This window comes from Amblyomma americanum, chromosome 10, assembly GCF_052857255.1.
Source record: "Amblyomma americanum isolate KBUSLIRL-KWMA chromosome 10, ASM5285725v1, whole genome shotgun sequence".
Lineage (NCBI taxonomy): Eukaryota > Metazoa > Arthropoda > Arachnida > Ixodida > Ixodidae > Amblyomma > Amblyomma americanum.
This window is the reverse complement of record NC_135506.1, coordinates 86,305,567-86,449,745: the sequence shown is the minus strand read 5'-3', so window position 1 is coordinate 86,449,745 and position 144,179 is coordinate 86,305,567. Positions and strand designations below refer to the sequence as shown.

The following is a 144,179-nucleotide window of genomic DNA, read 5'->3' as shown; positions in this document are numbered from 1 at the left end:
AACCTTAGCTAAGCCAGGCCATTTTTTTATCACTAGGTTTGGCGAAGACGCCAGGGTCAGGACTTTCGGCATTGTCCCACAAACTGCTGAAAAATGCGGGGCGCATGGCCCTCACAAGGACTGGATGAGTAAAGTACGAAAACTGAAAGCAGCAGTTTTCATCCCCGCTGAATTATACACCACCCGTGGTGGCTCTGAAAAAGCAGGTTCGCATATTCACATATTTACGTCGTATCCTTTTTTCTATAGATGTGCCGCCAATTTCGCAACTATAGGTACAAGAATTGGGCTAGTTATGCTAATATTTTCATGCCTACCTTAGAGGGGTATTTTTTTATCAGGAAGCAATTACTATGATGAGGATTGCTGGGAAAAGAATTAATAGAGATTACCTAAATAATCTCCGATTCGCTGATGACATTGCCTCGCTTAGTCACTCAGCGGGTGAACTGCAAGTCATAAGTTAGACAAGCAGAGCAGAAAAGTGGGTCTATTAATTCATATGCATAAAACCAACGTAATGTTCAACAGTCCCGCAAGCCAACATCAGTTCACAATTAGCAGCGAGGTGCTGGAAATCGTAAAGGAATACGTCTGCTTAGGGTAGGTAGTGACAGCTAATCCCGATCATGAGACAGAAATAACTACAGGGATAAGAATGGGGTGTAGCTCATAGGGCAGTTTCTCTCAGAACATGAATGGCAGTTTACAGTATCCCTCAAAAGAAAAATGTACAATAGGTGTATCTTACCTGTACCAACTACGGGCCAGAAAAGTGGAGGCTATCGAAAAGGGTTCATCTTAAGTTAAGGACAACGCAGCGAGCCATGGAAAGAAAAATGACAGGTGTAACATTAAGAGACCGGAAGAGGGTGGAGTGGGTGAGCGAAAAAACGCGGGTTAATGACAAACTAGTCGATATCAAGAGGAAGAAGTAGGATTGGGCAGAGCATGTAAAGCGAAGGCAAGATAACCACTGGTCCCTAATGGTAATGGAGTGGATTACGAGTGAAAGTAAGCGTTGCTGGGGGCGGCAGAAGGTTAGATTGGCGGATGAAATTAAGAAGTTTGCGGGCAAAGGGTGGATGCAGCTGGCAAAAGAGAGGGTTAATTGTAGAGACATACGGGAAATTCTTTACCCTTCAGTGGTTGTAGTAAGGCTTATGGTGATGATCACTGACCTCTTTACTATGCACGTTTCATTCACGAAATTTCCTTCATTTGCCCACAAGGCGAAAAGCAATTTTAAACTTTGTTAGAGAATTTGACAGTGCTAACCAGTCCGTCAAGTTTTCACACCACTATACGCGCTCAACAGTGGATTTGCTGGCAGTCATAGTCACAGTTTACGACAGTCGGCTTGTTACCGAGCCATACCAGGTGGCCACGGATTCTCTGCGGTATTTTAGAGGAGCCACATGAGACTGTGAAAACCAGCCATCCCTTACAGGCGAGCACACAGCTTGCGGCGCATTAATTCAAGAAAGGATGAATTTAGGTCTAACTACACAGAAATAACATGCGCAGTGTTGCGACCGCAATATCCCGACAAAATCATTGATCATGCATTAGAATGAACGCGCGCAATGAACCGCGGAGAGATTCTCAATAGCTCCAATGATCATGTCAAACCCTACCCGTACTAATCTGGTTCTAACACACTCTTCCTCTGTTCATAACGTCTCGCTCATTCTAACAAGACACTATAAAGCTGAAGTGAATCCTGCATCTCTGCTTTTATGGAGCCACCGTGGGTTGTGTAGCGACGAAAAAAACATTCACAATATTTTAACCTCGCCAAAAATTAGTGTCTCTCTAAGCGTGGGCTGCGCACCCTGCAACAAGCTTCGTCATTAGGTATGCGCCCTGTTGACCGCATCGTCCAGCGCCTGCAGCACAGCCTCAGAAACTTGCATTAAAATAAAAGGAAGCCTCTATTGCGACTTCAGAACGTGCATGCGATAACTTGTTAACTGTGCAATGGTCAGCTTCAATATATCGGCCGATCGAAGACGCGCTTCCGACTATGGTTCAGTAATCATAATGCACAAAAAAATGTCCCAATTTCCCCTTATCGCGAAATGTTAACACTGCTAGTTTTTTTTTCGGTAACCTAAAAAAAACCCATCCCTTAAACAAACTTCAGCATGCACCACGCGAGAGAAGAGCGAGAGCTGTGTCTCATCTGTGAATTCAAATAGCTTCCTAGGGACTTAATGAGAGTCCTGGAAAACTGAGCTGTGTACCTAAAGAATAAATTTAGATTCAAGTGTATAATTTAGCATGGAAATTATGCTAATCTCACTTCGTAGTCAGGAGCCGCAAATGTAGAACAACACAACACAGAATGTTTTCTGTTGTTGCATTTGGGGCAAACTCTGCAGCAGTGTACCAAGCAAGAGCTCGGTAGCTCATCATTTGCTGCATTGGTTTCTGCATTACCAGTCTGAAGCACAAGAGGCCAGTGAGCAGAGCTGGGTGAATGACCACATGCAAGACCATTCCAGCGTTTTGTGGGCTGAACAAAAACTGACGTTGAAATGCTGTAACACGACTCGTGACACACATTGTTAGTTTGGCTGGTGTGGGAGGAACCATGAGTTGTAACAGATTTGGTTATGAGGTTGTACAACGTAGAAGGACCTGCAGTTTCTAAACGAATTCAAGAAATTTGAAAATTTCACTTTAGTTTTTCCACACTGGACCATCAAGAGTAATCTTCTGAATGTGAAAGGGCAAACACCAAGGACACAAATTAAGAAAGACAACACGAGCGCTAACTTCCAACTTTTAGTTGCAAGTAAGCACTCGTGTTGTCTGTCTTATTCTGTCCTTGTTTTTTGCGCTGCTACGTTAAACGCGAAAAACCAACTCGGCCAACCCCGGCCATTATTGAAGAATAATCTGAGAGATAAAAACGAACAACTTGGTTTTGAACTGATACCAGGACTTCAGCAAAGTTATATTGCTGTCATATATGGCATTGCAAACCTCCACTGAGTTAGTGCTGGGGTTTCGAAATAAATTCAGCAAGTGGTGCTTAGGAGATGTTTACGGTGAAAATATTCTAGAAGTGGGTATTCAATATTCATAGATTTCTGGGAGTCCTCATACAAGTGTTGGCGGAGAGGTTCACCGGTGAAGCGATGCGCCCCTGCCCTGCTATGGCAGGTGTTGTCATGGGTGGTGCTTGTGAGCGGGACGTTGCTCTTCGCTGACAACCTCTCGCGACCAATTATTCATATAACTTAAGCTAAGCTCTTATCAGTCAAAAAGTAATTACACTGAATGTTAGAAAAATTATTAGTACATTCCTATTAACAATGTCAACAGGCCATTTTCGTGCGTGAAGACATTGCTCCTAATGGTTCAAATTCCGGTATTAATTGCAGGACGGCATATCATACTGTCATGAACGAAGACTTGTTGCATAAAAATTGACACAGGTTTGTCGCAATTCTGACGAAGCTTATTGCAAAGTGGAAGCTGCTTTTATGGAAGTGTTTCTGCAATTCTTTACACAATTATTTGTGGAGTTCTTTTTGCAATTCATTACTTCTATTACAATTTCATTTCAATTTTTTGTTTTTGTGTTATTTTTATACATATTTACTTTTGTTTTACCTTTTTCGTTTTGAGTTCCGTATATTTTTAGTTGCGATTTTTATTATTTATTGTATCTTTTCATTTTTCTCTTTAATTTATTGACTTTCTTGTATTGTTGTGTTTGACCCGCTTTTATTTTTGTTTATTTTTATTTCCTTCCAGTTCGTTATATGTTCACGTTTTTTTATTATTTTTAAGTTGCGCTCAGCTGCCTCCCAAGGTTGTTTTGCGCACCGACATGACCTTAAACAACGGGAGCAGTAAAGCTTTTTCTCTAAAACAGTGAAGGGAAGTCGCTTAAAGTTTCTAATAAAAAATGAGGGCCTGAAGTACACAGATTTTGGTAGCCTGAGATTTAAAAAAATATGCAGAATAGTAAGGGTCACCATGGGGAAGCTAGGATTACCTGACTCCAGTTTAGCAGAGCAGGATGCAAGTTCAGGACTTCAGGGCTTCGGCGTTATATTTATGAAGAATTTTATCGCATGCTTTCTGAAAGCGATCACTTGCCGCTAAGAAAATTTGGGTATCGCAAGAATGCTTTTAAAATCCGTGCCAATTAGGAACTACCAATTTATGGGCTGCAAAAATGTGGCGGTGACCGAATACATAATTGGTTTCACGATAGGAACATGAGCTTGGGATAGATGTGGGGCAAAAGTTTCTATGTGATTAGCGACAAGAAACATCTAAGACAGGCGGGAAAAATTGGTCGACGCTTAAGTTTCGCCTTTAAGAGTGGAACGGGATAGCGTGTTGCAGCACTGCCAGGGAGTCCGCGGAACGCGCGACGCCTTGCCCGTTAGACAAATCGCTCTGGTACGTACGGAGAAGCGGACGCGCGGAGCGCCAAACCACGTAGAAGCGCTTCCAGACACCTTGCCGAAACGCGCGGGACTCAAAGTTGCAGTAGTAGTTCGTCGGTACATCGTTCTCGACAAATCCGATGCCTCGAACGCCAGCATAGCTTTCGCGCCGAACGAACGGGCAGCAAGCCGCAAGCTTCGTGGTGAACGCTCTTTGGATGTGCGCTGCGTTGTTCGCCGCTCACCGCGTGATTCCTGCGTGCCCGCACGGCCCCACTGCGCCCGAACGAGACGAGCGGGAGGCGCTGCCGTCGCGCGTTATCTGTTGGGGCAGTGGCATACATTGGGAGGAGGGATTTTTCGCTCACGGCCAACGCCACCGACGCCGACGACACCGGCTTTCCTGCGACGCGGGGCCGTTAACGCTGTCGCGTTAAAAATGTTTACATAGTAAGCGCTACATATGCACATCCACACTGTTTCGTGTACCTTGTCAAGCTGTTACCATGGGCTTGAACAGAGTGTGAGTGGAGCGAATAAAAAGTAAAGCATCACATTGAAACATCACTAACAAAGGAGGACAACACAGGTTGAATTGCTGCATAGAAGGGTAGTTGTCCTTATTTATATTATTCTTTTATATCGTAGTTTTACCACCTATATAGTGATCGTCAAAAAGCGAGCAAGGAAGGGGAAACCTCAGGGTGTCTGGCAACGTTTCGACACGGAGACTTTTCTTCGTCTGCGCAAAGCGTTCATCATTGGCGGGGTTTAAATATGGCCATCCATCTGAAGAGGAAAACAAGGTGAGGGGGAGGAGGGCATGAAATGGGAATGGTGTTATGATGGGGAAGGTGAATCTTTACCAGTCATGATGGCCGCTAAAGCTGATTAACCCGTCGGCCTGCAAAACTGAAAAGAAAAAATTGAAATGAACACTTAAGCTCTTCCTTTAGGTTATGACGCGATAGCGTAGTGAGTCAGGTTTTTCATTCTCCGCAGTGTGACACCTTTGAATGCATTTTTCATTTTTAATTGTTTCATTTCAAAACTTGATTTCTTGTCAGGTTTTAATTATTTACACTCTCTAAAATTTTATTAAGCCACGTAATCATGCGCTGGCTTTTCATTCTGAGCATTTTGACACCTTTGAACCCTGTTTTTGTTTTTTTAATTCTGTATATAAAATTAGTTACCATAATTTCATTACTCGTCATTGCCTATCACACAGCAATCAATCATCACTCACCAGAGCCAAAAATTACCATGATCTGCTTCTTTTACGCAGCCCCGCTTATAGGTCGCCGGTTTGAATTCCTGCCGCGAGCTAGGCTTTAAATTAACCAGTAAGTTTTTGCTCCACGAAACACTGAACCACCTGACACCATCTGAAATATTCTGCGGCAAACGGTCGGCATGGTACGATTTTACGCAGCAACATATGGAGCTCTCTAAGTTGAACAGCCGTCGCCATAGAAGGAAGCGCGTGCCGGAACTAATCAGTCTGCGAAAAAAAAAATTCTTATCATGCCAACCGCTTTCCGCAGGATGTTCCGGATGGTGTCATATAATTCAGCGTTTCCGCAGCATAAACTCAATTGTTAATTTAGAGCCGAGCTCGCGGTAGGGAATCGAACCGGCGACCTAAAATCGGTGGCTGCATAAAGGATCATATCATGCCAACTATTTGCCGCAGAATGTTCCGGTTGGTGTCATAAAATTCATCGTTTGTACAGCATAAATTCAATAGTTAATTTAGAGCCTAGCTCGCGGTAGGCTTTCGAACTTTCACTCCAATAGACCAGAATCTGCATTGCATTATGAGCGCATCAGCAAAATAGTCATTACAGCGTTTAGACAATTCGCATTTAAGCCAAGCCAAAGTCTGCATCCGCAACGCCTGCACAGTGATTAATTCTAGTTCAATGCAACACCGACGCACGCAAGCGACTCGCACATGCGCGTTGTCGCACGATGGATGATTGTCAGAAATGTGAGTGATGCCTTTGTAGATTTGTGCAAGGCCAGCCGAAAGTCATGCGCAGAAATTTCGCCGCAGAACGAAAAGACGCGTTGAAGTTAGCCTCCAACTCCCTGCGTGCGCCAAATTTGGAGCTGATTCAAAGTAAAAACAGTGCAACCAGCTACAGCGTGATGTGTGTGGGACCCTACGTTTTGTGCCCGACATGGAGCACGTGCGGAGCCCTGGCCCCAGGAATGAAGACCCTGAACCTGGATCCTAATCGGTTTTTGTAGGTTTAAGCGCTAACTGAAATCTTAAGGACCATTGTCCTCAGGTTGATCATTATCATCAGCCTGAGCAAGCCCACTGCAGAGAAAATGCCTCCCCCATGTCTTTCTCATTAACCGTGTCATTTGCCAGATGCACCCACCCTTTGCCTGCAAACTTCTTAAACTGCTGCGCCCACCTAACCTTCTGCCGCCCTCTGCTACGCTTACTTTCTCTTAGAATCCACTCCATTGCCCGTGAGGAACAGTGGTTATCTTGGTTTCGCATTACATGTCCTTCCGAAGCCCATTTCTTCCTCTTGATTTCGACTAGGATGTCATTCCCCAGCGTTTGTTCCTTAACCCACTCGGCCCGGTTATGTTCTCTTAACGTTATACCTGTCATTTTTCTTTCCATGGCTCGCTGCGTTGACCTTACTTTGAGCTTAGCCCTTTTCGTCAGCCTCTACGTTTCTGCCCCGTAGTTTAGTACCGAAAAGATACAGGTGTTGTGCACTTTTCTGTTTGTGAAGCCGATCACGTCAGCGATGACGAGGACATAGCAACTTTTCGGCACCAGCTTCAAACGTGGGCAGTAGAAACTTGGTCTTCGGATGCCGCGGTCACGTCGCTTTCGGAAGTGCTCCGCAACACTGGTATTTCCTTCCCGATGTGGGGCCGAGCAATAGCCTATGCACAACCGAGACCGAATGTGAATTGTTTGGTATGTGGCCCGATATCAAGTGCGAATGCAGGCCCAAGTTAACACCAATCACTTTCACACCTCTTTCCAACCATCCACCGACATTTAACCGGTAACGGATTGCAGGCTATTTTAATGCGCCCCGCCGCGGTGGCTCAGTGGTTAGGGCGCTCTACTACTTAACCGAAGTTCCCGGGTTCGAACCCGACCGCGGCGGCTGCGTTTATATGGAGGAAAAACGGTAAGGCGCCCGTGTGCTGTGCGATGTCAGTGCACGTTAAAGATCCCCAGGTGGTCGAAATTATTCCGGAGCCCTCCACTACGGCACCTATCTCTTCCTTTCTTCTTTCACTCCCTCCTTTATCCCTTCCCTTACGGCGCGGTTCAGGTGTCCAACGATATATGAGACAGATACTGCGCCATTTCCTTTCCCCGAAAAAAACCAATTATTATTTTAATGCGGCTTTGCCTTGGATCCTTCTCCTTTCTACTCCTTTAAATTTGAGAGCTTCGCGGGGAATAGCAACCTGTATTTACACACACGTCCAATGGCCTGCAGCTGGGTCATAGCCTGCTAGATATTGAATGCCAATCGAACCCAGCAATCCATGAGCCAGAATCGAATCCATGAGCCAGCTGGAAGTCACTGGAGGCGGGTGGAGCAATTGCTTAATATTCACCGCGAATATTTTCCACTTGCTTGAGTGCATAGGCGCTGCAAAAGCAAGGAGCACGTGGGGCGAACGTCTTCAAAACCATAAATAGTTTTCTTGAAGAAAAAATACATCAGTGTTGTGCACTGCTTTTACTTATGCAGGTAATGCACTCATTATGGCAATCATCTATCACTCCATCACTTCGTTTACTCTGTACAACTTTCAAATGCGATTTTTCACACCACACAAAATAATTTGACGTTCTTTGTAAATGAACATAGAAAGCCAGACAAAGCAAGTTGAAGGCCAAATCACAAGCGAACGCGATCACCTAGTTTATATCTTGTCTGCAGCAGAATAGTTGGAGCAATTATGCTATATATACAAAGACAGCCAGTAAAACCACCAAACATCCTCTTCAGAAATGCTTCACACATTGTACACTGTTGTAGCAAGGTGGGAATACCCTTCGGCTAATCGAAAACAGCGGGAAAGCTGACATATGAGTGCCCACATGTTCAATCTCCAACGATCCTTAAAACTTTCGAGTCAACAGCTGTGTGCAGCTTCTGAGTGGAGGACCAGATGACCATTAACCCTTTCTATTTCTGTGTCACTGATCTTTTAAACTAGTTTTGCTGCCCGCTCTTTGCCAACACCTCTCATGCCAAAGAATAACTAAGCAGCAAAAATCTCAAGAAATTTTAAAAATCAGTAATGATGCTGCTTGCCAAACAGATTGCATGATGGTAACGCTCACTAGTCTGCACATTCATTGGAAAGCCACTGTGGAGCGTAAAATAGTGATCTAACTACGGCTCCTTAGACCCTTTCTTTTTCAAAAACAGCGAAGTGGCGCCAACGTGCAGAATTCTTCCTTAGTTTCCTTCATGTTTTTGTTCCTGAAGGTGTGCCCTATTTGCTTCACTGAGATTCCCGAGCACATTTTCCGCTGTTAAAATAAGTAGCAGTATGGACATGCGGAGCCTCTGGGGGAATCTGGCCATTGAGTTCATCTCCTGTGAGTTAAAAATAAAATTAAGACGGTTGGCAAATGTAGTTTAATCTCCCGAAGCTGCATGAGGGTTTGTGTCATGGTAGAGCGGAGGGCTTCCGAATAGTTTGGATAAGCTGTGGTTCTGTATTTCTACTGTGTGCGATGCAGCAATGGACGGCTCCAGGTTAGCTTAGACTATGTCTGGTTATTTAACGTGGAAACTCACTTGCACTGTACGCGAGCGTTTATGTATTTCACCGCCAAGAAGGCACTTGGACTCACCTCTTATAGCGGCCTAGACAGAGACTTTTGATCAAGTAAAAGAAGAGGAAGAGGGGGTCACTTTCTTCACAGACGCTTCTTTACACAAGTTTTCATCGAGAGCCACGCTGTCCGTTACGACGCGGGGTGTGCTCTTAAGCTGCGCCTCCATCGAGTTGCCTTTTCCGGAGGTGGTAGAAGAGGCAACAATAGCGCTAACACTCACGCAGCCCAAAGTCACTGACTCGAAAAAGGTGTATAAAAGCTACAGAAAGGAGTGGGTTTCTATTGCGGCACTAGAAAAGAATCTCAAGAGTAAAAGCGACGTACCTGAAAGGAAAGCTGAGCTGATATGGTCACAGGCTCAATCTGGGCTGAGGGCAAAGAACTTGCCCGCCAGTTCGCCCGAGAAATGGAACACAGGATACAGGATGGTGAGCCACAGTCCATAATTAGTTTTAGGAACAATATGAACGATTACAAGACGAAGAGGCGGCGTTACCCCGGTACTCACAAATTGCTTAGCACACAACAGCAAGCGATCTAGAGGCAGATACAGGCAGGATCCTTACCCCACCGATACCTTCAAAATAAGATGTACCAGGAAAGTAAGAGAATGAATTAATTTCTGCAAGACTCAGAAGCCACATTCCAACACGTCATTGGTGGTGGTGGTAGTGGTTTTATAAAAATAATAGTAAAAAGGAAGGAAAAGGTTTTTTGCTAGCCCCGGCATCTGCCATCGATACAGAAGCACCTGAGCTGGGCAGCGGAAATAAAGGACAGCAGGCAGAATGGAGAAATGAAATGAAAGAGGTGAGGGGACAGGAATAGAGGACACGTGGAGAAGTAATATGTACAAACTATTTACACAATAAGAAATGTGTCCAGGTTGTGCGCGTGATTAGTTCATTTTAGAGCAATTAAATCACAAACGCGCACAGCACTGTGTTGGTTACAACTGGAGTGGGGCGTCCAGTTATAAATCGTTCAAGGTAGAACTCGCGGAGCGTTCCGTCACTGCGTGTAACTACCTGACGGAGAGCAGACGGGACGTCAAGCCGTGTGTTCGAGGAATGCACAGAGGCTCAGCAAAGTTCGCTCACAGGTGCGCGCACTGCCCTGCGGCCACAATGGCGTCTTGATGGAGTCTGGTAGTATGCCCTGCGCCCTATAGGCCGCGAGCATATCACGACGAGCATCGGCGAACGCGGAGCAGCGAAGGAGCAGATGTTCTAGTGTTTCCACTGCACCGCATCCGTCACACACATCACTCGTCGCGATTCCGTGACGCACCCGTCGTTCCCCGGGCCACACGCAGCCAATGCGCGCGCGGAGGATCATTGCACGTTGTGACCGTGTAAGTGCGCGACAGCCGGTGACACTGTCGATGCGCTCACCTCCCGCGATGCGTGAGTCGGGGTGCTGCTTTCGGAGATGGTCGTGGATGGCCGCACGCACGTCCTCCAGCGCAAGGGGCAGATCGCTGGCAGGTAGTTGGTGTGCAGCGGTCGCGAGGTCGTCAGCTTCTTCGTTGCCGGCGATGCCGCAGTGACCGGGCACCCACTGTGCACGCACGGCCCAACCTCTCTGCGCGAGGCGCTCGATGCGCGAGCGAATTTCCTGCACTAGTGGGGTACCGCGGCCGTTAGATTGCAGGCGGCTGAGGGCGGCGCGGGAGTCGCACAGCAGAGCACTCCTGGGCGGCGGAGGGCCGAGGGTGAGCAGCAGGTCCAGCCCGAGCCGGATCCCCATCAACTCCGCCGTGGTGGAGGAGCCCAGGAAGGCTGCGTGTTGCTGGCTGTGCAGTCGCAGGGCGGGGATGGTGGCTGCCGCAGCAAGGGAGCAGCTGTCGCGGGCCACTGAGCCGTCGGTGCACACGAGGAGATGGTCCTGGAGCTCCTCGTGTATGACGGCTCTGGCCAGCTGCTGCACAGCACAGAGGGGTGTGCTCCGCTTTCCCGCGATGCCGACGATCTCTCGCTGTACCTTTGAGGCAGCAGGCCAGGGCGTGCAGGAGCGGTAGGGGGGTGGGCCTTGGGTCAATTGCTCATACTCGAGCAGCGCCGCGCCCTTTCGTGAGCGCGGGATCGAGCGCATACCCTGTAGCAGCGAGTATGCGATTTCATCAAGGCAATCCACCCACTTGTTACCTGCCTCAACTACATCACACCATCTCTCCTCCTACCTTACCGAGCGATGGGAGACCTTGCTAACCAACCCCGCCCTGGAAGACCAGCTCGTTGTAATCCCCAGGGGCCAGGCGGCTGGGGAAGCATATAGGTCCAGTAAAGAGCGATCCACTTCCTTCGACATCGTCTAAGAAGACGTCCAGCTCGGCTCAATAAAGTTGTTTCTCTCTTTCTCTATGCTGGCAGGAAAAATAAAAAGGAAAGTGCAGGGGCCTGCCCACTTGCTCAGGCTGAGCCAAAACAACGTTGACCACAAGCGCTGCTCTCTTTTATTTCGACTCTCCTAATTTCAGCACGCGGCTGGCGTTTCGCTGTATATGTACCGTGTGAATACGAGCGTGTGCCGAGACTGGTGCCACTTGAAGTCGCCATTTGTGATAAAATTGTGAACCATCCATTTGGAGCAGAGGGTTCCAAATGATGTCAAAGAAACTTGCCCGAACCTGCGCACAATGTTGTTAGTCTAGTTGAATTCTGGCTTGTGCGAGGAATTCGCAAAAACGACCCTTGGTCCTCGAAACCGTTATGAAGGGCAACCTTCGGAGCGCCGTGGCGGGCTAACCGGTCGTCGCATAGAGATACGGGTGTACCAAACGAATTGTCGTTTCATGTTGTACACTTTGGTATCCGAATTGTCGATAGCATAGGATAAAACGTTTCTAACGCTCTTTATTTGATTTCGAATTCGCGAATCATTTTATATTTAGCGATATATACCAAGCCGTCGGTTGCGACTGTGTATCGGCGGCGCCGCGCCGAGTCTGACGATCCCAAAGACATTTGGGCATGCAATGTATATGAAAATGATAGGGACCGCCTGACCAAGTAAAATTACAGCCAAACTAAGCTTTCGCTTTGCAGCCTTCGCTAGTATGGTGGAGATAAACCGCAACCATTTTTTTCAGTTTGTGGCTTTGATCAACGAAGATTATTGGAAAATATTTGTTCGCGGAAGGGTACGTACTGATTAGGAAAGCAGAAAAAAAAACAACCACATGCGACCGGTAGGTACCAAGCCCACGACTTCCGAATTATTAGGCAACTATTTAATATTAATTGCCACTGGTCAGCACCACAAAACTAAAATAAAAATTTCCTATGCTCCTTAGTTTCTCTGGCTGTTGGCCTGCCTCACATATATAAAGAGCCCCGAAGTTTCCTATATATATATATATATATATATATATATATATATATATATATATATATATATATACATGTATATATATATACATGTGCGTAAATTTCCGAGACTGAGTTTATTAAAAAATGTGTTTAACAATGAAATAATTTGTGCAGCACCATATTAGAATGGTCTCCCTTGCAGTCTATACACAGCTTTCAACGCATTTTGAGGTCTTGGAAACAGTTTGAAAACACGTCTTTTGGCTGGGCTCTCAGCTCCTATGTCGGTGCGTCTTGAATGGCCTCCACGCTCATCACCCAGCAGCCATTTAGGTGTGTGCGGGGTGTTTCAGTGGTTCCCATAGATGCCGCCACCAAAGACGTTGCTTAGCAGTCGAGCCCAGGCTCTGTTAAGGCGCGTTTATACTCCGCCGCAACACGCGAGCGCTGCACTGCGACGTCACGTCAGCCAAAGCGAGAACCTCTATACTCCAACTGCGCTTCACCGCCGACGCGTTCGGTGGCTTCGGCTCACTCTGACCGCACTGGCGGAGACTTGGAGCACGCCTCTATTTCGCGCCGAGTGCGCCAGCCGCCGCCGGCCCGGCCAGACCGGTTCGCCTCCGCGGCGAGGCGCGCGTTGCGACGTCAGGTGCCCCCTCAGAGCATCGCGACGGCAAAATCACAAGTTCGCGGCCAATAAAACTTTCGCTTTAAAAGTTGCATGCACTTGTGTTCAGCATTTCTGTTAATAATAATATTAATTGGGTTTTGGTGGAAAGGAAATGGCGCAGTATCTCTCTCATATATCGTTGGACACCTGAACCGCGCCGAAAGGGAAGGGATAAAGGAGGGAGTGAAAGAAGAGAGGAACAAATAGGTCCATAGTGGAGGGCCCCGGAATAATTTCGACCAGCTGTGGGATCTTTAACGGGCACTGGCATCGCACAGCACACGGGCGCCTTAGCGTTTTTCCTCCATAAAAACGCAGCCGCCGCGGTCGGGTTCGAACCCGGGAGCTCCGGATCAGTAGTCGAGCGCCCTAACCAATGAGCCACCGCGGCGGGGCCACCATTTCTGTTAAGAAAAGGGTTTCTAGCAAAAAGCACGTTGCAGGAAAAAACAGGGTTCATCATCGGGGACAATGACTGGGAACCAATATTACTAACGTCATTCACTGAGCCTGTTTAGGCATGCTGAGGGCGTGCTGCCCGGTTTTCCTGCGCCATAGCGAAGCGTTGAACTTCCCTACATGACACTAACACCTTGGCGCCCATCTGCATGACACTGCCGTGTTTGATTTCAGTCGAACGCTCAGCCGTCAAACACACGTATAAGTTTGATGATTTCAACCCTGAGTGGAAACCCGCCACGGTGACTCAGTGGTTAGGGCGCTCGGCTACTGATCCGGATTTTCCGAGTTCGAACGCTACCGCGGCGGCTGTCTTTTTATGGAGGCAAAACGGTAAGGCGCCCGCGTGCTGTGCAATGTCAGTGCACGTTAAAGATCCCTAAGTGGCCGAAAATAATCCAGAGCCCTACACTTCGGCACCCTTTTCTTCTTTTCTTCTTTCACTCTGTCCTTTATCCCTTCCCTTACGGCGCGGTTCAGGTGTCCAACGATCTATGGACCTCCTCCATGTTTGTAAACAAACGAGGTGGCGCTGCAGTCGCTAGCGAGCTCGTGGTAGGCAAAAGGTCGGGGAGTGGCGTCGCGGATAGGTGTTGAGCGCGGGTTTTCAAGGCTTGTAGGCGCGTTTCCAGTTTCTGCGAATCATAGCAATGGTCGATGCTTCCAACTTAGTAATTTGTTGAAGTACACGAGCTCGCGTTGGCCACGTACGGCCTATAAAGAGAAATAGTTTGCCACTGTATTGTATATATGTTTAGTAGTAAACATGTAGAAAGCGTTCCTGCCGTTTATTTATGCGCTAGGCATTGAATAAAACAAGTTTTGACACACTGCACTAGCCGGAATGATTTTACTTCGGGACAATAGTGAGGGGAAGTGCTGGCCTTGTTTCGTCGGAGCAGACATGCGCTCATCGTCTGCTCACATACGTACGTGTTGCGCTGTGCGAAAAGTGGTGACAGCGTCGTGTCCCTGATCTCTTGTCTCGCTTAGCGCTGTTTTTAGCCGCATGACCACACACCAGCCAGGCCGACTTGTCCTCTTGTTAAGCTGGTCGATTTGGTGAAAATTTTTGATTTCTAGAATTATTTTTTTTCCTAGCCCTGAAGTCTAGTTTCGTGACAAAAAATTATAGCAAAATATTGAGTACAAATTTATAAATTACGCTTTTTAGAAGTGTGGTCGTCAAAAATTGTGAGGTAATTTCTTTGATTTCAGTGCCCCATTTCTTTGACCAAAGCGAAAGCGAAGATGCCATAAACGAGGGAATAAACTTTAAGGTTCGTTTTGTGACCTCTCACATTTTCTGCGACTGGATCACTCACCTTCTTAATTCGCATGAAAATCAAATGATTCCATTTTTCGCAAACTATTCCTGAGACGTTGAGGAGCGTAATAAATCTCTCGATTTTTTTTCCCTACACGTGCAGTACTGTGTTAGTTATTTCTTGTAAGAAACGTTTTTATGTAACTATGCATGCATAAGTACTGATCATATAGAAAAAGAACTAATCGCGTCATCGTACAGAACAGGGCTTTATGTACATGCTGGCATGAAAAAACTCCGCACTATCTAGTCAATTATTTGAGACCTTGGGGGGACTTGACGACGGTGTTAATTATAATTACCCAGAACTGCACCAGGTATAGCTATAAATAAAAGGAATTACTGAAACTAGCGTAGGAATTTCATATTTGCACCAAGTTTAGTTACATATCGCATGTATGAATAACGAAAACACTTTTCATGCCGCGTCCCCTCTCAATCTCGTGTCTGTTAGTAGCACGCCTGCGGCTGCTTCTTTCCAAACAAGCTTCGCGATCATGTACTACCTCATGAAACTTGACACATGCATGATGCAATGAAAAAGCATATGGCGTTTAGCACACTTAAGGTACGCTATTCTAAACACACCAACGCGACCGCGCAAGATTGACACAACTTACCAGACTTCTTTCTACTCGAATTAAATAATTACGTCGTCATATCAAGAAACAGTTTCAAGTAAATATTAAATGTCATAAAACGCGCCATTAAAACGTGCTGTGCTATTAACAAAAAAACGCATTCCTTGGGGGCGAGTGAACCTGTCGGCGCCCCGTGCACTCCGGCTCAAGGTGATAAGTACGTGTGCAGCTGCATATGTCCTTTTTTTTCCTTGAGCAATTATCAGCCTAGTATCCTGAAGTTCAGGTGAATGAACGCAGTAACTTGCATGCTATTAAGTGCATTGAGTGTCAGTGCCTATCGACTCCCAGACTTCGCGCTTTACTACCGTGGCCCAATGCCTGTTAGCCAGTTTCCGAATGCGGCATTTATGCGCGAGAAACCTATCGAGGCTAAATTAATATTTTTATGCTACTACGCGGATCCAGCAGTGACGCAGCTGGTCAATACATGCTGTTTCTGCAGTGCACAGGCTTGAAGCAGCCGCCGGTAGCTGCGGCAGCTGCGGTAGGCACGGGCAAGCGGAACCTGTTTTGCCTACCATGCGAAAGTCGCTGCTAACATCAGCGCCACCGCATCTTCGTGACGTCGCGGGGTGAAGGAGGTCCATAAGACAGATACTGCGTCATTTCCTTTCCCCCAAACCAATTATTATTACTCTTAATCCTGAGTGAAAATTGAAAATTGATTTTTGAGGAAAGGAAATGGCGCAGTATCTGTCTCATATCGGCGGACACATGAGCCGTGCCGTAGGGGAGGCAATAAAGGAGAGAGTGAAATAAGAAAGAGAGAAAGAGGTGCCGTAGTGGAGTGCTCCGGAGTAATTTCGACCACCTGGCGATCTTTAACGCTACTGCACGTTAAACATCCCCAGGTGGTCGAAATTATTCCGGCGCCTTCCACTACGGCACCTCTTTCTTATTTTCTTCTTTAACTCCCTCCTTTATGTCTTCCCCTAGGATGGCACGGTTCAAGTGTGTGCAGATATGTGAGACAGATAGTGCTTCATTTCCTTTCCGCAAAAACGAATTTTCTATTTTCAATGAGGGTTTTATATACCACAGCGGCTCAGGCTCTGAGCGACGCCGTCGTGAAGGTAGGTAGGTAGGAAAGACTTTTAATGCTCTAGAAAGGTGCTAGTAGCAGACTAGAAAGAAGAGGTCCATCTTCCTTCTTCTCACAGGGTCGGTGCCCCTATTCCAGGGCTCCGCTGAGCTTCGCTGCTCGTTGGGCGTGCTGGATCAGACCTTGTTGGCAACCCAGATCGCCGCTGGAGAGCCGGCTCTCTCACTGTTCCGCACTCGGGTCTTTGCGAAAGCTGTCGTTTTTACTGCATTCCCACGTGATGTGGTACAACGATGGTTTGCTGCCACACCACGGGCAAGTGTCCCGATATTGCGTCGGGTGAATCTTGCTAAGGATATGCAGGTTTGGGAATGTTCCTGTCTGCAATCTTCGCCAATACACTGCCTCTAGTTGATTTAGATCAGGATGAGGCGGCGGATAGCGGATCCGTACCCCCTTATAGTAGTTGAGAATGTCTGAGTACGTAGGACTGACTCGGTCGGGTAGATCGTCCGATTGGGAGGAAGCTCGGCTCGTATACCCTCGAGCTACCTCGTCGGCGCGTTCGTTCCCCGCTATGTCGGTGTGTCCTGGCACCTAGTAAATGCTATGTATGACTTTTGGTGGGGTCGCGCTCTGGAGGAGCCGGAGCGCGTCGCGACCTATGCGGCCGTTCATGTAGTTACGGCACGCTTATCTCGAATCTGTAAGGATGGTAAGGGTCATGTTGCTTCGATAACCGGCTACCGCCGCTAGAGCTACGGCCAGCTCCTCCCCTTCGGTTACCGTGCAATCCCTCACTGAGGCGCTAGCTAATTCCTTTAAGTTCGAATCAATAACTACCGCCACTGTGCTGTTATGTGAGCTTCTTGTATACGGAGCCGCGTCCGTGTATACCGTTGTGGATTTTGTAGCTAGATTTTGTTGTACATACCTCGCCCGGGCTGCCCTACGGGCCGCATGCAAGTTGGGGTCCATGTTCCGGGGAAGGGAGCGAACCTTTAGCGTCTGGCGGATTGCGTCCGGTATGCTCGCAGTACGATTCTCGAATTCCGCAGTTCCGCCTAGCCCCAGTCGGCTAAGGAGCGAGCGGCCCGTAGGAGTCTGCTGGAGCCTAGCTAACTGCGTGACCAGTTGGGCTTCTTTGATCTCTTCGAAGGTGTTGTGAATTCCAAGAGCCAATAGTTTTTCGTTGGAGGTGTTCATTGGTAGATGCAGGGCTGTCTTGTAAGCTTTGCGGAGTATGGTGTCTGCACTATCCTCTTCTCCTTTGTTGAGGTTGAAGTACGGGAGGGCGTAACCCACGCGACTAACCACCAGGCTCTGAACCAGGCGCAGGGTATCCCCCTCTCGCATGCCGCTCCGCTTCTGCGACACGCGCGTGATCATTCTGGCGACCTGAGTGGTCGATTGCTTGAGAAGGCCGAGCGTATGGCCGCATCGCTGGTTGCTCTGCAGCCACATTCCCAAGACGCGTATCTTGTCTCGTTCGGGAATTAGCTGTCCTTCGAGGGAGACATTGAGGGACCCTTCCTTGTGTTTCCCTTTGTGGACTCGCAGGAGTTCTGATTTTTCGGTGGAGCAGGCGAGGCCTCGTGCACTGGCATATTCTTCCACGCAGGTAGCCGCTGCTTGCAGTCGTTCTTCTTTCTGGCCGAGCGACCCAGTGCTAACCCAGACCGTGACGTCGTTAGCGTATACTGCGTGCTGTATGCCTTCGATCTTCTCGAGTTGTCTTGCGAGGCCGATCATGGCCACGTTGAAAAGTAGTGGCGAGATGACGGACCCTTGAGGTGTGCCTTTGTTTGGGGTCGAAAATTTAGCGCTACGAAGGTCTCCGAGCCCAACCGTTGCAATGCGGTTGGAGAGAAAGGCCTTCACGTAGCTGTGAATTTTCTCGCCGCAGTGGAGGTTGTCGAGTCCTTCCATTACAGCCGTGTGGCTAACGTTGTCAAAGGCTCCTTTGATGTCGAGGGTCATAACCACGTTCTCGCCTACGCTCGGGACGTTGGTGAGGACTTCCTCTTTGAGTTGTAAGAGGATGTCCTGGGTGGAGAGGTGGGCTCGGAAGCCGAACATACTGTGGGGGTACAGGTCTTCGTCTTCTATGTAGCTTTGGAGCCTCCGAGTAACGACTCGCTCGTAGAGCTTGCCTAGGCAGGAGGTGAGTGAGATAGGTCGGAGATTTTCGATCTGGAGTTTCTTACCCGGTTTGGGGATCATTACGACCTCTGCATGCTTCCACTCTTCAGGAACCGTTCCTGCGGCCCAGTGCCCGTTGAGGAAGGTGGTCAGTTGGTCGACCGCCTCGTCGCAGAGGTTGCGTATGAGTGCGTTCTGGATCTTGTCTGCTCCCGCCGCAGTGTTGCGCGTGCATGCCTTTATGGTAGCGAACACTTCTTCCCTGGTGATCGGCCTGTCTAAGTGGGTGTTCGGTTTCCGCAGGTATGGTTTCGCGTATGCCGCAGGCAAGGTCGTGCCGTAGCATTTCTCTTTGGCCTTATCTAGCAGTTCCTCTTCCGTACCCTCGAAGGTGTGGACCAGTCTGCGGATAGCTTTCCCGCTTTCGACCCTGGTTTGGGTAGGGTCGAGGAGGGTCTTGAGTATACGCCACGTTTTGGCCGTGCTGAGGGTGCCGTCCAGCGAGCTACTGAACTGCTGCCAGCTCTGCCTGGCCAGTTGGGTCTCGTACTCCTCCGCTATCTTGGTGACATCTGCGATCTTGAGCTTGAGCTTCCTGTTAAAGCGCTGCTTCTTCCAGCGCTTGGTGAGTCCTCGACGTGCCTCCCACAGCCTGATGAGCCGAGGGTCCACCTCAGGTGTTTGCTCGGTGCGATCCACTTCCTGAGTGTACCGCTTCTGGATGTCTTTAAGTTGTTGACACCAATCATCTATGGAAGTAATCCCCCCTTCCAGGTCCGCGCAAGCCTTGCGGAAAGCCGGCCAGTTGGTGATCTTGGCCGTGCCGAGCTTGCGCTTGATGTTGGTGGCTGCTATCGTGGTCTTCAGGATATAGTGGTCACTGCCTAGATTCTCCATCAGATTCTCCCACGTTGCGTGCTTCACTCCCCTGACAAACGTTAAGTCCGGACACGTATCCGGGCAGATCGAAGTGCCAAGGCGCGTGGGATGAAGTTGGTCTGTTAGGACGGTACATTGGATCGCTTCCGCCGCGTCCTCGACCTGTATACCTTTGTGATTATTAGTGGGGTATCCCCATTGCTGTCCGCGAGCGTTGAAGTCGCCTACAATGAGCAACGAGTTGCTTTTCGCAAATTTGCTGGCTCCTAGAAAGAGTATATCAAAATTCGCGTCCCGCTGGCGAGGCGGGCTATAGAGGTTTACTAGAAAGACACTTTTCCTTACGCTTCTTTTTGGGAATAATTTCCGTCACTAAGTGTTCAATTTTGGTGCTGGGAATTGGGTCATGGGCTATGGGTACCAACTTTTTGCTGACCAAGGTTGCCGTGCGTCCGCTATCGTAGCACGTATATCCCCTGAGTGACGGTGTCGTGTTAGTTTCCTGTAAAGCTATTATAGCGGGTGTTGAACCTTGCGTATGTAAAAACTGCATTAGGAGTCCCTGCTTTTGGCGGTACCCCCTGAAGTTCCATTGCCAGATTTCTAGTGGAGTTTGTTTAGCCATTGTTTTGGGCATTGTTCTGATTGGAGCCTTCAGTTCTGAAACGGCGCTCGTGTATGAGCCTGTCCCGGGCCTCGTTTGTTATTCGTTGCGTATTTTGACTTTTGACGTGGCTGCGGAAACTTTGGTCCTGCAACGCAACTTTTTGCTGTAGTAATGTGATGTTCTGTTCTGACAGGTTGAGTTGGACCTGCATGGCATCTAATCTTGCATGAGTTTGTCGGAACTGTCCTTCGGTGCGAATCATGAAATCCTCCATGCCCTGCATGAAAGTTCTGAATTCTTCGGGGCTCACTTCTAAGGGGGTTGGAGATCGTTGCACTTCGGCCGCCGGAGTCGGGGCCCGCGGTACGTGCCTTGTTCTCTGAGCCTGCATCTCTTTAATGAGGTCATCGATTTTTTTTTGGAGATGTGCATTCTCCTCTCTTAGAGCTTTAATTTCCTTCGAGTTACGCGTAATATATCCTGATCCGAGTGCGGAATCAGTGGGTTTGGAGAGCCCGCTCCCCAGCTCACCTTGACGCCGCCCTTCTTCTGTTGTTTCTGCGGCGGCTGCTGCTGCTGCTTCGGCTTGGCCGTTGACCGGTTTAGCGGCGGGAAAGAGTCATCCCTGGATCGGCTCTGGCTGTGATCTCGCACGGTGCTACGGCCTCGGCTCGAGGAGCGGCCATGGTCCCGCTCCGAGCTAAGCCACCTGGGTCGGCGCTCTCGACTCAGGTGCGGGTTCTGCTGCTGCTGCTGCTGCTGCGGTTGTTGCTGCTGCGGCAGTTGGTGCTGCTGCTGCTGCTGCCATTGTTGTTTCCGGGACTGCCGGCCGCCGGTCGTGCTGCCCCGGAGCTCCTCAGTAGTCTTGAGGCGTCGACGGCACTCCGTGGTGACGTGGTCGCCTTCGCACACCATGCATTTGGCCTTGCACGGGTGGCCTTCTGGTGGGTCGTGTGTGCCGCACGTCCTGCAGAGCTTGGTGTTCAGCGTTGGACAGACGTCCGAACGATGGCCTTGCTCTCCGCACACGTAGCAGATCTGTCTCGTAGGACGATATGGGTAGGTCTTGAATTCTCCGGATCGGTAGATGACCCACTGCGGGATATACGGGCCGTCGAACGTGATGAGCGCCGTTTCCGACTTGCCCAGCATTCTCGCTTCCAGGATCTTCACTCCTTGTGATCGAAGCCGCAGCCTCGATTTCAGTAGGGCCGGTGATTGCCCCGGCATGACGCCGTGAATTACCGCACGCTTCAGGTCGTCCGGTAGGGCTGGATAGGTGTTGGTTGCATAGGTCTGGTCATTGATCGTGAGCTTTTCGATCTTCCTGAGCACGTCGCCGATGTCCAGGTCGGGCGTGCTCGCAATCATGATGTTCGATCCGGGCCGGAGTCTCATGATGAAGTCTTCTTCCTTGATCGTTTCGTCCGCTGGCCGCGACGAGGGCTTGCGTTGCCTGGTCGACACGGATTTCGCTGATTTTTAGGCCTCCCTTGGGGCGATAAATGATTTTGATATCATCCTTCGGTAGCGGCGGCGGACGTGGCCTGATCTGCCGCTGCGCTCCCGCCATATGTGGTTTTAATGTAAAGCGCGGCACGCCACTCGCTCGCGTCTCTGCTCCGCCAGCTGCGGCTGTCGGCGCTATCTTGTTGCTTGCTTCTTCCCGGGGATCGCCTAGCCCCTTCGAGCCTTTCTTCGAGCCTTTCCTTTTTAGGCGCCGTTTGTAAGAACAAGCTGCCAACGATCCATGTCTTCGTCTTGCAGTGGGTCGATGTCGGCCCCGTCGTCCCGCTGCGGTGGCGAGGTCTCCATGGCCTCGGTCACTGCGTCCCCAAGTCCGGGGCTCGCATTGACCGGCGGCGCGGCAGGAGATTCGTCCGTACTTTCAATATTCGCCGAACCTTGGGCCGAGGTCCGGGTAGGTTCATTCATGATAGGGTCGTCAGCGTCCCGGGGTTCCATGCTGGCCGATGTCTAGACACGCAAGCACCGCACGGGGCCGCCCCGGCAGCGCGCTAGGCCTACGCTAGGCTCAGCGCCCCCGGCCGCAGGTGGCCACTCGAAAGTCCGATAAAAGTCCAAAAAATGGGCCTACCGGCTCAGAAGTGGTGTCGACGTGGTCCAGGTGACGTTATCCGTCGATGTAGCCGAAAATGTTCGGTGGCCCACGTGAAAATTGGGTCGGAATCTTCGAAAAGACACGGAGCCGATGTGGAGTGCGTCCGTCCACATGCGAACGCCCAACGCGTCCGCCGTGGTGAAGAGCTCTGGAAATTTCGACCACCTGGAGCTCTTTAGCGTGTACTAACATCGCACAGTACAGTTAAATGAATTTGATTATGCAGCCACTTCGGCTAACGCAACTTTACTGGCTTGACCGTGGCGACAGCGCTGACAGCCACTCCGACACCACGCACATAATTTCTGATTCTCAAAAAGGCTGTCGCCAACGGGTCAGTGGCCCGCGACAGCTGCTCCCTTGCTGTGGCGGCTACCATCCCCGTCCTGCGACTGCACAGCCAGCAACACGCAGCCTTCCTGGGCTCCTCCACCACGGCGGAGTTGATGGGGATCCGGCTCGGGCTGGACCTGCTGCTCACCCTCGGCCCTCCGCAGCCCAAGAGTGCTCTGCTGTGCGACTCCCGCGCCGCCCTCAGCCGCCTGCAATCTAACGGCCGCGGTACCCCCCTAGTGCGGGAAATTCGCTCGCGCATCGAGCGCCTCGCGCAGAGAGGTTGTGTCGTGCGTGCACAGTGGGTGCCTGGTCACTGCGGTGCCGCCGGCAACGAAGAAGCTGACGACCTCGCGACCGCTGCACACCAACTACCTGCCAGCGATCTTCCCCTTGCGCTGGAGGACGTGCGTGCGGCCATCCACGACCCTCTCCGAAAGCAGCACCCCGACACACGCAGCGCGCGAGGTGAGCGCGTCGACAGTGTCACCGGCTGTCGCGCACTTGCACGGTCACAACGTGCAATGATCCTCCGCGCACGCATTGGCTGCGTGTGGCCCGGGGAACGACGGGTGCATCACGAAATCGCGACGAGTGATGTGTGTGACGGATGCGGTGCAGTGGAAACACTAGAACACCTGCTCCTTCACTGTGCCGCGTTCGCCGATGCTCGTCGCGATATGCTCGCGGCCTATAGGGCGCAGGGCATACTACCAGACTCCATCAAGACGCTATTGTGGCTGCAGGGCAGTGCGCGCACTCGTGAGCGAACTTTGGTGAGCCTCTGTGTATTCCTCGAACACACGGGCTTGACGCCCCGTCTGTTCTTCGTCAAGTAGTTACACGCAGTGACCGAACGCTCCGCGAGTTCTGCCTTGTACGATTAATAACTGGACGCCCCACTCCTGTTGTAACCGACACAGTGCTGTGCGCGTGTGTGATTTAATTCCGCTAAAATCAACTAATCTCGCGCACAACCTGGACACATTTCTTATTGTGTAAATAGTTTGTACTTATTACTTCTCCCCCATCCTCTCTCCATGTCCCCTCACCTCTTTCATTTCATTTCTCCATTCTGCCTGCTATACTTTATTTCCGCTGCCCCAGCTCAGGTGCTTCAGTATCGATGGCAGATGCCGGGGCTAGCAAAAATCTATTCCTTCCTTTCTACTATTACTTTTAATAAAACCACTACCACCACCAAAAAGGCTGTCGAAATTATACAAGGGTAATAGCGCCGCTTGCCAGAAAATTTTTTTTCAAATGTGAAACATAGCTCAATGAAAAGAACAAAACAATGGGTATGGGTTCCCGGACACCAGGGAAAAAGGGGACGAGGCTGCTCACACCGCCGCCCGAGCGTCTCTCCCCCTGAGTTCCACTGACTTCCCAGACTCTGTCGGGACTCCTGTACCGATTCCGCTAACTACATATACCGGCCGCGGTGGCTCAATGTTTATAGGGCGCTCGTGTACTGATCTGGAGTTCCCGGGTTCGAACCCGACTGAGTCGGCTGCGTTTTTATGGAGGCAAAACGCTAATCGCCCGTGTGCCACCCGTGGAGACCCACGGTTGGTCCAAATTATTCCGAGCCCTCCAATGCGGCAACTCTTTGTTCTTTCACTCCCACCTTTATCTCTTCCCTCACGGCGCGGTTAAGGTGTTGAACAGCATATGAAACAGATACTGCGCCATTTCCTTTCCCCGCAAAACGAATTAATTGCGGACATTACAGCCTATCTGCGCCTCTGTAGGCAGACGTTCCCCATGCCCGCCAAGAACATGAAAATAATTGAGGAACGACCCCCTCAGAAGGCTGCAAACGGGGTAGTTTCTAAGCTCTGTGATTCTAAAACACATATACCCAACTTTTTCTGGGTACTGCAGATTTTGTGACACGTATAGTCAGACGCATATCATATCGTATGGGCGTACCAAACAAATCCGCAAATAAAGAGAGTAAATCAGCCAACGACAGAGGGCTGGGAGGCAACTATGTCTAGCTGCTTGGACCTCGAGTCAGAGTGCTCTGGTTTAAAGAGCGCCGGCTGCGGCCAGCACTAATGGTGTCCCGGATTGAGGACTGCCACCGAGGCAATGGAGCGGTGAAACTATCCACTCTCCTCTAAAGCCCGCCCCAGTGCATCCAATAAAGTTTTACCACCACCACCACCATCACCAATATGCTGCCGGCTGTGAGAATCGCATGGCGTCTGTGTCTTTTACCGAAGAAAGCACACATGCATCTGCGCTTATTAACTGTTTATACTGAGATACAGCTTTCTATGGATATGCAGTGGAAGATAGGAGCTCGAGACGCCGCCTTCCTCAAGCGCGCTCTTTGTACGCATTCGCGAGCCACAGACGCCGGCCTGTTACCTGGCGGCACGCGTTCCGAACTTCCATCACACAGCCACAGAAAGCTGTGTCCGAGTTTCGGTACCTGCCCCCCCCCCCCTCTACGCTCTCGGAATCGTCTTGGTAGCGTCCATGCCTCCCGCCAGCCACCCCCCCTCACAGAATCGTCTTGGTAGCGTCCAAGCCTCTCCCAGGCCAAGCCCACGTGTGGACGCGTCCTTTTCAACTCTTGCTCGTGGGCGACGCGTTTCTGTGTTGAGCTGTTCGAAGAGCGTTCGCCTGGAAATCCGACAGAAACCGCATCGCTGCAGCGCTACACAACCAGGGTGACAAATGAGCCAGTGCTTTCAGTGAACAGTGACTTTAGTTCACTTCAAGAAGCGCCTCTGGCACCTCGAAGAGCCCGCACTCCAATGGCAACAAATGGTAAGTCTGCATCTATTCTACTAGTTCTTTCTATGCGCTAGTTTCAATAGTACTGCTTACGGCTACAGGGAGGCATGATTGTATAACTATTTTGGACGGCGCCATGCGTATAATTGCGCGCTGGCTGCACCAGGAAGCTCATTTTTTCTTGGAACGTAGGTCAACAGCTCCGCCTCAGTCGTCCTCCAAACAAAGCTTATTGCGGGTTGTTGCAGATCAACCGCACCAAAATGCTATACCTAAGCGTTTTTGCGGATAGCGTAAAAAAACAGCGTTTCTGTAAGGCAGGTTTTGCAGACTTCCTCGCTAGATTGCGCACAGGGAAATTATTTTGGGGGTAAAATACGACCAGTACTCAACCCTGAAACAAAAGAGCTGAACGCTCGCTTTTTTGTAGGCTGTTTTTGCCCGTGTTTAAGGAGAGCTCAATAAATAATATTGCATCATCTTTGCGTGAATGAACCTCGGGATATTGACGCACATACAAACTATGCTTTATGTGTCAAGCGAGAACGCGTCTATAGAATTTAGCTTCTATCAAAATGCGACATGAAATCGTAGAGGCCCGTAGAGTGCGATGTCAGTGCAAGTTAAAACGGCACATGTGGTCGAAATTTCCGGACCCCTTCCATACGGCGTCTCTCACAGCCTGACTCCATTTGGGATGTTGAACCCCGTAAAACAAACATCGAGGTCCTGGTATCGCCTGTTTTCTATTGACGCCGAGCTTTTGTTTGCTTGCTTTGAACGCTGTAAGCCAAGAACGCGGTAAAGGACGTCCTATCAACGAACCCTCTTTGCCGTCGTAGGGACGCCAACCTGTGCGTTTTGCTTATGCGCAGCATCCCTACCTGAGGTTCCTGCACGGATCCGTTGCTTCTTAAGTGCTTTCATTGCGAGTGTCCTGCAAGCCGAGGCACTCTGTCTCGACGCGCGTTAATACCCCCTAACGTCAGTTGCAAGGGTTTGATTCTCCCATGTCTAAAACTGAAAATTGGTTTCTGGGGAAGAGAAATGAGGCAGTAACTGTCTCACATATCTCGGTGGACACCCGAACCGCGCCGTAAGAGAAAGGATAAAGGAAGTAGTGAAAGAAGAACGGAAGAAAGAGGTGCCGTAGTGGAGGACTCACCTTTGATGTCAGTGCATGTTAAAGATGCCATGTGGTCAAAATTATTCTCGCAGTCCTCCACTACCTGTATCCCTCTGCGCGGCGCGTAAAAGTGGACAAGGAGAGAGCACGAGCGAATGAAAGCACAGGGGACGGAAAGCATGAGGGCGGGGTGAAGGGGCAGAGAGCGGCTTCATCCGAACGCGCATGACGCTCGCTTGACCTTACCGATCACTGACAAGAGCGATAGCGTCAGTGATACTGTCAAACGCCAAAGCTTTAAGAGCTCGTGTCAAAGAAAAGCCGGTGTCGTTGGCGTCGGCGTCTTTGTCCGTGAGCGAAAAATGACGCATCTCGGTGGACTTCTGAACCGCGCCGTAAGGGAAGAGATTTTAACGCGACAACGTAAAGGGCTGATTGATAGATAGGTTGATTGATTGATTGATGGATTGATTGATCGATCAATCAATTTTTTGCTCCCCTTATGGGGCGATACGTGCGTCCAGCGAGAAATGTGAGTCAGGCGTCATTTCGTTTCCTTAAAAGCAATTGCTCATTTCATGTTCCTTCCCTTACGGCCCGGTTCGGATTTCCGCGAGATGTGTGAGACAGGCTTATTTCCTTAAATTGTCCAACGGGCCACGCGCCGCGCCGAACGGGCGTGGCGTTCCGTTCCTTCTACTACTCCTCGGCAACGCTGCGACACGCTGTCGCGTCTCACTTTTAAAGACGAAGCTTAAGCGTCCTACAATTTCTGTTATTTGGTTTGGTGTGGTGAGGTCTGGATTATTAAGCTTAACGTCCTAAAACGACTCAAGCTATGAGAGACGCCTAATGAAGGGTGTTGTGTGCCAAAAGCAGCGGCGTACCGTGCGTGTGTTGGCAACTGTGGACACAAGCTGCATGCGTGCCTATTGACGCTGTGTGTGTGTGTGGTGCCGGCGGCATGGCTTCAATGTTGTGTATCAGTATTGTACCATGTTCTTAGTTGTGCAATAAATGAAGTGCATACACAACAAATGGCGACGAGGACCGGATCAAGAACGCTCCAAGAACGGCCTGAAGATCACCACATCAAGCGACAGTAACTGGCAGCCGCAAGAAGACATTGACAAACGAAGTGTCAGGCCTAACTCTGCGAGCCCTACGCTGGGCGGGAGAACAATGGCAGCTCAAGCAGCGCTAATCGGTAAGCTCGACAGTTTCGATGACACTGTTGAAGACTGGTCGTCGTATATAGAAACGGCGGACGAATACTTCGCGCTCAATAGCTTACCGGAAGAGAAGAAGGTAGCGGCTATAATTACAAGCATGGGAGCGAAAACTTACGCTATCCTTCGCAAGCTGACCACGTCGAACAAACCCTCAGAGAAAACGTACGCAGACATTAAAAAGTACCTGGGAGACTACTTTTCACCTGTGCCTCTCGAAATGTCTGAGCGACATCGGTTCTACAAGAGACTTCAGAGAGAAGGTGAGTCTGCTAACAAATATATGGCAGAACTGCGGCGGCTTTCACAGAACTGCAACATTGGGTCGTTTTTGGACCAGGCACTGCGGGATAAATTTGTGTGCGGTCTTCGCTACCTGCAAGTCCAGCAGAGATTGCTAACCGCAAAAAAGGTTACGCTAGACCACGCCCTTGACGAAGCAGTAGCACATGAACTTGCCGTGAAGAACATCGCCGAATTCAAAAGCAGGGAAGAAGTGCCGGCTTCCGTGGCTCATGTCGAGAAGGAAGCACGACGATGTTACAGGTGTGACCGCAAGGGGCATCCACCGTCGAAATGCAAGTTTCTCACAAGTGTTTGCCACAAGTGCAATAAAGTTGGCCACATAAGTACCGCGTGTAAAAGCAAGTCAAGCGACGCCAATAGAGCGCCACGCCGGTCAAGCCTTACAAGAATAGGCAGGCTTCAAAAAGTCAAGTGCATGCCATTGAACAAGAGAGTGATGCATTTGAACTTCTGGCACATGTCGACGATGGGAACAAAAGCAGTCCGATCTGGCTGAAGCCACCGATTGAAGGGCACACTTTGGAAATGGAGATGGACACTGGATCCAAGTATTCTCTTGTGCCAAGAAGCACGTACGAAGCGCATCTTTCATCTGCCTCTGGAGGGAACTTCAGTACGGTTCAAGACGCTGACTGGTCAAGCCTTCAGCCCTAACGGTGTGGCAACAGCCAATGTCACGTTTGGGAAGTCAACGCAACGCGTGCAGTTCTTTGTAATCGACACTCCAGGACCTCCGCATTTTGGAAGAGACTGGATTAATCGTTTCAACCTTCTCGAGCTGAGCAGTGTATTGAGGATCGACAACCAACTGGGGCCACGTGCAGATCAACTGATCAAGATCCTCGCAGAACACAGGGACGTCTTCGATGATAGCATTGGAAAACTCAAGCACATCAAACTGAAACTGCGTCTTCAAAGTGGTGTGCAACCGAAGTTCTGCAGGCCACGACAGGTGCCCTATGCCTTGAAGGAGAAAGTGAACACTGATCTTGAACGGTTGGAAGCAGTCGGCATCCTGAAAAAAGTGAATCACAGTGATTGGGCCAAGCCCATAGTGCCTGTAGTGAAAGCAAATGGAACTATCCGCATATGTGGAGACCAAAACCACAATCAACCCTCACTTGGTGGTGGACCAGTATCTCTTACCCCGCATTGAGGACATCTTTGCAAAGTTAGCAGGAGGACAGAAGTTTTCAAAGATAGATCTGAGACAAGCCTGCCTACAAATTGAAGTAGACGATGAGTCCAAGCCGCTCTTGACCATCAACACAGAAAAAGGGCTGTATCAGTACAACAGAATGATTTTTGGCATCTCTCCTGCGCCAGCTGTGTGGCAGAGAACAATAGATCAAATCCTGCAGGGAATCCCAATATGCCATGCTACTCAAGATGACATTCTTGTCACTGGTGAGTCAGAAGATCCTCATCTCAAGAACCTAGAGCTAGTGCTCAGAAGATTGCAAGAGCATGGGCTCAGAGCTAACCTCCAGAAATGATCGTTCTTTGAAAACTCTGTAACATACTGTGGTTACAAGCTCGATGGAACCGGGTTACACAAGACAGAGGACAAGATCAAGGCAGTGATACGTGCCCCTACACCCAAGTCCATGTCTGAGTTGAGGTCATTCCTTGGCCTTGTGAACTATTACGGGAAGTTTATTCCAGACAGTGCTAATCTTCTCAGACCACTGCATGCACTTCTGGAGAAATCATCACCATGGAAGTGGACAAAAGAATGTGAGGTGGCATTTCAGCAAGCAAAGAAGATTATAGCCTCAGAAACTGTCCTTGTGTACTACAACCCGAACCTCGAAGTACGTCTAGCATGTGATGTTGGCCCCCACGGACTCGGAGCAGTCCTTTCGCACAAAATGCCTAATGGGAGTGAAAGACCCATCGCATTTGCATCTCGAACCTTGAAGGCTTCGGAAAAGCAGTACTCTCAGATAGATAAAGAAGCACTAGCCATTGTCTGGGGTATACAAAAGTTCTATGCATACCTGTACGGAAGACACTTCAAGCTGATCACAGATCATCAGCCTCTCACACACATCTTTGGCCCAACCAGCAGTGTTCTTGCGATCCAAGCTGCACGCATTCAACGTTATGCCTTGTTTCTAGCTGGGCTCGACTACGAGATACAGTACCGCAAGTCATCGGATAATGCCAATGCAGATACATTGTCACGCCTTCCTCTCCCATACAGTCATGAAGATAAACCAGATGAAGCTGAACTTTTCTACCTGAACCAAATGGAGCAACTACCTGTAACAGCTCATCAAGTCAGACAAGCCACAGAGCGTGACCGTCTGCTATCGAGAGTCCGCTAGCATGTTTTGAACAGGTGGGACTCATACAAACAAGACAACGAAATCCTTCCATTCTACAGGCGTAGAGATGAACTCTCTTTACACCACGGCATCATTGTTTGGGGCATAAGAACTGTCATTCCAGCTGTATTGCGAGAAGCAGTCCTCAACGACCGGCACTCTGGACATCAAGGCACTGTGAAAATGAAAGCGCTTGCACGTTCGTTTGTGTGGTGGCCATCTGTTGACACCGATATCGAAGCCATCACTAAGAAATGTGCAGGGTGCTCCAGCGAGAGCAACATGCCACCAAAGGTCTCTCTACACCCGTGGGAAGTGCCGAGTGGACCATGGCGCCGAGTTCACTTAGACTTTGCAGGGCCATTCCTGGGCAAAATGTTTCTTATTGCTGTTGACTCATTCTCAAAATGGCCTGAAATACATGTGATGAGTTCAACTACGGCAGAGTACACCGTGGATGCACTGCGCGTTATGTTTGCATCTCACGGCATTCCAGAACGCATTGTCATGGACAATGGTCCTCAATTCACATCGGAAGAGCTTCGGACCTTTCTCATGCAGAATGGTGTGCGACACACATTTAGCGCGCCATATCACCCGGCGACGAGCGGTCTTGGAGAAAGGTTCGTGCAGTCCTTCAAGCACAGTATGAAGGCCATGAAAAGAGAGGGATCCATCATCAAGACGTTGACAAACTTCCTTTTGGCATACCGTACGACACCCCACTGTGCTACTGGTGAAACACCAGCAAACCTTTATCTCGGGCGGGAGCTATGCACTCGACTGGCACTATTACGCCCACAACCCAGTGGACGTACGTATGAGAAACAAGTGTCATCTCAAGCAAGTAAGCCTCAGCGCTCCTTTTCTGAGGGGGAAGAAGTTTCTGTGCGCTCCTATAGGGGTACAAGTAAATGGGTGCCCGGAACAATCGCAACCAAAACAGCGCCTCTATCATATGAAGTGGAAGTTGGAGGAACAACCTGGAAACGTCACAATTGATCAACTGCGCAAGGGTCACACCGACGACAAACGCCATCTGGATCCGGAACCTGAATTCCTACCCAGTATGCAAACGTCCCCGGACAACGAGACATCACCTGATTGTGTTCCAGATGAAAACAAATCTGCATCACCTCAACGTGATCTATGTGTGAGTGCACCAGAAGACAAACTTAATACTCCTCGGATAGCAGTTCCCGTGAGCCTCCCTGATCCTATCACAAGTCGCCCAGTGAGGGTACGTCGACCACCATCGAAACTGGACTTGTAAAAAAATTACAAGGGAGGAAGTGTTGTGTGCCAAAAGCAGCGGCGTACCGTGCGTGTGTTGGCAACTGTAGACACAAGCTGCATGCGTGCGTATTGACGCTGTGTGTGTGTGTGGTGCCGGCGGCATGGCTTCAATGTTGTGTGTCAGTATTGTACCATGTTCTTAGTTGTGCAATAAATGAAGTGCAGACACAACAAAGGGCTGCAGCAATTTTGACCACCTGGGCTTCTTTAACGAGCAGTGACATCGCACAGTACCGGGGCCTCTAAAATTTCGCCTCCATCGAAACTCCTTGCTTTAATCCTGAGATTGAGCGCAGAAATAGCTCGTTTCCATGTCCCGGGGCCTGGTCACTATCACTCCACCTAAGCTACTTCTTTATTTTTTGTGAACATTTAGGCATCAACAGCCTGCTTCATTTGCGGGATATATATAGGACACCAAGATAAAACATTCCAACGGTCAATGCGGTGTGAAATTCAATGCGCTGGAAAAACCACGCCTAGCAGTAAATGCTTGAAAAATAACTCATTTTGTTCACGGCGGGTGCACGTGACCACAAACAATGTTGATTACAGATATGGTCGGGCAGTTGAGTGCGTGCTGGTGAACATTGCTTGTGAACTTGGGTATTTGATTTTAATGGTGCTGTCCAACATGAAGGGATGACGGTTTGCTTTGTTGCTCTGGAGGAGTTACGAGTCCTTTGTAGTGTCAGAAATGTAGTGGAATGGACTTTAGCATGTTATTGCGCGGCGCCTTTACCCCGAGAGCCCTCATCGAGAGAGGATCACACATTGAAAAGCTGTATTGAGGCACGGGTGAGGTGTCCGCTTCCGTTGATGGAGCCCACACGCGTAAGCATGCATATATGCCATAATTAAGTATGCGCTATAGTGACTGCCCACCGAATAATCCATTGCTGCTCCGGCAGGTTAGTGTCGGACAGTGCAGCTTTCCAACAGCGTTTGGCCTTTGTTCGAACCGCCGCGCGTTTCAAGTCGGAACCTAAAGGCAGTGCTTCTTAGGCGTCGCGTCAGCGTTTCGGCTACTGGCTTCGCTGGAGGCGTAATTCTGGCGCTTAGAGCAAGGCGACGCAGGGAGTCTCAGATATCTGGCTAGGCCAGGTGACAGCGTCGGCACCTTAAATACCTCGTAGGTGAAGATTGGTGAAAACGAATGTCTCGCCACGCGTTGGCAGCGACTTGAAGATCAATCCACTCAGCTGTGACAGCACCACCGCCCTTGCGATCTCTGCCCAATTGTTCCCCTTGGTTCCGCAGTAGGTTTCCATCGCCGCTGAAGCGGATGATAGCTACGGATAGAGGATAATTGAGCGGCTTTTCCATGATCTCCGGAAATCTTCCTCTGGAGATGTCCCAATGACCTCACGTGTTTGGTCGCCCTCTCCAGCGAGCTTCGAGCGACAACGCCGGTAGACGAGACTGGCGCGACGCGAAAGAAACGGTGTCTCCTGCGCTCCGTTGCACGTGTGTGTTCAGACATCGCCGCTTCGCCTCGGCACATTCTTGGCGCTCTCGTAGCGCAACTCATGTGCCACTTCGCTGCGGATGGCTTTATTAATGCGTACGCTTTTTATGGCCATTTTTGCGGTTTCGAGTCACCACGAGATTGTCATCACGATAACGTTCGAGTGAATTGAGCTGAAAGAAACAGAATGATCGCATTAAATAAAGCTTTAAAAAATTTTGCAGCGGAAACCAGGAGAGGCATGTGGGGTAATATTTATTTCAGCTTAAATTTCCCACAAAATTAGCTGGGCCGGGGCAGAACTGGCGCTTAATTTGAAAACACCAGAAGTGGGCGGAGATAAAGGGTGGTGCCAAATTTTAAAAAACCGGAAGTGTGGACGGAGCAAAGCGTTTCGCCATATTTGCAAACGAAGCGTGGTGCCAAGTTTGAAAACTCAAAATTGGCATTGATGGAACTTGATTAATTTAGGCAAACAGGGGAAAAGAGGGGCGAGGAGGCGTCAATGCTTATGCATTCCTAAAATGCGGGTGACGCAGAGATCTTATAATGATTATAACAGTGGAAGCTGCTGCTGCCTATACTGCGCCATGCAGTCGTTTCAGGATGTAATGTGGAATGGCGTTTCAAGGCGCTTGACGCTGTCATGTTGCGACCGCGCACCCCGCCTGATAACCACCAAGCGGGAGGCAGACGGCTAAGGCTATGAGGACGAGCTTGGCGACATGATCAGGGCGTTTTGGGCGCCAAATAATGCAGTGCGTTCCCCAGTGTCTCCTGCTGAACAGCTGCGTCAGTAAATTTAAATCGCATCTGGACAGCCACTGACTGCCACCAATCGGTATAATATGGGCGGACAATATTATACTGATAATAATACATCACTGCGCTAAGTATAAACTCATGGCAGAGACATCCAACCTTCCACAGCTCCATTGTGCTTGAGTTGCAGATCCCGACATGCAGCGGCACCGCGCATACATGTACAGAGGACATGATAAGACACATCAAACATGCACGGCTTTAATAGGTATGCATGCCCGCAGTAGCCGAGGTGTATTCCTGAAAAAGCGAGGTGCTATTTTCACCGTTGGACATAAATGCTCACTTTTGTGCAAGCAGTATTTGAGCGGATTTGTGTGCGTTGTGCTCGTGTCCTTCAGCATTTATAAAATTGCGCGTTGAAGACGCGTAGGGACAAGAACCCATGGAAGCACGCAGAAAACGCGTCAACGCTTTCCGTAACAATTGGTGATGGCGTTCGCTGTGGCTAACGTTGCATTGGCAGCAAAGTGCAAGCGACCACATTGCGCTCTGGTTTACGTACGCACTCCATCATTGCGCGTCTAGGCCTAATGAGGTATTCAGTTTTCTTGGAACCCCTCAGAACAGCAAAGAAGTGCAGGGTGTTCGCGAGAAGATAAGTGATTTTCAAAAAGCGGCATTTTAGCTAAAACTCATTATTTCGCGATCATGGTGACGGCATTTATGGGCGCCGTAGCGGTTGTGGTAGAATTTTTCTATACAGTAACTTACGTAAATTTGATAATTTACGTTTAAATTTTTGCAGTTCGGCGCTTGGTAGCAATTAGAGAATTGCAGCGGGCCATCAGAGCCCTTAGATACGTCTCTTAGATACGTCTGAACAGCTGAAATTCTTCGAGCCATTGCACTAAGGGCAGTTTTACATTTCTCCACACCCGATAATTGATATACGATACCCTGACGGCCTGCTCCTGTTCACTAAATGAAAACTACAGCCTAAGAGTTAGTACACAAGGATTAATTCATATATCTAAGTTTATCAGACTACAAATGGATTATGACGTCGGCCAATTCTGTCGCTTAGAACATGAAAGAATCATTTTAGCTCGAACAGCCTATGAGCACACCGTATATTTCTTCTCACCTCCTCCAGAATTTCAAGCCAGACCCCACTGACCCCCATACCTTCGGTGTCAGGCATTTAGAAGGCTTTTACTTATATGTGACAAATACTCAGTGTTTGTCTTCTTTTACGACACAGACTAACAGGTGCTTCCTGTGTTTCACAGGAAGTGCCTGTCCTGTGTTTCGTGTTTCTTCTACTCGTCCTAGTTCCGTTGCGCTTTGTCACTCTGTGTCGTAGCAGTATGAACCAACTAGCCCACACCAAGTTCCTCTTGTCTTCTTTGTTTACGCCACCTGTGTTGCCATCAATATCAAGGGGGAAGAGCGGACTTTGTACAATGCTTTGTTTGGATGGCTGGGAATTGCTTGCCTCTTTAACTCTTTAGTTTTAGAAAAAAGTGCCTCCTGCTTTCATAACTCTGCACATTTTGTTTCAGAGCCACTAGTTTCATCAGGCTGGGTCATTGAGGAACTCAAGCCCTTTCAGGTACGGACCTTGCATCGCCCATGAGCACTCCTATTGCATTGTTCCTGTCACGTGCAAAGTTGAATGTCAATAACAATTGTTCGTGCCTAACAAATTTTGCATCCCTAAAGACCAGTGTGACTTGTTAGACACATTATAAATGGGGATGCGTATTTACAACAGTCACTCAGGGCAATTGTATCACACAGATAATTCAAGATGCTCGCAGTTCCTACATTGCATGCATTGAAACGCGAAAGCCGTGTCCCGGGGCAGGACATGATGGCGGGAACTTCCACTGAGCATGTGGGCGCCACCACGACTGTGCCACAATGACATTAGCGAGTGTTTATTTCTTGATTGAAAATACAGGTTATGTCCCTCTTTTTAGGGTACTACATAAGAGGGGGGCCAGTAAAAAAGCAAATATTAGTCACTGCATTATACTGAAAATAAGCACACAAAAAACAAACAAGAATAACAAAAGAAAAATATACGCGGAATATTCTATATTTTGCGAAAAAATTTTTACAACGCTAGTGTTGTCCCTAGACTATAGAATGATAAGTACTGGGAAATCGCTAAAGCTAAACAAATGCATTGAAACAAAATTTTAGGGTGCATAAGTAATCATTGCAACAGACGCATCTTCATATAAAAAAAAGAATGTAAGAAAGAAAGGGTGACACAATTAGGACTGTGGGTTAAGTTATATGCCATTCAAACTACGGATTAGCTCTTAAAATTTAGTTGTGTCCAATTTGGTACTTATATTTAATGGCACATGGTATCATTCGATTATGGTGCTTCAAATGAATGACTTAGCGAAAAGGAAATCCTGAAAATATGCGGAATCTGAGCATTTGAAGTTAAAGGCCGGCTTTTTCTTATGGTGACAGAGTGACAGCGATGGACAGCTCGCTCTCCAGACAAAGCTGTGGGGGCCCAAGCGCCTTACATTGGATGCGAAGACTCTAACAGGGAGGGTTGTGTTTTGTAGAATGTTCGATTGCAGGCTAGGAGACTTCGACATGCGAATGATACGGCAAGCACACCACAATCAAGGCGTGGTTGTGACTCATTAGTTTTTTAAAACGTGCTATATATGCCCAAGCATCAGTCACTTTGTTGGCCCTCTGTTCCTCACTCTCTCTTTATACTGTGAGGGATTGTACACTCTTTAAAATGATGTTTATAAGCGGTTATTTATACGGTTCATGTTCCACTCAAAACAAGCCAGTTCTTTTAATGGAAACATAGGGAAGAAATATTGCATGACATACGTGTGTTGCGACTGTATTCTGTTTTGCGCTACACATATTTGAGCACTAAGCGTCGAGTACATGTTGCGCCAGAGTCACCAAGGCCAGCTTGTTTCTCAGCTGGTCAGATGTCAGCCAGGCGCGCTTGAATGGGGGTGTGGAGTGCGCATTAAAGGAGATTCAACTGCTAAATGGCAGGAATAAAGGATATGTTTCAGGTTAACGTGGGGTTGCGGGGAAGTTGGAAAATGCAGGATGGGGATGGAAGAATCAGGGTGCTCTCTTTGGCACCGAACGTTATTAATCGGCGAATACTCGGTTCTTAAATTCCGTGTTAAGGTGACATCGCGATTCTCCCAAGACTAGATAAAGAAAATTTTATTGAGAAAGGGCTTTGAATTGAATGAAGCGAGACTAATCTATCTGATGTTTTACCAGCTCCTGGAGCATTTACGCTGTGTATGGTATAAAAAAAGATGTTCAGACGAAAGAGCTATTGACAATTTTCGCTACTTACCACCTTCCCTTACAAATAAAATTTACATATGATGCGTGTGAGAATATTTTAAGCGTGATTTGCGGGAGACAAATGATGCCTTGAAGCTTTAAACTCACCTTGATTTAGACGATGGAAACAGCAGGCTGTTTCATTATTTTAAAGCCTCCAGACCCGCACACAATTATTTTTCGCTCCCTGATTTCAGAAGAGACCAAAGGCCTAGTGCGACGCCCCACTCGGAACTCGTTGGTAGTTAAGGGTCTTAACCCGTGTGCTCCGGAAAGCTTGGGAACACGCACGTCGTCAGATAACTTTCTGAAGCTTTGTTTGTGATGCTAAACCCACTCCTCTTATGGCAACGCACCGCCGTGTACGCGATCACCTTTCAGCTCGGGCACTAACAACACCCCCATTTTATGCACACCTGTGAATTTCAGGTGCCTGGAGCTGCAGTGAGGAACCAGAGCTGCAGAGTGCCTGCCATTCCATCCTCTACATCTCTGGTTCCGCATGTTAGTCCTGGGAATGCAAGACCCTATCCTGCAGTAGAAACAACCTCGCGAGAAATGTGGCGCGTCGAGGAAGGTGAGTATGTGCGTGTTTTTTTTTTTTAGCTAAGAGCTTCACTGCACCAGCTTTTCCAGCCGTCAGCTGGGACGCAAGCTTGACCTTGATTGTAGCTAGAGGTCAAACCATGAGCATAAGTGGCGGTAGTCAGATTTGACACATGACGTCAGCTACAGCAGGGGACACTAGGGGCTGTTGCACCATCTATCTCGACTTTGACCATTGGTCACGCGGGAAAGCGGGAAAGCGTCTACCCGCATCGCAGGCGCAGGTCATGAAAGTGTGTTCTGATAAAACACAGGTGCACTTTGATGCGTTCAGCGGAACGCTGGGTGTGATCGATGTCAGTCCTGCCGTAGACAGCGGCAGATGTTCGCTCCGTCACCGTGTTGAGGAGAAGAGGAAAGGAGGCATCCAAGGTGTGCTGCCTACTCCCTGCGTGACGTCACACAACTTGAACGAGCGAAGCCGGAAAGCGGGGTCTGGAATCTCAACCGCAGGGAATAAAAGTTTGTTCTGCATAAAGAACCTGTGAACTTTTATGCGTTTAGCCAAAAACTAGGCGTATGCGACGGGGCGCCTGCCGTGGGGACCACCAGTTCCTCGACCACAAACGTAACCAGGGAGATGGAGCTTTTTGTTCTCACCCAGGGTTAACCAGAGCTAAACCACCAGCAATATATTTTTTTTTTACCGGAAGAGATGCGCGGGTTAAGAACTATATACGAGCTGTTATTCAGACGGCAGTCATTGAAAGAAGCACTGCGTGCGGGGCTGTGTCTGTCCTCTCGAACCTTTCTTTCAATTGTTGTTGGGAAATATTTTCATTCTTTCCGTCAAAGCTGTCGTGAGGAACCCACCCTAAAATGGCTGGGATGCTCAAATGCATCTCCCGGCACACAGTATACAGCATCAGGTGTGTATACAGTGAGCTCACAGCCTGATCTGCGACAAGCGGTTTGTTGTGTGGACAATCGGTGGAACCAAGCGGCGTCTTTTAGGGTGCACAAACCGCGTGAAGATTTCTTCTTGTTAAAGATGACCAAAACTGGAATAAGTGGTAACAGTCGTTGGTACAGATACCACGCACGTCCTTACTATGCGCCATTACCTATAGAATGTGACCCATAGCGGCGCCTGCCGTTTTTTTTCCTGCATATCTTTCTGCGTTTGCAATGCCAGTACATAGCTTCCATAGACATCAGTGGAGGGATTTCAGTATATGCGTGTTCGTGGAATTTGGCTGCATTAAGCGCAGCAATAGCCACGGTAGGATGCTTACGATGAACTTAAACTTCATTTAACGAATGTTCCCAGAGGTATAGCGCGGGAGAGCGAAGGCGCGCTGAACACAAAGCAACCGAGGCTACTTGTGGCGTGAATTAAACCTGCCAGGTTCGGTCGTGGGAACCGCAACTTTCAAGCATGTCGCGCACCCCATAATAGGTGAATCGTAATTTATTATTGTCGGCAGCATGACAACTTCGAAATCCTCGCTGAGTAATCTTCCGGTTCGCGTTGATATGGAGATCGCCCAAATAGCCGGAACAGGCGTATCCCGAAAAGGCCTCATCACTTCCTCTTGGAAACAGCGCCGAGCATAATAAAGGTTCCTTAGGCCACCATGCGTGCAGCGAATAATGACACATCCAAAAGCGTTGTAGGTTTTATGTCCGCGATTTTTATTTTTTTGTTCTGCTTTTGGTGACTTAGGTTGCGCCAGTCGATGCTGACTGCAACTTTACAGGCGGGCTGTTGACGACAAATTACCTGAATGAATCTATAGGCGTGTGCAGCTTGTCATGTGACCTTGCTTAGTCTGTCCTCACCTGGGGTTTCGGCATTCAGCATGCTATCCCAATCAGCCCAAGAAACAAATGAAAAGCGCTGAGGCGAGGCCGAGGTACTGTATGTCGAGCATGATGCAGCTGAGACAGCCGCGCTTCCTGGTGCAGCTGAGACAGCTGATGCAGCCGAGCATAATGCAGCTGATACCCATCCGCGCACCGACTGTGTTCTGGCAGCCGCGGCTCACTGAGTTATTCAGCATTTCGTTGAAGTGTGTTTTAGCATCCAAAAAAGTAAAAATGCAGTAACACTTGCGGGGAATGCTTCATTAACAACTCAAGATTTGTTCGCCGAACTCAAACAGCTTAGTATCATGAAAACTTTTTGCGCTGCCTGCTGTGAAAATGAGCACTTCGTCGTCTTCTGACTGGCTGGCAAAGAAAGGAAAGAGATGTGCGGTTGTGACGATATTTACGGATTCGTTCTAGAATTACTGAGTGTCGGATAATGTTACGTGTGATTCTCGGGAGCAGGCTGATATAATTGTGTGTCCATCTTTCCATTGCGTCATCAGGGTCGAATGCTCCAAAACTACAATACCTTCTCCTGGCGATGAACATGCTCTGTTACGATCAGGTGTGCTTTGTAGCCCTCGTTATTGGGGTGGACAGCGACACATCAGGAGACACCCTAAATCGGAGTATACTTAATCTCCGCCTTAAGGCGGAGGTAAAAGAGAAAAACCTCGGCATGCTGGATTGTACAATAAGCACGCAAATATTCTGATGACTAACGGAAACGTGTTGTGGTCCCCTTGGCTCCTCTTATTTCGCAACTAGCCACTGAATACACTAGACATTTTGTAAGAGACCGCAATACAAGGACAGTGGATCAAACGCCTGTCCATCACTCTAGAAGAAATTTGTGTTTTTTTCAGCATTGTATTCAATATTTGATAGCTTTGAAACACCGAATGCACAAAACCGGCAAAAAGAGCTGCGGCAAGCATAGGAAAAAAGAGCGCGCATTGATTTTATTGCACCCTCTCGGCGAGTCGGGCAGGTTACCTTAAAATGCTGCGTTTTAAATCAGGAAAGCAGACTCTTACCCTTATGAGCTGCTTTGAATGAACAAAGTTTCGTCCGTTTGCACACGATACTGATGGTACAAGTTGACAAAAATGTACACGAAAGCAAAGGACTTGAGCTCAAACGGGAGACGATATGTTTCGCAGTATAATATACATGACGCTCTAGAGTTCCGCATTGATAGCCACATTGGGAAGTCACAGCACTGTCTGCGCGAGTTACTTGAGCAGTGCTTCATCCACGTAGAGAATGCCGGAAGTCGAGGCTTCTAATCTGCCTTCACTAGTGTTCGGCCGAAATCGTGTATTCTGCCTCGGATGCGGTATACATGTGGAGGCATTTCCGAAATGCTGACCTCTGTACGCAGATTAGATTACTACAAACGTGCAATTTTTCACTTCGATCAATTTAATGCAAGTGCCATTCAGGTGCCAGACTCGTGTGGAACCTTTGATAGCCCTATGCGAGGTTGAGCCCGGAGAAAGGTGTTGTCGTTGCAGCTGAATCCATGCCGAACAATTGCCAAGCCAAATAAGAAAGCTCATGTTTCCGGCATTTCTGCGTCTTTCTATGGTAGATTTTAGCTTTTTGTCTAATATCGAGAAACTCTGCGCATGTAGCATCTCTAGCGCTTCCCTTAATGCGTTGGAAATAGCAGTAGCTTAGAGATAAAAATTCACGTTGATGAAATTATTTGCAAACCTAAAGGTACGTAAAGGAACCCAAATGTTATTTCTGTCCCCTCAGCGCTTTAATTTCATTTCTACATTCTGCCTGCTGTCATTTATTTTCGCTGCCCCGGATCAGACGCCTCCATAGTGATAGAAGATGCCAGGGCTAGCAAAAATTTTTTTCTTTCCTTTTGATTTTGATTTTTTAAAAAAACACTACCACCACCACCTCAAGGTACCGGCAACTGGGTTTGACCTCTTTTGTTTTGAAGTCCCGTTTCCGATTGTAAAAAAATTATTGGGCTGGCCGAGGCCGAGTGGAGTTGGAGCGAAGTACTTCTCGCGTGGCTGGCGACAAGTTTATTGCGCAGGTGGAAACATTGTATATCTTGTTAAGAAAACCGGATCCGCTGTCTGCAACGCTCCGGACTCATCTGCACTGTTACTTTGTTCCAGGACTGTATGTTACAGGCGAACAATTGCCACCTATTGTCGGATCGAAGGCCACACAGGTGAGGGCCACATTGCACTCTGTTATGGAAATCCATGCACTGCTCTTATTAACATAAAGTCCATAAATTATTAGTTTGTTGGCGGGTAAAATAACTGATATAAAGAAACTGTTTTGTGAGATACAGTGACCGCTTATACACGGTCATGCCGGCTATGTTGGCGCACGTCATGAACCGAGCGCGGTAAATTTACAACTGGCTGCAATTAGCATTGCTTAGTGCGGCCTCAGTGCATCGAACATTTCTCATCAGTAGAGGGGGGCGAATATCAGATATCTTTAGATAGCTGACCGGATGCACTCGTATTCGATTCGCTGAGCGAATTAAGTAGTACATGTTCAAAATGCTTCCAAACGAATCGACAGCGCTCTTAGGTTTTCGAGTATTTTTCGAATATTTGGCACCATGTTCGAACAGAAACGCCGTACTTACTATTTTGTTTTCGAAGACAGACTTTAAAAATTATTCGTATACTCAGAAATTCTGGACAAAAGCATTTTTGAGCGAAAAACAGTTTATGATCGCAGTTTTTTTCATATAATGTGAGACCTCACTTTAACAATCAATATATCCGCAGGTCATCTCACAGCAGGAGAGGCAGAGCGAATGCGCGCCTGCGCACGAATATATGCTTCAGGACCACTGGGAGGCTCCTGGGAGCGGCGGTCCGGATCAGACCGAAGAGCCGGCCTCACGGGAACAGCAGCGTGATGAAAAACGTACGTTTACGACTGGCGATTGACATGAGATTAGAACAGAGGCCTGCATGGATGAGTGCATATAGTTATTGATACCGCAGTAATTAGACGAAAGAATATGCAAAGACCTCTATGTGCTTGCCTCGCTGATCTACAATACGTAATTGGGAAGCAGTGTTCGTTCCTTTACTCACGCCACTCCTGTGGAAACGGAAGCAGGATGTCCTCTGTGACGTATTCACGTCGGAGGGATTTCCTTCCCAATGTAGCGGCGACCGCACATCACGTGACCGACGTTCTTTGCCGATGCCGCGATGACACACACACTTGTAGTGCGGGTGGGGTCGGGGGCGGGATACTCACTTTTCTCTGCAAAGCGATGGAAGGTTGCTTTTAGTAAGAATAGTGTTTCTGCTATGTGTTTAGAACAGTGTAATATCAGTCAGCGGCAGACGTTTACAGGATGCATCTGTTAAAAAAACAATACTACTTATGAAGCATGCCTAGCTGTTCATTCGGCTCGTATCAGCGGATGGAGCAAGTTCTATCGGCCACAAAAGGTGCCAGGTTACGGCTATGACTATGCGGGAAAAATTTATTTGGATCTAGTGACGTACGCTAATTGCGTGAAATGTCTGAATGTCTATGGCACCAACATGCGTCATTAGCTAATAGTTTGTGGCTGAGTCGTGAGGCGGCGCAGCGGTAATTTTTTTTTTCCGAGAACACGCATGCCGAAAACTTTTAGGGCCGGCTGTACATACGTTTCGTACAACTTGTCTTGCGTTTAGTTCACGCACCTTCACCAAAACATTGTTCTCCTCAGACTCGCATCCTGTAAAATTTCGCTGTGTATAGTGAATTTCAGGATTTTCGAGGTGCATATTTATTGCCGCCGCTTCAGTAATGCAGTTGTGTGATTTCAACAGTATTTACTTTTTGTAGATATCTGGCCTTTTTATTGCCACGATAAGTCATTTACCAAAGAAGCTGCTGCAATCTTTAATCATCTAAAAATATGCCTCACATCATGTCTTCTAGGTTATGACGGAAGCGGAGGGGTTGCACGTGCTGACTCCACCAGCGACACAGCATTGGCCGACGTGAAGTGCGAGGTATGTGAAGCAAACACGGATGTTTATAATACCTCTCTTGGAAAGTTTTAACAGGTGCTCTCTATTTCTAAAAGCGCAATCGCGGCCCAGAATGAACTAACCAAGCTGTAAAGCACTGGCATCCTACGGCTGTTGACGGCATTCGTTAAATGAAGCATATAAGCGGTCCAATATCAATAATACAACATTATTATTTACGTAAGGAGTACAATCCATCATAGATGCAATGAAATTCGTTGATTGGCTGAGAGAGGTCTAGCGACTTGATGACGTTATCGCAATGTACTCACCATGCGTCGAGCACTGCTGCTGCAGCTAACAGTTCGAATATGGCGGTTGATGGAATGATAATTTCAAAGAAACTGATGCAAACACGCGAAGAATTCACAGTACAACCTGTGGCTTTAAAGCTTTAAAAGAGGTTAAGGCGTACCCATAGTTTCAATCTTTTCCCTATTCGAACTGGCCAGACTGTCTATGCGTACTGTATATAGTTCTCCTGGCAGAATTCTATAATGTTCTACTGCGGCTTTGTCCTCACTATGCTTGATTGCACTGAATTCAGCACTGACAATCGCAGGGAAATGTTTCCTTTCGGCACCATTAATGGGGTGATAATCGCGCGATGGCTGTCACGACCGCCGCTGCCTCCTTTTCTCACGGTAGGAAGATTTTTCTTAAGCCATACAGTTTAACCTCATTGTCACTAAGTTGAAGGGGCCCGGCGGTTACTTTGTTATAGCCATAGTTTTGTATAGCCCGTGTTGACCGAACTTCCAGCGGGAATCCTCATTAATTCGTTATATCCGTTATTTTTTCTAAAACAGTTTTTCTGTAATGAGGTTCGACTGCATTTTATTGCTTTTTCGTGACATGCATGACGAAAATCAGATTAGTCTTGAAAAATAAAAGTGCCGATTATATTTCAAACATATGGCGATACCTGCTTGAACGCGACATTCTGTCCAAAAATGCATCATCTCATGTGCGTGCCAATTCATCCGCCAACTCATAGTGCCTGCCCATTTATGTGTTATATATAACATATTAACCACGCCGTATACAAGGATTCGAACATATTTGGAGGGCACAAGCTTCAGCCGCTTCTATTTACACTACACTTCACAAACGCCTACATTACTGTTCTGGCGGGCTGCACGAATCAATTCATTTTCTCGCGCACATTTCTTTCATGGGGAGGGGGCTACCGGTTACTTAATCGCAAACACGCTCCGGGATGACGACCGCGATTATGGCACAAAACACTGCAATCCTAGCACTAACATCTAGCGCACCAAATTTAATGTATATGCGAACGCCTAGTATGAAGTACAGCGCCTGGTGAACACGGCTAAATAATATACGCAGGTGATATCGAAAGACGCCAGTCTCGTCAGTAAGAACATGTTCGAGTTCCTGGCGTCTGGAAAGTCCACAGTCAAGGGTGTCCCGGTTGGAGTGTTCACGTTGAAGGCGCTGCCCGAAGGACTGCACTTCGGCCCGTATCACGGAGTCAAGGTGGACTGCATCGAAAGTGGCGGCTGCACCTGGCCGGTAAGCATGTCCGGCCAATACGTAGAACACTCAGACTCGGGTTGTAAAGGGTCTTATAGACCAAGGTCAAAACAGTTGGGCTGTTATTGCACTATGCTGCTCGCGTTATTACTCTCTCACATACTTTCAAGTGCATTCGAGGTTAGTTTTTTTGTTGGGGCCATTTTATGCTGGAATACGTGCAATTGTTGCTTGAGAGCAAAGGAGTGCAGCGGATGATTGCAGTTCTATACCACTTATCAAGGATTCAATGAACATGCGCACTTTCCAATGCTATTGTATAATACTGTACGGCTGCACAGAGAGGCCCCATTATTATAAAGTTAGAGGAAAAACAAAAACAAAATGGGTAACGAAGCTCGCCTATGGTTGTTAGTGCCTCGCCATTTCGCCAAACTTCTTTGGCATGAGGCAAAACCATGCAAAAACATGAGGCAGAACCATGCGACATCGCTGAGTCACCAGATCCATTATTAGAGGCCTTTTTATTTTCATACCAGATTCACATCGTACAAGAGTATTTTCATACCAGATTCACATCGTACAAGAGGCGACCTCACAGGTCAAGCTGGAAGTTTTAACGTAACCTGAAGGCTAAGCTAAAGGGATAAAACAAAATATTTATTTGTAACTGGAATATAATTATTCTTTAAATGAACTCCAATATCTTGGACAAGCTGAATTCAATACCATTCATGGACTATAAAGGAAGCTGGTTGGTTTATATCGCTGACACTGGCACTATGCGCGCCGCAGTGTTGGTATCCCGGGCTGTCCTTTTTTTCCTGCATAATAAGTTGTCAGCAGACAAAAATACCTTGTCGCATGGCGCTCATTGGCCTCAGAAGCCTATGCGCCATAAAAAAATTTACCATCATCATCAAATTAGATGCAATATTTTTCAGTTCAATATTTTCAAAAATATACTGCCCTGGTTTTATTTTCCTACGCGTTGCTGCGAGCGATCGCGTCCGAGACTGACTACAGCCATTGATGGAAGGCCCTCGAAATCTCCAGTGTTCCATGCTGCTCTGTTGACTCGTACCGGGAGCCGGCAAGCAGCCAATGCACATGCAAAATCACCCTGACGGCGCCAAATGGCGCCAGGTGCCCAGCAGCCTGCGCACATGCTGTAGCATCCAAGCCAATCAGCACGTACTCGCAGGCAGTGGGCGGGCTTCTGGTACTTCGGTAATGGCAACAGGGTACACGGTACGCTTACCGTGTCTCGATGGCTACAGAAACCGTCCATGCAACAGCGCTGTGGCCTTGGAGTGGAGAGACTGGTCGGTTCGAGGGCCTTCGATATGCCCATGTGACCGAGGTATCAGATTAGAACACGAAATGCTGGCCCGTTCCGGACACTTAAAATTTACGCCACGTTTTTTTGCGTCTGTTGTTTCACGTGAGTACGGTAGCGAAAAAGTTTGACTTGAGCGTTCAGACGGTGAAACCGTTTCGTTGCGCAGGTGCACCGATGTGTAAAGTTCTTCGTGGTAGACGGCCGCCAACAAGAGCGCGACCACTGGATGAACAACGTGAACTACTCTCCCAGCAAGCGCAGACAAAACCTCGTGGCCTTGCTCTTCAACGGAGACATCTACTACCGCACACTAAGAAACGTCGGCCCCGGCGAAGAACTGCTCGTTGGATATTCAACGTCGTTCGCCAAAAGTTTGCTGGGGAACCCAAGAGGACGAGGGGCATTGAAAGAAGGTGAGCAGAAGCTTATCCTGCACTCATTAGCTGGTAGATTATAATCGGTTGATAGCGTATGCAAGCTACGACCATGCCTGATTTATCATCATCATCACCAGCCTGACTACACCCACTGCAGGGCAAAGGCCTGTGCCATGTCTCTCCAATTATCCATATCCTTTGCCAGCTGCGCTTATCCTGTTCCTGCAAACTTCTTAATCACACCTGCCCGCATAACCTTCTGCCGTCCACTGCTACGCTTGCCTTCCTGTGGAATCCACTCCGTTATCCTTAAGGACCGGCAGTTATCTCGCCTTCGCATTTTATGCCCTGCCCAAGCCCAATTCTTCCTCTTGATTTCAACTAGGATGTCATCAACGCGTGTTTGTCCCCTCACTCACTCTACCCGCTTTCGGTCTCAATGTTACACCTCTCATTTTTTTTCATGGATCGCTGTGCTGTCCTTATCTTAACCTGAATACTTTTCGTTAGCTTCCAGGTTTGTGTCCCGTAGGTGAGTACCGCTAAGATACAGCTGTTGTGCACTTTTCTCTTCAGGGATATCGGTAAACTGCCATCCACGATATGAGAGAACCTGCCATATGCGCTCCACTCCATTCATATCCTAGTTATTTCCCTCTCATGATCCGGATCAGCTGTCACTAGTTGTCTAATGTGGACGTATTCTTTTACAACTTCCAGCACCTTGCTGCCAATGGTGAACTGCTGTTTTCCTGCTAGGTTGTTAGGCTTTTGAACATTACTTTGGTTTTCTGCATGTTAATTTTTATACCCACCATTCTGCTCCGCCTGTCTAACTCATTGATGATGATTTGCAGTTCACCTCCCGAAGGACTCAGCAAGGCAAGGTCATCAGGGAATCGCGGATTATTTGGGTATTCTCTATGAACTCTTCTCCCCAAGAGTTCCCAATTCCTGCCTTGGAATACCTCCTGCAAACAGGCGGGGAATAGATTTGGCGAGATTGCGTCTCCTTGCCTGGCACCCTTCCTTATTGGAATTTTCTTGCTTGCTTTATGGATGACTATGGTAGCGATGGTGTTCCCTGTTTCAATGTGTCATTCTACGTTGTTGCGTCCCAGAGTTCACGCTGGCCCAAAGATGTATTCATACCAACTGTCCCAGAGGAATGGCATTTTGCTATATATAGCTTCCAGTATGTCGATAAAAGGCTCTCTTATACCTAGATTCTGCAATGCCTGTATGGCTGATGAGATTTCCACTGAGCCAAATTCTTTCTCGTAATTAATGAAGGCTATGTATAGGGGTTTGTTGTATTCTGCACATTTTTCTTTCACCTGATTGATAGTGAGAATGTGATCTGTTTTAGCGTATTCTTTAGGTAAAACTGCCTGATCATTTGGTTGATTGAAGTCTAATGATGCCCTGGCTCTATTAGCGATTACCATAGTAAATATGTTGCAGGCAACGGAGAGTAAGCTGATCAGCCTGTAATTTTTCAAGTGCATGGCGTCTCCTTTCTTATGAATTAAGATAATGTTTGCGTTCTTCCAAGCTTCTATTGCGGTTGAGGTCAGAAGGCAATGTGTGTACAGGGTGGACTTTTTTTCTAGCTCGATCTCCCCTCCGTCCTTCAACCGATCTGCTGTTACCTGATCCTCCCCAACTGCTTTTCCACTTTCCATTGCTCCTAAGACTTAGTTTACTTCCTCTTTCATTACTGGTGGGATGACGCATTGGTGCGAGCAACTGTCTCTCTCATCACTATTCTGGTTACTATGGCTACTGCATAGATTTGTATAGGACTCTTCATCTACTTCAACTATCTTATCCATATTCCTAATGTCATTGCCCTCCTTGTCTCCTAATGCACACATCTGGTTTTTACCCATGATTATAGTTTCCTTTTACCACTGTTTTTTACAACATTAAAGATCGTCTCTATATTAAACTTCGTTATGTCGGCTACCTTGCACTTGTTTATTAACTTCGATGGCTCTGTTAGTTCTATTCTGTCTGTAGGGTTAGGCCTCTCATGGTTTGGCATTTCTTAATCACATCTTTTGTCTCCTGAGATAGCTTGCCAGTAACCTGTCGAACCGTCCTACTGCCTACTTCTACTGCGCACTCCGTAATGACACCTGTCAGATTATCGCTCAATGGATGTACACCAACATCGTCTTCATCTGTTAAAGCTGAATATCGGTTGGGCAGCGATATCCTGAATTCTTCTATTTTCCCTCTTACTGCTAACTCGTAATGAACTTCCTCTTCACTAGCTTTGTCGTTTCCCTCTTAGAGTCTAAGCTAATTTGATTATGCCTGATTATGAAGACTTTGAATGTCAGCAGGGACGACAGACATTTTTATGTAAGGGCATATGGGCGAAAGGTGAAGGAACACCGACACATTGCATTAATCACAGGGAGATTAAACTGTGGATAAAAGGGGATGGGTGCTTGCGTTTTATGTATATATCCTTAGCGCATGAAAAGGAGCTCTGAATTTTATGCACGTGTACCGATGCAAAGCTGGTCGATAGAGCTTCTAGAAAAGGCACTGCCTTTTTATATGTAATGTATATATTACCAACTGACGTATCTGTGCGGGTTAGTACCATAGCGCTGCCTTTGTTTTGCGAATAGGCAAAATATTTAATAGATCAAATCAAATCTAATTCATTTCTTCCTTGAAATGGAACAGACAGTGGAGGCACAGAAAAGCCGCTGCACCCTTTCGCTTAGCAGCGACTTGAGAGTAAGTCTTATAAAACAAAGGGAATTTGTCAGCATATTAACAGGTATACAATAATGAAACTACAAAATAAAGTGAAACAGCATTATACAATATTGAATCGACTTTCACACTTGATAAACAATGATTAATACCAAAGAAAAAGAATAAACATATCCTAAATTTCAGCGTACATAGCACCAAAAGATTTTTTTGACGAACTAAAGAGGTCAACATTTTTATACGCGTATGTATTTAACAGGGAGAGATGAGTGGATTGCAGGCATTCTCTTACTCGAATTTATGCGAGGAGTCGGCACTACCCAAGTCTTCACATACCTTGTCGTTTAGCTGGTTTCTCGGGCATGCAATTTAGCAAGGTTGCATATGTAGTTTCATTCCTACGTGTTTCAAGTTTAAATCGAATACTTAGACGATATTTATACAAGTTGTGCATTTTTACCACGCCACTTTGTAGAAAAAGATCCGCGCTTGGCGAGTCCCAGGGGACATAGTAAATAAGACAAAGGCACTTTTTCTGTAGAATATAGATACATTGAAGGCAGCTATCCGTGGATGTTCCCCACACAAAGTGGCAGTAGTTTAAATAGGAGTAGAAATTAAAATTATAGAGGAGTAACTTTATTATTCTTGGAATAACATATCTAAGCCGACTTATGACCCCAGTCAGTTGAGCCAGCTTCGTTGCTATATCGTCCACGTGGTGACCCCAAGTGATTTTGGAAGAAAAAACTACTCCTAGACATTTAAATTTTTCAACCAAATCTATGCACCGCGAGCTTAGTTTACTCTCTATGAAAGAAGGAAGCACTTTATTTTTGGGACGAAAAATAACAGCTTATGTTTTCTTGTCATTAATATCCATACATTTGTATTCAGGCCATTTTTTAATTCAATCATAGTGCCATTGCATTCCTAAACAAGGAGATCAAGAACATTTCCAGTAAAAAATATGCTTGTTTCATTAGCGTAGATAATAAATTTAGCAGCAGAGTTAATGTTAGAGATATCACTTAGATGCATATTAAAGAGAACTGGTCCCAATATGTTGCCTTGTGGGACACCCGAAGTAATACATTTTGCTTCAGATTTCATTCTGTCTATGCATACACCTTGTTTTCTGTGTGGTATGATTTCAGAAGCATCTGGGTCTGTCCTCGAAAACCATAACACACTAAGTTTTTTAGGAGTATACAGTGGTTTACTAGATGAAATGCCTTCGAAAAGTCTACGAAAACACCAATAACAAAGGCCTTCTTTTAAAACAAGTTAGTATATATTCCTTTTGCTCAAGTAGCGCTAATTTGTTTGATTTATTTTTACAAAATATAAAATGATTTGGTGACCAAAGGTTACGCTTGATAATGAAATGAGACAACCTTGTATCCAGGACTTTTTCTAGAGCCTTTGAAAAGATAGGGAGTATAGATACTGGTCTATTATTTCCAAAATCGTTAAGGGAACCTTTCTCATACACAACCATTACTTTGGCTATTGGCATTTTGTCAGGAAATATACCGGAAGTAAAGCATAAATTAAATATATTCCCAAGAACAGGGGCAATAACTGCTACAACATGCTTCACGGGCGTGACTTGAATGCCATCAATGCCACAGGCATGGCTGTTATTAAGCTTCTTTATGACTGATATAACATCTTCTGCCGTAACCGGGTTCAAAAATATTGTATTATTTTTGTAGGAACTAACGTAGCTAATGGATTCATGTGATAAGTTGGTATGCGAACAGGTTTTAAAAAGTTGTTAAAGGCATCTCCTAGCTCTATTCCAGATATGTCTTTATCATCAAGCCTTAATGTCAATGGGGCAGGGTGCGGTTGCTCGCGCCTTACTAAGCAATTTACTCTTGACCACAGCATATGCTGGCAACCATTTTTAACTTCGAGAAATGTCGTGTACTATTCTGCGCATGCAAGACGTAGCTTTTTTATTAACCTATTCCTGTATTTCTTAAACTTACTTAGGTCATCTGCTCGATGTGTGTGTAAAAAGATCACGTAGAGCTTTTCTTTCAGTTTAATTTCATGGTGTAACTCAGATGCTATCCACGGATAGCGAGTTTTAAGTGTTTTTTTTCGGGTACTTTTAATGGGAAGCAAGAATGGTAAAGTTGCGTAATGATTTAAATAAACTTATTGTAAGCCTCATTTACGTCACTGGTAGCATCAGTGCTAACCTACTTAACTTGTGCCAGTGAACAATAAAGTAAATTGAGCGTTGGATTGGTTATATATTGATACGTGGCTTTTTCTTTTCGGCACTTCACAGGTCCAGTCCTACACATACATACAAAGATTGGAAGATGGTCACTGAGTGCACATGATATTACACCTGAGTCAGATATTGGTTGAGAAGAGTTAGTAATGAGCAGATCGAGAAGGGGCTCGGTTTCTTGTGTAATCCTAGTTGGAGTGGTTACAAGGTTAATGAAGCCGTTCGAAGCCAAGACAAAGTCAAAGTGTTTAACCAAAGAATTGCCCCTCAGCATATCAATATTAAAATCCCCTTCAGCTATTAGAGTGTATTTGCCATCTGTTCAAAAGAAAAAATGCAGTCGTACAATTCCAAAAATATAACCACCTTTCCCGTTCGGAGGACGATAGCAAACCAAAAACAGGAACCCGTCGATAGAGACAGATGGGACCTCAAAATCATCAGTAAGTAGACTATACGAGTCCAGTTTGTTGCATTCAATGTCATTAGACACCAATAAGGCTACTTCACCCCCACGGATACGAGAACGGTTGAAGTAGTAAGTTGTATATTTGGTCATCCTAAAAAGGTCAAAATCATTTGTGCTCCATGTTTCACTGAGCATGATCTGGGGAAAAGGAACCGAAAATTCACCAAAGAATTCCTCAAAAGACATTGCCTTGTTTTTTACACAGCCTCCATTCATGTTAACAGCTTTAAGTGATGTCGGCGGAAGATACGAAGCAGTGTGGTTCAGGTCGCTGGGCAAATAATAACTCTTGTCCTGCATTTTGGTTATGTTTCAAGTAGAAAACACGAAAGATAGGATCAAAAATGCTATACCTGATCGAAATCGCCATTTCCCCTCACATGAATGGCACTCATTCCCTCACTTTTCCTACTGAAAACCTTTCCGTTGACATACAAATTAAACTTATAGCCTTTATCTTTTGCGCAGTCTTACGTTGCTTGAAGATGTTCTCTGTTGCGGCGTATTAAATTTTCTTGCAAAATATTGGTGGATCACTTTCCTCAAGGTTTTTCTTAATTTAATCCAGTTTTCTCTTATCGCTTACCTCCTGAAACGGACAATGATGCCTGGTGCCTTATCACGTTTGACTGACAGTCGATGAACGTGTGCAATTTCCTGTTTCGTCAAATGAGGCACTCGAATTTTATCAGCCACGTTATTTAATATAGCTTTCAGGCCCCGATCTTGTGCTTCTTTTATTCCATCTACTTCAAAGTTGAGCTCCCTGCTCCTGAATTCGAGATCATGTATGTCCTTTTCCAACTGGGCTTGGGCTACGTGTTTCAGGCCATCTTTTTCTTCAAACTCAGTCATCCTCTTTTTAGTTCTTTAATGTCAGCCTCTTGATGGCTGAAATTTTGCTCAAATTCATCGATCTTCGTAGATATGAAGTTAAGGCTCTCTCTCATACTTTAAATTTTTTCTGCCAGAGGCATCAGCCGTTCTAGTTTTTGAATAATTGATATGAGAGCGAGTTTAGTATCTATACTATTCAGGTTAATGATGTACTATTCTGTTACTGTATTAAGGGGACTACCATGCACAGAATTGACACTAAGGAACTGATGCGAAAAAGTACTACTGCTGGCCTTTTCCTCTCTGCCACGGTACACATTAAGCACACTGAATTCTCTAGGCAGTTCTTTACATGTGCTCATTCGGTCCTCCCACTGTTCGGTTCTTTTTCAGAGGACGTCAACATCGTTCCCTTGCACAGCCTGTTCCTCGCCTGTGAGAAGTGCGGTGACCTCTTCACTACGCAGTACAACTTGGAAATGCATACCCGGCGGAAACACTGGCGTAACACGCATGGAATCCGCCGTTGCACGTACTGCACCTACACGAGCAGTCGCAAGTAGGCCTTAAACCGTTTTATGGTGCCATTTCTTGCTTTCCTCCATCGTGGCTAGTTAACTGGAGAGATGTCCTTTCTGCTGACGAGCGACCTTTTCAAGCCGTAATTACCTTAAGAAGCACAAATCGTGAAGTCGCCATGCAAATACACATTCAATGCTTGAATGCCACGATTTTGGGACCGAGCACAACGCAGTCATCAGCATCACTTGTAGCAGTAGTTCACTCGAAAGTGTCCCTTCGCACTTTTTTGCGCGCTTTGTGTTCATTTTCTATCAAGAAACAGTGCCCGCCTTTTTCCAGCAAGGTAAGAATTACAGTCCAAACTATCCTGGCGGTCGCACAGGTTGCATTCGTTGTTTCGGAAGTTCGTAGTAAGTTAACTCCTAATAATACACCCAAATTTTAGAATCACAAAAAAAAACAGTTTTATTTTTAAAAAGTGAGTTTGTGAGTTGTGCGCGACTGATACTTGAAAGCAAGCTCTATCAAAGTGCATTTTCAGCTGTCCACGGTGGTCATGTGCTCCCCACCAAGAACATTGCCGCCAACAATCTGCTTTAGGGATGCGACATAACTAATTAAGGTTGAAGCGTTAAAGGCAGGTGGCAATAGGTACGCCTCCTTGTCGTCGTCTTCATAATGTTCCCAGCAGTCTGGGAGTGCTCGTACTTTGCGTAGAATGCTTCATCAGTTCGTGGCTCAGTGATGCAGGCATTAAAGAAGTTACCAGTGCCGGCCAGCTGCGCAATAACGACACGTTGCCACAAAGCCCACGTGCGTCACCGTCGTCTGCCATGCCTGGATCATGCGGCGGTGAAGCTAGCGCAAGTACGCGCAGAACGTATCAACTGGACAGCCTGCCTGGGCTTTGTCTACTCACGGTGGCAGCGCAGATTGTGGAGAGCAGATTGGGCTGGTCACGCTTGCCACGTGATCCGCTGGGCAAGCCAGGCATGCCACGTGACAGCTATTCAAACATCTCTAATTGCTACCTTTGGATGATCTCCTAGCCCGCTCTAATCTCACATGCACTTTAGAGGCTTTCCCCCGCCGGCACAACCTTACGCAGTTATGAGCGTTGTATGCCTTACCCCGTCTGCGCGCACATCGCCGGCGAGTTTTCGTAGTTTTAATGCTGCCTTTTGTTGTTGTTTTTTGGGCCTGTAATTTCTGTTCAGAGCGATGTCACCAGAGCTGCGTGGCACTGTTAGCCATCCACGGTCACGGGAAGCGCGAGTTTTTAGACAGCGAGGTGGAGTTCAAGGCGCCTCCTTGTTCGTCCTAACCGAGTTGCGTTATGTCTGAGACGCGGTGCCATTCCTCTTATACACAATTTTACGGTAGCGCCACCTTCATTCGTAATAAGCGAGTGTTCGTTATATCCACGGCCATTATTTGCTGCCTCCGCTGTATAGAAATTTGTAGTTTGAAGCCACTTTTTCGGTGTTAGAATGGAGTGAATCCTTCGGGTGCGAAACGGCCCACCTGGTGCTTTTCGCAGCGGCCACTTTTGAGGAGTGGCACAAGTGTACGAGCCGCCCGCAAAATCTGGTCGTCTCGTGGCCAGCCGATCATAAGCGCTGACCTTTGTTGGGCGCTAAAGAATTTAGTTCGACATTGCGCGTGTGTGTTTCGGTACTTGCAGAGCTTAACTGAGCAGTGGTGCCTCAGATACTCCCCAATAAGCCTGATTAGCATTATTGCTGAGTCGCTCCCATTACAACTGAAGTACGTGTCTACCGAGGTTCCCTTAGCGAGGACATAAGAACTAAACCTCAACAGGAGAAGTTCGCTCATTGGGAAGAACTGAGTCACAAACAGGCAAAGATTCGCCTGACACCTGCGGCAGCTATATAGATCGAAGGTGTGAACGCCATTGGCGAAATAATAACCTTTGGGGTTGTGCACATAAAAGTAGACACCTTTCGCCTGCTGTGTACCGGTTGTAACTGTTACTGAATCACCGGGAGCCCGCCACCGCTGTTCATCACGCGCTGTTTAGTCGTGATGCTGCACGCACAAGCGCAGCTGCCGGGTACCTTGTGCCATCTGGCGCCGTCAGTGCGATATGCGAACGTGCATTGTGTGCGCGGGCTCCCAGTACTACGGTACGGTACCGCTAAGGTTAACATGGTACAACATATGCTAAAGGTGCCTACTAACGGAGGCATCGGGAGCAGAAATTTGTAGTCGTGTGGTAATTCTGCTTATCCTTACCCTTCATGTATGCAGGGCTGATATCGCCAGGCACGAGCATGCCCACGTTGACAAGCGAAACTCCTTGTGCCATGTGTGTCAGAAGAGGTTCTCCCAGCCGGCCAATCTCAAGGTTCACATGAGGATCCACAGTGGTGATAAGCCCTACGAGTGCAGCCAGTGTGGCAAGAGGTTCAGGCAACGCGTCCATGCAAGGAGGCACGAGCAGGTCATACACTCCCGCCAGTACCCGTTGCACTGCCCACGGTGCGGGTTCGGTGCCGAGGACGTCACCAAGCTCAGCCGCCACACATGCAAGCCGGTGGCCACGACGGAAGGTAAAGAAGTATTCAAGCGGGGCCGAGGACGGCCACGCTTAAGGGCAGACGGAAGTGCGCCAAAGGTACGACCGAGGAACACAACGGAGGGTACGCCTCGTCAAGGAGGAGAGAAGCGGGGCCGAGGTCGACCACGTAAAGCAGTAACGCAAGATGCGTCAACGTCGAGACCGCAGCAGCCTACAGGACTTGCACTACTGCAGGAAGGATTGAAGCCACGTCGAGGCCGACCATGTAAAGCAGTAGCGTAAGATGCGTCAACGGTGTAGTGAGATGTAGCGTTCTCTACTGAATAAATAACCTTTTTGTCACGTTCACTGTCCGTCTCCTTTCCTCAAATGCAAAGCAAGAAGTCAAACATTAGACCAGAAGACGAAGCCGTAGACAAGGCCCCCGAATGTGATCACGCCCGATGACAGCTTGTCTTGACAATGAAGGGAAGGTAATATGTTAAGTCTGCCAGAGAAGCCGGAAATGATTTTTGATTGGGGGGGGGGGGGCGTCAAGACATCAAGCTTATTTTGCTAGTTATTTAGCGCTCATATACATAAGTTTTTATTATTTTTATTTTTCAATGTCCAAAGGTTGATGCAAATTGTCACGATGTGGTTAGGACATTCCAGCAGTCAGGAAAACAAAGAAAAAGCTTCCAAAAGAACCTGTATAAGAGGCTCACTTGCACCCGCTAAGAACTGAATGACTCGACGACGGCGATACCACAAGCGTGCTCGGCGGTCATCGGACTGAATGCTTGCATTTCTTGTCCGCGGTCAATTTAAAGGAGCCTGGAAACCTTTGAGATAAATAACCAAAAGCCAAGACAACAATCCTCGGAAAGTATGGAAGCATTTGCACCTGGCCACGATCAATGGAGATAAGTCTGGTCGCATCTGGCGTCACAAATCATAATGATAAAGCCGCGCTCTGACGGGCTTTAAGTGCCAGGGAGAAAACAACGGAAAGATCCACGGCAATATAAAATTAAGTCTAATGGGACGCTTTATAGAGGGGAAGCATTACTCACGAGAAGTGATCAGTTGCAGAAAAAGTTTGTGCATAATTTGTTTAAATTCTGTTTTAAACACAATATGAATTATGAAATTATAAATTCTGTTTTAAACAAATTATTAGATTTGTGAACCCTGAGGTAAGTCGCAGGCTGCACGGCCTAGCCTGCCATTGACCTAGATAAGCAACATGTAAATGACTATACTTTTGTTGCGATTAGTGCGCTAATAAGTTGAGTACCTTGGTCATTGTCGAGTTTTTTGGTCATTACTGAAATAAGTTTCCCAGGTATTAGTGGCAGCCAGTATCGCAGCTTTCAAGCTGCATGGATTTTGATCAAGGGTAGTAACGCCACCAAAACAAACTATTCTACGGTGATGAAGAATTTCAACACTTAAGTCCTAAATTAAATCTTAATTTCCATAATTATTGAGCCTTGACCCATGTGCTCAACTCCTACTTGATAAATTTAAATAATTTTTTGGCTTAAGAGAACGACACCACGAACACTTTGTTGCAGCCACAGATGCTCACAAAATAATCGAAAATGCTTACATGACAGCACTATGTTGCTGCTTACACATGACAGTAATGTTGCGCAAGCAGCACTCAGAGTGACATGAACACTGGTTGCACTGCAAGCAACCGGAATAGTAAGCTCATTTCCCTTGAAAATTACCATTAGACTAGACACCATGCCGAAGAATAATTCTTGAAGAACGGAAATACAAGTGCATGGTGAATCATAGGCCCTCCAAATTCCGATATAAGTTTTAGATAGTTTTTATATTACTCTAAGCTATACCATGGCATGACTGAAGATGGCTCCACTGTTCAAACCTGATCTTAGAAAGTGATGACACAGACTGCTGTTGTCAAACGTCGGATGTGGTTGTTAGGTGCTCTTTGTGCACAGTAGGATTACATTATAACGCTAAATACGCTAACACAGGATGGTATCCTCCACACATTGCCCTAAGGAAAATGCAGTGGAAATCAAAATTAAGAAGTTTTCTAGTTGCAATAACTAAACGTCCGGTAAAAAACTTATTTCCTTTTTAACCACCCTCCATTTATACAACCAATTCAAATTGGCTTTATAGGCAGTACTTGCGCAGGTGTCAGTTAAGTTTAAATACATCTGCTGAGCTCATTCAAGAACCTGAATTGCACTACTTTCGCCAACATGTTTTTCGCATACCATATTGCAAACAATGGAAAAGGAAGGCGCAACTGAGTCACCCCAACACGTGGACATGCACATTTGTGGCGAACGTTGGAAATAAATTATTTTCATGGCAAATCTACATAGTTGCCTATAGGTAAGAAAACAACTATGTAAAAGTTGTAAAGTCCAGCAGTCGAGACAAACCTAGCGGATCCACAGTAATGCATGTCGGAAGCATCTAAGGCAGTTTTTTCTTCTAATCCCATGCAGTGCGGTGGTAAGCAAATAATGTAACAGCTGACAAAGTACTAAAATGTGGAACAATGCACACAGCAGTAACGAGTGGGACAGAAGCCGGACACCATGAGCTGGCAGCCCACAATATGATAGCAGCGGTTCAAGTCAGACGCAAATGGTTCCCATGTGCTAAAGGCCTGCTCTACACGGTGAGCAACCAACTCATGCCGGTTTAACCTTGCATAAGACCGCACGGTTTTCGTGAAATCTATTAGAGAAAGCGTTATCAAGGGAGCTTTTTATAAGTCTAGCACGCGCAAATTTTCCTGAGCATTTTGCCTTCATACAGAATAGAAAAAGCTTAATGCAGTTCCTTCAGTCAGCTAGATTTGGCACCCCGCAAGCACACCGGGCTGAACAGCACAGAGACAGCGATAGCAAACTCTGTCCTTTAAGCGGTTCTCTACGACCGCTTAGCAAGAACGGAGCCTCAATTCAGTACTCGCTAATGCAGACAGTGGTGAAGAGCTGCCTATGGTTTAAATCACTTCGCAGTTAAAGTTGCGCACAAAGGGCTTTTCACACTCAGATGTGATGAGCCCGAAATAGAACGGCATTGGATAGCACGGCATACGAAACCTCAATGCTGCCGCACAGCTGCAGAATAATAATAATTGGTTTTTTTGGGGGAAAGGAAATGGCGCAGTATCTGTCTCATATATCGTTGGACACCTGAACCGCGCCGTAAGGGAAGGGATAAGGAAGGGAGTGAAAGAAGAAAGGAAGAAGGAGGTGCCGTAGTGGAGGGCTCCGGAATAATTTCGACCACCTGGGGATCTTTAACGTGCACTGACATCGCACAGCCCACGGGCGCCTTAGCGTTTTTCCTCCATAAAAACGCAGCCGCCGCGGTCGGGTTCGAACCCGGGAACTCCGGATCAGTAGTCGAGCGCCCTAACCACTGAGCCACTGCGGCGGGTCACAGCTGCAGAACGATAGCAAAAACTACAGAACGGCGCCTGCCTGTCCAAGCACCTAAGCAATGAAGAGCACATCCATGATTTTGTGCGCAACGCTGCATCGTCCAATGTCACAGATGCGGCTGACGCAGTCATAAAAGAAACAGCTGCTCTTCGCCCAAAGAAAGTATATTCTGATGATGGCATGCTGGCGCGGCTGAATTTGAGTGTACAATCACCACCGTCTTAAAGCGGGGACATGTAGCATGTCAGCGCTGCTCCCGTTCGAAAAGATATTGCGCCTTAATAAAGCAAGCACGCCCTAAAAAAAGTAACACACGCTCAGGCGTTCACGGGCGATCGTCCTTTGTTGAATCGTACCAGAGCGCTGCTAAAATCGTTAACAATATACACAACAATAATACATAATATATTTCACAAGCTCATTTACAGCTCAGGTACACAGAAGAAATTAATTTTCAAGTAAAGAATCACCTTGCAGCACGCTGGCGCCTAATTCTCAAAGGAAATCGTAAAAGCAGCACATGTTGAAGCGAGCGCCCTTTTACGGCAGGAGGACGCATGGTTGCCTTTCTGCATCTAAACTCCTGCCATAACCAGCAAAACTCTGCGATGGTCGCTTCGAGCCACAAGAGCTTGATAATGACGCTGCCAAATTATTGTTTTTTTTAACTCCGATATTAAACGTCTTAAAGAACTTAATGTGTCGCCAAAAGTGCTGAATAATACCAAAGCGCAGTGTTTAGGTTCCGTGGTAAATGTAGCCCGGCGGTGCAGGTAGGATCCACATCGGGTCATCTGGTTTTTGAGGGAGAGCTGGCTTTACGTCAAAGCTGACGGCTGGCCCTACCTTTGATGCCAGCTTGAGCCAATCAGCCTGGCATATGCTCGCGGCCTCATCAGTTGCCGAGCTTGTTTTGCCGATCTAGTCGGCTGCCTACCAGAAGCCACTGATCAGCCCATGTTCGGCAGTCGTCCAGCACCACTTGAGGCGCAGGGGCAGTGTCATACTGGTCGCAGTATTGTAGAGGGACAGCCGTATAGACATTGTGAGGGATGTCCCGTTAGATGACATGCACCCCGTTTGCCTAGGTGTGGGGCACAAATTGATTGTGTTGTGCTCCTGTGGCCCGAAGCTTTAAAGCTTGGAGCGAAATCCGCATGGAACTCTCAGAGGGAAATGTCAAGGACGTAGTAAAGTTTGTTCTTTGTCAATTTAAACGAAGGCAGCGTAGTCTCACTCTGGGTTGGCGGAAGCCCACAGGTTTCTTCTTGCCATTTGCGGGGCCTATGCTGCTGTCACCAGTTCTTCCGTCATTGATGTATCAAAATATTATAGCTTTACATATGTCGGTGTTACCACTCTTTCGATGCCTAATGGCACCAAAAGGGAAACGCAGTATGCAGGGGAGCTTTTGAATCATTTCGCTAAAGGCTGTATGGCATATGGCAAGCTACATGCTTCGCACAGTGAAATGGACTATGCCCTATGGCATCCGATCTTTAACTACTTTGACCAATAGATTCATGGAGCATGTTCCCAAATGAGAACCACATGTCTACACTTTATTACACTGATATTACAAAACTTTGGAAATAAAGATACGGTGTTAGTCATCTTTTTTAGATTTTCCGAAAGCTTTCGACCTCATCAACCATCGCATCCTTATTCAGAAGATGGAATACTATGGCTGTCGTGGTAAAGTTTTTTCTTTAATATCTTCTCATTTATAACATTAAACGCAATTTGTCGACATTCATACGCATTGCTCAGCCGCAAAAGCGAGTTCTTTGTTAGAACACTTGTATTGAACAATAAAGACTGATGTTTTGAATTGGTGTCATAAGAAATTTGTGGAACTCGGTAAACTTTAATAATACCGGGCGATAACTTATTACACAGGAGCACAGTGCACGGGAGTGACTCCGCAATTCACCACAACGAAACTCGGCAGACGGAGTGTTGGGGTGCACCGGCAAATAGTATTAGGCGTAGTTCTAAGCGTCACAGGCCGACGAACCTGCGCACAGTGTGAGTTCAGCAGCACAGATGAGACACACACCACTGGATTCGACGTCTAATACTCTCGAGAGCTGATTAAGTTTTTCACTCTCACACTTCTGTTCACTCACAAAGAGGAACGCTACTTCTGGTCTTTGAGAAATTTAGCGCCTGCGATAAATTCTTAAGCATCAGTCCAGAGCGAGTGATGAAATATCGACCTCACAAAACAGGAGTCTCAGTGTGTGTAAGAGAGAAATCTTGCTCTTAAAAACAGGCTAGAAATATTGGAAAGTCCGAACACTCTACAACTTAAGTAGCAATAATAAAAACTAATCCATTTCAAGGGGCAGAATTTCTCAGGCAGCAATGAGCATATTGGGTCAAACCAAAGACTTAGAATTATTGAATTGATATGGGTCCCGGCTCACACGGGGAACCCTAGTAACGAAGCGGCACACATAACAGCTCGAGGATTCGTCAGCCGAGCGGGGGAAGCTGTCGTTGCTGAGAGTTTTTCGAAGGACAACCTATCATCTTTTTACGATATTACTAATCATTTTAAACTTGAAAGGAGGATATTCATTGAATGGGCTACCCAGGTCGCTGTCAGCCGTGGACTGATAGCCACCTAGCACAGATCGACTGCATTCTGCCTTTTCTGACGAATTAAATGTTTTCCAATCCAATCAATAGTCAATGTGATACTATTAATTATTAGCTTCAAAAATTCGGCTATGCTGCGGCCACAGATGATGATGTTGATATCTTCAGCCTTGTGTTAAGCTGCACCACCTCTCGCGCCGTGCATTGCAGAGCGTCGCCTGCCTCAACATAACTCTATCTGTTGTTGTTGTTGTCCTCACACAATGGCACATAGCCACAAGGGGGATTGGCCATAACCAGGCGGTGACTATTTAAATGACCAGTTGCATGTGGCAAGCATGGGATGACCTACCAAAATTTGGATCGCACAGTTTTCGTAGCCGAGGAAGTTGCAGGAGGTTAGGGGGGGGTCATACAAACTAAAATTTAGGCAAAGAAGGGGTAGCGATTACTATAAGTGGCTGTAAAAACCGAAATACAGAAGCTGATAATGGGATGGGCAGGACGAAAGCTCATGAAGGTAGACGTTTTGATTCTTGTAGATAATTTTGAACGGCAGAGCAAACATTCCCATTGGTATGGCCAAGCATAGAAGCGCCAAGAGACAGAACAACCACAGAAGACAGGCGCAAACTGAGATTCTGTATTGGAACTTCTAATAGTCGCCTCCTAATCGATGAGTAGCGAGGGCAAAAAAGAAGAAAGTGCTGTATTGTTTCCGGCTCCACACAATACGGACACAATGGGGAGATCGCCAGACCAGGCCTGTATAGGTGAAAATTTAGTTGCGGCACTCGGCAACGAAGCCTCGTGAAGGAAATTTCAAGATTGCGCGATCGCCAGACTGAGCTTCTCCATGGGAACAGTAGGTGCTGGAAGTCGTCCAAGGAAGTAAGCGCTGATGCGCCCAGTTCGTTCATTACAGTGTACCGTCAAGAGCGTCCCGCCGTGATGAAATCAGTTGTTGGAAGCGGGTCAACAATCGGTCCACTCAGGGCTGCCTTCGCTAAAGCATCAGCTGATTCATTTAATAGAAGACCCCTGTGTCCAGGAACCCAAAGAAATCGAACTGATGTGATGTGTGGAGGGATCAGGAATTTTAGAATCCGAAAGAGCTGCGATTCAGTGGACGCCAAGAGGGAAGTGCATAAAGATAACGAGTCCGTAATTATTATTACTGCTGATAAAGAAATTGATACCTTGCGCAGAGCGAGAACCACTGCTAGAAACTCAGCCAGATAGATAGGAGTGAAAAACCAGTCAAGGGACTGAAAGTAAATACCTACACCTGCCTTTTCTGCACACACCGAGCCATCAGTCGCAATTGCAACATGTGAGCTGAAGGTCGACAAATAATCCTGCAACATACCATTTACCCATGAGAAAGGCAGTAATTTTGCATTACGTGGATAAATATCATCGTAGATGATAGACACATTTGCAGAGATGGACCGCACCGGAACAATTTCAGGTATTCGCACGTTGAGTGGGCCCAGCAAAGATTCAACGAAACAGATTTGGGGAGTTTGAAGGCGAGACCATCCGACACCCAAGAACTCCGCTCGCTGCCCTAGGAAGATCAACTCGGATGCATGCTGGTCCGAGTCGCAAAACTTTAAAAAACGTTTGTACTGTCAAAAGGCGAAACCTTGCAGTAAGAGACGGCACCCGCGCTTCCAGATACAAAACATTGTTTGCCACGTATTTAGGGAGACCCAAACACAGGCGCAGAGCTTCTCACTCTAAGAGCAGAAGTGGGCGCAGTTTGTATGCAGCTGCTCCTGAAAACAAAACGCAACCGAATTCCAAGATTGGCCGGATATACATTTTGTAAATCAGCAGAAGAGCATGTCTGCGCATACCGCAGCGAGGGCTACTCATCCTTCGCAGAAGGCCTACCGCCCGAATCCCTTTCGCAGCAACCTGATCTATATGTGACCGCCAAGAGAGAGAGGAGTCATAAGTTGCCCCGAGATACTTTAGGGAACATACCTGAGGAATGACATGATGACGATAAGACAATGAAATGTGTACCTGTTGAGTAACCGGAAAAGGTAACAAAGCGCACTTGTTTACATTAAGACTTAAGTGTAATTCAGATAACCATCGGTCAAGGGAATATAGATATGACTGTAAAACCATATACACAGAATGTAAATCACTCGCAGCAGCAAAGAAAGCTATATCGTCTGCATACACGTACGTAGTCACGTCAGGGGAAGTCGGAATCGAACTGAGTAAGAGGTTGAATAGAACAGGGGAGAGAACTGCACCTTGAGGCACACCTCTAGATTGATGAAATTTCCTTGCAGAAACTCCGCGTTGACAACAATAAAATTCTCTGTCAGCCAGGAAAGCTGACACCCATTCCACAAAATAACTTGGCAAGCCCAGAGCACGTAGTCTGTACATCAGAGGCCCATGTTCGACACTGTCATATGCTTTCGAGATGTCAAGAGTTACCAGCGCAGCATACTGTCGACGCCGGCGCGCTAGTCAGACACGGCTTTCGAGGTCAGTATGCGCACACCATATAGAGCACCCAGGCTTGAAACCAATCTGACAGGGGTTAAGTAGTCCCTTTTCAGTAATAATGGGCATGACTCGTCCATACAGCACGCGTTCAACCAATTTCACCAGATTCGATGTCATGAAATTGGTCGAATGTTGTCTAAGACCAACCCTTCGACTGGCTTTTTAAGCACCGGGATAATTTTGGAAACACGCCATACATCCGGGATCCATGGGGTTCTAATAGAGTAATTTACCAGCTGCAATATAGCATTGGGGGATTCGTCGAACAGTATTTTAATCATCGCAGAGGTCACACGGTCAGGACCAGGAGCTGCAGAAGGTAACCGATTTATCACCTGGGAGAGCTCAGAAACCAAGACATTAAGGAAATCATCATAGTGATTCCCAAGCAGTTGTGGGCGAGAGAGTGCAGCCGAAAAACGGTGTTCCAAGCCTTTGCCAATTTCTTCTAATGACCTGGCAAGCTCTACTGGAGTCAGCACATTAGAGGGAATGTTGTTAGGCGGTGGCAGCCTGTTCCTTGACCTCAGAAAGCGAAACAAGGCTTGTCTGTTATTAGATTTTGATAGATGGGCATAATTCTCTTCATCATATTTTTCTTTTGCCCTAGCGACTGTGCGCTTGAAGGTAGCTGCAAGAAACTTATAATCGATCCAATTCCGGGGACATTGATTATGGATAAGTTTCTTCCAGGCTGCCTTGCGCCGCCTATAATCCTTTGAACATTCTGCATTCCACCATGGGCTCTAAGAAGTGCCTATGCTATCGCACACTGTAAACTCTGATTGGCTCCGTACCCGATCTAAAATAGAGCATAAGCCTAACACCCTGCTCTCCTGAGACAAATTTGGCAAAGAGTGTAGTTCTGAACTGAGTGAACTTTTGAACTTGTAATCGACTAGGGTGCAACTGAATCCGCCGATAGAAGTCATCGGACACACAATGTCAAAAGTGAGTGGGAAATGGTCACTGTTTGTGGCACAGTCAACCGGAGTCCAGGAGGAAACTGCTACCCCTGGGGTTGAAAACGTTAAACCCAATGCTGATCGGGAGCGCCCACGGAGAAAGGTCGGAAAACCCGAGTTATGACAGTTTAGGTTATTCACACAAGCCCAATCCCATAAACGCAAACCGCACTGGTCTGTTCGATAACCCCAAGTCAAGTGATGCGAATTGAAATCCCCAACAAGCAACACATGTGATCTGCTGACAGAGAGTAAGGAATCTAATGGCCGTGAGTCATGAACCCCAGATGGAAAATATACATTTGCGACAGTAATGGGATGGAAACCAGGAACTGAAAGATCCACTGCCTGAATTTCGCAATGAGCGTCCACCCGCTGAAACACCAATCGTGCCTTGTATTATTATTATTATTGTGACAGAATCTGGATGAAACCAGCAGAAGCAAACCGCCCCCCTTTGATGGGCGGTCCATTCTAAAAATTCGATAATGTTCCATTTGAAATGAAAAATCTTTCGACAACCAGGTTTCTTGAAGCGCAATGACATGAGGAGAAAATCGATTTGAAAGAGTTACTAAATCAGTGAAAGCTGATTGAATGGAACGGTAGTTCCACTGCAGCACTCTCAGAGACCCTATTCTGGCGAGAGATCTGCAGCAGCAACTGCCTTTTCCAAAATGCTGTGGTGACCAGTTTTTCCTGAATTACTCTTTTTTGTTTTGGATTGAGCAACGGCCAAAAGAGACCGCCTACGTTTCTGAGCTCGAGCATCGAGCTCCATCAGCTCAACACACCCATCAATTGCTCCGGTCGTGACTTCAGGTACATGAGTTGTAGGCGTGCGCTCTTTTTGCGGCTTCATTGAAACAAGGGAAGGCGTCTCCGCACTGAGTTCAGTAGGTACTGCAGGATCCACGGATGACTTGAACGCAGCATTGGAGGTCATTATTGAAGAGGTCATTTGCGCCACCATGACTTGCGAAATGCACTCTGTTACTGAATTCACTAGCCGATCCATGACCTTGGCCATTGCCTTTTCAACCGCTGTAGCAATCGCATCTGACAGACTTGAATCCACGACCGCAGTCGTCTGCCGTGCTGCCACACTTGAGTACCCGTACGTCCTTTCCTTAACAATATCCATAGCCTCGCGCCTTGAGCACCGGCGCTTTTCTAACACTTCCAGCACCTTAACCTCCTCAGCCCTTGCAGGACAATTAGAATATGTGGCGGAGTGACTACCGCTGCACAAGCAACACATCTCATCTTTTGAACACCTTCCTACACGGTCATGATTGCCACCACACACACTGCACCTTGAGCTCGACTTGCAGGCGTTCGCGCTGTGGCCAAACCTCCAGCAGTTGCGGCATTGAAGTGGCCTTGAAGAATACGGAACGACCATGAAAACCAGGGGCCACACCTTCAACTCAGATGGACAGGAGAGACCCGCAAAGGTGGCAATTACCGTTTCAGTTGGAAGTTTTGTTTCCTCAACGACCCGAGTGCTCCGATGTACAGAAATCACCCCTGCGGAGGAGAGTTTCTCTAGCGTTTCCTTAGGGCTAAGGCGTGGGTCAACCCCTCGCACCAGAGCTTTAGAGCACGCCAAGTGCGGCGGTATAAATGCGCTTACCGACTGGCTTCCAAAAGCTGTGGACGTTAACAAATCCATGATGCAGGCCTGGTCGGCCGACCTGCACACCACGCCTCCTCTGCCGTACTGCCGGACATCACAGATTTTTAATAAGTGAGGCGTAATCGCCTGTAGCGCAGTCTGAACCGCATCCGGGTTATTGAGTCGAATGGCGCCACCATCCGATGGAACCAAGGCCACGGGAATAGTGCCGACGCCACCCCGAAAGAAGGCGTCCAGGGGGAGTTGTTTAGGGGGGAGGCTGGCCGACCACAGGGAGTTCCCCTGGCCAGGAGAGGACGTCTACATGCGCCCCTAGCGACCTGCAAGCGCCCTGCAAAAGCGAAAGACAATCAAGCAATCAGAAGCTAGTGATACGAACAGTCACCGCCCAGTGAGACCACGCCCGCCTATATCTGCATTTATCTGTTGTTATTGTTAGCCTATCAAAAGATGGCACATACCCACACTGTGGGATCGGCCAAGAATCGGGTGGCTATTCACCTGAACGCAGTAAACAAAAAGGAAAAGCATGTGGGAGCGCAACACCGGTGAATTTTTCGTCATGAACAGAAAAGGGATGAGTGTTTTGATTTTAAAATTTTAAGAATACTAATAAAGAGAGGGATTAAATATTAATGATTTAGTCAAAGTGTAATAATTGATAGAAAAGAAAAAGTTGGAACACTTAGCAAGGCAGTCGGTGAGATTCAATCAGGAAATTTTGAACAGCGGTGCAAACAGATCTGAGGCTGAACCCGAATGAGGTGGCGCCAAATGATAGCAAGAGCGGGCTGCTCAAACTAAGGCCAAGATGCTGCAAGGGCTCCTCCAGCAAGCTGTTTCTCAGTTAGTTGAATCGGCGACAAAACAGCCAAAAATGTTCAATAGATTCTGGCTCACGGCAAAATGCACAAAGGGGAGAGAGCGCCGAAAACGACTTGTGTAAATAGAAATTTAGAGGGGGGATGCGGCAGCGCAGCCTCGTCAGTGATACTTCAAGCTGCCGAGAGCAACAAATTTTCCTGTTCCAATAATATTTAAGGTGCTCATAATCCGCCGATGTTAAAAGTGATGTGTCTTGTGTGCTTAAAAACACACGTCGCCGAAATCTAGATGCTGTAATGCAGGCTGTAGCCGGGATGATTGGCAACACGGGGCCGCTGAGGGAAGCCTTTGCGAGATTATCAGCAATCTCATTTACTGTCACACTGCTGTGGCCGGGAACCCATACTAAATGAGCAAGGCTCAAATGCGGAGGAAGTAGGGATAAGAAAGTTGATAAAATGGGACCGTCAACCTGTGCAGCGAGGGACGAACACAAAGATAAAGAATCAGTAATTACTGCAACTGCTGTAATAGAGGGGCCTAGCTTGCGTAGAGCAAGTAGAACTGCTAGAAACTCTGCTTGAAAAATAGGGGTGAAATCTGGAAGGCGCAGAGAAAAGGACCAGTCTAAATGCGAGCAAAATATTCCCACACCTGCTTTTTCATTGCATTGCGATACATCAGTGGCTATTGCTATATCTGTAGGTAGGGTCCTCAGATGATCTTCTAGAAGACCATTTAGAATACTCGGTGGCAAAAGGTTTGCATTTTTTGGGAATATATCATCGAAAACAATGTGGATAGTGGGCCCATTCCGAAGCACAGGAAGGATATCATAAATGTTTACATCTAAAGGCTGAAGTAATCTTTGCACAAACACTACCTGAGGGGAATTGAAACGAGACCAGGGGACACCAAAAATGGAGGTCGGCTGAGAACAAAAAATGCTTTGGGAACGGTGGAAATGGGATTCATAGATCCTGAGGTAAGTTTGCACAGTTAAAAATTGAAGTCGTGATAAGAGAGACGGAATGCGGGCTTCAAGGTACAGCACATTGATAGCCACAAATTTTGGAAGGCCGAGGCACATGCGAAGTGCTTCCCTCTCTAAAAGGACGAGAGGGCGAAGTTTATATGTAGCCGAGCCTGAAAACAACACTGATCCAAATTCTAAAATTGGCCTGACGTACATTATGTAGATCATTAATAGCGCATCTCTGCGCATGCCGTACCGGTGATGACATAATCTCCGTAACATGCCCACGGCACGAGCCCCTTTCGCCGCGACATGGTCAATGTGATGTCGCCAGGTGAGTTTGTTTTCATAAATGACCCCTAGGTATTTTAGGGATTGAACCTGCGGTAATATTTTTAAGGGCACAGGGTAAGGTAAAATTAGAAAAAAATCGTTTTTTTTCTTTTGGAATTTTAAAAGTTCAATTCTTTCTACACATGTTCCATGATCGCACTTTCCTCAGAAAGCCATATTTACGGCTGAAAAACGCTTTTTCCGAAACCAAGTAGTGAGCGGCCACGCCCCCTTTCAGGATTAACTTCAATTTTTTCAACCAAAAAGTCCACCACCTGATTTCAAAACTTGTCTAAAATCAGCTACATATAAAAAACTGTCTGGCAACTATTGTACAGCTCCTCTTTTTTTGCCAAGACAATCCTGAGACGCTTTGCACGTTTTTTCCACGTTTCTGCAACCTTCATGCAGCTGCGTCCGAGTGCTATCCCTTTCGATCAGTATTGTAAATTGTGCCGGTGTTGGATGCTGCTGATAAGTTGAGATGCCCAGGGCAAAGAAGGCCTTCGTCAGGCGTGAATTTCACGGCAACCGCTACGCTCATCGTGAAAAAGCAAAAGGATGTCCACGACCGAATGAGATCCCGAACGCCGAACGCGCCAGCTCCTCGACATCGAAGCTTTCAAGATTTTCTCTGTGCTTCCAGGAAGAGGATGTGCTACAGAGCAGCAGCCAATATGCCTAAATGGACATGGACGGCATTTGTGCTGCAATTACACGGATTTGTGTGTGCAGAGAGTGCGGTGGAAGTGTTGAGCTCATCGAAATTGTGACAAAACGGGTAGGTGTTGCAAGAGTTTACAGTTTGAACTGTGAAGTGTGTAGTGCCGCACAACGATTTGAGACGTCGAAGAAAACTACTTCTGGCCTCTATGAAGCCAACCTCAGGTTAGTGTATGCCTTGAGGTCCATTGGTAAGGGAATGGCTGCAGGAAATATACTCTGTGCTATGCTAAACCTTCCTAAGCCGCCGACAAAGTTTGCGAAATACAATCAAAAGCTTCTAGGTCACATCGAAGCTGCTGCTCAGGAGTCGATGAAAAGGGCAGCTGACGAAGCTGTGCAGCTGAATGAGGGGGATAAAGACATCGCAGTTGCTCTTGATGGAAGCTTGCAGAAGCGAGGCCATACTTCCAATAACGGCATAGTCTCTGCGACCAGTGTAGACTCTGGGAAAGTGCTGGATCAAATCAAATCAAATCAAATCAAATCATATTTTATTCTCCAGAAAGTATCTGGATCGTCACCTGGGCTAAAAGCTGTACGAACAGCTTGACGAAGGCCCAGGAAACCATTACATGGCAGCAGCAGACAAAACGAAATAACAATTAATGAACAATACCGTAGTGGTCGTCAATAAATAAATAGAAAAGAAATTATACAGCGTATGCATGAGAGCAACACAGCAGAAATAAGATAACAGAATGTTTATCAATAATGAATGATTGCAAAAAAAAAAGAGTACAGTGATGACAGACATTTTCTCAGATGACATAAGAATAAATACAGATAACATTTTCACAAAGTATGTTCGCAGTTGTTTTGGACTAAATCCAGCAGTATCTTTATATTTATTTAGAAAAAATGGCAGATTGTGAGCCAAGGATTGCAGCTTGTAATCAGTTCGAAACTGTGGTAAGGACCAAGTGTCAGTACAACGAGTGTTAACTTTTGGTGTACGATATTCAAGGGAAGCAAGTTGTGTCAAGAAATTACTCATACCTGTGGAAGAAAAGTATGTTATTTGTAACAAACGAAATTCATATATATTATTTACACGGAAAGTGCTGGATGTGGAGGTTTTGTCTAAACGTTGTCCAAAGTGCAGCATCAAGGGTAAAAACAGTGAACCCCTTCATAGAGAGGTGTGCCAAAGCAACTACCAAGGCACCAGCGGTGGAATGGAAGTCGCAGGAGCACTGAAAATTTTCGGCAGGAGTGAGGAGCTTCACGGCGTTCGATACGTCAAATACCTTGGGGATGGTGACAGCAAGGCTTTTATGGCTGTGAATGCACAAATGCCATATGGTGATTCCGTTGAAATATCCAAGGTTGAGTGCATAGGGCACATGCAAAAAAGGATGGGCACAAGGTTACGAAGGCTAAAAAAAGGAAACAAAGCAGGAAAACTCTCTAATGGAAAGAGCCTCTCGGGCCGAGGCCAACTGACTGATGCAGTAATAGACAAGCTCCAGACGTACTATGGTTTGGCCATCAGAAGAAATGTAGGAAACCTGGATGAAATGCGAAAGGCCGTTTGGGCAACCTTCTTCCACTTCTCGGCCACAGACGATGACCCATGCCATGGACTTTGCCCAAAGGGACCTGATACGTGGTGTGCCTTCAACAGAAGTCAGTCAGAGGGCAAGCCATTTTTCCACAAGGAGAGTTTGCCTGCATCTGTCTTGGAGGCTATCAAACCCATTTATAGGGAGCTATCGAAGGCTGAGCTCCTAGAGAAGTGCCTGCATGGGCGAACTCAAAATGCAAATGAGTCGTTCAACCATGTTGTTTGGGAACGCGCGCCAAAGAATGTGTTTGTTAGGCTTCGGACCCTACGGATGGCAACACTGGATGCTGTTCTTTCATTTAATGATGGTAGCATCGCACGGGCCAACGTTTTGAAGGCGTGTGGATTGAACCCAGGGAGCAACACCATCAAGTGGCTGAGGGAAGCTGACCATAAGCGCAAGTACTTTGCGGACCGAGCAACACGACAGCTTACAAAAGAGGCCCGACAGTCAAAACGACAAGTCGAAAAGCGAAAAAATGACGGCGACAGTGACTACGAAGCAGGGGGCTATTAAACCATTTACTATGGAGGCGTTTCTGCGAATAAAAAATGGTTTTTCACATCTTTTTTCTCTTTACGCTCTATTATCTCAAAACAGTGTTTTTTCTTACAAAGGTACCATTATTTCCAATGCCTTTCAAGACAGACGGCTGATTTTTTTTTTCAATCATCTACATAAGTGTTGCCAACTACTGAACTAGAATTAAGCAATTTCGCTGAGCAGTTATTCTGTTATGAATTTTGAAATGCGCAAAGAAAGGCCAGATTTGTGTACTACCGGAAAAAAATTTATTAAAAATCGAAATTTCAACACATTTCAAATATTCTAGTTCAGTAAAAAGAGCACAAAATTTGGCAAACAATGATATATGTATTATTAGGCTACTGTTATTAGTTAGTGAGAAACATGTACCTCAACATGGCCTAAAATGCATGGGAAGTATAGGGCATACCCTGTGCCCTTATCTGGCAAGTGAGAGAGACCACTACAGGAGTGAATAGAGGGAAAACAAGAGTGGCGCACTTGCCAACATTTAACTTCAGGTGTAATTCGCTCAACCAGTGCTCAAGTGTATTCAAATATGACTGCAACAGACCATACAGAGAATGTATATCCGGCGCAGCAGCAAAAAACGCAATGTCGTCCGCATAGACGTAAGTGCGTACATGGCGGTGGAGAGGATTTGAGCTTAACAGAATATTAAAGAGCACAGGAGAAAGAACAGCTCCTTGCGGTACACCTCGCGTTTGTCTATACCTCTCTGAATGAACACCTTTATGGACGCAAAAGAATTGTCTGTTATGAAGAAATGCAGATATCCATGCAACTATATAATCTGGAAATTGAAGTGACTGTAGCCTATGTATCAGGATGGATTGTTCTACACTGTCGTAAGCTTTGGCGACATCTAACGTAACCAAAGCTGTGACCAGGCGTTGACGACGAGCAAGGAGAATTCTGCTCTTAAGATCAGCATGTACATTCCATATCGAACACCGTGCCCGGAAACCGAGTTGGCACGGGCTGAGTATACTTTTGCGGTCCATAATGGCTGACACCCGAATTAGTAACACCCTTTCTATCAACTTTACCACGTTTGAGGTTAAAGAAATTGGCCTAATATTATCCAATTCATAGCCTCCACCCTGATTTTTAAGTAAAGGGATCACCTTGGACAGCTTCCACTCAGAAGGTATCCAAGCCTGTTTGAGAGAGTAGTTTATAAGGTGCAATAAGAAGTTGGGAGACTCTTCAAATAGAATCTTGAGCATCTTTGTGGTAACACCATCAGGACCAGGAGCAGCAGCTGGCAATCTCTGGACAACTTGTAAAAGCTCTGATAGATTTACTTGTGAGGCATTATCATTTGGCACGACTGGTGCAAACAACAATGGGCGCAAAGGTAGTAAAGACGAGAACCGCTTTTGCAGGCCTGTGGCAATTAATTCAACCGCCTGGATAGCTTCTTCAGGTGACATAACTAATGACTGAAAATTATGAGAGGACATGAGGTGTTTCCTAGACCGTAGAAAACCGAATAGTGCACGTCGGTTGCCCGCCTTTGAAAGATAATCGAAGTGTTCTGAGTCATATTTTTCCTTCGCGCTAGAAACTGTGCGTTTAAAAGGTGGCAGCAATAAATTTATAATCACTTTTTTTATTCGGGCATTGGTTATGAAGAGGTTTTTTCTATGCTGCCTTCCTCCGCCTGTAATCTCTTGTACAGTCCGCATTCCACCAGTTAGAAGAATTCCCTTTTGTTGGCCTCACCAAGGACTCCGACTTTTTACGGCTTTCCTCTATATGCTTGCTGGCTGGTGGACCTCGGCGATGTTAGACACTGGAGCAAGGGCAGAGCGCAACGCCGTCTGAAATCTGTCATAATTTACATGTGACCGCAACTGAGAAGACGCCGGAGTAACACGAGATATGATATCAAAATGAATAGGTATATGATCACTTGAAGTGCCGCTATCAACTGTCGACCAATTCGTTACGCCAATTCCAGGACTAATGAACGTGAGATCTAAAACAGATTGGTACTGTGAGCGAAGATAAGTGGCCGATCCTGAATTTAAGCACATCAGGTTGTGATCAGAAACCAAGTCCCAAAGGCGCTTGCCGCATGAATTAGTCCTAAAACCCCAAGACACATGGTGAGAATTGAAGTCCCCAGCCACGAGAACTGGGTTTTTACAGTTTACGAGTAAAAAATCCAGAGGTCTAACATCCTGGACTCCATTGGATAAATAACAATTTGCTATTGAAAATGGAGAGCACCCAGGAAGTACAAAGTCTATTGCCAAAATCTCACAGTCAGGAGACATTTGTTGAAAAGATACCACAGCCCTGTGGCAAAATTTTGAAGAGACTAAAGTTAGTAAACCCCCGCCTCTTGACTGGCGGTCTAGGCGAAATGACCGGAAATTTTTGATATTGCCACACTGCGAGCGCCGCCATGCGGCCGAGCGGAATGACTGGGCTCGTGTGGGAGCGAAGAAGAGGACGTTCCCGTTCGAACGCGCGCTGCTGGGTTTTCTGGCCTTCGGATTAACAAAAGCCCTCTTTTTCGTGCCGCCCTACGTTTGTCGGTGACATTTTGGTGGAGCCGCTGGGTATCGTTCCATGAACGCTCACCCCGAGGGCAACTCTGACGCTGATCAGCGACGCTTGGACACAACACCCGTCCATAAAGCGAGCCGCCGCCTGCGAGGCCTACAACCCGAGTTCGGCCAACTGACAGCGCCGGTAAGGGCCATGACATCCACCGCGGCTAGCCAGACAAGTCAGCACTCCGGGAGTGCCCCGCCATTTGTCCTTCACGCACCTCGATCGCCGCCACCGTTCCACGGGGACAGGTTCGAGGACGTCGAAGACTGGTTGGCCAGCTTTGACCGAGTGGCGAGTTTCAATGAGTGGGACGGCGAGCGCAAGCTGCGCAACGTCTACTTTGCGCTGCAGGACTCGGCCAAAACGTGGTTTGAGAACCACGAAGCTTCCTTTACCACCTGGGAGGCTTTTCGTCGAGAGCTGCTAGCGACATTTACCAGCAGCGAAAGAAAAGAGAAAGCGGAAATCGCCCTGCGCTCGAGATCACAGCAGCCGAACGAGGGCGTCGCGATGTTCATCGAGGACATGACGCAACTGTTCAACCGGGCCGACCCTGCTATGCCCGAAGCCCAGAAGGTACGACACTTAATGCGTGGCGTAAAAGAGCAGCTGTTTGCCGGACTGGTCCGTGACCCGCCACGAACAGTGTCCGACTTCACCAAGGAGGCAATGGGTATCGAGCGCTCTTTACAGGAACGGGGCGCCCACTTCGGACGTCAGGCTACTGTAGCAGCCTCTTCCCAGTCCCAGTACACGCCTACGTCGCTGCCCGCCGAGGACCTTCGGGAACTTGTAAGAAGCCTGGTGCGCGAGGAACTGGCGAAACTTCGCTTTGAAGTTCCACAGGTCAGCGTCGCTGCCATTACGGACGTGGTCCGCGAAGAAATCCGACGAGTTGTGCAGCCACCCCCAGCTCCACACCCGGCGCCCTCCGTTATGACGTACAGCGAGGCGCTACGAAGTCCCGGGCCAGCGATGCGAGCCTTTTCCCCCATCGCTCCTGTGCAATACCTGCAGGAGCCAATCGCAACAGCACCCTCCGTGCGGCAGGAGTTCAGGCCCCCCGTGAGCAAAGCGCACGTTTGGCGTACGCCAAACAATCGGCCGCTCTGTTACCACTGCGGAGAGCCTGGCCATATCCTTCGCCACTGCCCCTACCGCAGGATGGGTTTAAGGGGGTTTTCACCTGACTCACCTCGACCACGCTACGGTGAAAGACCACGGGATATCGAACAGTACTTGGCTGAAAACGTGCAATCTTCGACCTCGCAGCGACGCCAATCCCGATCGCCATCCCCAAGGCGGTTCTCTTCGCCCGGCCGCCCGTCATCCTCTGGCCAGTTCAGATGTACGTCCCCACGCCGGGAAAACTGAAGACGGCGTCCTCTGGGGGTAGGACCGCCGCTGCCGCAGACAGTGAACAGCCTCCATCCGACGATTTTATGCGACGACCCCACCCGCCGACCTTAAAGACGATTCCACCGCCGACCTCACCGACAACCTCAGCGACGACCCCATCGACGACGGCACCAAAAACCTCGCCGACAAATTGTCAAACAATTGTTTCCGCCGCCGAAATTCTTGTTGCCGCCGATGGCTATGACGTATCTGCACTCGTCGATACCGGAGCCGACTTTTCTGTCATGAGTAGTAACCTAGCCGCAACCCTCAGAAAGGTTCTAACACCTTGGCATGGGCCGCAGATACGCACAGCTGGTTGCCATGTGGTAACGCCGGTTGGCGTCTGCACCAGCCGTATAAAGATCCGCGGTGCAACTTTCACAGGCTCCTTCGCCGTGCTACGAGAGTGCTCTAAAGAACTGATTCTCGGCATGGACTTCCTTAAAGAGTATGGGGCGGTCATCAACCTGCATGAGGAATTGGTATCGTTTTCGACACAGCGAGCCGTTGATACCGACCCCGAGCCGCACAGAGCACCATTACGCATCTCTGATGACCACACAACGATACCGCCGAGAGCAAGCAAGTTTGTCACAGTCCAGTGTGATACCAGCTCCGGTACTCGGGGCATTGCCGAAGCGAATATGTCGCTGCTACTGTCTCGGCAAGTTTGCGTTGCTCGCGCCCTTGTCGACCATGTTCACGCGCGTACCATGCTCTTAGTGACAAACTTTAGTTGTGAACCCCAACATTTGACGAAAAACACGGTGATTGCCCATTTTGAAGAACTTGGCGAACATGCCGGCCAATGTGCCTTATCAACAACGGCTTCCGAAATAGCCGAACAGGACACTGCAACAGCCATTAGGACCGACGTGAACCCTGACCTTCTGACCAATCAGAAACGCCGCGTGGAAAGCCTTATTGACTCTTTCCGCGACTGTTTTGCATCAACATCCAAGGTTCGCCAGACGCCAATAACTAAGCACCGTATTATCGTCGACAGTGACCAGAGACCGCTATGTCAGCGTCCTTATCGTGTTTCGTCGAAGGAGCGCGATGCTATCCGCCGCCAAGTTGCCGAAATGCTCCACGACGACGTCATACAACCATCGACGAGCCCCTGGGCGTCACCTGTTGTCCTCGTCGCAAAGAAGGACGGCAGCCTACGGTTCTGTGTAGATTATAGACGCCTCAATAACGTTACCAAAAAAGATGTCTATCCACTGCCGCGCATTGATGACTCATTAGACCGCCTCCGCCATGCTACCTACTTTTCGTCACTCGACCTTCGTAGCGGTTATTGGCAAATCGAGGTCGACGAACGTGACCGAGAAAAGACCGCCTTCGTTACTCCTGACGGACTGTACGAATTTAAGGTGCTTCCTTTCGGCTTGTGTTCAGCCCCTGCGACGTTCCAACGTATGATGGACACCGTATTAACTGACCTGAAGTGGCAGTCCTGCCTTGTCTATCTCGACGATGTCGTGATTTTCTCCGACACGTTCGAGGAGCACCTGAAACGTTTGCGTGCCGTCTTCGAAGCAATTCGTTCTGCGGGTCTGTCTCTCAAGCCTGAAAAGTGCCACTTCGCATTTCGGGAGCTCAAGTTTCTTGGCCACATTGTGAGCGCTCAGGGCGTTAGCCCCGACCCAGAAAAGACCGCCGCCGTTGCTGCATTTCCCCAGCCAACAGATAAACGAAGCTTGCGGCGTTTCCTGGGGCTTTGCGCCTATTATCGGAGGTTCGTTCAAAACTTCTCCAAGCTCGCAGAGCCGCTGACTCGCCTGACAAAAGACTCTGAACCCTTTTTCTGGGGCCAAGATCAGGAAAAAGCTTTCATAGAGCTTAAGGCCCGCCTCCAATCTACGCCTATCCTTGCCCACTTCGACGAGCAGGCCGACACGGAACTGCACACAGATGCCAGCAATGTGGGCCTCGGTGCGGTGATTGTGCAGTGGCAAGACGGTGTGGAACGCGTGATCGCATACGCAAGTCGCACTTTGTCCCGTTCCGAAGTGAATTATTCCACAACGGAAAAGGAGTGTCTCGCTGTTGTGTGGGCAATCACAAAATTTCGCCCATACCTGTACGGCCGCCCGTTTCGAGTCGTCAGCGATCATCACTCCTTGTGCTGGCTTGCGAACCTCAAAGATCCATCGGGGCGACTTGCACGGTGGAGCCTTCGGTTGCAAGAGTTCGACGTCACCATCGTGTATAAGTCGGGTCGGCAACATAGCGATGCAGACTGTCTCTCCCGAGCTCCTCTTCCGTGCCCACCAGATGAGTCCGACGACGATTCTGCTTTCCTCGGCGCTGTCACCACATCCGACCTTGCCCACCACCAGAGGGCCGACTGCGAACTGCTGCCTCTAATCGAGTACCTCGAAGGAACCGCTCCGTCTCCGCCCAGACTCTTCTCTCGCGGACTTTCGTCGTATTGCTTAATAGATGGAGTCCTCTACAAGAAAAACTACGGCCCGACCGAAACTGCGTATCTCCTCGTTGTCCCAACCGCACTTCGTCAGGAAGTTCTCGCTGCATGCCACGACGACATTTCTTCTGGCCACCTCGGTTTTTCCAGAACATTGGGACGCCTCCGCCACAAGTACTACTGGCCACGGCTTGCTGCGGTCGTCCAACGCTACGTTCGAACCTGCCGTGAGTGTCAACGACGGAAGGTACCACCGACAAAACCGGCCGGCCTTCTGAAGCCAATTGATCCACCGCAAATTCCATTCCAACAAGTCCGCATGGACTTACTGGGCCCATTCCCGGTGTCCTCCATGGGAAACCGGTATATTGTTGTTGCCACGGACTACCTAAGCCGCTATTGTGAAACCAAGGCTCTTCCCCGTGGCACCGCGGCTGAAATTGCACAGTTCTTTGTTCACCACATCGTGCTTCGCCACGGCGCCCCTGTGGTTGTATTAACTGACCGGGGAACCGCGTTTACGTCGGCTCTTACACACGAGGTCCTCCGTCTTAGTGGCACCAGTCATAGAAAAACTACTGCTTACCATCCTCAAACGAATGGACTTACTGAGAGGCTGAACAAGACCATCACAGATATGATGTCTATGTATGTCGACGCTGACCATCGCAACTGGGACGAAATACTTCCCTACATCACGTTTGCGTACAACACCGCCCTCCAAGAAACGACGCGCTTCACCCCCTTCCGTTTGGTGTATGGCCGAGATGCCCTGACCATGCTTGACGCCATGCTGCTCCCGGATTGTACCCCCTCGTCTGCCCCAGGCGCTGACCAATTCGTTCGCGATGCAGAAGCCGCTCGCCACCTTGCTCGACAACGCATTCGCCACCAGCAGACAACTGACGCCCGGCGTTACAACCTCCGCCACAGGGAGGTGATTTACCAACCCGGCGAGCACGTCTGGGTATGGAGCCCTATACGTGTGCGCGGTCGCTCTGAAAAGCTTCTGCGGCGCTACTTCGGTCCCTACGAGGTGCTACGTCAACTCAGCGATGTGAACTATGAAGTGTACCCGCAAGGAGTTGTCCGGTCTTCTCGCCCGCCCAAGTCTGAAGTCGTCCACGTGTCCCGCATGAAACCGTATTACCCCCGTTAGCCCCTCCCGGAGTTCACATTCAGTGCTGCCGCCACACGCCATCGCACTTTCGGTGTCTCCACACTCATTATCCCCCTTGCCGGAGGCATCGAGGCGATGCCTCTTGAAAGGAGGGGGGCAATGCCACACTGCGAGCGCCGCCATGCGGCCGAGCGGAATGACTGGGCTCGTGTGGGAGCGAAGAAGAGGACGTTCCCGTTCGAACGCGCGCTGCTGGGTTTTCTGGCCTTCGGATTAACAAAAGCCCTCTTTTTCGTGCCGCCCTACGTTTGTCGGTGACAATATGAAAATGTTTGTCGGTTGAAAGCCACGTTTCTTGCAGAAGTATGACATCCGGATTAAGCTGAGTAGAAAGGCAGTGTAAATCTGTGGAAGCGGAAAGAATAGAGAGACAGTTCCACTGCAGAAATCGCAACGACACTATGGTTGCGAAAGTCTAGCAGCAGCAACTGCCTGCTCCAAAATGGTATCCTTGGGTTTAGTGCCAAGCTGCTTCTTTGATTTGGGCTGGGTGCCCTGAGAAGACAACGAATGAGACATGGGGGACCCACTGCGCTTAAGAAGCCGCGCTTCAGGCTCCACCATCTCGGAATCATACATTATATCAACATCCCTCGAAGCACCCGAGGTAGGTACAACGGAAGTGACCAGAGTTTGTTCCTGAGGTTGTGATGCTACTGGAATTTAAGACCGGATAAGAGGAGAGGGAATTGCTGTCGAAAGAGATGCCAAACTAGCCTGCACGGCATGTGTAATCTGAGTCGCTAGAACATTTGTAAAGCACTCCGACACACTCGCGACAATCTTTTCTACCATTTTAGACATCGAAGCCTCCACAGCAGCCGCAATTGCCTGGGATAGCGTTGAGTCTAACATGATACCTTGCCGAGCGGTCACACCGGCATAACTGTGGGCAAGTTCTTTGACCTCTGAAATAGCGTCAGGGCACGAACAGCGTTTCCTGTCAATTATTTCCAGAATTTGAATTTCCTGAGCTCGAGAGGGACAATTTGAGTAGTTTGCAGAGTGCGCACCACCGCAAAGGCAACACTTCTCATTCTTCTCAGTGCAGGTGCTTGTTGAATGACCATCCCCACAGTTGCAACACCTCAAGTTGGATTTGCAACCGCCAGCGCTATGTCCATAGCGCCAGCAGTTGTTACACTGCAGAGGCCGAGATGATAATGGGTCTACCCGAAAAATTAGAGGCCATGCCTTGATTTCAGAGGGGCAGGAAGTGCCGGCAAAGGTAGCGATCACTGATTCAGTGGGCATCCGCACGTTGTTTACATCCCGGCTACAGCGGTACACAGCAACAACACCTGCAGCCGACAGAAGCTCAAGAGTCTCTGCCGGAGACAGGGAAGAGTCTACACCTCGTACAATACCTTTCGTGCACGCCAGGTGAGAAGGGATGAAAGAACTTACCCGAAGGGAGGCAAAGGATGAGGAGTTTAGTAAATCTCTTACACAGGCGAGGTCTGGCGATCTGCACAGAATCCCACCGCGTCCAAACTGGCGAACCTCTGAGATTGACTCATAATGAGAAGTCGCCGACTGGAGAGCAGCCCGAACAGCACCAGGGTTGGTCATCCTGATAGCACCACCATCCTTAGGCACCAGCGCGACAGGGATACTGCCGACACCACTGCGCAAAAAAGCTTCCAACGGTAGGAGATCAGTTGACAGAGAAGCCGACCAGAGGGAACTCCCCTGGCCGGGAGACTGGGTGGACATAGCCCGGGCTTACTGCCTTACCGCGCAAAGACGCAGAGAGAAAATGCCACAATCAGCCACCCGAAACTTAGCCGATCGTTCCCAGCAGAGCAGAGCCGTCGGGGCAGCGATGAACAGGACGAACGCCAACTGGCTGCAGGGGAACGACGACCTGAACGCGTTAACCGTGTTACGTGCTCGAGTGTTCTTTTCGTCGGCTCCGTGGCCAGCAGGTGCAGGCGTATGAAGCGGTGGCTTAACGTTGCGCCACGTCTTCTTCTTCCCACGGCTCTGCCCGTGAATCGTCGTCTTCTACGTAGCACAAATCAGACATAGAGCGTGCTCCAGCCAGTCTCTCGTGGCCACCAGGTAGACGGAAGACGTAGATGAAGTGAGGACAACCGTTGCCCGTCTACCTGCGCTTCGAACGCGTGCTGACTCTCGAGCTGCTCTGCGATCTCGGTGCGCCCGTAGGTTCCGGCTGAGTACCAGATGCTTCTGCGCTTGCTCTTCAATTTCTGGTACGTTTCCTGCATTCTCTTCTTGTTTTCCGGGGTGGCTGAAAGCGTGAACATTGGTTGATGACCACAAGTTCTCCTGGCCACGGGAGCTCCCCCTGGTCGGCCTCTTTCCCCACATCAGTTGTTACTTGGCTGCTTCTTGCATCGCGCAGTAAGCTGCGTCCCCGTTGCTTTCGTCTCCGGGAAAATTACTTGGAGGCGGTACAGGCTGCTCCGAGATCCACCACCCCGCACTACATGGGGACCACTGATGGATGGCAGTTCGGCACTCGCGAAATAGTTTGCAGACCACCAGACCAGGCATGTGTGGCCGCCTCACGCACGTCTGGCTCCTTCGCCAATCACCCGATCAGCGCGTTCCTAACTCCTTATGTGGCGCGCTCAAAAGAGTTAGTCCGCGGTGTAGACCCACGACGAGGCCGTCCGAGACGCTAGGGAAACTTGATTTGAATCGCCATCCGCCGATGTAGTCGCGTGAAGACAGCAGGGAGACACCCACCGACCTAGTCCTAGGGGCGTTTACAAGCCCACTTTCCCATCTGAATCCAACGTGTGGCCATTGGTCTTTCACGCTGATCAGTTAACATCTGGGCATCTACAGTGCCGTAATTAATGGAGTTTTAGCCATAGTGAAAATGCCTGCAAATCTAGACCTCTCGCTCAAATGTTCTCATTGCGAAAGACGTCTCACTGCGTGCAAACGACCGGTGTCCGTATTTTTCTCCTCCTCGATTTGTCTTTCTCACACCGCCCTCCCGACTCATTCATTTATTTCGGCGAATATTTAGCAGTTGTCCTGGTTTTGCGTAAGTTGCACAGCTTTTCGTTCTTCTGCTGCAATTTTGACGAATTCATTGCCTCTGTGTTCGTATTTAACTGCGTCTGCAGAGGCACAGGCACACCGCTCCCTCAAAATTTTGGTACCCCCCGTGTGTTTATTAATACCTTCGCGAGGGCCCCTCATATAAGGCTCAGTAATGAGTATGCTTCCGCGTTGCGCATATATTACAGCAGCCAGGTTCGCAGCTGTCTGCGGTTGAAGGAATTGTTAGCCCCAACACTTACCTCCTATCCCGATTTCCCGCACCTTCTCTTTACGCGGTGTAGTAAAGATTGGCGATCGCGCAATATTGACGTTTCTTTCACGCGTCTGCGTTGTCGCGTACGTACCTGCTACCTGTATTCTACCTGCGTAGGTCTGGTCTGGCGGTTTCTCCTCTGCCCCCCCCCCCCCCCCCCCCCTGTGCGCTTAATGCGAAATTATCGATCTTTTCTTAGAGACCTGCCCCTATTTCTCCTCTATATGGAGGCGCCTGCTACAGCACCTGTTGCGACAGCACGGTGTAAGTTTTTCTTTCGAGGTTGTTTCTGTCTCTCGCTTCTTCTATTTCTGGGACAAGCAGCAGGAATGTTCTTTCCGCCATTTAATGCTTCGTTGAGACAAGAAACCGCTTTCATGTCATGCACGTTGTTTTTCAAATTCCATCATCCGGCTACTGCTCTTCTTTATTGGTAACGAAAAGTCTTTAATGGCTACAAGTAAGGCTATATTCTTAGTTTCAGTTACAGATCACACAGTTTTCGACTTGTTCAAAAATTAATCACCAGATCTGCATTCTTTTTTTGTTTCTGTGCACATTTCAGGCGTTATTTCTGTCTTGGCCAAGTGGGTACGCTCCATTATCCCCTTGAGTCAACAACAGAATGCGTGCTTTCACAATGATTCCAATGTAGTAAATATATTTTCTGTAGTTCTGAAAACAAGTTTATAACTATGAACGTGGGATAATCTGTGAGCATGCCGTAAAATTGCAATCTGCAGCTCGTGTGCCAGATATGCGTATTATAATCGCTTGACAAAGATGTCGGCAGAAAAATAATAAGCATGACACACGGACGTGTCCTGTGTTATCTCATGTTGAAGCAGTTCTTTAGTTCCGAAACCAGCGCCGTGCCTAGTGTTGTAGCGTAAGAAAAAGGGCCTGTGCGTTGCTTTCTGAAACCACTCTTCGAATGCTTTCAGGCCACAGCCGCATTTTAGAACCGATTAATGGATAGATCGATGAATGGACCGGCTGAACCCTTTAAATCTGGCGCAGGCTCAAGCCACCTAGCCATGACTTAAGAAATATTACACTTGTCTTAATTTTAGCCACAAATCAGATAATCTTCCCTTGGTTACTTCTACCCGCTTAAAATCTACATTCCCTTCCGTGTCCTTAAACTCAAATGTCTTGGATAAATCAGCCCTGCTGCTTTCCACTATAGGGTGAAGCACTTTGCAGAAAAGAATCAAGTGTTCAACCGTTTCCTTCTCCTCTCCGCGCGCAACGCACAACGTGTCTATCTCGTGGAACCTCACTGTGTCTTAGTCAGCAAAATGTGTTAGTAAATCTCGTGGAACCTTATGTGTCTTAGTCAGCAAAAGTCCTGTCCTGGCCTCAAAAAACAAAGAGCTTGCCTACAATTATCATAGATATTTTTTTTTAATTTCCTGCTAAAAATTTTGTATGTTCCCAGGATACGCAGCAAAAAAAAAGCCCTCTATCAGGTTTTCAAACTAAATGCAGGTGGTCTAAATAATTGCAGCGTTGTTTCTTACACGGATTTTCCGGTGCACATCACCGCTGAAGGCCTCCCGCGCTGTTGATAAATGACCAAGAGCACTTTGACAAAACCAGTCAAGAACCTCTTATAGGAAAACCTGGTTATTCCTTGTGGTCACATCACGCAGCGTGGGGTTGGATTGAAGTAAGGAGTGTCGCTTTTGAAACAAGGCAGTGGCGGGCAATGCCATGCACGTTATTGTTTTATTCACATTTCTCTACTTAATCTACCAAATTCAAAAATAGGAGTGATCACTTTTATTTCTAAAAATGCTTTCACGTCTACGCTTTGCCAATTCAGAGTCGCGAACTTGTATCATTAAGTATGTGCCCTCCTTATAAGGCACCACTCCCTCGACCACTGTTTGCCATCTGCAGCAAATATATATTCCCATTACCCTCCTTATGCACTGACCTCGGTACAGGGACTGTGCGTGCATCATGTGGATATATGTTGACCCATTATAGCTACAACTGATTTACCACGCAGTCCACGTGCGCAATCAACCTGAATAAATTTGTTATGGTAGCTTCGCATTCTGATCCCCCTGTCACATGATCATTTCGATTGCCCTCGAAAGCATAGTCTGTCGAATCAAAGGGCAACCGAGTGCGGCTGCAGGGGCGGCTCCGACGGTCACCGGGTTAGCAGTCTGTCGAGTCAACGGACCGCCCTGGAACTCTATCGTGATTTCGAAGGCCTTCGAGCAGCCTATTGCGCATTCCCGGACGCAGAGCCACACTCAGAGAGGTACTGGGAAACGAATCGCAGCAGTATCATGTTTGAAGAATTGCAAACATCAAAATCTAGAACTTCTTTTTGAGAAAACAAGACAGGCCGGCATACATAACACTGGAACCAGCAGAACGTGATTTGCTACCAACTAAACTAAAATAACCAACCCCAAATTCTTCATCAGATCAAGAATCCTAGTGCACAGCTTGTCCGAAAGAACAGGGGCAATTTGAAGAGTAAAGAATATTACAGTAACAAATGAACATTTCGTTTTTAACTATTCCAGGTCTGACTTACTTTCACTACAACATGCTGATTGCTTACATGACTGCAAATTATTGGCGGCGTCGGTGGCGCCATAACACCATGGTGTGAGATGACGAAGGTTCCATGCGGTAATCGGGTTCTTTGTTCAGCAGTGACACAGGTCCTTCGAGTTCGATAGCGATTGATAATTTCAAGCACTGTGAGCTCCGTTCAATAGACTTTCAAAGCGCCCATGTGGCTTGGGTATAAGCCAAGATAATAGAGCTTCAAACTTGTTTCGTAAGCAGCCGATGGAAGGAAAGTAGTGAATCAAAGCCCACAATGATACAATCGTATCGTCGTAATCTAATCGATGCTTACCATACGCCCCTTTCTGAGGTCATACATCCAGTCACGGCAAAGGCATGAGATTACAACGAAGTGCATGGCGAAAAATTGCGAAATTTAGCTTGACTAAACCATTATATGACCCCCTTGCCCCTCGCCCCCTTCCCACAACTCCCCGCATTATTTTTGTATAGAACATCACGGTCCACTCAATCCGTAACGAGGCCTGCGATTACAGGGGCATACATGCAAAAAAGTACGGTGCTTTGCGTTAGTGATGTGTGCTGAGCAATGATTATTAACTCATAGGTCCCAGTAATTACACATATAGGTTCACGCCCTTCACTTCATCAAATATGAAGACGGTGTTCCTTTCACAATCAAGTTCCTGAAAGCGCTCCACTGCAGAGGATGCAAGCTTCCAGGCCCCATTCTCGCTGAATATTGCCGGCAACTAAAAACAAGCGCATTAACATTTACCACCCCTTTTAACTCCTCAGCTTGCAGCGTTCTCCTAATCCGTAAGCTATATTTTTAAGCAAATAATTCAATACAGCTATGCACTTAAGTCTGCTTAAGAGCGGAAATGAAAAAGCGTCTCCGTTTCGTCTCTGACGCCCTCCATTTCTGCTCTTTTCTTTTATTTGTATTCCTTTTTCTTTACCCTTATTTTTGCATTTTTATTTTTATTTCTATTGTTTATTGCTTGGTACATTTCTTTTTAATTTGTGTTGTTAGTTTTATCTTATTTGTTTTATTTTTAATTATTTCTACCTTACTATCATGACCGATATCTCCAACGTTCACTATCACCATCATCATCACTAATAGTATCTATCTCTAGCACTAACTCTCATTATCGGGAGCTCTCATGTTCACTATAACTACCACTATCTCTAGCACTGCCACTATTAGTAGATATCATTATTACAATCTGTTACAGATTTTACTATTTACTATCACTTCTACTTATTACAAATATGCAAGTTCGTGCGGGCACTTTTGCGGACAACTTCCATCTACAGCTTCCGTCTACAACTTCCGTCGATGCCGGTCATGTGCCAACAAAAGCTGAGGCTTTAAAACTCAGACAACGCCTCGGTGTGCCGACAAACCATGCACACAACGCCACAAGCAGTGCGGTTTCGCGCGCCGATCTTGAACTGGTTCGCGGCCGCACAGAAGCGTGGTATTGACTTCGCGAAATTCTCCACTAGAGCGTCCAGCCTGATTAGTCTGTGAATGAATGTACATCAGGGTGTGGATCAAAGAGAAAAAAGAGACAGATCTGCACGAAAATCATTCCGATAAGCCACGTCAGCCCGCGAAGAGAGACAGCATTCTCAATGGAAAGGAAAATAAGAAAAAGAGACTGTTGACCGAGGGAACGTTGCGAGAATGCTGCGTAAGTGCGCCCAGCGGGTATATGACCGGACTCACCGTCTCCAAACACAATAATAACGAACTGCAGACGCAGTGCTCAACTGCTAATTCTGCTATTTAGGAAACAGGACGAATGTCGTTCCGTGTCCACATTATCTTACAAGTGGAAGCTCCACGTCTAACATTCTTGTGAAAAAAAAATTAAAATTTTTGCACGACAGCGCGCACAAAAGAACGGCAGACAAGTTCGTACCGAAGCTATATCAACCACATGGGCCTTTCAAACCATGGAAGTGGACCCCAATATACCTTCACAAAACCCGAGTGCCGAGCAGTGGGAGACTTGCTGGCCAGCGACCGTTGTGAAGACCAACAAGATATGGAACAGCGAGCTCACACGGCGGCACTGGCGAGCGGAGCCCTGGACTGAGGGCAACCTACCATTGATTGGAATTAGACGCAGCCGACAGAGACATGACGAATGAGAGAATATCTCTGAAGATGCCACTGCTATCCCGATTTCTATCCCCCTTGCTTTGGTTGAATTGTTCACATCAAGGAAAGAACACAGCTCGAACACTCGTGTTGTCTATTTTCCCTATTGTGCGCTGTGCAACCACATGTTGATTACACACTTGCACGAACCCTAACCCTCATACGCTATCACCCCCGCCCCTCTTTACCTTTTCGCCATCTTTGTGCAGCTGCACATGCGCAGCAGACATTGAAGCAGCCGATGCCGCAGGGCCCAGCGTTACTATTGGTTGCGCTGTCGGCCAAAGACTCAGAGCAGTGCTCCCGAAAGCGCTTGACATCAGACACACTTTTTATCGCGCATCTCGGATAGCGAAAGCCTCTCCTGGGCTTTCGTTCCTCACCGACTGAGCGCGGGGTTCTCGCGTGTGAGCACTAAACAATGTGTACCCGAATCTCTTCTGGGTTTCAGTTTCGGTTTCATCAACCGAATGATGGCTGTGAGGTGTAGTTGGTGGGTAAGTCATGCTAGGCATGAAAATCGAAAACTGAATCGCAGACATGACCCGCCGCGGTGGCCCAGTGGTTAGGGCGCTCGGCTACAGATGCGGAGTTCCCGGGTTCGAACCCGACCACAGCAGCTGCGTTTTTATGGAGGCGAAACGCTAAGACACCCGTGTACTGTGCGATGTCAGTGCACGTCAAAGGTCCCTTGGTGGTCGAAATTATTCCGGAGCACTCAACTACACCACATCTATCTTCCTTTCTTATTTCACTCCCTCCTTTCTCCCTTTCCTGACGACGTGGTCCAGGTGCCCAGCGATATATGAGAGATACTGCGTCATTTCCTTTCCCCCAAAGCCAATTATATATTATAATTATTATTAATCGCAGACACACAGGTTTAATTCACTACTACACTCATCTCATGGCTCTTCAAGAGCTGGAATGACAATAAACGATGTATATTATAATTTCTTTAGGAGCGTTAGCTCTTACTGTTCACGTTTCGAAATTTCGTGGGGTCTGCTACGATCCTTGATCACAACGCCATCGGTGGCAGCAACTACTCATCACATTTACTGATTTCGTGAGGTCCCGTGGCTCCCTAAGATCAAAGCGCCATCTATGGCTGCAACTAGAAAAAAGCGCATCTGGCATTTAGACTTGTCGCGCCATCTACAATAGCATTGTAGAAACAACCACCTGCGCGTAGCAATCATGACGTCATGGTCCAATATTGTGGATAGTGGTGGAACTATGTAAGGATGACGTCAGGGGGCGAAATGACGGCATAGATTCGGTTTCTCGAATCCAAGACGGCGGCCATTAAAATTGGTTGTGCCCTCTAAATCCCCCCCCCCCCCCCCCCGTCACTAAAAAATATCCCAAAACGGGTAGGAAAACTGCCTCGTTGCGAGACCGCTAAGCATGCATACATTCGTTCCGCTATATATATTCCGACAACAAAGGGAATCCATCAGGGGACAGTCGTATACCGATCTTGGTAGGCAAAAAAAACCTTATGGGTTGCGTTAGACATAAAACCACAATTAAATAATACGTAAACATTGTATTCATGCAATTACGAATCGAAGCGTTACCATATCGCACCGCAAGCCGTATTCTAGGCCTACCTTGACCCCCCGAAGGACGCGCATTGCGTTTGGTACATATTGTGAGGAAGTGCAACTCGAGAACTTGTAGATGTGAATCGTAATTTCTCTCATAGGTGGTGCTAGGCGGCTATCGTTCCGCTAGGCGGCGTGTGTGCACGCGCAGCCGAGCATGGTGGCAATCGACCCCGTCTCAAAGGGTATTACATTCCGTTTATCGAGAAGAGCGGCGCGTTCTTCTTCGCTTTCTACATCTTGTAAACCATACAGCTAACGCTCGTTACATAACGCCTTCGAGACGGTGGCCGCTTTTTTTTTCAAGCCTCACGTGATCTAAACACCATCTACAAGTCAGAGCCAGCGTTCGGCTGCTTAGAAAAAAACAGACCGTCAAGAAGAAATTCTATCATAAAATGTTTTTCTCATAGGCGTATACCACAGGTTGTTGCATTTACGCCAACGTCTAATGCATCATTAAAAATTTAATGTCTATAGCTCTTTAAGCATCTGCCATATGGTCACACAAAACTCCATTGATTTTATCGGCTTGTGAGTGCATGCAGATGTACAGCTTGGGTGCTAGGTAAAAATTTTCTGTAAGTGACAGAGATATAGGGCGAAACAAGCAACGGGATTGCTTAAATCGCCTTTCTCACTCGGGGCTAGGCGGAAACTCTAGCCTGTGCTTGTTGTAAAGAATTTCGGCAGTGGAAGTCCTTACAACATTAACGAAGGGTCATATACCTTTCTCGTTTCCTGTTAGAGTGAAAGTACTAATCCGAACGTTCACAACCAGGGAAAAATCGTCTCTGGTGTGTATTGTGCGTGTACATGCGCAGGGGTGCGCCGTCGTGCTGTAGAAAATGAAACCATGAATACCCATGACCGGGAGTCAAACCCGCGATGGCGCGAATAGGTCACCTTCAAAAGCCGCTGCGCAAAACCACTGAGCTAACGCCATTTTTTTTAAACATGAACTATATACAAACCATGAAGAAAACAGGTGCAAACCAACAGAATGCCTAATAGGAATCACCTAAGCAATTAAGCACTGAAAAGTCGGGACTCAGGGCATATCACCATACCCTCATAATACGACATATACCTATGCAACGGGGCTCTAGAAACAAGGTAGTGAAGAGCACAGCACTAGGAGTGGTTGCCACTCTGGTTAAAATTCAGTCCGGGCATACAATTCCTTTAGCTGAACAGTCATTCTGCTGAAGTGGTTTCTTCTAGAAAAAACAGGTTCACAATGTCGGTCCATCGTGCGCGTTTTCGAGAGGCCGTGTAGTCCAATCTGAAAGAACATGCATTGAGAAGCGTTTTCTCGCTTTCTAGTTGGTGCTTCTCGTTCATGATTAAACTGCGCGAAAGAAACAGGGACAAATGCAAGAAAATACGTACACGCACAGAGCGCAGAAATTCAAGGTTCAGCAACAAGTGGCAGTGCAGTGTGATACCGCGCAGAAATCGGTGTCAGGTATTTTTTTTTTTGCAATGTCCATGGCAAAATATCCCAGAACTGCACTGCATTTTTGCAATCAGTAAAACAATGGTCAGTCGTTGCTCGAACATAAAAAAAGCTGGAATTAACCGAGGTCCCAAAAAAGCCTCCTTTTTCTAACCGTGTTCTAACGGGCAATGTCTCGCTTGAGAGTTTTTAAGGAAATCGTGTGGTGTGGAGCACGCGGGGTATTTCACGCACCCGTTTTAGTAAGTGATGTCCCAGTCTGCCAAAATACATAGAACGGTGGAGGGTGGAGGGAAAAGCATGCAGTTTACATTTTTGTACAACCGTTCCTTCGACACTGAAAACCGGAAGTTTAAGGAGAAACGAACACGCAGAAAATTAACAGGCAAATACATTTCATGCATGAATCCATACAAACACGGTTGATAGAGAAACAGAGAAACAATGAGGGTTGGCGAACCACGACCGAAATTAAATTGCTACAATGCCCAGACTATTCGGTGTATACTGTCAAGGAAAAACATCACTTGGTGCACTAAACCAAGGTCGCCAGCGCTTACATGTTGGAAAATGTTATCACGTCTCAAAGATTCAAAAGACGAATCCCGCACAAAATGGGCTAAAATGTGAGCACCGCTGGATATAGACTCTTGTGCAGTGAATAATTTGTAGTATGTAATGAAGTTGAGTAGCGAGAAACGGATTGCATGCAGCGCTCTGCACAAAATTTAGACACCATGGGGGGCAAATGTGAGCATAGAGGTGAGTCTAGCATTGTGCACAGTGCTTATAGACACTCGAAGATACTCCAAGATACGTAGGTGGCCTGGGTATCCATTGCATGCGAGCATAATCAACACGTGTCTAGCCCCGAATTCCAAACAAGAATGTCAACAACTCTTAGCGGGAATAATGTGAGCTCCCGTGACACTGAACCAAACTTCTCCGATAAACGAATAACCACATCAATGCTTGGCTTATCAGTGCAAAGAACGCAAGGTCACCGGAAAAGCTAATACCTTCAGTTCGTGACCCATAATACGGAAACCGCTGACGGCTCTACTCTTTATAACATTGAAGCAAAGTGGCTCCAAGTAAACTGCGAAGAAGAGCGGGGGCAGTGGGCAGCCATGTTTCACATATGACTCATGCTGACTGGTTGTGAGAGACAGCCATTTACAACAAAGCGTGTGAAACGGTTTCTAACAAAGACGCATCCCAGAAGAAAGAACTGAACCATTGTCAACGGGATTCAAGACAGAAAAAAAATTAATGGCACACTCGATCAAACGTCCTTCCCAGTAAATCTGCAGCAGTGCTAGTTGTTCTTGAGTGTCACTGCAATACTGCAACAAAGCGCGCGCAACATGTAAATTAGACAGTGACCGTCCGCTCAAGCCACATGTTTGATGAGATTCAATCAAAGTAGAGATTGCAAGCTGTAGCCGATTTGAGAGATCTATAGCGGGAATTTTATAATCAACATTAGAAAGCCATATCGGTCTGTAGCCATCTAAAAATCGTAGTTTTTCACTCATTATCAGTTTTTAGAATTAAGGCAATATAGCATTTGTTATCGTAGGCGGCAAAAATCCAGCATCAATACTGCTTTGAACAATTTTTTAGGACGATATGAAATAAAATATATTTACCTTATAAATTTGGCCTGAGAGCCCGTCAGGTCACGGGATTTTGTAGGTGGCAATTGGTCAATTCCATCTTATTCATCAAAGGTTTAATGACTATTCACTCCGGCGCATTCATATTCAGAAGTGGAGTACTGATAGACATCCAGCGCGCAACATGAACACCATCAACTTTGCTTACAGTCGGAGAAAAAAGGGGTAGTGATTTGCAAACTCATTAACTATTACATCTGTACTTGACTAGGACGCCTCCAGAGTAAAGCTGAGAGACCCGCTTGGCAGCCACGTGGTGACACCTCATACTGCAAATAAAGCACGATTGGTGTGAGTTCGTACCCGGGCCGCCCGAAAATTTAAATGTGATACACTTAAGTACGAGCTCCAAAAATTCGACTAGGCTATCACCACAAATGATGATGTTTATGTCCTCAGCCTTGTTGTAAGCTACACCACACTCTCGCGCCGTGCATTGCAGAGCGTCGCCTGCCTCAACATAACTCTATCTGCTCCGTCCCACGGCACTGCCCGTGAATCTTTGTCTTCTACATAGCACAAATCCGAGACAGCGCGTGCCCGTGCCAGTCTCTCGTGGCCACCAGGTAGACGGAAGACGTAGATGAAGTGAGCACAACCGTTGCCCGTCTCCCTGCGCTTCGAACGCGTGCACTCTCTCGAACTGCTCTGCGATCTCGGTGCGCCCGTTGGTTCCGGCTGAGTACCCGGTGCTTCTGCGCTAGTTCTTCAATTTCTGGTACGTTTCCTGCATTCTCTTCTTGTTTTCCGGGGTGGCTGAAAGCGTGAGCATCGCCTGGTGTCCACAAGTTCTCCTGGCCACTGGAACTCCCCGTGGTCGTCCTCTTTCCCCTGATCAGTTGTTGCTTGGCTGCTTCTTGGGTCGCGCTGTATGCTGCATCCCCGTTGCTTTCGTCTCCGGGGAAATTACTTGGAGGCGGTACAGACAGCTCTGAGATGCACCACCCCGCGCTACATGGGGACCACTGATGGACGGCAGTTCAGAACTCGCGGAGTAGTTCGCACACCGCCACACCGGCATGTGTGGCAGTCTTGCTCACGCTCGCCTCCTTCGCCAATCACTCGGTGAGCGCGTTTGTAACTCCTCCGCTGGCGCCTTCAGAAGGGTTAGTCCGCGGCGTAGACCCATGACTGAGTGCATTCGAGACGATAGGGAACCTTACTTTGAATCGCCATTCACCGATGTAGCCGCGTAGAGGAGAGGAGAGAGACACCCACCGACATAGTCTTAGGGGCGTTTGCGAGGCCCACTTGCCCATCTGAAGTCAATGTGCGGCCATTGGACTTTCTCGCTGATCAGTTAACATCTGGGCGTCTACAGTGCTGTATAATTAATGGAGCTTTAGCCATAGTGCAAATGCCTCCAAATCTGGACCCCTCACTCTAATGTTCTCATTGCGAGAGAAGTCTCACTGCTTGCAAAAGACCGGTGTCCGTATTTTTCTCTTCCTCCATTTGTCTTTCTCACTCCGTCTTCCGACTTCGCCATTTATTTGGGCGATTATTTAGAAGTAGCCCTGGTTTTCTGTAAGATGCACAACTATTCTTTCTTCTGGCATAATTTTGACGGATTTTTTCCCTGTGTTCCTCTCTAACTGCGTCTGCGGAGGCACAAGCACTCCGCTTGCTGAACGTTTTGGCACCATCCCACGAGTGTTTATTGTAGTATGACCTGATGCTTGCACACAGAGGAATTCTTTTAAATCATATTGCTGATACCTTGGCGAGGGCCTCTCAACGCCCAGTCATGATTATGCTTCCGCGTTGCCCAGATATTACAGCAGTCAGATTCGCAGGTGTCTGCTGTTGAAGGAATTTTAACCTCAACACTACCTCCTATCCCGATTTCCCGCACCTTCTCTTTACGTGGTGTAGTAAAGATTGGCGAACGCGCAATATTGACGCTTCTTTCACGCGTCTGCGTTGTCGCGTACGTACCTGCTACCTGTATTCTACCTGCGTAGGTCTGGTCTGGCGGTCTCTCCACTGCGCCTACTGTGCGCTTAACCCGGAACGACCGATCATTTCTTGGTGACCTGCCACTATTTCTCCTCAACACGGAGGCGCCTGCTACAGCACCTGTTGCGACAGCATGGTGTAAGTTTCTCTTTCGTGGTTGTTTCTGTCTCATGTTGCTTCTACCTCTAAGACCAGCGGCAGGAATGTGCTTTCCGCCATTTGAAGTTTCGTTGAGACAAGAAATGACTCCCATGCCATGCGTTGCCATGCACGTGCGTTGCTTTCAGAAACCACACTTCGATTGCTTTTAGACAACAACCAGATTTTAGAAATGGTTAAACGCAACAAAAAAAAAATTCCCCACTATCGGGATTTCAAATGAAACGCAGGTGGACGAAATTACTGCAGCCTTGTTTCTTACACGAATTGTATGGTGCACACCACCGCTGAAGGCCTCCCGCGCATTGGATAAATGACCATGAGCTCTGTGACAAATTCAGTTAAGAAGGTTTTCCAAGCTATTCCTTGTAGTCATATCGCACAGAATGGGGTTGGAATGAAATAAGAGACGTGCGCTCTTGAAACAGGGCTGTGGCGGTCACTGCCATGCACGTTATTGTTTTATTAACCTATCTCTACTTAATCTGGTATATTCAAAACTAGGAATGATAACATTTATTTCTAAAATTTTTTTACATCCACGCTTTGCCAATTCAAAGTCCCGTACTTATATCATTAAGTATCTGCCCTCCTTTTAAGGCACCACTCCCTCGACCGGTGTTTACTATCTGCAGCAAATATACATTCCCATTACCGTCCTCAAGCACTGACCTCGGGACAGGGACTCTGCCTGCATCATGTGGATATATGTTGCCCCATTATAGCTACAACTTATTTACCACGCAGTCCACATGCGCTATCATCCTGAATAAATTTGTTAGGTAGGTTCGCATTGTGATCCCCCTGTCACATGATCATTTCGATTGCCCTCGAAAGGATATTCTGTCCATTCAAAGACCAACCGAGCGCTGCTGCAAGGGCGGCTCCGACGGTCACCAGGTTAGCAGTCTGTCGCGTCAACGGACCGCCCTGGAACTCTATCGGGATCTCGAAGGCCTTCGAGCAGCCTGATTGGGCCTTCGCGGACGCAGAGCAGTACTCAGTGAGGCACTGGGAAACGAATCGCAGCAGTATCATGTTTTAAGAATTGGAAACATCAAAATCTAGAATTTTGTTTTGAGAAATTAAGACAGGCCGGCATACATAACATTGCAACAAGCAGAACGTGATTGCTACCAACGAAACTAAAATAACCGGCTCCAATTTCTTCATCAGATCAAGAATCCTAGTGCACAGCTTGTCCGAAAGAACAGAAGAAATCTGAAGAGTAAAAAATATCACAGTACGAAATGAACACTTCGTTTTAACAATTCCAGGTCTGACTTACTTCCACTCCTGCATGCTGATTGCTTACATGACTGCAAATTATTGGCGGCGTCGGTGGCGCCATAACACCGTGGAGTGAAATCGGGAAGGTTCCGGGCGGTAATCGGTTTCTTTGTTTAGCAGTGACACAGCTCCTTCGAGTTCGATAGCGATTGATAATTTCGAGCACTCTCAACTCAACTCAATACGCTTTAAAGCGGCCATATGGTTGTGGTATAAGCCAAAGGAATTTACCTTCAAATAGCAGAGCCCTTCCTCTGTAATTATCATGGCACAATTCCTTCCTGACTTGCTTTCTTCGCATTTTTATGCAGGCCCAGTGTCTTGTCGTTTCTCAATCAATCAATCCTGAATCAATGCTGTCCTGAATCTGCGCTTTGTAGACACAGCGTTTAAAAGGTCTTTATTTCCGGCTTATGGGTTCTTGCATAATTACCTGCAAGTTTTCAGTGCCTTTGCCGCTAAAGTGAGTCAACGATTGCTCAAACGCACTAGCTGCCAGTTGGTTTGCATCTAATGACCTCCTGCGAACTTATGACAATATTTTACGCTGTATTTTCCGCTCTTCGAACAATGCTGAGCTCGTGACCCCTCTTCCGCCTCATTTGCGATTTTGCTGAGGGCATCTGATGCTAGTTTGATAAAAGTTTTCTTGTTTATTTCTATACTTCTACTGACCTTCTGCCATCAGGCACAAAACTGCGTTCTGAAAAGTATGGCCTGGCACCATGTCTCTTGTTCGCCGATAATTATACATGCTTCATTAAGGGGCATCTCTGCTATTTCGCCTCAGTAGTACTACCTTCGTGCTTTCTCACGTAATTGTGTCCTTCATCTACCCATAAGTTGAGATATTTGCAATCTACCAGCCTGGGCAGCTTATGGCATTGAAATTTTTGTAAGCCCCCTGTTTGTGGCATATTGGACATTTGTCAAGCTCCAACAATTTGCGCGGAAAGTGAAGCGTAGGGTGTCGATTTTGTTTCCGAAAATATTAACTTCAGTTTGTAGATCTCAATTGCTATCGGCTAATGATACAATATAGACATCAAAGATTAAACATGACAACTGCTGCTCTTCAACCTTTCAGCGCAATTGTTACACGATATCATATCCTGGTTTACTTTCCTAAGTTCTCTTTCTGTATCAACGTAAATCGTGTGTGATTTCATCGATTGATTTTGAGCTTCGAGTTTTAAATTCACCAAATTTAGCACAAATGAGCTGACTGATGAGCCAGCTATAAGGAGCAGCAGACAAAAAACTCTAGCAGTTCGGAGTCAGTGCCTAAAAACCGCGCATATGCATTTATTCCTTAGCTTAAAACTTACTTGTCGCCATATTATATTTCTGAATATTTGTGCCCGCATCTGTTTCACTGATCTTTTTTCCATGTGGCACCATGGTTATCACCCATGTCAGTTTTAACGGTACACGAGATATTTTACAGCCCACAGGAGGAGCAACACCTAACTTCCAAATTTCGGGACAATCAGACCGCCAGGTACCACGTTTAATTGTACACTTTAGGGTTGTAACATTAAGTAGCCACATTAAACGTCATGTATATTCTTTTGCCAGAGCACACATAGATTTATAACGCCACTAGCCTTTGAAACTCAATAGCCACGGTAATCTGGAATAGAAATCCTGAATCCACCGTTTGTATGCAGCAATCACCCAGATATGGGCAATAGTTTTGGAAAGGTGACCATTAAAAATAGTTCTTGTTGTTGACTCAGATCTGCATATTTGCCTGCTAAGTGCTTAGTGGCTGATATAACAAAAAAATTTTTCCGAAGCTCTCTGAAAATTAGCTAGAATGCAGGTTAGCATCCTGCAGTCTTTAATAAAGATGGCGGAAGCAGGTATTTCAAAGTTTGCCCACCTGACGGCTTGTGTTGGAAAAGATATTTGCCTTAAATTTGATCTGGAAGGTTAATCCCCGGTAAAGAATTTTTCTGACCGAATCACTTACTCTTATTTCCTGCAGATAGAAAACAACAATAAAGAGAAAAATGATCGATAAATTGGTGAATTCAGAGAGTGGCATCAATATACGGAGCTCGGAGCCCTCACACTTTTGTTAGTGAAGTGTTTCATGCATAGGTTTGATGCAAGTGCTACCTAGGAAGCCATGAACACAAAGTGTTTAAACTAAGCTTCGATCTTATACCAGATAAATAAATTGAGAAAAAACATTATTCAGCTTTTTTTCAGCATTGCCATTTCTTTTTATCTTCATAGCAGAAGAACAGAGCGCAAAGGATTGTCAGTTTGTCACACCAGTTAACAACACAGAAGAATTAAGAGCTCTCCCAATTCTAACAATATTAGCTACCCAATTCCACCAGGACGGCCGCGGTTCATCCACCTTCAATAATTTCTTTTCAATGCTTCCCAGACCCCCTAAGCCCGACGTCAAAATGAGCAGGATGTTCTGTTTTACGGCGGTTATGCTGCTCGTGCTAACAACTGGGGCGTGTGTCGAGCTGGATGAGTCGGATGGAGGCTACAAGGATCTCCGAGTATCCATCAGCGAGAACGTGCCTCGCGACGACACCATCATTGCTAACATCAAGGTAAGCAGCGTTCCCTCCCCCCCTCCTGCCCCCTGTCATGTCTTCCTGTTTTTTACGGCCCTTTGTTTTTGTCATGGGCTAAACAGCAAACGCAACAATTGTCAAGGGCCGATAAAAGGCACAAGTTAAGGCAGAATGCATGATAAGAGAAGCTTGGGATGGAGGCGACGAACTTGTGCTACACAAGAACGCCGTCCCTTCGCCCCTGTGGTTTTTGTCCTAGTTTATATTGCAGTCCTGGAGACACTGTTCCCTTTTTGGTGACGGTTATGGAAGTGAACACTGCCAGACCTCCTGAGGAACACCGTGGTTCCGGTGCTGCCGGCCATAGTAAACTTCTCGGATTCCCGAGTGACGCAAGCAGCCACGCCACCGTGCTGTGCTCAGCCGCTATTTCGATATTTTCAGCTGATGACCGCTTCATGAGAGTCTTCAGCAAGAAGGCATGAAAACTAAACATTTTGGCAGATTTGCCTGCCTAGTTGCGTTTGAAGAACTGCACATCTCCAAACAAAAATTTTAACTTTAACCCAACGTTTCGAAGCCGACTCGGCTCCTTCATTAGGGGTGACTGAGGGCCGTAGCTACCGTCTTTTAAGTATGGAGGGGAGGTGGGGGTCAAAGGAACTACAGCTCTGATGCGAAAGGCGTGGGCGAGAGCAAGGAGGGGGGAGGGCATTAGGCTGTTAGTCACGCTGGCGCACTGCAGGGAGGTGGTGATTGGCGACTTTTTTTCGTTGCTTTGAAGAGCGAAGTCCCTGGGCATATACTGGGGGCAGGCTTCCTTTTGTGCTCTTGATGTTGTTCGGGGTGGTTTGTATGTGCCAGGATTCCAGAAGGAGCCTCTTGTGGTAATTTTTTTCGGTTCCTAGGATGCGTGTTTCTTCGAAGTTTATTCTATGGTCGCAGTCCTCGGAATGTTCTGCTACTGGATTGCGCTCTCTTTCGAATTTGCGGACGTCGTTTTTATGTTTCCGAATTTTTTCTTGAAATTTTTGGTTTCGCCGATGTAGCTTGCGTCGCAGTCGGCACATGGAATTTTGTAGACAAAGCCTTGGGCTCTCTCCGCGGCCGGTGTTTGGGAACAGGTAGGCAAAGCGCAACAGTGTTTGTGGGCTTGTGCGCAACCAGGAGACCCGCTTTTTTAGGATTCGGGAGATGGTTTCACTGACACCTCCGCCATAAGGTAAAATGACGTATTTCGGTGGTGGCGTTGGTCTTTGTGCATTGATTTCTTGACGAATGTTGTGTTTTTGAAGTCGAATGGATTTTCAATAAAGTCTTTTGGGTAGCCGTTCATGATGAGTTGTTTGAATATCGTGCGTTCTTTTTTTTCTGACAAGTTCTGTGCTGCAGTGTGTCTCAACTCTTCTGAACAGCGTCTTCACCTCTTCGCCACTGATGCTTTATGTACTGTCGGGTGGTTTGAAGGGAAGTGGAGATACCGGCCTGAGTGGGTTGGTTTGCGGTATACGGAGAATGGAAGGGCATTGTGGTTTAGTGACACGAGGACGTCCAAAAACGGCAGGGGGTTTTCTTGTTCCACCTCTAGCGTGAAATAAATGTCAGGTTCTACAAAGTTTAAATGACAAAGAAAATTTTGAATCTCAGATCTTTTGATAACGGCGAAGCGGTCGTGGACATACCTGAGGAAAATATTTTGTTTCGGGTGGAATGTTTAGTTTTCACTCTATCCATGCTGACTTCGGCTAGAAGCTATGCAGCTTGCCAAGAAGTGCATCAAGAGCATGCAAGGCATCTCTGTGCTCAACCCCTGGAATTCACCAAGAAATGCAAGGAAACCAAGGTTGTACCCTAGAGCCTACGACTACGACGCCCGGTCCCCACACCGGAACGACGAAGCACCATCAAGTCAGAACAGCACCTAATGATGGCACGGGTACATGGGTGCCGTAGCGTGATTAGGAAGAAAGAAATCGACGCCTTCTTCGCCCGCCGACAACTCGAGCACAAGATGCCCAACCTAGTGGCGTCAAACGAGGTATTTGCCAAAGGAACCGCATCATCAGAAGCCGACAAACACCGCACCAAGCAGACAGAGAAGTTGTCGAAACTTCGACGCCACCCCGAGCAACCCCCACCGGAGCGTCCTGACCTGGTCGCCAACTTCTCCTCCAGGAAGCTCACAACCGCGGAAACGTCAATCCTTGCGAAGGGACACAAATTCAACCTTCAGGTGAACAGACCCCTTCCCTTCCAGCAATCGTATCTGCGCTTGAAGTTGGTATCCGGCAACTGGAACCTGGTGTACGAGAAGAGGTCAGGCTCAAAACAATAGGTGTACTGAATTCAGTGCAAGCACACTGAAAAGAATCAAACCTGCCACCGGATGAAACGCAAGCCCTGCAACACCTCAAGACAGACACCAACATAGTTATCCTCCCAGCGGACAAGGGCAACACAACAGTCGTTCTGGACCGACGGGACTACGAAGAGAAAATATTGACGTTTCTGAGCAGTCAAGAGTATGAAAAATCGAAGGAGGACCCCACAACAAATACCCGAGCAAGGCTAAACAATACATTGAAAGAAGTATTCCAATAACACCCCAACTTCCGAAACCTCTACCTTCAGTTATTGAGCACCAACGGATCGGCTCCAGAATTCTACGGCCTGCCCAAAATCCACAAACCTGGGATCCCTTTGCGCCCGATTGTGGACTTCCGGTGTTCCCTTCTCCGCTCGTTGTCAGAATACCTTCACAAACTCTTATCCCTAATCGCAGGAAAAACAGCGACCCATATCCGTCATTCCAGTCACTTCATTTAACTGGTGTCCCAAGCAACCTTGAGGCCGAGGAATGCCTTGTCTCCTTCGACGTGGTGTCCCTTTTCACAAAACTCCCCGTGAAACTTACGGTGACCGCTACCCGAGACGCCCTACAACTCGACCACACTCAGCGCACGAACCCCACTGAGTGTAAATGATGTGTGCCGCTTCCTGGAGTTGTGCCTATCAAACACATACTTCTCGTCAAACGGAGAATTTTACCGACAAGTAAAAGGAACACCAATTGGAGCATCCATCTCTGTCGTCATGGCCAATTTAACCATGGAACACACCAAGCAACGAGCCCTCAACTTATTCCACCCGAAACTAAAGATTTCCCGCGGGTATGTCGACGACTGCTTCGCAGTCACCAGAAGATCTGAGATTCAAAATTTCCTTTGTAATTTAAACTCCGTAGAGTCTGACATTCAGTTCACGCGTAGAAGTGGAACAAGATAACTCCCTGTCGATTTTGGACGTCCTCATGTCCCGAAACCACAGTGCCCTTCAATTTTCCGTATACCGCAAACCAACTCGCTCAGGCCGGTATCTCTACTTTTCTTCGAAGAATCAGTGGTGAAGACGCTGTTCAGAAGAGTTGAGACACACTGCAGAACAGAACTTGACAGAAAAAAAAACAAACGCACGATATCCAAAGAACTCATAATGAACGGCTACCCAAAAGACTTTATTCAAAAAACCATTCGACGTCAAAAACACAACATTCGCCAAGAAATCAACGCACAAAGACCAACGCCACCACCAAAATACGTCACCTTACCTTATGTCGGAGGTGTCAGCGAAACCATCGCTCGAATCCTGAAAAAAGCGGGTCTCCAGATCGCGCACAAGCCCACAAACATGTTGCGCTTTGCCTACCTGTTCCCAAAGATCGGCCGCGGAGACAAAAACCCAAGGCATTGTCTACAAAATTCCATGCACCGACTGCGACGCAAGCTACATCGGCGAAACCAAAAATTTCAAAGAATTCGGTAACATAATACCGACGTCCACAAATTCGCAAGAAAACGCAATCCAGTAGCCGAACATTCCGAGGACTCCGATTATAGAATCAACTTCGAAGAAATCCGCATTCTCGGAGCCGAAACAAATTACCTAAAAAGGCTCTTACTGGAATCCTGGCATATCCAAACCACCCGAACAACATCAACAGCACGGAAGGAAACCTGCCCCCAGTATATGCCCAGGGACTTCGCTCTTTAACGCAACGAAAAAAAGTCGCCAATCACAACCTCTCTCCAGTGCGCCAGCGTGACTAACAGTCTAAACCCCCTTCCTCTCCCCCACGCCTTTCGCATCACAGCTCTCGTTCCTTTGACCCCCCCCCCCCTTCCCCTCCATACTTAAAAGACGCTAGCTACTGCCCTCAGTCACCCCTGATGAAGGAGCCGAGTTGGTTTCGAAACGCTGGGTTAAAGTTAAAGTTTTTGGCTGGAGATGTGCAGTTTATTATAAGCAAGAAGGGTAAACGAAGACTGCGCAGGGGTGAGGAATCGCCGTCGTCGAATTCGTCCACGATCACCGCGCAGCGAGGATCGTCGGTACATGCTGTAGTGTTTATGCCTGGCACTCCTTCCGACAATCTCCTCCACATGAACACGCAAGCCACGTACGTAAGTGTTCCCAGACACTCGTGTCCTGGCAACAATTAAACACGCAAGGATCAACCGTTATAGCAAAGAAGTCACGGAGCGGAAAGCGCTAAATTATCTGATCGAGATCAAAACTCTGGGCGCCAACAGACGTTCGTTCCCGTGTTGTTCAGGGCAGCGGCACCACGGTAGGCGTCATTTAGGACTTCGACGTGGTCATATGCTACTCTAACCTGCCCATTGTGATCCGACTAGATACCGATGGCGCACCAATAGTGCTAGCTCGATCAGCGCTGAGGACAAAGTGCGTCAAGTTCACTTTCCAAGGGAACTGCATTCACACGTACGTGAACTCTGGGAACTTCCGGCACGTGTTTAGGCCTTTCATCCCGATGATTCTCCAGTGCCGTAAAGGCATGATCTTCGGAAACGTGAGTAGTGTGCAATTTCTCGATCGTGGGCCCACAGTGTTCTCGTCTACACAGCTCCATTGGTTGCCTGGCAATAGTGCTGAAGTGTGCCAAATGCCGCGGTGGTCATGCGGCGCCTCAAAATATTGTCCTCGCCTGAAAAGGGAAGGCACGATGCTTAAACAAATGACAAGATACAATTGCACACCCGAAGAGGCCGCTGCTGAAGAGCGACGACATCGTCACCCTCGTCAAGGGTCGTCTAAGTGTGCATGGCCGTAGGGAATTAGGGTCCGAGAATTTCTTCAACTTGACCTCTCCTCCGCATAGCACTCTAAGAAACGAGAGCCATATAACTTGCCGCCTATGCAGGGACATTGGGCTGGGCTATTCCTGCCGGAGCTACGCACATCGGCAGACACCAAGCAGCCATTGCGCCGCCAAAAGTCCCGAGTCTATCGCTAGAAGCACAATGCCCAAGCCTGGTCCGAGGGCGGGACCAGCAAGTTACTTGGCCACCCCTCCTGAAGCAGTGCTCACTCTGTGATGAAACAGTCGCAGCGTGCTGAGTCTACTGTTGGACGGGCACTAGGCCAGGCACCAATGCAAGTCGAGCATGAATGCAGTGCTGAAGACTCGTCAACACCATGCGTCGACTGCTTTTGAGACGTTACGCTACAGCTGCACAAAATGCACTGCAGGTGCTTGATATCTTTAGCTGAGTCCTCGCAGCTCTCCAGCAGCTCCCACAATAGCTTTTCCAGTCTCATCGCTGCGAGAAGTGTGGATATCTCACTTGTCATCCACATTATCAACCGTAATGGCAAGCAGGGTTTCTTCATGGTGGAACCCCTGCGCTGCGTGTTTAGGAATGAAAGGCGGTCATTTGTTCTACTGAGTTCATAGCGCTCGGCAGCCGTTGTGGTGTCCAGGCTACAGCTGTGGCGTTCTGTGAATTTTATCGTGTGCGTCATTGTCTCGCCTGCTTGCTACGATTCGCAATTCTCTACTTCCTGTTCTCTTTCTTCACCCTCATCTCTCACCTCCAGTGCAGCTTAGCGACCGGAACATCCTTCAGGTCAACCTCCCTGCTATTCCTCTACCACACCTTTCTCAGGCGTCCTGCGGCGAGTCTTGTGTAGAAGTTCTTATAGCGCGCTTTTTTTAATCCGCACGGGCTTTATTATTCAAATGAATTATATATGCGTGTTTCAGTAAATTTTTGTCGGCTCGTTATCCTTCGATATGCAGCATGGTTCGACTTTTTGTGATAATCATAATATTGCGATACCATAAGAGGTCCCGTTCACAGAAAAGGCTTCCGTCGGTCCAACCAAGTCAAGAGGGCAGGTCGGCCAGGTTGTCAACATGTTTTCAACTCATCTGTATTCAGCCGTCTCAAAGCGTCCAGCCCAGTGGGCTGTGGGTAAGCTGCCCACGCTGACACGTGGCAAGGAAATTATTTAAACAGCCTGCCGCTGCGCATTACATCATTGGTCGAAGGGTAAACTGCGTCGAGAAGAGCTCTCTGTGCAAAATTAAGCCTGACGGGAGCTCGCAAAGACAAAACCTGAGCCCCGAAAGCCCCACCGGTGGCTGTTTTATAGAGCCACCTGGCGGGGGTGTGGCGCTTCGCTCAACCGCTTTACCATGCACTGAGCCAGCAGCGGTACGAGGACAGCCCGCGTTCTGTGAAATTACGAAAAGGAAAAATACTTGCACGGGAAGGATCTCTAATGGCTTCGCATTGTCCTCGCAAGGGTAGGTTAAGCGCCGCCTATGTTTTAACCCATTAGCGCTGAAGGTCCGTTGCCCTGAAAATCCGGCGTCGGCGTTGTCGGCGTCGCCTTTGTCGACGTTGCGAACGAGAAATTAAGAGTATAACTCTGCCAAGTGATGTCCAGAGAGAAACATAGACAGCAAGAGGGCCACCTAGGCCACGTGACCTTGCGGCCTCGTCACAACTTCCCCACCGGGTTATCAGCGAGCTTCCCACAGTGGCAGGTGGCTTTTCAACTAATGAGCTCTCATTAGGAAAGAGTAGCCTGGGCCGCAGAAGGCCCACTGCTCGACTACTGATCCGGAGTTGCAGGGTTCGAACCCGACCTGCGATTTTACGGAGGCAAAACGCTAAGGCGCCCGTGTGCTGTGCGATGTCAGTGCACGTTAAACATCCCCAGGTGGTCGAAATTATTCCGGAGCCCTCCAATACGGCACCTCTTTCTTCCTTTCTTCTTTCTCTCCCTCCTTTATACCTTCCTTTACGGCGCGGTTCAGGTGTCCAACGATATGTGGGACAGATACTGCGCCATTTCCTTTCCCCCAAAACTAATTATAATAATTATTATTAACTACGGCGTCTCAGTTTAAGAGCTCTTCACGGCGGCGTCGCAGTTTCAATCTGTGACGTGCTCTGCTGGTCAGGTTAATTTTGTAGGTTAGGAAGTTTTTACGGCGACCGTTACGACCTTCCAGCTTTATTTTTAATCCGTAAGCAGTAAAATCTCCATTATCGGAAAAAGTGTTCGGTATTGACTGCGGCGTGTGCTGCCTGTTGAGAGGAGGCAAGACAGAGAGAGGGAGAGGGAAGCAGAAAAGGGAGGCGGCGGGCTATGTGGAGAAAAGGCAAGTCAATGAAAGTCGACAGGCAAACCACGTGGTCGGGGTAAGGAGTTTTCCAATGTGATTGTCACCCGCCGCCGTCAGATTGGCTCACTAATGCTAACGCGTAGTCTGCGGCGTGAGTCGCAAGGGTCGTCCGTGACATTTATTGTTTCTGGTTCATGAAGTTTGGAAGTGCACCTATACAGCGTATAAAGCAGTCTGTGAACAAATATGACGCACATGTACGCATGGTTGTGCAGAGGCTGCTATCTTCCCAGAGTAAGGAAAAAAAAATCGCCTTCAAGAACGAAATGACTTAGTACGATTGCTCAAGGCTAATTCTTCCGTAAAAGCAACCGAGCATGGCTTCGCGCATAGCGCATCTTAAAAAGCCGAGTTTGTTTACTACGCTCAGCCTCGCTCAGAAGAATATGGGCCACGCTTTGGAGGTTAAAATCTTCTGACACATTACCTACGAATACTTAACGAATGGGTGACGCTTATTGAAGTGAAATTTATTTTTTTGCATGAAAAACCAGCAATCACTTCTATTTCTGTTATGCAAATCTACCGTGCAGATTGAACGCGGAAGCGTGGCGCATTTTATTCTGCCCGCGGCTATACCTGAAGCCTTCGGTAGAGCATCATAATTTTCGTATTCCTACGCTTTTGATGCGGTGGACCATGGCTCATTCTTTATTTGTGTACATATTAACAATAGGTTGGATAATTGACTTCGGATGTTTACATTTAAGATACCAATTTCTAATTATAAATAGAGCTAATTCTGCTTCTTCTGGGGTATAAAATCATACCTGAAGAATACTACATCTAGCGTTTGATTATTCACCGATGATTCTTTGTTCATAGGGAAGTGAAAATAGCCAATTTCCACTTCCTTTACAGCACGGTCTTGATACAGTGCACCAGTTGCACGAACAGTGGATTATGGAACTAACTTTCAGAAAACAGTGTACATGTGAAAATAACAGAAAAGCACGTACCTCACTATGCGTGCGATATGAACTGGCGCTTATTGAAAACTGGTACTGAATAAAATCCTTTAGGCATGGTCCTTCAAAACTGGATTGCATTGGGGTGTTGCGAAAGGTCTGCTAAGGCTTGGAAAATGTTTTCCTTTTCTGCGTCGTAATGCTGAGATGTTCCCTTAAAATTCCAAGTATTTAATGCAGATAAATTAGTCCTCTACTGGGAAGTTACTTGCACAGCGTGAAACGCTCCAACAAGTGTTGAAAAACTATATTAGAAGAGATCAGACGCAGCCGCTATCTATGTGTGAGGAAATTACAGCAAGCTAACGCATGCTAGAGTCCAACAAGTATTTGAATGGCAGCCTTTTAGAGGGAGGAAAAAGTTAACGTTCATAAATGTTTCTTATATTTAATATAATAGAATTGGCGTTCCAAAACAAAAATTAATTTTTCAGCTAGCCTTGGTCAGTAGGCGGATACAGATCTAGATGTTTGATCTGATTTTCCCAGATCCTCCTATTTCCAACGCTGTTCCGGAAGTCGCTGCTCTTTTTTTCTTCTTGCGTTAATTTTACTCGTAAACAGGTGTTTGTGTCGCTATTGTTATTGCTTTTTTTCTTACGCTTTGTAAAACCTTCTTTCGAGTTTATTGTAAAGGCTTATAAGGCATTGCGAGCAAATAAATAAATACCTTTATGACTACCATGGTAATCAGGCTAATCAGACTAATATCCAAAGACTGCTCATCAGTGGTTAATAAAAGTCGGGCACGTCACTCAATGATACTGGTCTAGGTAATAGGCCTTACAAGCCAGGCAACCGAGGAACAAATGCGCCAGATGTATTAAAAGAGTAGCAAAGGAAAGATAAGGAATACGTAGAGGCACGGTGCATGCAACGCTCTCAGTAAGCGAGAGATACTACGAGCGTATATGCTGAGCAACAACGGACAGTTTGTTTTAATTTTTTGGGACGCAATGAGTACAGATTTTTAAAATGGTGATTAATATGCACAGACCCTGCTCCGATCCGCCTCCGAGTTCCTTCACAAAGCCACCTACGGACACGCCATCATCGAGGTACCCATGACGTGGCCGAAGAGAAGGAGCGCACGGGCACTTTCGTCGAGCGCCTTCTACAGGAGCGACGTGCGCGTCGACATGCCCGAGGAGCAGCACGGAGACAAGCCGTTCACAAAACAGAAGAAATCGTGCTGCGAGGCGGGAGAGTTCATCTACCTAGCTCCCGGATTTCTGGCCACACTTGACAAGTCTGCGGGTAAGAGATGGCTTAAGCCAGGTACAGCGAGTAGTTGCCTGCACAATATTTTCGTTTTTAATTATTTTACGGTGACAGCCATTACTACAAAGGAAGTCCAGCGGAGGCACCTCTTTCCGCGTAGCAGCATCCTGAAGAGGAAACGATGAGGAAACATTTTTATTTTACTGCACGTTTCGATCGGAGGACCGATTTTTTCAAGAATGATCACACAGTGCATCGGTGCGTGTTCTTATAGCATGAGACTTGACAAACAAGGCTTAAAACGAAGAGAAATAAAGAAAAGAAAAAGGGGGCGGGAGAAAACACAACAGACACCACTGCCATATTAGGGAAGCAAAGTGGCGCGTCGCGTACCCATGAACACACACACACACACACACACACACACACACACACACGCACACGCACACGCACACGCACACGCACACGCGCACGCGCACACGCACACGCACACGCACACGCACACGCACACTCACACGCACGCGCACGCACGCACACACGCACGCACGCACACACGCACGCACACGCGCTCACGCGCACGAGGTGATAGAGGGAGGCCGGGCTGGGTGGGCACGCGGCTACGCGGAATGAGTTTAACGGCTGATGGAAACAACTAGCCGAAACTGACATGCAACAGCGGTATGACCGCAGATGACTCAGTCGGTGGTGGTACTTTGTCTATTACGGTTGGAATTTTCTTTGGTTTCTGCCATCGAACGAGACGATAGGGTGCCATGGTATTCGTTGATGCCCTTATGCACTGTGTTAAATCTGAAAATGAAGTATGATTCATGTTGTTCGCGTTTCCGAGTGTTTTTAAAACTACTTTGCAATATCTTTACTTTAAGTTTATCAAGCTCGTAAATTTTCGCGGAGGTGTCTCGAAAGTGGGAGGCCACAGAGAGATTGAGTGTGTGAGCGGTGGTTAATAAATCTTAATCGGAATCAATTGTCTGTTTGGCTAATGTATTGCATTTGACATTTGTCACACTTGAACATGTAAACAACATTACTGGAATCGCAATTTATGCCCCCTGGGATAACATGTTTGAAAGCAGAACGGGTACTTTTAGCCAGTATTGGGGTTTGCATGTGTTTACAAACTTGGCATCTCTTATTTCCGCACCGTGTGCAACCCACTGGCCTCGATTTATTAACCGTTGAATGCGCAGGGTGGTTTCCTAAATTTCTGCGCGTTTTTATGTTCCCTGGGGGACCAATTGAAAAATTTTTGAGAGCCGCAAACTTTGTTGTATGATGTTGAAGTGGTTTTCATGGATTTTTTGTTAATATTCGGGAGGTTGTCTGTTAACTTCAGCACTAGATTAGAGCCATGTGATTTTGGCGGAGATTACGCAGGGATGTGATTATGATTTGTAACTTCCGCCCTTTTATTGGCATCGTTGATGATAAAAGACGGGTAGCGCTGTTTCTTTAGAACTTCGCCCCTGTATTTAGCATTTCTTGAAAATATTCTGATCGGGAGCAAATGCGTTTGAATCGGATAACCTGCGAGTTTTGAATCTAAGTTTTGCAATGGCGTGGGTGGCAACTGTTGAAATGAAGGTACCGTTGTTTGTCTGTGGATTTATTATAAACGCTAGTGATTAATGCACCCCGTTCAACACGAACGAGCAGATCAAGGAAGTTAAAGCTATTAGTTGAGTAGCTGTGTGTGAGATATATGAATATGTGTTGCTGAATGAGGTGATTAACTGAATTAGCTCTTCCTCTTTTTCTGTCCAAATTATGAATATGTCATCGCGAAAACGTTTGTAAAAAGCCGGTTCGGTTGGATGTGAGGAAGCCTGATTCAATTTTTTTCATAAATATATTGCCGTAATTTGGTGCAATGTTTCTGCCCTTAGCCGTACTATTAGTTTGAAGATAATGTGAGTGGTTGAATTGGAAAGTGTTAAGTTTAAGGACCAAATTTTCAAGCGTCTCGATAGCACTTGGACTGGGAGAGTCTAGGATTCTGTGTTCTTTATACGCTCCGACCATGGCCTGGATTCCGTCGTGATGTGGGCTGTTAGTGTAAAGTGACACCACGTCCAAGGTAACTAGGAAAGTGCCATGAAGGAATGTGACATCGGATAATTCTCTCAGGAAATAGTATCTCGTACGTAAGATGGATGTTTCGGAGGTATATGTTTGATAAGAGAACCGATGTATTCGTAGATCGGTTCCGTCAGTGTGCCAACACCAGAAACAATAGGTCTCTCCGGATGGTTCTTTTGTGTATTTCCAGAAGCATGTAAAAGCGCCACGTGGATGCATTTTTTGGTGTCAGCGCCTTACTTATTCTCCATGGTAATTCACCTTCATCGGTTAGTTTATTGAGAGCTTTTTCAATGATATTCTGGTGTTTAGAGGTGGGGTCTGATGATAGTTCTTTATAGAATTTTGAGTCGTTGAGCTCGCGATTGGCCTCCTGAATATAATCATCTTTGTCCAAAATAACTATACCTTCAACCTTGTCCGCGGGTTCAGTGACGACGACGGTTCGTTTCCTAAGTGAGTAAGGCGTTACGTTTCTTTTTTGGGAAGTTGGGTGGGCCAGATTTTCGTGTCCCGAATGCCGGAAGTATGTCCTTTTGTACCGTTTTTGTATATAGGTCTTGATATTTATCCCTGCCAGTTTTGAGTGTCCACTGTTCCTGAGCTTTCGGGCACCGAGCAATATTTTTGGCTTGGTTTGTGGAAAAATTATTCCCGTAGTCTAAGTGTTCGGGAAAAGTCATCGAGATCCTTGAGTAATTGGTATTCATTATACTGGCCATTATTTGGGCAGAATTTTAGGCCACGGGGCAAAAAGGGACTTTTCATCGTGAGCGAGTTGTGAGCTTGATAGGTTGATTATGTTTTCCGGAAGGTGTGGCTCTCCAGCTGTTCGGTCTTATGTGGTTGCATGTTCGTTTACCGTTTCGTTATTATTGTCGGGTGAGGATATGTGCGTTGCTAGTAGTAATACTATTGTGCGCTCCATACCTGCCTCAACTACAATGCCATCACGAGATAATTTTTGAAGTTCCTTCGTCCAAATTTGCTTAATTTTCCTCAACTGAAAGACCTCAAGCTCATTTGTCTCGCATTCTGAGAGTACCATGTTGTGACGCGACCGCCTCTCCTCGAGTGTTATTGATGCTAATGTCTGTTAAAAGCGCACAATTGTTTTTTTCAGGAGGTGTAAAGAACACTTAAATAGTTCTTTGCTCCATGCTTCTCGATTGTATTCTGAAAGGATACTCATGGATGGGGATAGAGATACGAAAAGTCCCTTCGGTACAGTTTCTGATTTAAGATATATGAAGAGATTTTATGTGGAGCTCGTGCCAGATAAGCTTGTCAATAAATTTTCTTAAACTTAAAAAAATCCTAGAGCGTGTGAGATTAGCAGAAGGAAAAATGGTGGGTGCGTGAGCCTGGTCGGCCTGTCATTTTTGCTTTAAATTCAGCCTTTGGGCTGAGCCACAGCGTTGTCTGAGGTCCTACCTTTGTTTCTTCGTGGCGACCTCGTGCCCGAAGTTCTGCTGGGAGACGGAAGCTTGTTGTGAGCCTAGTGTTGGTTCTGTTGCTGTTGACGTGAAGGTGACATCGGATAATTCTCTCAGGAAATATCTCGTACACTAACATCCCACATCACGACGGAATCCAGGCCATGGTCGGAGCCTCTAAAGAACACAGAATCCTATACTCTCCAAGTCCAAGTGCTATCGAGACACTTGCAAATTCGGTCGCTAAACTTAACACTTTCCAATTCAACATCTCATATTATCTTCAAACGACTGGTATAACTAAGGGAACAAAAATTGCACCAAATTACGGCAGCATATTCATGAAAAAAATTGAATCATACTTCTTTTCCTCTTACTTAACCAAACAGGATCTTTACAAACGATTTCTTGATGGCATATTCATAATTTGGACAGAAACAGAAAACTTTATCAAGTTCCAAGAATTTGCTTCCGAATGGCGAGTTTCTGCAATGACCAGCTTTTCTCTGTACTACCTTGTGGGTGTCCAACGATAATTATTTCTAGTCAGTGCAAATGGCCAATCGACGGACACGTCACATCATCCTGCAGCCATGGACATTATCCAAAGCTCGTACATTCCTCTTCGTCTTCGTCAATAGTCAAGGGTACTGGGCGGTTCTCGATCTCTTGTTACCTCAAATTCGACAAGCGCTAGTGTGAGAACGATCGATAAATTATCGACCAGCCGGAGCGCTGGAGTTCTCAAGAAGCTCATGACAGCGATCAATCGTTAACTGCAAGAATCGATCTGTAGAATGTACACTCATTTAAAACTTTTCTAAATGCATCTTAATACTAGTCAGCGCAGCGTTTATGGCATGCAACGTATTCTCCATCATTGGTTCTCTTTCTCGATGCATGTCTCCCAGCATGTCAATGCGCGTCCTTTTGGCACTTTGAGAGGCGTACGGTGGGGGTTTCGATAGTTCTGTGCAGTTCTTCAATAAGGTATGAGCGGCTCACCTCGTGTGTGTTCTTCCCCCAGCGTCGCCCACCGGCAGCTGGCGTGCATGGCCACGGACTGGTTCGCCGACCCAAGATCCTGGTGCTGGACGAGGCCATGTCGCAGATGGACGGCGACACGAACCGATTCATCCAGACCACGCTGCGCATGTGCTTCTCCAACTGCACGCCTCTCGCCATCGCTCACCGCGTCCACACCGTCCTGGACAACGACAAGTACGCCCCAAGTGGCACAGGGTGGTGCGGCGCAAGGGCGTAGTCCTAAACAGCGTGGCACAGCGTGGAAAGCTCAGCGAGACATAGCCTGGCATGGCATGGCATGAAATGGCGTCGAAAACATGGCTCAGTAGAGAGTGAATGATATGATGTGATAGGGTATGGAGTGGCATGGCATGGCATTACACGATGCGACACACCAAGACCTGATGTGATATACATGGCGTGACTTGGCCTATACGAGGACAAAGAATGACACGGTGGTATGGTGGGCGAGTGAGGTTTGTGAAGTTTGCGGACGTAGGATGCTAACCGACGGCGCAAAGCGGACTTAATTGGACAGATACGGGACAGTCCTTAGTTATGCAGTGCATGCTTTTGCTCTGTTGATTATGAGATGATAGTATTGAGGATAGGGGCGGCAGTATTGCCAAAAAAGAACACTAAGCACGTTAAAATTTAAACAACTTAGCACAAAACACAACTAAGCAGCACGGTTCAGAGACCGTGTGGTATTACTAGCATAGCTTTCTTTCGTATTGATTTGGCTTAACTCAAATGGCTCTCATTGCAATTATTACGTGGTTTAAAAAAGGGTGACACGGCTGAGCTTATGTAGGGGTACAGTTGTAACTTACACGACAAGCAGTGTTGTATTCGGTGTCTTTATTAATACCTGTAGCATTTGTTCTATAGTATTCACAGATTTTATCTCATGTGGCATAGCAACGAAGCATGCATCGTGAACCGTACTGCCCAAAGCCGATCAGTTTTTCTATCGTGTTTTTTTCTTACGTATTTTCTTTTCGCAATCAAGAGCGTATTTTTCATGACGCTCAAGTTGAGGGGTCTCAATATTGAGGTGTCACATTTATCAGTTCACTTGGGATGATAATGAGCTTAGACCTGGGTTGTCACATCGTAATCCGCGAGCAAAGTAACAGAAGCTGCATTATAAATGACGTTTGGATTATACTTTATTCCACGAGCATATAATTTTCAATTTTTTTATTGAACGACATTCTTCGATGAAATTTACTCGCGCATGCGCTGTGGTTTCCTACCTTCGTTTATTCAGCTCGCTTTAGTATTTATATGACCCCGTGCGTGAATTAAATTCAGTTGCCAGTTAGCGCTGCGTCCTTTAACTCTCATTTCCCCACCTCTTTTTTTGTGATTAAAAAGAGCCTTCAACTAGCCCAAGAAGCAAGGCTGTGGATGAAGGCATCTTTCCGATGGTCGTAGCGTAAACTAGAAACTTTTCTGTTCTAAGCACGTAAAAAATGAAATACGTCTCGTTCAATATGTTTCATGCCTCGACCTGAAACAAAAAGAACTGAAATACTGTGATGAAGTTTGCTTCACTTCTAGCTGACCTTTCGTGACGTGCTTAACTATATACAAATTCCATAATGCCGCCAATATCATTGACGTAGGTCTCATCTTCCCCCAAGCCATGCCTAGAGCCGCGGCCGTTCTGTTTATTCCCTGTTTTTTCTTCTCAGAGTAAACTGTGGACAGCAAAGAATATTTTTCATAGCACTTTTTCTCTCATAGTACAGAGTGCAGTCGCGAGAATTAATTTGTTTCATTGTTACGCGCCTCTAGAGGCTGCGAAGTTTGTTCACAGGTTAAGAGTTTCTAATGCGAAGGCATTTCTTGCCTCATGAGTGGCGAGGGCAGGATTCGTCACCAGGGGCTGTAAACAGGAAGTGTGGACAGGGCGTGTCCTTATGACCTGTCGATCATTCAGAATAGTGTAGCTACGATTTGTAATGATTAGTAGTGATTTACAGAAAGTTTAGATAACTGAATTACCAAACAGAATAACGAATTGAATAATAAGGCAATTATTCTCTCTAACTATTCCGAGTAATTTACGAAATTATTGAATTATAGCAATTCCTCCAGAATTGAACGAACAATGAAATAATGAAATGAATTGAATAATAGGTAATGAAACTAATTATTACCGACTACTCATTAAATACGACACGTAGTAATAATTTAAAAATGAAATTATAAATAATTGATTATTTATTTTAATTAATTACCTCAGTATTTATTTGTCACCCATCATTAATTTCCTAAGTAACAGAGGAGGCACCGGTACTCGCAATGCTTTCGCATTTCGACTCGTAAGGAGACTTTTATACGTTTAATTTTTTTTACCGCCTCACTTTCCATCCAGGATCCTCGTGATGGCCGATGGCGAGGTGGCCGAGTTCGGTCCCACAAAGGAGCTCCTGGGAGACCCCACGTCGCTCTTCCACGACATCGCAAGGGACGCGGGCGTCATTCCACCCAACGGAATCACCTCGCCCGAAGCGGCGTTCCCGGCGGTGCGACCAAGCTCGAGCTTCGTGGCAGCCCGGATTCTCAACAGTGTACCACACGCTTAATTGCGGGGCCGATCACGTGGCCGAGAGATGCCTGCCTACCTCCTACGGAGCACCGTGCTGCAGAACACGAAGACGCCGATGTAGTATACCCGGTGTGAGGCAAGGTTGAAAAGGCCGGTGTGCTGAACTTTGAGCGCACGGTCAAGGGTTGCCCAAGCTCCCCACCTAAAGCCTCCCAAAAACAGCACCCCTCATTACCCCATGGCATTGCTTTGCCATGCAAAGCTTCGCTGATGTCTCTAAAGCATTGTGAGCGTCCATAGCTCGGAACTGGCACGTGGTTAGCGTGCTGAGTACATAATGTACCTGGGTGAATACATTGAGCATGACGCGTCGTACTTAAATAAAGACGTTTTTTTCTGCAACCGATAACTGTTTCCAGATGCTTTGGTGTGGTGCAGTCAAGACAATTCTCTCGTCGCGTCTCTTCTACCCCCTTGTTTTGTTGATACGTGCCATCAGCGTGCGACTACGCATAAGAAATTTGCTGATGAAATTATGCGCGGAATGTAAGGCCACCCGTGGGGCGTGGAAGTCGCAGAGTATCTGTACCACGTACCTCCGGCTATGAAAGCGTCCCTCCTATGCACAGGACTTACGACGCTTAAATTAATGCTCTCTTCCACGTCATAAATGCGGCATTGAGCCACCCTGGGAAATGTTTTAGAAAAGATGACGTGCGCTCTACAAATAGAAGAGACCGCCGAGTTACGGACGCTGACGGCTGGACGGTGCTGACGTGTTCTTTCTGGTGCTTGGCTTCGAGCTCAACTGTGGTGTCCTGTAGGTGCCTACGTGGTCATCTCTGGTGAGGCCGTTCTGTGTGGGGGATTTGGCCAGGTCTCAGGTTAGGTCTGTAGGCCAGGTTAATGTGCATTTGAGGGTGCGTTTGGCTCAGTTATGTCGCTGACCTCCCCGGGTGGAGGCACGGCAACCTGGTTTGCCAGCTTGCCCACCCAAAGCTTGCCGCTAGAAAATTTTCGTAAAAATGGAATTGACATCATCCCTGTGGCTCTCGTGCCGATCGGTGAGGGAACGATCAAGATGAAAAGCCCCAAGGTCCTTCAGCAGGAGCTAAGATCTCACTACCCACTACCTCCAGATCTCTGAGGTGCGACCGTTCGGCCGGAGAGGCATTGCTTGCAGGTCCGCTGACATTGATTGTGTCACAGACCTGCTCCAGTGCAAAATATTTCAGTCCTTAGCGGTTAAAGCCTTCATCCCGGAACAGCTCGCATGTTCCAAATGTATTGTTCGTGGCGTGGACCCAGCATCTTCCCCGCAGGATATACTGAAGGACTTTCAGGATGCAGGTGTGGGGGTTCTTTCTGTCTACCGGTGCAGTAAAGAATTCAATGGTGTGCGTGTTGCGACAGAGTCAGTTATCACTACGTTTGCTGGTTCCTCCTGTCCTTCTGAACTCAAGGTTTGGCCGATAGTGTATCGTGTGGACCCTCTGCAGCCCCGTCCTCTTCAGTGCAACAACTGTTGGCGTTTCGGTCACAGTGGTAAAGCGTGTAAGTCGGCGACCCGCTGCCGGGTTTGTGGAGAAGGGCATTCAGATGACAGCTGCGCCTCTGATCAGCCCCAGTGTTGCCTATGCAAGGGCAACCACTCAGCTGATGATGTCAACTGCTCGAAACGAGCCGACGAACAAAGCCTGCTCGATATCATTCAAGCGAAACGATGTTCGAGAGCAGATGCTTATGCACTTCTGGATCGGAGGGATAATACATATGCCAGCCGTGCGCGAAGCTCTGTTGCTGATATACCGTCAAGTTTGACTACTTCAATAGTGTCCTCAGTAGAACAGGCTCTTTCTGTGGTGGTCGAGCGAATGCTGGGCAGTTTCACCGAGGCTCTATCTCAACTTGTTGCTGGCCAATCTCTGCCTACTGAATCACATGTTTCGGCGGCTACGCCGGCATCACTCCCGAGTGCTGCTAGTAAGAGTCATTCCATGTCGCCTCCTACCATGCCCCAAGTACCGCCTGCCAACAGCGCTCCTGACAGTGTCGCCCACGTAGATCCTTGTAGCATGGACGTTGAAATGCTCACCACTTCCCAGAAGCGTCGAGCTTCTTCCTCACCCTCGAAGTCAGCTGTTCCGCAAGTCAAAGCAAAGAAAGGACCCCCCAAATTAATTCCCCAGACTGATGTGCTGAAGGAGGCTGTTGATGCCTCTTTAACCAGTCAATAATCATGGCGGGTCTAAAAGTTATGCAGTGGAATTGTCGCTCCGTACTTTCTTCTTTACCGGATCTTGAATTACTTCTTCATAAACATAGTCCAGATATTGTGATTTTACAAGAAACGTGGCTCTCTCCACTTAAATCATTCACATTTAAAAAATTTCGAGTTTTCGGGGTCGATCGCGTTAATGGCAGGGGTGGTGGGTTAATAACTATGATCTCTACGAAAATATGTCACCGGGCATCAATCTCGCAGACAGTTATGCGCCCTGACTGTGAGTTGTTGGCGGTTGAAATCTCCCTTCCACAGTGCACCAAAGTCACTATTGCTAACGTCTACTTCCCAATCGGTGTTCACAGGACAGACTGTTTGGACACCTTACTGAGCGGCGCAAACAGCACAGTCATCGCAGGAGATTTTAATTCGCACCACAGTGCCTGGGATAGTCGCTCTGACTCCTGCGGCCAGCTTCTGTGGTCCTGGATGTCAATGAATGCAGTGCGCTGCTGTAATTCCGGAGCAGTAACCTTTATGCGTGGAGGATCCCGTTCGATCATAGATTTAACATTAGCATCTCGTGGGGTTGGCGTATCTGCATGGTCAACTGAAGAATCAGGTACATCTAGTGACCACTTTCCAATAACCTTTTCTATTATATCCTCGCCTATCAGAAAAGGTGGTGCAACCATGAAATTTCTAAACCACATTATGTACAAAAAATTGATATCTGCCTCACTCCCCTCCATAGTTAGCTCAGGTCGAGCACAAAGAGCTCAGCGGACAATTACCTTTCTGCAAGATGCTGCTGAGAGTTCTGTATTCTCGGTGTGCACTACTGCTCCTGCCAGACAGCCGTCTCCTTGGTGGACGGAGGAGTGTGAGAAAGCTTATCGTCGTAGAAAAGCAGCCTGGAAAAGCCTTTCCTATAATCAGAGCCCAGCTAATTGGATAAATTATAAGTTCTCTGCATGTTTCAAAAGAACTGTTAAAAAGGCAAAGGAGGATTATAATCAAAATTTAAACACGTATCTCTCAAAACCCCAGAATAAGAAGGCTCTCTATAGATTCATGGCGCAGAATAACAGCTCTCCGGCCTCCAATCGCATTAGGTCAATGGTAATGTCTCCGCAGGAGGCTAAGCAAAACCTTGAACGCATCGAGCAGGGGCTGGCCTTACGTTTCCAGGTACAGAAAGCAGAACCTTTGCACACTCTCACCCCCAGCTCGGACTATCCTGAGGTCGACGTGTCGGAGCTCCTGCAAATTGTTTCCTCGATGCACTCTGCTGCTCCGGGATCTGACGGGATTACTGTGGGCATGTTAAAGATTTTAGCGCACGACTTTCCAACTCACCTTCTAGATATTGTAAATGCCTCATTGGAAACCTCTTGGATTCCTCACAGTTGGAAAATTGCAAAAATAATTTTACATTTAAAAAATGCAGACAATGAATTTCAATTAGACAATATTCGGCCGATTGCTTTAACCTCAAATTTAGTAAAGCTAATAGAAAGAGTAGTACACAATCGCCTCACAAAGCATGTTCATCATATTAACGGCCTCAGCCCCGCACAGATTGGCTTTCGTCGCGGTTGTTCCATATGGTCCGCGCATGTTGATCTCGAGAGCCGAATACGACTCTCAATGCGCCAGAGAGAAGTTTCGGCCTTGGTGACGCTTGACGTTGCGAAGGCCTATGACAGCGTGGAGCACACAGTCCTCATTAACAAGCTTGCTCAACTACAACCACCGCATTACCTCTACGCCTGGATTTGTGAATTTCTAAAAGATAGATTTTTCTTCTGTACAGACGGATCTTTTTGTTCTAATACCTATGGTCAATCAAGAGGTGTGCCGCAAGGCTCTGTTCTTTCTCCGCTGCTTTTCAACATATTAGTTCGGGACATCCCCATTCATCCTAACGTTACAGTTTATGTATACGCAGATGATATAGCATTTTTCGCATCAGCAAAAGATATTCATGTGCTCTACGGGTATTTGCAGGCATATCTGAATGCTCTTGAAGTCTGTTTGGACCAAATCAATTTATCACTTAATGTCAGCAAATGCGGCGTGCTGGTATTTCCACCCGACGCTCCTATGTACATCTCGCTAGCCTACCGCTCCACTCCAATTCCGCAGGTGGAGTCGGTTAAATACCTAGGTGTTACTTATGACCAAAATTTGGACTGGCGACACCATATTAAGAATAATGTTATTAAAGGGGAACGTGCACTGGGCCGTTTGACCCGAGTTGGCAATAAAAAGTTTGGCACGCGTCGTGACACGCTACTGTTGCTCTATAAGGCTTATATGAGACCGATTCTGGAATTTGGTTGCCCCTTGTTCTCTGGTAGCGCGAACTACAAGCTGCAGCCATTAGCCTTACTGGAAAGACGTGCCCTACGGCTATGCCTCGGGCTCCCAAAATCAGCTTCCAACGCTGTCCTTTATCTGGAAGCGCGTATCCCCAACCTCTATTCCCGCTTCCAACTTCTAACAGTGCGTACTTTCCTCAAGTCTTTTGACCCGGCCCCAGGCGTTAGTATTCCAATTTTTGTATCCCAACCACACCTTTTTTGACTAATCACTGGCCACGTTATCAGCTTCCGCAAGTTAGGTTCACGCAGAATCTGTTAGCTCCGTTTCAGGTTGATCTGATCTCCTTGCAACGAGTTGCTGACACGCAGGCTGATCCCGTCTTCTATTACGACTTTATTTTCCCGTCCCATGCGAAGCATATGCCCGCACATACCCTAAATGGTCTTCTTTCTGAACACCTACAGAATTTTCCACATCATACTGTTCTCTCCACTGATGCCTCCGGCAGCTGTGAGAAGGCGGCGATTGGCATATATTCGCAGGATCTAGATTGGAGCTACTCCGTTCGTATCCCTGATTATACCCCTATATTCTTCGCAGAGTTTTTGGCCATTGGTTTGGCTCTTCTCAAAATTCCCAGACATGTCGCACGGGTTCTTATTCTCACAGACTGCCTTTCAGTTATTGTCTCTCTCCAAAATTCGGAAAAATCTTTCTTGACTCGTTCACTTAGGTTTTTTGTTCCGAGCACAGTGCGCGAGATCCGTTTGGTCTGGGTACCTGGGCATTCAGGCGTCTATTTTAACGAGGTGGCTGATTTATTGGCAAGGTCAGCTCTCAGCGCACCTGTAATATATCCCGTCCCTCACCTCATTCTGTTAGCAGCTTCACGTTTCCAGCGGTTCCAACATATTTCAGCCACTTTGAGTGATTCGTTGCTGAATACCGTGGACTTTCAACACCTAAAGTACCCATGGAATATCCGGTGGTGTAAGTCAAGGCTTTGTGAAGTGTCCATGACGCTCCTGCGATGTAGAATCCCTCACTTAAACTTGTACTTATGCAGGTGCGGGTTCGCTGCGACAAACTTTTGTGTATCATGTGGGCAAGTTGAATCAATCGATCATTTTCTCCTCTCTTGCCGGCGGTTCGCGGTTCAGAGAAAGCAATATCTGGAGATTCCTCTTTCGAGACTAGGACTGCCTCTGTCTCTTACAGTTCTTCTATCGTTCGGTGCGAGTGCCAAGGGATTCCCGTTAAGCAGTGTATGCGGCTACCTTCACGATTACATAAGTGCAACTAATCGATTATCTTGTTAGCTATACACAAAATTCTTTCTAATGTCCAAAAAAGGCTAGATTGATTCTATTCCGGATGACTCATACCTCTTGAATTCATTTTATTTTTCCCAATTTTTTTTTTACCTTGATTCAGTCTTCTGACGTTTCCTTCCCCGCGCAAATGCTTCATTGGCATTCTACCCTATACCTTGGCCAATCCCCCCCACGTGGGTATGTGCCATATTACTTGAGGAGAAGAAGAAGAAGAAGAAGAAATATTGGGCACCCTGTTGTGTTCTGAATGGCTTTCCACGTATCCCTTGGGTACTAAGGACCGAGATGCGGAACGATTGCTCCCAAACAAAATCTCCGGTATAGATGGCAAGAGAGGACGCCTAACTTTGCTAATATAACACAGCAATCAAAACTGAATTTTGCTGTACTGCATGCAAAGCAAGGTTGCCTTCCTTCTGAGCACTGACAGCAACAAAATTTCCGCCACGAACAAGTGGAACTCTGACAACCCACATGCTCGAAAGAGATTGTCACCATAGAGTGCATATAATTTAGGAACATTTAAAGTTTCTAACGTGATATTTTTGTCCGCCGTGAGAGTTGCAGTCCTCATTGCCACATCGAACCAATTTCAATGTTGGCCCTACTTCGTGTATTGTATCTTACAAATTTGAAAATTTACAGCGCGGAAAACGGGGACTTTAAAGGTATAAAACACAGGACAAGCGCTGACTCTCAACTAAAGTTTAATGACAGCAAACAGGCAAATATAAGCGAACAGGCAACAACCAAACATTAAAACCACAAGGCACGTGCACTATGTTGGGTAAAGATAGGCGACCCTACAATAGCCCAAATAACCCAAAAATAGCACGACTGTCCTCCCACACGAGCGGAGGCGCTGCTCAAGACACATTAACGGCGATTCTGTCAACAGAACGAGCTGCGCACAACAACAAGAGCTTCAGTTGTCAACATGGAGAACTGTAAAGTACTCTAAGGGTCCACGTATCCTTCGACAGGCCACCGTAACGTAAAAAAAATTTTCTCGTGCTCCTTCAAAGTGAAAAAGTAGAATCAATAGCACCGCTGAAACGGCCCCAATCTTTTATAAGGGCGCCGACGCACAAGCCCCACTAGATCACAGACCAGAGCCTACCTATTGCCGCGAGTACTGGGAATCTGGTCCATATGTGCCCTGGGGTTCAAGCCCACGTGGTTCAGTATATTCAGAAGCCATTCGTTGAGCTCGCAGCGCAGATTTGCTACTTGTGACGGCAACGCCCCTGCCGTTTACTTAGAAGAAACTCTCATGTGCAAAACTCATTCTCAAGAGAACAGCAACTGCTCCAGCCACCACTTCTGCAATTAAATGTGTATTCATTTATTGCAGATGGAACGATATGAGGGACTTCTTCCTCGGTAAGACAGCACCACATTGGTTTCATAGTGCTTCGCGACTGGCGTCTATCGCGGTCATCCATTAGCACGTGCTATTGTTACTGGGCGCTGCTGTGCCATGATGGCTATGTGTGTCAGGGAGCCTGTAGTCTCCATAACATGCTCACCTGTGGTGTAATAAAATGCCCGTTGTCACGTTGTGATAAAGGCGAGCAGTTCGGGAGGAGACAGACAGACATGCATCTAAGTCCAACACTGTTGATTAGAGAGAACGTGCTCACTAAGATAAACTGACCTCGGTGGCGACGATAGCAGCCAGCGCACTGTGCTGTTGTCAAAGGTCACAATCACCGCCGATCCCGGACGTGCCCAATTTGAAGGCTACGAACAACATTCGGAAAGGAAATGGCGCGGTATCTGTCTCATATATCGTTGGACACCCGAACCGCGCCGCAAGGGAAGAGATAAAGGAGGGACTGAAAGAAGAAAGAGTTGCCGTAGTGGAAGGCTCCGGAATAATTTCGATCCCCTAGGGATATTTAAGGTGCACTGCCATCGCACAGCACACGGGCGCCTTAGCGTTTTTCCTCTATAAAAACGCAGCAGCCGCGGTCGGGTTCGAACCCGGGAACTCCGGATCAGTAGCCGAACACCTACCCACTGAGCCATCGCGGCGGGTGCGCAGTTAAACCCCGGCTTTGAGCGTGGTCGGGATCGTGTTCACGCTGAAAAAAATTAGCGCAGTTAAATCCCGGCTAATTTTTTTCAGCGTGAACACGATCCTGACCACGCTCAACGCGTGCAGCATACTGCCGTCGTCCTGCTCGCCAAGCTACCCCACCGCCGAAGTGATTGTCCCAGGCGTGAGTTTACATCGCTGTGTGACCTTCCATGGGGGCTCAGCATTTTACAAGATAAATAGTTTGAGTTCGTGATTCTAATGCGTTTATTTTTAATTCGACGTTATTTAGTCCGTCGTCTTGCAAAAACATCAAATCTCATTATAACGAAATTTCCAGATTGGTCGAGACGGCCATGGCCTCAACAGAACCGCCAAAATTTAAAAATCTGAGGACTACAATGATTGAGTAGGTTCCATTTGATTATCATGTGGAATTATACTAACCCTACCTACTCCACTTTAATCAACGCTCTAATACATCTTATTCTACGCAATTTAATTCCAATTAATTCGCATAATCCACCCCTGCCCAACTAATATACCTTAATCACACCCACTAATTCCTACTAGTCAACATTAATTCATTTTTTGGGGCGGGATCTACCAATTTGCGAATAATCATGGAACTGATGTTGATCTGACAACAGCCCGAACTGAAACGTCACGTGCGAGAAAGGAGCTTATGCTGGTCAATTATACGCTTATCTCTTTTCCTTCCACAAAGAAGGACATTCTGATTGAGTAAAAATTGGGTAGACACACTTAAGACTGCTTACAGTTGGGAAGACCGAAATCAATATTCGACCGCCCTAGCTGCATAAAGAGCAAGCCTCCTCTGGAGGAGAAAACCCCGTGCATATCTTGGAACGCCGAAGCATTTCAGAACAAGATAGTATTTAGACTCACCGAAGGGTGTCGCTTCGTATCGTCTAAGACAGAATTAACCGAACAGCCGCATCGGTGGCTGGAGCGGGCTCGCAGCCGATCGCAGTACGATCTCTGGCATTGCCCGCTGCTAACCGGCTCCGAGTGTAAACTGCCTGGCTTTAGCAGCGTTAGTCTTCACCCTCCTTCCTTGGAAGATAAGGAGTAAACGAATGGCATTTGCGACAAGCTGTTTTGCGCCTTCGGAGCACTGTCATACTGAGCGAGAGCGCAGGCTTACGTCAGCCAGTTAGCACAGGCAGCACTGGAGATCGCAACGCCGCCTCTCGGCTGCGAGCCCGCTCCGTCCGCCGACGCGGCTGCTCGGATAATTTTTGCGAATACGGTATGAGGAACCCCCGTTGCAAAGGTGGCACTGCAATGGTTTCGCTCGGTGACTCAAAATTGATTTTGTCAGCCACTTGGGCCGCTGTGAACGCAAGAACACATTATGCACGATTAGATACCCGCATTTGGCTGACAGCATTCACTGCCTAGCATCTCTCGGCGTAGCCCAGATAGCTGACGCACGGCACGTGCTCCTTCGACAGAGCGCGGAGGCTCACGCCAATAAGCGCCTGAAGGCGGCGCGGAAAAGTACTAATAGTACTACCCAAAACTTCTTGCTCTTCTCGCTAGGCAGTGTGTTATGACGCTGCAATCAGCACCGCAGCGCCAGTTCCCCATACATTACGCCTGCCGGCGTTGGTTTCACTGTTTTGCTCCCGAAATTCGAGCAACGGACCCGCTGTCTGCCTCCTTGCCGTGCCGTCAGCGGACGTTAAGGCCGGCCGGTCAGTGACCGCTGGGGAAGGCGAAAGTCGAAGGAAATGGCCCTGGTACCTTTGCGTTAGGGCTTGCGCCAACGAGACATGGTCAGTGAGACAGCGACTATAAACGAATCCAAATTTTCGTTCTCAAAAAAGCATGTAGTACAAGTGTTTTCTTTTCGGAATTTTGTGACGCAAATATATTTGTTTAAAAACTCAGGAGTTTTCTTCTTACCAGTACTATTTCGCAAGTAATGATGGCGGGGTATTTTAGGCGTTTTTATTCATGAGGGCTGCAGTGTTTACCGTAATTTAATTTTCCTTTATGAAGGCTAGATTTTCAAGCAAAATATTGAAAATAAGAGCCAATATTTCTTAAAAGGTGGTGCTGTATTACAAAGAGAAGACATGCCTTTTATAAATATTGATTTTTGGTTTCACTACCATTTTCTGAAGCACATGAATGCTGCTTAACTTGTTCTCGCTCGAGCAAGTTGTTGACTACGTGATTGTACTAATGAACATTACAGTTGCTATTTTAGCCAGCTATATTAGTTGGCTAAAGTACTAGTTGACGTAGCTAGCACCATATCGACGGAACGAAGCAACCACGCAGGGAGCAAAGGCCAGGTGGCAGTCTTGCAGCTGAGCTACTGCCGGGGGAACGCAGTTACAGGGGGTCTACCCATGTAGCTTTCTCTTCATGGTGGTATCGCACGTACTGCCTGAGTGTAAGGTGCTTTAAATCCGTCGCTCTCACGAGCTGATCTTTTCGATACAGCTAGGACTGAGTTTAAGGTGTGCGAATAGGGACCAGTGATAGCGGATAGTTAAAAAAGGCTTTAGGAACGAAAGCTGCATATCTGTAGGCTGAGCACCACACATACGAATATTAAAGCTGAGCGCAACAGCTTGGTGGGGTTGAACACAATATTCGACCAACCTCCACACTGGCAGACAATACAAGATGCTGCCGGTAGCACTTACAACCAGGTGGGCACAGAGGTTTGGTAGAGATAGACGAATACAAAATTTACGGCGAATAAATGAACCCATTTCTTTTCCGCAGTTCAAAGCAAACACAAGGCGAGAGAAGAAAAAACGTCGGTGCAGTGCCGAACTTAATTCTTAGATAAGCGCATCAATAAAATAAATTACGCGCATACAGTAATGAAAATAAATATAACAAAATACAGCGTAGGACGCCGCTCCCGAATATTTCCGCACCCAGAAGTTTTGCAGAAGAATTAACTACGACCATCACTCGAGCCTGACGTCACTGCAGACGGCATCCTGGGCGACGAAGTCGGCCTTCACAACTCTTTCCCAACCATAATCTCAGCATGTACAATACAAATAAAGGAAATCCGATTCATTTTTCGTTTGTCTATTTGAGCGTAAGAATGGGAGTGACGAAAAATACATTCCCGAGCTTTATTCTCGAACATGACCCCGTCAATAAAATAAATGTACGCATAAATTCGTCAGCAGAAACAGAATAAAACGCAGTGGCGAACACGCGAACTCTGCGAAAGCAGCTGCACAGTTTCCTGAAGCACCCCCGTGGCGTTCGGCGCTCCCGACATTGAGCTGGGCAGACTTCCTTCCTCACGGTAGAAATCTTCCTCCTCAGATATCGAGCTCGTGTATTGTTCGCAGAAGGCTTACCGTCGAGCAGCCCCTCGGGAAGCCTAGCTGTGCTCGAAAAGAGGTGGTGTCCAGATACAGTCTCCTACGCCTGTCTGTTGACGGAGCCATGGGGTGATTTGAACATGTTGTTGAGTTCGTACGATAGCGATGTCAACATGTCCGTTGTAACTGCCGTTCTGTCGATGGGCCTCGACGTCACGTCAGTATTCACCAAAGTTGCCTTTAGTGCCGCTTCTACAGTTTAGGCGTACACCTAAGGACTCAAGCCCAAGGTCACGGGTCGGAGTAGAGACTTCCTATCTTGACTGACCTCGCTTTTGCCCGTAGACTGCCACGCATGTAGTCGACTAGTTTCCGTCCGTCTCCATTTTTTTACGCCGATGCCGTCAGGAAAAACGGGCCTGCCATCGACACAGTCACACGAACTTGCAGACGACCTTCGTCGCGGTGTCTCTGCCTGAAGACGTCGACGTCGTGAGGACGCGAACTCTTGGGCTTCACGGGAGGTGTTTCCTCCCTGACACCTTCATTCCTGGCATCATAGGAATCCCTTGGTGCTGCTTCCGTCGGAGAGTTCCACTTTACAGCAGCTTGTACCGGATCTGGGACATCTTCCGAACTGTCTAGCTGTGACGTTTACGACGTCTTTTTCACTGCTCCTTCCCCGGCTTGAGGGCTCACTCAAGGCAACTGCTGAGGTGGCTCTTCTGCCGCACGCCAACATGTCTGTGGTCCGCAAGCTGCGATGGTGGTACTTGTTCCCCACATTACCTACAGGTATTCGGGTTATGCCGGCAGCGTTCCAGAACATACCGCTCCAAGTTGGCCAGCCTTCCTTCGAACAAACACCCGTGAGGCGCGTTGAGGCAGAGCACCTTACAGTCGTATGCGTCGGTCTCGCAGAGGTGACTAGCCGCAGGCTTCTTGAAGGAATCCCGCCGGATGTTGAAAAGGTTGCCCAGCTTCAAAATCTTTAGGCTGCAAGTCAGGCAAAAAACGTGAAAGCACTTCGACGGCGTTATGCACCGGTACACGACTCCGCAGGAAAGGCACATTTTACCGACTGGACCGGGTCCGACGAAGTGGGTGGTCTTGCCCTGGAAGAAGTCGTCGAAGCCGTACAAGGTGATGCCGCAGCCTTTGCTTCGTCTGCTGTCGGCCATCTGTACCCGGTGATTTGCGCAGTTCTGAGCACTCTCACTCTATTGGCGACTACTAGTATTTCCATCTACCAATCCCCTGCCACTTCCTCTCGCTGTTTTTTGTGATAAATCTATAATTTTGCAGGTGTTATCTCTCCCGATATAACCGGCCCGCTTCGACATCGCCACATAGGCTTCTCGCGTTGTCCCGATTAATCTTCGCGGTGACTCGACAAACATACCTGAATATTGCAACTAACTCCGTCCCTTCCTAGCTCTCCATGCGTAGGACGAAGTTATTAGGTACGTTTGCGCATGCTGATGCGCATGCATGCTTGAAAAGAACAATGCGCATGCTGATGCGCATGCATGCTTGAAAAGAACAATGCGCATGCTTGGTGACACTTGGCTGTAATCGCACGTTGGTGGATGGTAGGATTCCGAGAAGCATTGAAAAATACGTATGCGTCAGGTTTCTCCTGACATCAAACAAGACCAACGTTGCTTCATTGGACGTGTCAAAAGAAAAGGATTCGTTTCGCATTACTTACATAGGTTTTTGTTACGATTTTTGTTACGTAGGTTTTTTGGCAGCTTTTTCTTCCATCTCCCCATGTTTTGTACAAACATGAAAATAAACCGTATTCTTATTCGTATAAGGCTGCCGTGGAAAAAATTCTGCTTATATAGCTTCAAGAAGTCTTCCTTTTATTTTCTGTAGATATGATTAAGCGAACCTTTAGTCCCAATTGTGTCGGGTGTCGTTAGGTTGAATATGGACCGTATATGTATTCTTTCTAGAGCGTTTTAGTCTCCTGCCATGATCGGCACTTCGGCCTAGCCTAACTCATGTTCGGCAGTTTGTACATACTGCGCAATCCTTTTTTTTGGCCTCTCCTATGGCTGTTAAAGTATTCTTTTAAGCGTGAGTGAATATTTCCTATTCCCTGATACAGGCGGTGCGGCTGTCGTTGCATGGAATCCAGGGAACTTGGAGCAAGGCACGGGATCTTCCACCTTGACAAGCACGGCTCGAAGCCTGGAACTAATTCTCAAATTCTCGTAATTGGAATTGAAACTAATTCTAAAAAAAAATAACTTTCCTGTGTTTCTGTTCGTCTCTCTCTCTCTCTCGGCGCGCATCCCTTACGTTTTCCTAGCCGATCACATAACCCGACAGTGGCCTGCCAGGTCAGAGCGGTCTTGGCTAAATGAATTCTTACGCTCTATAAGGCGCCTATCTAAACACACCACTGTTCTTTTCACGCACCATAACCAATTCAGATGTGAGTTAAGAGAGGCGTATTACATTGCAAAATAAGCTGACACGTGCATCAGCACACCTCTCACCATAACAAACCACGAAATCGCATTCCTTCAGGCTTGATCTTGTCGCTTGTTCTTTTGTGCCGTTATTCACAGCTGGTCTGTCGTTCTTGCACGTGAAGCTCATTCCTGATTAGGATCCCTTGTGTGGCCTCAATAAATTTTAGTTTCTTGTTTTGTTTGTATTTTCGCGTTTTCTGTGCATATATTGCTGTTTTTCTTTTGTGTCGGAATAAATGCTCACGACTGAGCTCTTGCTTCGCGTTTTCGTCGCATTCTATGCCATCTGTCTTTTTTGCTCGTTAAGTATCCCAAGTAATTAACTCGTTAACGAGTAGAGCAGGGCTCGATAGTAATTTAGACATCTTTGGGTTCTTTAATGTGCTCTGGCTTCGCCCAGCGCACGGGTGTTTTTGTATTTCGCTTCCGTCGAAATACTGCCGCCGCGACCGGAGTCGAACCCGCGACCTTGGAATCATATTAGATTTTTATATAGAGCCATGGATTAGAACATGGCAGGGTGATATAAATTGGTAATCAAATTTATCCTACTTTTCGGTGATTGTAACCATTCCTGTTTATGGTGGAGTGAAAATCTGTAGGAAACACTACATAATAAATTTGAGAATTTCGCCGTGCTTCTCTTACTACATTAGTATGGGTTTTATGACTTCAATGAAACTGTGAACCTGATGACGTTTTCGAAGAATGCTTCGTATGTCGGTGAAAGTAATGACGAGTCGTGAAGGAAGCTTGCCCGCTGGAATTAGTGCAAGCAGTTTCGCAATGAGTCATTTGGGCTTATCTGCTGCATTCTTGCGTGTTTCACTTATTTTGGCCATAGGCGTAATACTTTTTGCCTTGATTCGACTGGACACAGTATGCGACGAACCTCCCATGGGCTAGAATTCTGGATTCCGCTGGTTCAATTTGGAACAGCCTGTGCCTTCAAGTTCCCCATTCTTAAGTGAATACCAAATTCACTGCGAATTCATGCAGATTCCTTTTTCTGGTTTCAAAATGAACGCAATGATGCAACAAAATAAAACAAGACATTCTCGAAGTTTATTCTCAAAGATGAGCTCGTCAGTAAAATAGAATATATGCGTACAGTCATCAATAAAATTTCAAGAAAAGACAGTGAAGCAAAGCGCTCCAGTCCATTTCCTCAGCCAGAGGCTTCGTCCAAGAATCCACTCGGACGTCACTTAAACGTTACGACAACGTGTAGGGCATTCTCGACGAGTAAGCCGGCCCTCACAACGCTGTTCCAGGCATAATCTTGACTGACGAAGTCGGCATTCATCGATCCAGGATGCGGCTTGCGGAATGCACTGGCTGCCTCCGCTTGACTGGGACGCAGCTGCACTCGCATATTCCTAGCGTCCTTGCGAGGATGCACGACTTCGAGGAATACGCTCATGTCGAATGGCCAGGCGCACCACTCGTCGTACTCCCCCGAGCAGAAGAAGAGGCCAAACGACAACAAGGTTACGCCGACGAGTTCCCGGAATCGACAGGTCGCCCGGAAAGTGTACCCGTGCAGGATGCCCTTGTCGCTCAGCATCGCCACCTTGTTGTTACGCTTCAAAGTGCTTCTGACCCGAGCGACGTCGGAGAACGTGAAGGTGACGTTATGAAATCGGTAAATCTCTTGAAGGGCCGATAGCGGCGGAGATTCTGCTCTGCTCTGGCCGGAATTAGAAGTCGCGCCACTGCTAACTGCAGCTCCGCAGTTCCCTGAAGCACCGGCGTCACATTTTGCGCTCATGACGTTGAGCTGGGCAGACCCTTCCTCACGTTCGGAATCTTTCCCCTCGGTTTCGACTTCGCTCAGCGTTCGCACTCCTGCTGCCACCGTGCGCTCGGGCGAGTGGATAGAGACTCTAGCGATGCCCTCGACGAGATCTTCGTCACCTTCACCCGGCTGCGTGGTTCTACACGTGAGGTTCTGGAATTCTTCTGATAGCGAGGTCAACGTATCATCTGTTACTGCCGTCCTGTCTTTGGGCCTCGGCATCGGGGAATTATTTCCCAACGCTGCATTTAATGCTGCTGCTGTCAGTTTCGGGGTGCGCCGTAACCCCAAGGACAAAGTCTTTGGTCGGACCGTAGACTTCCTGCCTTGACTCTCCTGGGTTCTGTCCGTAGATTCTACGCCGAATGTGGTCGACGAGCTTGCATTATCCTCGGACGCTTTCTCACCGCTGCTCTCGGGGAAAGAGGAGTCTTCCACCGACGCAGTCGCCGCATCAGATTCCAGATTTTCGACGTGATGTGGCTGCCTCACGAGAAGAGGCCTGTGGCTGATGAGCCTCGGGGAGCCAGCGCTAGTAGGAACCGGGCCCTTCCGACTCACGGGAGGAGTTTCTACTGATTCAGAAGCGCTTACCAAACTGTCGTTGATGCCGTCTGCAACGCCCCTTTTTTCCTTGAGACTTCTTCTGAGGCAGGATTCAGAAAATCGGGCCGGAACGGGTGCTCTTTTATGGCATTCCACCCTATGGTCAGCGTACTGCGTCAGGGTCATCAGTCTTTTGCACCTCCAGCAGCTCACTGGGTTATGCAAGCAGTGTAGCAGGACGTGCTGCTCAATGTCTCTCAGCCGTCCTTCGAACGGACATCCGTGTTGTACGTTGAGGCAGCGCACAGTGCAATCGGCCACGACGGATTCGTCAAGGTCACTAACCGCAAGCTTCTCGAAGGACACCGGCAGACCGTCGACCGGGCAGTGCCTTCCTGCGTCCACATTCCCCTCACTGCACGTCGGGCAAAAGGCGTGCAAGCACTTCGACAACTTGATGCTGCTATGCAGAGCACCACAGGACACGCAAATGTTCCCCGTGGGACTGGACCCGACGAAGTGGATGGTCTTCCCGTCCAGAAAATCGTCAAAGCCGTTCAACTTGACGCCGGAGCCGTCCATAGCGCTTCCGTCAGCCATCTACACCGGGCGACTGGTGCAATTTACATCTTTTGCACTTCTTCGGTGACGACTAATATATAGGCTTCAATGCAGAGAAAGAAGGAAATTCTATCACCCTCACCGAATTATCAACTGTGTACTGTTTCCTGTCTCTCTCTCTTTTTCTGGTCAACGGTGATTTATTGCTTATTCTTCGGCCGTCGCGAGGCCACGTGCTCAGTCTATCGACCTTGCTCGGTACGATTCACATTAGTTGTGACACGGCGAAAATCAGAAAAAAACTAGTTGCTTTCCGCATTTCGGTAAGAAGGACGTACAGCATTCCTAATTTTTAATCATATAGCGCGAGTGTCTACCAAACTGCTTGTAAGCGCCTTATAACGGCGATAAGCGTGCAACACGGCGAGAGTTCGAGCACGCAGGGAGAGCAGCGTCTGCGACGCGGTTCCGATCACGAGGACACAAGACCTGCCACAATAACTGTCAGCAAAAAGCCGGTGGGCTTCAGAACACATGTGCATGACTAAGATGTGACGCTGAGACGTGCTTTTTCTCTCTTTTTTTTCCTATTACGGGAGTCCGCGCTGGTGAACCAGAGTTAAGGTAAGAAAAAATAAAAGGAAGGAAACGCAGCAGCACGTGGAAACCGTTGCCTGAAGCGAGCCTTGTGATTTGAGCAACCCTCTCCCATATGGGAACGCAACAAAAGTGGCACCAACCAGCTCCTTAATCAGTCTTTCGGTGTCTAGACAGCATAAAATAAAGCATCGCAGCTTTCAAACGTCTAAGTGTCACATCTTTGTCATGCACGTGTGCCCGTTGGTTTTTTGCGAATAGATTTCGAGGGAAGGAGCTGACTAGCAGTTCGGTCTACGCTCGAGCTATGGGGAACTTGAGCTGAAGTTTGCGGCGCCGATTGCAGCGCCATTAAACACTGCCTAGCGAGAAGAGTAAGCAGTTTTGGGTAGTGCTAATAGTACTTTTCCGAGCCACCTTCAGGCGCTCTTTGGCGTGAGCCTCCGCGCGCTGTCGAAGGCGCACGTGCCGTGCGTCAGCTATCTGGGCTACGCCGAGAGAAGCTGTCAGCGAAACGCGGGTATCTAATCGCGCAGAATGTGTTCTCGCGTTGGCAGCGGCCGAAGCGGCTGACAAAAGCCGTTTTGAGTCACCGAATAAACAATTGCAGTGCAACCTTGGCAACGCAGGTTCCCCTAAAAATCAGGAAGGCTGTTCTTTTAAAATGCCTCTTCGCACGCCATTGCGCACGCAACTATACCGAATACGGCAGAAGACACATCGTTGCGGGGGATACAGCGCGAAACTGATGAAAAACGAAAGTAAAAAAAGACACAGATGAGCGCAGTCTGTGCCATAGTCTACTGATGACGGTCGTGTGTTTTGCACTGTAAAAAACGCAATTTTTTTTATTTGGAACATACCGCTGTCCTCTTTCGAGGCTGTTGCAGGGATAGGGGCAGGTTGGTTTTCTTTTTTTGGTACGTAACGAATGGAAAAACAACAATTCCACAGTAGCCCAGCTACCCATATTTCTCCAGAAGATACATGCTCGGGCCAACGGCTTCGCATTGTCCTATGTTTACGGAACTTCAAATTTATGGCTTGGAATATTGGTGAGAAGCACTGTAAAATGCGTGCGCGTCAGGTATACTTCCATATTCCAAACGAAGACGAGGTCAGTGAACGAGTTAAAAACAATAGAAGTTCACGTTTCCGCTTACATATGAGACCATTGCTGACAATAAGATTGCCACGTTAACAAATAAAGACCTTTATGTAACCCTAAGCATATTTCATACCTTTTTCCTTAGATATGGGGAAGTGTGTCTTGAACACTGTCCACTGTGTCACACGTAGAATGAATAAGTACTCTATATGTCCAGCTAGAACATCCTCATTTGTTGCCGCCATCCCTACCCAATTGACTGCCGATATCACGGCCGATAGTATGCATAAGCTCCGTAATCGCGTTTTTAATGCGATAGTGTCAAGGAGCCAGCGTCAAGGGAAAGTCGACGTCAGCGTCTGTTGCCGGCGTCCGTGTCGTTTACCGGGGGGTACCAATCCACGAAAAATCCCCAGACAAGCAACGCAGGTGCCAGATGTGCCACCTACGTCACGTGACCTTGCGGCGTCATCACAACCTGCCCACCACAGTGTGAGCAAACTACCCACCATGGCAAGTGGCAATTAAGTTAATGATTGGTTGTGAGAGGTTGCTCGGAAAGAAGAACCGGGGACGCGCAACCTACGCCAGTAGCAGCACGCACCGTCACAGGGCAGTGTCGGCACCTATGCGCCAGGAGTGGTGTGAGGGCTTCTAGGGATCTATGAATGTTAAGTAGAGAATGACCAAATCTGCATATATTTGCATTAAACCATAAACGCTCTATCGCGTCATACCGTTAAGGCGGAGCTTAAGTTTGCCCTCAGAATTTTTTGTGCTGCACTTTCAGTTCGTGCGGACACGCTCTGCCCACAGCTTCCGGCAACAGCGCCCGTCCACAGCTTTCGGTGACGCCACTCATAAAACAAGAAATGCTTTCGCATTGAAAAACAACAACCCAGAACAATCATTATGCTCCCCTGTTAAACAAAGGCCTAACTGAGCCGCTCATCTTCATTCATCCCTTTTCTTCATTCATCCCCTCTCGCCGCCTTCAAGTGGTCCTTTTCCATAGGGTCAAGGATGAAACTCTTGCCGTATACCTCACTTCCTCATCGATGGAGGTCACCTGAGCCTGAACGGTATGACGCACAAAAAATTCTGAGGGCAAACTTAAGCTCCGCCTTAACGGTATGACGCGATAGAGCGTTTATGGTTTAATGCAAATATATGCAGATTTGGTCATTCTCTACTTATCATTCCTAGATCCCTAGAAGCCCTCACATCACTCCTAGCGCATAGGTGCCGACACTGCCCTGTGACGGTGCGTGCTGCCACTGGCGTAGGTTGCGCGTCCCCGGTTCTTCTTTCCGAGCAACCTCTCACAACCAATCATTAACTTAATTGCCACTTGCCATGGTGGGTAGTTTGCTCACACTGTGGTGGGCAGGTTGTGATGACGCCGCAAGGTCACGTGACGTAGGTGGCACATCTGGCACCTGCGTTGCTTGTCTGGGGATTTTTCGTGGATTGGTACCCCCCGGTAAACGACACGGACGCCGGCAACAGACGCTGACGTCGACTTTCCCTTGACGCTGGCTCCTTGACACTATCGCATTAAAAACGCGATTACGGAGCTTATGCATACTATCGGCCGTGATATCGGCATAAATTGGGTAGGGATGGCGGCAACAAATGAGGATGTTCTAGCTGGACATATAGAGTACTTATTCATTCTACGTGTGACACAGTGGACAGTGTTCAAGACACACTTCCCCATATCTAAGGAAAAAAGCATGAAATATGCTTAGGGTTACATAAAAGTCTTTTTTTGTTAACGTGGCAATCTTATTGTCAGCAATGGTCTCATATGTAAGCGGAAACGTGAAATTCTATTGCTTTTAACTCGTTTACTGACCTCGTCTTCGTTTGGAATATGGAAGTATACCTGACGCGCACGCATTTTACAGTGCTTCTCACCAATATTCCAAGCCATAAATTTGAAGTTCCGTAAACATAGGACAATGCGAAGCCGTTGGCCCGAGCATGTATCTTCTGGAGAAATATGGGTAGCTGGGCTACTGTGGAATTGTCGTCTTTCACTTTGTGACGTACCAAAAAAAGAAAACCAACCTGCCCCCATCCCTGCTACAGCCTCGAAAGAGGCCAGCGGTATGTTCCAAATAAAAAAAATTGCGTTTTTTACAGTGCAAAACACACGACCGTCATCAGTAGACTATGGCACAGACTGCGCTCATCTGTGTCTTTTTCTACTTTCCTTTTTCATCAGTTTCGCGCTGTATCCCCCGCAACGATGTGTCTTCTGCCGTATTCGGTATAGTTGCGTGCGCAATGGCGTGCGAAAAGGCATTTTAAAAGAACAGCCTTCCTGATTTTTAGGGGAACCTGCGTTGCCAAGGTGGCACTGCAATTGTTTATTCGGTGACTCAAAACGGCTTTTGTCAGCCGCTTCGGCCGCTGCCAACGCGAGAACACATTCTGCGCGATTAGATACCCGCGTTTCGCTGACAGCTTCTCTCGGCGTAGCCCAGATAGCTGACGCACGGCACGTGCGCCTTCGACAGCGCGCGGAGGCTCACGCCAAAGAGCGCCTGAAGGTGGCTCGGAAAAGTACTAATAGCACTACCCAAAACTGCTTACTCTTCTCGCTAGGCAGTGTGTTATGGCGCTGCAATCGGCGCCGCAAACTTCAGCTCAAGTTCCCCATAGCTCGAGCGTAGACCGAACTGCTAGTCAGCTCCTTCCCTCGAAATCTATTCGCAAAAAACCGACGGGCACACGTGCATGACAAAGATGTGACACTTGGACGTTTGAAAGCTGCGATGCTTTATTTTATGCTGTCTAGACACCGAAAGACTGATTAAGGAGCTGGTTGGTGCCACTTTTGTTGCGTTCCCATATGGGAGAGGGTTGCTCAAATCACAAGGCTCGCTTCAGGCAACGGTTTCCACGTGCTGCTGCGTTTCCTTCCTTTTATTTTTTCTTACCTTAACTCTGGTTCACCAGCGCGGCCTCCCGTAATAGGAAAAAAAAGAGAGAAAAAGCACGTCTCAGCGTCACATCTTAGTCATGCACATGTGTTCTGAAGCCCACCGGCTTTTTGCTGACAGTTATTGTGGCAGGTCTTGTGTCCTCGTGATCGGAACCGCGTCGCAGACGCTGCTCTCCCTGCGTGCTCGAACTCTCGCCGTGTTGCACGCTTATCGCCGTTATAAGGCGCTTACAAGCAGTTTGGTAGACACTCGCGCTATATGATTAAAAATCAGGAATGCTGTACGTCCTTCTTAGGAAAGCAACTAGTTTTTTTCTGATTTTCGCCGTGTCACAACTAATGTGAATCGTACCGAGCAAGGTCGATAGACTGAGCGCGTGGCCTCGCGACGGCCGAAGAATAAGCAATAAATCACCATTGACCAGAAAAAGAGAGAGAGACAGGAAACAGTACACAGTTGATAATTCGGTGAGGGTGATAGAATTTCCTTCTTTCTCTGCATTGAAGCCTATATATTAGTCGTCACCGAAGAAGTGCAAAAGATGTAAATTTCACCAGTCGCCCGGTGTAGATGGCTGACGGAAGCGCTATGGACGGCTCCGGTGTCAAGTTGAACGGCTTTGACGATTTTCTGGACGGGAAGACCATCCACTTCGTCGGGTCCAGTCCCACGGGAAACATTTGCGTGTCCTGTGGGGCTCTGCATAGCAGCATCAAGTTGTCGAAGTGCTTGCACGCCTTTTGCCCGACGTGCAGTGAGGGGACTGTGGACGCAGGAAGGCACTGCCCGGTCGACGGTCTGCCGGTGTCCTTCGAGAACCTTGCGGTTAGTGACCTTGACGAATCCGTCGTGGCCGATTGCACTGTGCGCTGCCTCAACGTACAGCACGAATGTCCGTTCGAAGGACGGCTGAGAGACATTGAGCAGCACGTCCTGCTACACTGCTTGCATAACCCAGTGAGCTGCTGGAGGTGCAAAAGACTGATGACCCTGACGCAGTACGCTGACCATAGGGTGGAATGCCATAAAAGAGCACCCGTTCCGGCCCGATTTTCTGAATCCTGCCTCAGAAGAAGTCTCAAGGAAAAAAGGGGCGTTGCAGACGGCATCAACCACAGTTTGGTAAGCGCTTCTGAATCAGTAGAAACTCCTCCCGTGAGTCGGAAGGGCCCGGTTCCTACTAGCGCTGGCTCCCCGAGGCTCATCAGCCACAGGCCTCTTCTCGTGAGGCAGCCACATCACGTCGAAAATATGGAATCTGATGCGGCGACTGCGTCGGTGGAAGACCCCTCTTTCCCCGAGAGCAGCGGTGAGAAAGCGTCCGAGGATAATGCAAGCTCGTCGACCACATTCGGCGTAGAATCTACGGACAGAACCCAGGACAGTCAAGGGAGGAAGTCTCCGGTCCGACCAAAGACTTTGTCCTTGGGGTTACGGCGCACCCCGAAACTGACAGCAGCAGCATTAAATGCAGCGTTGGGAATTAATTCCCCGATGCCGAAGCCCAAAGACAGGACGGCAGTAACAGATGATACGTTGACCTCGCTATCAGAAGAATTCCAGAACCTCACGTGTAGAACCACGCAGCCGGGTGAAGGTGACGAAGATCTCGTCGAGGGCATCGCTAGAGTCTCTATCCACTCGCCCGAGCGCACGGTGGCAGCAGGAGTGCGAACGCTGAGCGAAGTCGAAACCGAGGGGAAAGATTCCGAACGTGAGGAAGGGTCTGCCCAGCTCAACGTCATGAGCGCAAAATGTGACGCCGGTGCTTCAGTGAACTGCGGAGCTGCAGTTAGCAGTGGCGCGACCTCTAATTCCGGCCAGAGCAGAGCAGAATCTCCGCCGCTATCGGCCCTTCAAGAAATGTACCGATTTCATAACGTCACCTTCACGTTCTCCGACGTCGCTCGGGTCAGAAGCACTTTGAAGCGTAACAACAAGGTGGCGATGCTGAGCGACAAGGGCATCCTGCACGGGTACACTTTCCGGGCGACCTGTCGATTCCGGGAACTCGTCGGCGTAACCTTGTTGTCGTTTGGCCTCTTCTTCTGCTCGGGGGAATACGACGAGTGGTGCGCCTGGCCATTCGACATGAGCGTATTCCTCGAAGTCGTGCATCCTCGCAAGGACGCTAGGAATATGCGAGTGCAGCTGCGTCCCAGTCAAGCGGAGGCAGCCAGTGCATTCCGCAAGCCGCATCCTGGATCGATGAATGCCGACTTCGTCAGTCAAGATTATGCCTGGAACAGCGTTGTGAGGGCCGGCTTACTCGTCGAGAATGCCCTACACGTTGTCGTAACGTTTAAGTGATGTCCTAGTGGATTCTTGGACGAAGCCTCTGGCTGAGGAAATGGACTGGAGCGCTTTGCTTCACTGTCTTTTCTTGAAATTTTATTGATGACTGTACGCATATATTCTATTTTACTGACGAGCTCATCTTTGAGAATAAACTTCGAGAATGTCTTGTTTTATTTTGTTGCATCCTTGGGTTCGTTTTGAAACCCTGAAAAAGGAATCTGCATCAATTTATTCGCAGTGTATTTGGTATTCACTTATGAATGGGGAACTTGAAGGCACAGGGTGTTCCAAATTGAACCAGCGGAATCCAGTATTCCAGCCCATGGGAGGTTCGTCGTATAGTGTGTCCAGTCGAATCAAGGCAAAAAGTATTACGCCTATGGCCAAAATGAGTGAAACACGCAAGAATGCAGCAGATAAACCCAAATGACTCATTGCGAAACTGCTTGCGCTAATTCCAGCGGGGAAGCTTCCTTCAGGACTCGTCATTACTTTCACCGACATACGAAGCATTCTTCGAAAACGTAATCGGGTTCACAGTTTCATTGAAGTCATAGATGCCCATACTAATGTAGTAAGAGAAGCATGGTGAAATTCTCAAATTTATTGTGCAGTGTTTCCTTCTGATTTTCACTCCACCATAAACAGCAATGGTTACAATCACCGAAAAGTAGGATAAATTTCATTACCAATTTATATCACCCTGCCATGTTCAAATCCATGGCTCTATATAAAAATCTAATGATTCCAAGGTCGCGGGTTCCACTCCGGTCGCGGCGGCAGTATTTCGACGGAAGCGAAATACAAAAACACCAGTGCGCTGGGCGGAGCCAGCGCACATTAAAGAACCCAAAGATGTCCAAATTACTATGGACCTGCTCTACTCGTTAACGGGTTAATTACTTGGGATGCTTAACGAGCAAAAATAGACAGAGATGGCATAGAATGAGACGAAAACGCGAAGCAAGTGCTCAGTCGCACCTGAGCATTTATTCCGACACAAAAGAAAAACAGCATTATATGCACAGAAAACGCGAAAATACAAAGAAAACAAGAAACTAAAATTCATTGAGGCCACACAAGAGATCCTAATCAGGAATGAGTTTCACGTGCAAGAACAACAGACCAGCTGTGAATAACGGCACAAAAGAACACGCGACAAGATCAAGCGTCATCAAGGAATGCGATTTCGTGGTTTGTTATGGTGAGAGGTGTGCTATGCACGTGTCAGCTTATTGTGCAATGTAATACGCCTCTCTTAACTCACATCTGAATTGGTTATGGTGTGTGAAAAGAACAGCGGTGTGCTTAGATAGGCGCCTTATGGAGCGTAAGAATTCATTTAGCCAAGACCGCTCTGACCTGGCAGGCCACTGTCGGGTTATGTGATCGGCTAGGAAAACTTAAGCGATGCGCGCCTAGAGAGAGAGAGTGAGACGAACGGAAACACAGGAAACTTATTTTTTTAGAATTAGTTCCAATTCCAATTACGAGAATTTGAGAATTAGTTCCAAGCTCCGAGCCGTGCTTGTCAAGGTGGAAGATCCCGTGCCTTGCTCCAAGTTCCCTGGATTCCATGCAACGATAGCCCCACCGTTTGTGTCAGGGAAGAGGAAATATTCACTCACGCTTAAAAGAATACTTTAACAGCTCTAGGAGAGGCCACAACAAAAAGGATTGCGCAGTATGTACAGACTGCCCAACACGAGTTAGGCTAGGCCGAGGTGCCAATCATGGCAGGAGACTGAAACGCTCTAGAAAGAATACATATACGGTCCATAATCAACCTAACGACACCCGACACAATTGGGACTAAAGGTTCGCTTAATCATATCTACAGAAAATAAAAGGAAAGATTCTTGAAGCTATATAAGCAGAATTTTTTCCACGGCAGCCTTATACGAATAAGAATACGGTTTATTTTCATGTTTGTACAAAACATGGGGAGATGGAAGAAAAAGCTGCCAAAAAACCTACGTAACAAAAATCGTGACAAAAACCTACGTAAGTAATGCGAAACGTATCCTTTTCTTTTTACATGTCCAATGAAGCAACGTTGGTCTTGTTTGATGTCAGGAAAAACCTGACGCATACGCATTTTTCAATGCTTCTCGGAATTCTACCATCCACCAAGATGCGATTACAGCCAAGTGTGACCAAGCATGTGCATTGTTCTTTTCAAGCATGCATGCGCATCAGCATACTCAAACGTGCTTAATAACTCCGTCCTATGCATGGCGAGCTAGGAAGGGACGGAGTTAGTTGCAATATTCAGGTATGTTTGTCGAGTCACTGCGAAGAATAATCGGGACAACGCGAGAAGCCTATGTGGCTCTGTCGAAGCGGGCCGGTTATATCGGGAGAGATAACACCTGCAAAAATATAGATTTATCGCAAAAAACAGCGAGACGAAGTGGCAGGGTATTGGTAGATGGAAATACTAGTAGTCGCCAATAGAGTGAGAGTGCTCAGAACTGCGCAAATCACCGGGTACAGATGGCCGACAGCAGACGAAGCAAAGGCTGCGGCATCACCTTGTACGGCTTCGACGACTTCTTCCAGGGCAAGACCACCCACTTCGTCGGACCCCGTCCAGTCGGTAAAATGTGCCTTTCCTGCGGAGTCGTGTACCGGTGCATAACGCCGTCGAAGTGCTTTCACGTTTTTTGCCTGAATTGCAGCCTAAAGATTTTGAAGCTGGGCAACCTTTTCAACATCCGGCGGGATTCGTTCAAGAAGCCTGCGGCTGGTCACCTCTGCGAGACCGACGCATACGACTGTAAGGTGCTCTGCCTCAACGCGCCTCACGGGTGTTTGTTCGAAGGAAGGCTGGCCAACTTGGAGCGGTATGTTCTGGAACGCTGCCGGCATAACCCGAATACCTGTAGGTAATGTGGGGAACAAGTACCACCATCGCAGCTTGCGGACCACAGACATGTTGGCGTGCGGCAGAAGAGCCACCGCAGCAGTTGCCTTGAGTGAGCCCTCAAGCCGGGGAAGGAGCAGTGAAAAAGACGTCGCAAACGTCACAGCTATACAGTTCGGAAGATGTCCCAGATCCGGTACAAGCTGCTGTAAAGTGGAACTCTCCGACGGAAGCAGCACCAAGGGATTCCTATGATGCCAGGAATGAAGGTGTCAGGGAGGAAACACCTCCCGTGAAGCCCAAGAGTTCGCGTCCTCACGACGTCGACGTCTTCAGGCAGATACACCGCGACGAAGGTCGTCTGCAAGTTCGTGTGACTGTGTCGATGGCAGGCCCGTTTTTCCTGACGGCATCGGCGTAAAAAAATGGAGACGGACGGAAACTAGTCGACTACATGCGTGGCAGTCTACGGGCAAAAGCGAGGCCAGTCAAGATAGGAAGTCTCTACTCCGACCCGTGGCCTTAGGCTTGAGTCCTTAGGTATACGCCTAAACTGTAGAAACGTCACTAAAGGCAACTTTGGTGAATACTGACGTGACGTCGAGGCCCATCGACAGAACGGCAGTTACAACGGACATGTTGACATCGCTATCGTACGAACTCAACAACATGTTCAAATCACCCCATGGCTCCGTCAACAGACAGGCGTAGGAGACTGTATCTGGACACCACCTCTTTTCGAGCACAGCTAGGCTTCCCGAGGGGCTGCTCGACGGTAAGCCTTCTGCGAACAATACACGAGCTCGATATCTGAGGAGGAAGATTTCTACCATGAGGAAGGAAGTCTGCCCAGCTCAATGTCGGGAGCGCCGAACGCCACGGGGGTGCTTCAGGAAACTGTGCAGCTGCTTTCGCAGAGTTCGCGTGTTCGCCACTGCGTTTTATTCTGTTTCTGCTGACGACTTTATGCGTACATTTATTTTATTGACGGGGTCATGTTCGAGAATAAAGCTCGGGAATGTATTTTTCGTCACTCCCATTCTTACGCTCAAATAGACAAACGAAAAATGAATCGGGTTTCCTTTATTCGTATTGTACATGCCGAGATTATGGCTGGGAAAGAGTTGTGAAGGCCGACTTCGTCGCCCAGGATGCCGTCTGCAGTGACGTCAGGCTCGAGTGATGGTCGTAGTTAATTCTTCTGCAAAACTTCTGGGTGCGGAAATATTCGGGAGCGGCGTCCTACGCTGTATTTTGTTATATTTATTTTCATTACTGTATGCGCGTAATTTATTTTATTGATGCGCTTATCTGAGAATTAAGTTCGGCACTGCACCGACGTTTTTTCTTCTCTCGCCTTGTGTTTGCTTTGAACTGCGGAAAAGAAATGGGTTCATTTATTCGCCGTAAATTTTGTATTCGTCTATCTCTACCAAACCTCTGTGCCCACCTGGTTGTAAGTGCTACCGGCAGCATCTTGTATTGTCTGCCAGTGTGGAGGTTGGTCGAATATTGTGTTCAACCCCACCAAGCTGTTGCGCTCAGCTTTAATATTCGTATGTGTTGTGCTCAGCCTACAGATATGCAGCTTTCGTTCCTAAAGTCTTTTTTAGCTATCCGCTATCACTGGTCCCTATTCGCACACCTTAAACTCAGTCCTAGCTGTATCGAAAAGATCAGCTCGTGAGAGCGACGGATTTAAAGCACCTTACACTAAGGCAGTACGTGCGATACCACCATGAAGAGAAAGCTACATCGGTAGACCACCTGTAACTGCGTTCCCCCGGCAGTAGCTCAGCTGCAAGACTGCCACCTGGCCTTTGCTCCCTGCGTGGTTGCTTCGTTCCGTCGATATGGTGCTAGCTACGTCAACTAGTACTTTAGCCAACTAATATAGCTGGCTAAAATAGCAACTGTAATGTTCATTAGTACAATCACGTAGTCAACAACTTGCTCGAGCGAGAACAAGTTAAGCAGCATTCATGTGCTT

General features: G+C 47.5%; 2 protein-coding genes across 2 annotated transcripts; both read left to right on the top strand.

The window, feature by feature from the left end:
* The first annotated feature begins 46,613 nt into the window (after nucleotides 1-46,613).
* On the top strand, nucleotides 46,614-112,123 carry LOC144108521 (uncharacterized). Its single transcript, XM_077641737.1, has 7 exons — nucleotides 46,614-46,631; nucleotides 46,889-47,135; nucleotides 53,786-53,951; nucleotides 56,186-56,416; nucleotides 98,769-98,946; nucleotides 108,372-108,633; nucleotides 112,095-112,123. Exons 1-7 carry the CDS (start codon nucleotides 46,614-46,616, stop codon nucleotides 112,121-112,123), a joined length of 1,131 nt encoding a protein of 376 aa, XP_077497863.1.
* Nucleotides 112,124-113,281: 1,158 nt separating this feature from the next.
* Nucleotides 113,282-115,924, top strand: LOC144108785 (uncharacterized). Its single transcript, XM_077641964.1, has 2 exons — nucleotides 113,282-113,354; nucleotides 115,546-115,924. The coding sequence occupies exons 1-2, from the start codon at nucleotides 113,287-113,289 to the stop codon at nucleotides 115,754-115,756; spliced, it is 279 nt and encodes a 92-aa protein (XP_077498090.1). The 5' UTR covers nucleotides 113,282-113,286; the 3' UTR covers nucleotides 115,757-115,924.
* The last annotated feature ends 28,255 nt before the right edge of the window (nucleotides 115,925-144,179 follow it).

Excerpts from the sequence above, each read along its gene's own strand:
- LOC144108785 (XM_077641964.1), top strand. The coding sequence starts at position 113,287 with ATGTGCTTCTCCAACTGCACGCCTCTCGCCATCGCTCACCGCGTCCAC. Across the intron at positions 113,355-115,545 it reads ACCGTCCTGGACAACGACAA|GATCCTCGTGATGGCCGATG; the intron begins GTACGCCCCAAG and ends CTTTCCATCCAG.
- LOC144108521 (XM_077641737.1), top strand. Across the intron at positions 47,136-53,785 it reads ACGAGGGGCATTGAAAGAAG|AGGACGTCAACATCGTTCCC; the intron begins GTGAGCAGAAGC and ends GTTCTTTTTCAG. Across the intron at positions 53,952-56,185 it reads ACCTACACGAGCAGTCGCAA|GGCTGATATCGCCAGGCACG; the intron begins GTAGGCCTTAAA and ends TCATGTATGCAG.